At 42.5% G+C, this 127,256-nt stretch overlaps 2 protein-coding genes across 8 annotated transcripts; both read right to left on the bottom strand.

The window, feature by feature from the left end:
• Window positions 1-26,880: 26,880 nt before the first annotated feature.
• adat1 (adenosine deaminase tRNA specific 1) lies at window positions 26,881-61,722 on the bottom strand. 6 transcript variants are annotated; one of them, XM_068049215.1, is made up of 10 exons: window positions 60,675-61,722; window positions 57,113-57,291; window positions 54,780-54,848; window positions 53,243-53,297; window positions 49,122-49,249; window positions 44,817-45,519; window positions 41,034-41,179; window positions 38,392-38,491; window positions 35,813-35,899; window positions 26,881-27,833 (listed from the first exon to the last, which is right to left on the bottom strand). In XM_068049215.1, the coding sequence occupies exons 2-10, from the start codon at window positions 57,279-57,281 to the stop codon at window positions 27,701-27,703; spliced, it is 1,590 nt and encodes a 529-aa protein (XP_067905316.1). In that variant the 5' UTR covers window positions 57,282-57,291; window positions 60,675-61,722; the 3' UTR covers window positions 26,881-27,700. The 6 variants fall into 6 exon arrangements, with proteins under 6 accessions (XP_067905316.1, XP_067905313.1, XP_067905315.1 ...); XM_068049212.1 differs by lacking the exon at window positions 60,675-61,722 and adding an exon at window positions 60,589-60,660; XM_068049214.1 differs by lacking the exon at window positions 60,675-61,722 and adding an exon at window positions 60,594-60,638.
• A 2,388-nt stretch (window positions 61,723-64,110) lies between these two features.
• kars1 (lysyl-tRNA synthetase 1) lies at window positions 64,111-102,146 on the bottom strand. 2 transcript variants are annotated; one of them, XM_068049210.1, is made up of 15 exons: window positions 102,024-102,125; window positions 95,948-96,113; window positions 94,525-94,669; window positions 93,371-93,536; window positions 87,006-87,099; window positions 82,355-82,541; window positions 80,851-80,976; window positions 80,247-80,366; window positions 75,728-75,890; window positions 74,756-74,929; window positions 73,134-73,219; window positions 72,061-72,146; window positions 69,466-69,592; window positions 67,678-67,821; window positions 64,111-64,668 (listed from the first exon to the last, which is right to left on the bottom strand). In XM_068049210.1, exons 2-15 carry the CDS (start codon window positions 96,067-96,069, stop codon window positions 64,582-64,584), a joined length of 1,827 nt encoding a protein of 608 aa, XP_067905311.1. In that variant the 5' UTR covers window positions 96,070-96,113; window positions 102,024-102,125; the 3' UTR covers window positions 64,111-64,581. The 2 variants fall into 2 exon arrangements, with proteins under 2 accessions (XP_067905311.1, XP_067905312.1); XM_068049211.1 differs by lacking the exon at window positions 95,948-96,113 and having other exon boundaries at window positions 102,024-102,146.
• Between the last annotated feature and the right edge of the window lie 25,110 nt (window positions 102,147-127,256).

Here is a 127,256-nt window from a genome sequence, read left to right as displayed (position 1 = left end):
AAAAACAGAAAATGCTAGCAATATTCAGGCAGCAACTGTGGCCAGAAAAAGAGTTAACGTTTCAAGTCTGACCCTTTTATGGAGATGTACTGAAACTGCAAGGGGTATCGCACACAGTTGCTGTGTGACCGCACCCAGCACATCATGCCGGTGAATTCCTATCCCAGCAGCATTCATGATGCGTTCATCCTGCACCATTCTGTCACGTCAGCAATCTTTAAACACCATGTTGGACCAAAGAGGGCAATCTGCTGTGAACCTGGATGAAAACCCACCACACACTGCCAGCATTCATGCAATGAGAGCCATACTGCAACGAGGAACGATCATCGGAGTGCAGAAGCAACAATTCCGCTGCCTGGATTGCTCGGGAGGAGCTGTCCAGTATGAATGTTCCAATTCATGGTGGTCTGTTGCATCCTCCACAGCTTGACCATAATGCGGATGCAGTCCTTGCCGATGTTCAATGACCACATCAAGAGGAGGAGGAGCCAAAAGAAGGGAGAAGGCAGCTGGTACATTTGGACAGGCTGTCCGTAAGCACATCATCACACTCCAGTTCCCCTGAATGAAACCCCAGTTCCCTGTTCAACAGTTTCCCCAGTGTTCAACAATTCCCCACCTTACCATCCACTGTGACAGACCAGCACAGCGTTCACTTGGCCACCATCCTGAACAAAAGACGCCACAAAACCACCATTTAATGCTAACTTTATCCAAGAACAATATTCCATACAATACCCAGCTAATCACCCTTGTGCATTCCGTCAGAACCTGTCTTGCCAGTGCCTTTGTACAGCCTAATTCTCCAATGCAGTGCTACCCCAGACACTGTAGCATAGCTTGGGTGGAAGACTGGTGACTTTCAATGGGGGTAGAGTACAGATGGCCTTGCAGGATGACGTCAGGCAGCTCTTGGCCTCGAAGGCCCGGTTTCAGACTGCACATCCTTGGCATGGGCGACAGCAATCTGAGCTGACTGATTGACAGGCAGCAGCAAAGCACTGGCAGAATGGTAGTGGTGGGAGCACGAATGCTGCTATTCTGAGAGATAGCATGTTTACGCTACTTGGAGCATAGTTTCAAACTAGTACAAAAGTGACCAACATATAAACTCAGATAAAGTAGTGGAACCTCAAACTCTGGAATCATCTAAGAATCAGTTTGGATTCTGTAATGCGCTGACTGCAGGTCATTCTGGATGAATTAAGATGGGCTGAAAGAACTTTCCCTCACCAGTAATTATCTTGTGAATGCTACCTGCCCATGTTTCCCTTTTACTAGCTGCATGATTCCATTTCAAGCAATTCTTCCCTGGTGTACTTGCGAAATATCAACAGAAACTTGCAGTTCCACAAAGATAAAGGTACCAATATTACTTTGGGAATTACACAGCGAACAATGTTGCACATCCACGTTAGGTCAAGCTCCTCACCATCCCCTAGAAATCTTAGTTACTAGCATCACATAAACACTTAAATGAGAGAAACTGGAATGTAAATATGTTTGTTCAGGGTAAAGCAAATAATTAAGTACCAATTGTAATAGGCAATGTGGCAGATCATTTCAACAATTCAGCTATTGAATTTGTTTGCATAATTAGACCAAATGGTAGCAAAGGTTTGCTCCCTTTAATAATGCCAACTTTATGATGGTAACATATCAAGGTAAATAATCAAGACTAATTGACAGGTATCAATAACTATTTCAGAAACATCTCTTGAATGTGTTTTGTAACATGTATATAATGATAGACTTTTTTTGGAGGACACTATTGAACACTCTACCTAAACACTGAAGGGGCTAAATTGGATAGTGCACAAAATTAGGCATAGGGATCGCATTGTGCGATTAACCCACACCCGTTGAAAGTGATGCAGGCAGCATGCAAGTTTTGTGCTGTCTTTTCTTTCCATCATTATGGCATGCAGCCCAGCACTGAATGCGTTGCTGAGTAGGGCCCAACTTTGGCTACAGCAGGAGCTGAAACAGCGATTTGAAGACCTTGAGGAAGGAGCAGAAGTGGTGCAGCAAGCAGAAGAGTGTGTCCCTTCCCCATGCCGTACTGGAGTCATTGGTGCAGGCGAATGACTGGAGGAGAGAGGTTTTCTTCCCTTGCAGGCCAGGAGGCCCTCCATACAATTCCTTAAAAGGCAGTGGGAGTGGTAGTCAATGTCAGCAGTATGGCGCTGAGGAAATGGATGCAGTACTGCAAGAAGTTTAATGCCCACACAGGAGTGGTCAAGGTTTTTTTTTATTTGTTCATGGGCTTTAGGTGTCACTGGCTAGGCCAGCATTTATTGCCTGTCCCTAATTGCCATTGAGAAGCAATTTTCAGTATTTACCTTTTCTATACTGTGTACAATCATTACTCAGACCTCTAAGAGTAGGGGTCTGCCTATGGCTCTCCTTCGCACCACCTCTAAGTACTTGCCTCTCTTTCTGTCTTGGTGTTGAGAACTGATGTCAGTACTCCAGTTGAAATACTATACTGTTTAATCATGGCTCTGTCTCACTTATTTTCTACTGTTAATTATGCATCTAAAAATCTTTTGGCTTTGCTGATTGCTGCTGTGCAAATTGGACATATTGAGCATTGAGTCGACAAGACCTTTTTCAGCTTTATCTTTAATATTTCAACACCATTAGTGGAGCGTGTGTTATGCCAATTTTTCCTGCCTATGTACAGTACTTTACATTTTTAATGTTAAATGTTATCATTGCTCTGCCCACTTAGATATTTTGTTAAATTCATTCTGTAATTAACATTGTCACTGAGAGTGAGATTACAAGATATTTTTAACTGAAAATGTCATGCACTATTTATTGACTACCAGATCACAAAGTAAAGTTAAACATTAAGTATACGAGCAATTGATAGATATAAATAGACAATAGACATAGTCAGGGTCACCTAGCAGTTTGAATAGCAAAGAATTAATGGACAGAGTTATGTAACAAAATGAGAAAATAGAGGTTGTAAAGGCATTTTAGTGGTGTCGCTTACAGAAGTAAGGCTACCCACCGAAGAAGATTAGAGAAATGAGATAATCTCCTTCCAACTGTAAAGCAAGACTATGTCTAATGGAGAGATTCTAACGAAGTCAAACGGAATTTGCTTGAATGCACGGGAATAAGCTCTTTTCATAATGTCTTAACTTCAAAGAAATATTTCTTGCATTCAAATAACCAATCAAAAAGAAATCCTTTCTGCTGTTAATCATTTCTAATAGACTCGTATTCTGAGATACCTTGAGGCAATGAAGCATGCATTTCTTGAGGATGTGAGACTATGTGTCTCCAATTTACAACCCCATTACTTTATATTGAATTACATAGGATATGCAGCTTAGAAATAGGCCATTCAGCCCAACCAGCCCCTGCCGGTGTTTATGTTCCACAAATGCCTTCTCCCATTCTTCCTCATCTAACTCTTATCAGCATAACCCTCTATTCCTTTTTCTATGCTTATCTGGCATCCCTTTGAATGCATCTATGATATTAGCCACAACCACTCACTGTGGTTGCGAGTTCCACATTCTCACCACTTTCTGGGTAAATCAGTTTCTTCTGAATTCCCTATTTGATTTCTTGGTGACTATCTTAGCTTGATGTCCTCTAGTTTTGCTCTTCCCCACAAGTGGAAATACTCTATGTCTACTCTATCAAAGATTTTCATAATTTTAAAGACTTCTATTAGATCACCCTTTAGCCTTCTCTTTTCCATTCTTGATATAACCTTGCATTTCTGGTACCATCCTTGTAAATTTTTTTTGCACTCTCTCCAGGGTCTCCATATCATTTTTTATAATATGGTGACCAGAACTGTAAACAATTCTCCAAGTGTGGTCTAACCAAGCCTCAATACAAGTTTAGGATAACTTCTCTAATATTCAATTCTATCCCTGTAGAAATAAACCCTTGTGCTTGGTTTGCTTTTTTAAAGCCTTATTAACCTGCATCGCTACTTCTGGTGATTTGTGTACTTGTAGTCCCAGATCCCTTTGCTCCTATACCCCATTTAGATTATTAACTTCTAAGTACGATGCAACCTCCTTATTTTCCATACCAAAATGTAAAACCTTGCACTTAGCTGTGTTGAAAAACATTAGCCAATTATATGCCCATTCTGCAAATTTATTTGTCAGTTCTGAAGAAGGGTCACTGACCTGAAATGTTAACTCTGCTTCTCTCTCCACAGATGCTGCCAGACCTGCTGAGTATTTCCAGCATTTTTTGTTTTTATTACTGCAAATTTATTAATGTTTTCTTGTAATGTGTCGCAGTTTTACTCAGTTTTGACTATGCCTCCCAATTTGGCATTGAATTTAGAAATTTTGCTTTTGACACCAAAGTCTAAATCATTAATATAAATTATGACTAACTGTGGTCCAATCACTGATCCTTGTGGGACCCCACTTTTCACTCTGAATTTCTACCCCTTACCCTTACTATCTGTTTTCTGTATTGCAGCCAGCTAGTTATCTACTCTGCTACTTTTCCCCCTACACTGTATGCTCTGACCTTATTTAATAGTATATTATATAGCACCTTATTAAAGGCCTTTTGGAAATGTAGATAAATTACACCTATTGCATTATCCTTGTCCACTGTTACCTCTGCAAAGTCGTCACTGAGGTTTGTCAAGGAAGACCGTCCCTTTTGAATTCAATGCTGACTATTATTATATTTTTGGTTTCTGAATGTTTCAAATTGGCTCACTCTGTCTTCCTCTCTTTGTCTCTCCCTCCTGCTATCTCTGATACGAGGAGAGAGACAGAGGGAGAGAGGGTTAGTTATGCAGACAGAGAGAGTGTTCTGGAGAGGGACAAGGTTGGAGAGAGAGATTGCGGGGTCGATTGAAAGGGAGAATGTAAGAGAAATTAATTTGATGTAATCCTTCACTGCTGTGTGCACAAACATTTAAGAGATAGGTATGAAGACAGAAATATCAGGAGAGATCTCTGTCTGTCTCTCTGTCTCTCCATCTGTCTTTCGCTCTCTGTCTCTCCCTCTCTCTCCTTCTATCTCTGTCTCTCTCTTTCTGTCCCTCCATCTGTCTTTCCTCCCTGTCAATCCCTCTCTCTCCTTCCATCTCTGCCCCGCTCTCTCTGTCTCTGTCTCTCCAACTGCCTTTCCCTCGCTGTCTCTCCCAATCTCTCCTTCTCTCTTTGTCTCTGCCTCTCTCTCTGTCTCTCTCTCTGTCCCTCCATCTGTCTTTCCCTCTCTGTCTCTCCCTCTCTCTCCTTCTATCTCTCTCTCTCTATCTCTATCTCTCCATCTCTCTTTCCCTCCCAGTCACTCCCTCTCTCTCTTTCAATCTCTGTCTCTCCCTCTCTCTCCTTCTATCACTGTCTCTCTCTCTCTCTTTCCATCTGTCGTTCCCTCCCTGTCACTCCCTCTCTCTCCTTCCATCTCTGCCTCTCTCTCTGTCTCTCCATGTCTTTCCCTCTCTGACTCTCCCTCTCTCTCCTTCTATCACTGTCTCTCTCTCTCTGTCTTTCCATCTGTCTTTCCCTCCCTGTCACTCCCTCTCTCTCCTTCAATCTCTGTCTCTCCCTCGGTCTCCTTCTATCACTGTCTCTCCATCTGTCTGTCCCTCTCTGTCTCTCTCTCTCTCCTTCTCTCTCTGTCTCTCACTTTGTCCCTCCGTCTCTTTCCCTCCCTGTCACTCCCTCTCTCTCCTATCTCTGTCTTTCTCTCTGTCTCTCCATCTGTCTTTCCCTCCCCATCACTCCCTCTCTCTACTTCCATCTCTGCCTCTCTCTCTGTCCCTCCATCTTTCTTCCCACCCCCACCCCATCACTCCATCTCTCTCCTATCTGTCTCTCTCTCTCTATCTCTCCATCTCTCTTTCCCTCCCAGTCACTCCCTCTCTCTCCTTCAATCTCTGTCTCTCCCTCTCCTTCTATCACTGTCTCTCCATCTGTCTGTCCCTCTCTGTCTCTCACTCTCTCTCCTCCTCTCTCTGTCTCTCACTTTGTCCCTCCATCTGTCTTTCCCTCCCTGTCACTCCCTCTCTCTCCTTCTATCTCTGTCTCTCTCTCTCTATCCCACCGTCTGTCCTTCCCTCCCTGTCACTCCATTTCTCTCCCTGTCTCTCTCTCTCTATCCCTCCATCTGTCTTTCCCTCCCTGACACTCCCTCTCTCTCCTTCTCTCTCTGTCTCTCTCTCTATCCCTCCATCTGTCTTTCCCTCCCTGACACTCCCTCTCTCTCCTTCCATCTCTGCCTCTCTCTCTGTCTCTCCATCTGTCTTTCCCTTTCTGTCTCTCCCTCTCTCTCCTTCTTTCACTGTCTCTCTCTCTTTGTCTTTCCATCTGTCTTTCCCTCCCTGTCACTCCCTCTCTCTCCTTCCATCTCTGCCTCTCTCTCTTTCTCTGTCTCTCCAACTGCCTTTCCCTCTCTGTCTCTCCCAATCTCTCCTTCTCTCTCTGTCTCTGCCTCTCTCTCTGTCTCTCTCTCCGTCCCTCCATCTGTCTTTCCCTCTCTGTCTCTCCCTCTCTCTCCTTCTATCTGTCTCTCTCTCTCTATCTCTCCATCTCTCTTTCCCTCCCAGTCACTCCCTCTCTCTCCTTCAATCTCTGTCTCTCCCTCTCTCTCCTTCCATCTCTGCCTCTCTCTCTGTCTCTCCATCTGTCTTTCCCTTTCTGTCTCTCCCTCTCTCTCCTTCTTTCACTGTCTCTCTCTCTCTGTCTTTCCATCTGTCTTTCCCTCCCTGTCACTCCCTCTCTCTCCTTCCATCTCTGCCTCTCTCTCTTTCTCTGTCTCTCCAACTGCCTTTCCCTCTCTGTCTCTCCCAATCTCTCCTTCTCTCTCTGTCTCTGCCTCTCTCTCTGTCTCTCTCTCTGTCCCTCCATCTGTCTTTCCCTCTCTGTCTCTCCCTCTCTCTCCTTCTATCTCTGTCTCTCTCTCTCTATCTCTCCAGCTCTCTTTCCCTCCCAGTCACTCCCTCTCTCTCCTTCAATCTCTGTCTCTCTCTCTCTCTGTCCCTCCATCTGTCCATCCGTCCTTCCCTCCCTGTCACTCCATCTCTCCCTGTCACTCAATCTCTCTCCTTCTCTCTCTGTCTCTCTCTTGGTCTCTCCATCTGTCTTCCCACCCACCCCCATCACTCCATCTCTCTCCTTCAATCTCTGTCTCTCTCTCTCTCTCTATCCCTCCATCTGTCCTTCCTTCACTGTCACTCCATCTCTCTCCTCTCTCTGTCTCTCACTCTGTCCCTCCATCTGTCTTTCCCTCTCTGTCACTCCCTCCCTCTCCTTCTATCTCTGTCACTCCCTCTCTGTCTTTCTATTTCTATTGCTAATCAAGGAGAGTATTACAGCGACAGAAAGGACATTTGAGGACTCGTCTACTGAGGTAGTATGGGCCGAGGTTAGAAACAGGAGAGGTGAGGTCACCCTGTTGGGAGTCTTTTATAGACCTCCAAATACTTTTTTCCTGCCAACTACTAAGTCTCTTCGACTCGCCACAATTTAGCCCTGTCTTTATGGCTGCCCGCCAGCTCTGGCGAATGCTGGCAACTGACTCCCACGACTTGTGATCAATGTCATACGATTTCATGTCGCGTTTGCAGACGTCTTTATAGCAGAGACATGGACACTTTAACTTTCCAATGGCGCTTGAGATGGCTTGGCCATGTGAGCCGCATGGAAGATGGCAGGATCCCCAAAGACACATTGTACAGCGAGCTCGCCACTGGTATCAGACCCACCGGCCGTCCATGTCTCTGCTATAAAGACGTCTGCAAACGCGACATGAAATCGTGTGACATTGATCACAAGTCGTGGGAGTCAGTTGCCAGCATTCGCCAGAGCTGGCGGGCAGCCATAAAGACAGGGCTAAATTGTGGCGAGTCGAAGAGACTTAGTAGTTGGCAGGAAAAAAGACAGAGGCGCAAGGGGAGAGCCAACTGTGCAACAGCCCCGACAAACAAATTTCTCTGCAGCACCTGTGGAAGAGCCTGTCACTCCAGAATTGGCCTTTATAGCCACTCCAGGCGCTGCTTCACAAACCACTGACCACCTCCAGGCGCATATCCATTGTCTCTCGAGATAAGGAGGCCCAAAAGAAGAAATAGTTCCAGAGATGTAGAGGAAAGGATAGCAAAGATGATTCTCGACAGGGGCGAGAGTAACAGGGTAGTTGTTATGGGGGACTTTAACTTTCCAAATATCGACTGGAAATACTATAGTTCGAGTACTTTAGATGGGTCAGTTTTTGTCCAGTGTGTGCAGGAGGGTTTTCTGACACAGTATGTGGACAGGCCAACCAGGGACGATGCCACATTGGATTTGGTACTGGGTAATGAACCCGGCCAGGTGTTAGATTTAGAAGTTGGTGAGCACTTTGGTGATCGTGACCACAATTCGGTTAGGTTTACCTTAGCGATGGGCAGGGACAGGTATATACCGCAGGGCAAAAATTATAGCTGGGGGAAAGGAAATTATGATGCGATTAGGCAAGATTTAGGATGCGTAGGATGGGGAAGGAAACTGCAGGGGATGGGCACAATCGAAATGTGGAGCTTATTCAAGGAGCAGCTACTGCGTGTCCTTGATAAGTATGTACCTGTGAGGCAGGGAGGAAGTTGTCGAGCGAGGGAGCCGTGGTTTACTAAAGAAGTTGAAGCGCTTGTCAAGAGGAAGAAGAAGGCTTATGTTAGGATGAGACGTGAAGGCTCAGTTAGGGCGCTTGAGAGTTACAAGCTAGCCAGGAAGGATCTAAAGGGAGAGCTAAGAAGAGCAAGGAGAGGACACGAGAAGTCATTGGTGGATAGGATCAGGGAAAACCCTAAGGCTTTCTATAGGTATATCAGGAATAAAAGAATGACTAGAGTTAGATTAGGGCCAATCAAGGATAGTAGTGGGAAGTTGTGTGTGGAATCAGAGGAGATAGGGGAAGTGTTAAATGAATATTTTGCATCAGTATTTACAGTAGAGAAAGAAAATGTTGTCGAGGAGAATACTGAGATTCAGGCTACTAGGCTAGATGGGATTGAGGTTCACGAGGAGGAGGTGTTATCAATTTTGGAAAGTGTGAAAAAAGATAAGTCCCCTGGGCCAGATGGGATTTATCCTAGGATTCTCTGGGAAGCTAGGGAGGAGATTGCAGAGCCTTTGTCCTTGATTTTTATATCGTCATTGTCGACAGGAATAGTGCCGGAAGACTGGAGGATAGCAAATATTGTCCCCTTGTTCAAGAAGGGGAGTAGAGACAGCCCTGGTAATTATAGACCTGTGAGCCTTACTTCGGTTGTGGGTAAAATGTTGGAAAAGGTTATAAGAGACAGGATTTATAATCATCTTGAAAAGAATAAGTTCATTAGCAATAGTCAGCACGGTTTTGTGACGGGTAGGTCGTGCCTCACAAACCTTATTGAGTTTTTCGAGAAGGTGACCAAACAGGTGGATGAGGGTAAAGCAGTGGGTGTGGTGTATATGGATTTCAGTAAGGCGTTTGATAAGGTTCCCGATGGTAGGCTATTGCAGAAAATACGGAGGTATGGGGTTGAAGGTGATTTAGAGCTTTGGATCAGAAATTGGCCAGCTGAAAGAAGACAGAGGGTGGTGGTTGATGGCAAATGTTCATCCTGGAGTTTAGTTACTAGTGGTGTACCGCAAGGATCTGTTTTGGGGCCACTGCTGTTTGTCATTTTTATAAATGACCTGGAAGAGGGTGTAGAAGGGTGGGTTAGTAAATTTGCGGATGACACTAAGGTAGGTGGAGTTGTGGATAGTGCCGAAGGATGTTGTAGGGTACAGAGGGACATAGATAGGCTGCAGAGCTGGGCTGAGAGATGGCAAATGGAGTTTAATGCGGAAAAGTGCGAGGTGATTCACTTTGGAAGGAGTAACAGGAATGCAGAGTACTGGGCTAATGGGAAGATTCTTGGTAGTGTAGATGAACAGAGAGATCTTGGTGTCCAGGTGCATAAATCCCTGAAAGTTGCCACCCAGGTTAATAGGGCTGTTAAGAAGGCATATGGTGTGTTAGCTTTTATTAGTAGGGGGATCGAGTTTCGGAGCCACGAGGTCATGCTGCAGCTGTACAAAACTCTGGTGAGACCGCACCTGGAGTATTGCGTGCAGTTCTGGTCACCGCATTATAGGAAGGATATGGAAGCTATGGAAAGGGTGCAGAGGAGATTTACTAGGATGTTGCCTGGTATGGAGGGAAGGTCTTACGAGGAAAGGCTGAGGGGACTTGAGGTTGTTTTCGTTGGAGAGAAGGAGGAGGAGAGGTGACTTAATAGAGACATATAAGATAATCAGAGGGTTGGATAGGGTGGATAGTGAGAGTCTTTTTCCTCGGATGGTGATGGCAAACACGAGGGGACATAGCTTTAGGACAGCTGTTAGAGGTAGTTTCTTTACTCAGAGAGTAGTAGGGGCGTGGAACGCCCTGCCTGCAACAGTAGTAGACTCGCCAACTTTAAGGGCATTTAAGTGGTCATTGGATAGACATATGGATGAAAATGGAATAGTGTAGGTCAGATGGTTTCACAGGTCGGCGCAACATCGAGGGCCGAAGGACCTGTACTGCGCTGTAATGTTCTAAAAAAAAAGTTATCAAATATGTTTGGTACAGGGGAAGGTGGGAGAGGAAAATAATGCATCTGCTGCACTTTGTAACATTTTGAGATCATCAAAGGCACTTTATAAATGCAAGTTCCTTATGCAATTGATCACAGATCAAATGCAGTGCAGAACAGATATATCAACCAGCACCCGCAAATTTAAATCCTAGGCCATGGTGTAAAATGTCAAGTACAATAGTGTTAGTTAGGATCAACCTGAAGCTTTTCAGAATGTGCCACAGTAAAGCTTGAGATAGATAAAGGGAACATTAAACACTGATGCATTAGAACTTCAAAAAGTATCCAATCCTTCAGGAGGTGCAGTGCACTGGTACACCTACAGAACGTGACACCGTGCAAAAAGAAAGAACTTGTATTTCTCTAGCTCTTCTCACAATCACATTGCAAAGAATCTCACAGTCAATTAAATACTTTTTTTTAAGTGTAGTCACTGCTGCAATGCAGGAAACACAGCAGCCAATATGTACACAGCAAGCTCCCACCAATGTGACAAATGACCATTTCATTCGCTTCTTGTTGGTCAAGGGACAAAAATTGGCCCCAGGACACCAGGGTGAACTCTCCACTGCTCCCCTTCCAACAATGGCTGTGGGATCCTTCACCTCCACCCAAGAGGGCAGATGGGGCCTCAGGTTCAGTGTCTCATTTGAAAGACAGCACCCCTGACAGTGTATTGTTTCCTCAGCTCTGATACCAGGGCATGTCAGCCCAGGTTATGGGGCTCGGATTTCTGGAGTGGGAGCTCGAATCCATGAACTTCTGATTCAGAGGAAGGGCAGGTGTGATTGACTGAGCCAAGGCGGACACACAAGTGCTATGACTAGAGACTCCTGGCTAAATAACACGTCATCTCCGATGGAAGTGTTACACAGCAACCCTCCATGGGAAACCTACAAGAGGCTGTACAGACAAGAAACAACGCATTGCAGGGCATCAGTAGCATGTTTTTTTACTCTTAAGCACTCCCTACATAATGGTCGTTGAATTCCAGGAATAATTCATTGTGCAAAGAATCCTGTGTCAGGTTGCCAAGGAGCCATATAAAATCCTCTATTGGCAAAATATAGAACAAATAAGAGCAGAGGAGCTCTCCCTAGTGTCCTGGGCCAGTATTTATCATTCAACTAATTTATTATTATTCTTTCCATTAGGGTGTCCAAGGCAAATATAAGGCGTGTGACATATTTATATCTCACTATATCTCACAGCTATTTGTGGGTCTGTGCCTCTTTTACACAGGACCAGATAATGTTCCTATCCCCCCTGCAAGTCATTTCCTGGATCTGAGTCTTCCATTAGCCCTATGCCTATCTGTCATGTTAAAAGACTCACTGAATAATTGTGCTTGGAGTGCGCAAGATGGCAGATCCATGTTACGTTGACCTTTCAACAAATGTCAGGTCTGCTGTAAATATTCTCTCCACACAGGCATGCGCCCATACTAGCCAATGACACTTGGAACAGATTGAACACACTTTGGCATAACCTCACTCAGCTACCTCTTCACAAAGAGAAATAAGAAAACATGCCACCCTGTTCCAGCATGCAGAACAGTTATGCTCTTTCTGTGGCCATCTTTTTGTTAGCATTAGCACAATGCTAGCAACATATACATTAGCACTGGACATCACCTCTACCAATATGATCAGCGTGGGTTGTCCAAACTCTTGGGGTTCTTAGAGCTGTGCATTGTTTGAATTGTGTATTAGCACAATGAAATGTCTGAACTTTGAGGAGTGTGCATACTTTGTATTGTCTAAACTGTGGGGGTGTTGGTGTTGTTCTTTTTCTGAACTCTTAAAGAATATTCTTACAGTGCCACAATATGTTGGCAACTATCTCTATGTTGTTAAGCAATGTTTGAATACCGCACTGCCTGCCTCCAGCCTGCCTGCCACTATCCAGGGCAAGTTAGACATTTGACATAATGCAGGGTGAGTGATGTTGTCAGTACACCTGTACACTACAGGACATGCCAATGTCCACAAATTCATCCTTTTGCAATTACATCTTTTGTTGGAAAATGGTAATGAGACCAAGATCAGCCTGTTGAGAAGTACTTTCTAGTTAATGGCTCTGAATTTCCTCAGGGCCTACAGTATAGTCAGTGCAAAACAGTTAGGAGAGCAGCAGGTGAGAGGTAGGGAGGAATGAGGTGTGATCCTAGAACACCCAGTCTCTGTCCCCAAGACCAAAAAAAGCTATTTATAATTTTTTGAAAAATAATATTTAAATTCTACTAGTCAATTTGTCTGTGCGAATGACAAAGTAAGGACAGAAAGAACAGTACATTTATTGTCCTGAAACTTTTTTTCAGAATTGTTGAATCAGTCAGTCATCGCCAGATTTCATTACTATATCTAGCAACAAAAGGTGCGTTTATAAAATACTATAGATACTATGGTGTCTGTTACACAGAACTTCTGCAATCATTTTGGCCACTGTGGAATAACAGTATAATTAGTTTCCTTAAGTTACTTCTGTTAACTTGGAAGATGTTAGTCTCAACACAAGAAAAGTTATAGGCATACGTTTTGTTGCACATTGACTAAGTCACAAAGTTTCGATATAATCCCTTTGGGTACTTGAGCTTTTGGTTGCTTATTATGTAAAAATGTTACTATTGCATTTCCCCTGCTTCATAAAAGAATATTCAAGAATACACACTGAAGTAATCCTCTGAAAAACATATCTATAGTGGATATCTGTGCATTCTAAACATTGTATTTAGTATAATGTGATGACTGGGACAGCAGTGTGGTGCAATATATCAAGTCCAAAGCTCTGTGCTGTAATGATGAGCTGCCACCATATAATGAGTTCTTTTTATGTTGTCTGATGTGTGGAGTCCAGGTGGTTGAAGATCTCAAACAGGTTTATTAACAGCTAAATATTATATACAGCACAGAGCTAACTATTTACTGAACCTTCCTCTAGGTGTTACAGTTACAGAGTGACTCAGGCTTTGAGTCACATGACTACATCCTGGCACGAAGCTCATTAGCAGACTATGATCTTAAAAAGACATCATTCTTAAAGGCAATCATACAGCATCACCTTTCTTTCCAACGATAAGTCTCATATGCTACAATAAAAAAACACATAGCACTAGATAACATCAAAATAATTTACATATGTATGAACATGTAAGATTATGAACCTTACAAGTATAGAGGCTCAAAAGTCTTGGTGGTTTGACAACTCTTGCTCGGGGAATTTGCATCTCATCTGTTGCTGTTCTTTCTGAAGTTTCTCCCTCTCTGCATTCAGTTTCTATTGCTCTGCCTTCAGCCTGCTGACATACTCGGTTGCTTTTCTCAAGATGACCACCTTTGAGGCCTTGCCATTCTTGGAAATCTCCAGCACCTCATCTCAAAGAACCAACAGACAATGCTTCGACTTATTTCTCCTCTGCCTCCTCAGGGCATTGCATGTCCTTCGCTTCTCCTCATCCTCCATGTCTGAAGGTTTGGGGCTCAAGCTCGAGGGCTCGTTGAGGGAAGAGCACTTGGACTCAAGGAGGTATCTGTCCGTTCTGGCTTGTTGTGGTGCTGGCGGTTCTCTACAGAGCAGAAGTGAAGGCGTGGCATAGTTGTGCTGTTGCTGGGTTTCCAGACGGCATGGTTTGATGCTGGTAGGAGTCTGCAAGCGGGTTCCGGTCCTAGGAGATTTCCCCTTGGAATTGCTCTCATGGATAGTTATGATGTTGAAGTCCTTACACGCTGGTAGTCCTGCCACTGCTGGCTTGCTCATGTCCACCAGGTAGAACGTTTGTGGTTTCCATGCCGACTTGCCATATCTGCATTGCATTGTTAACGTGCCACTGCAAGGGATGGGTGACCCATCGTATGCAGATAACTTGGCAGTTGTCGGTTGTATCATTGATTTCCAGCGACTCCAGTACATATCCTTCAGCTTTCTTTGGGCACATGATGTTAATAATATCGAAAGCTTTTGGTTTTTTGACTTCATCAACATGTGTCAGGTTCACAATGTGGAATGTCTGTTCGTCTTCTGTCTGAGAACTACTTCTCTCTGCGTCTTCTCTCAGGTCTGCTTCACTGTGGACTTTGTGTATCGGCTTGCATCTACGCAGGTCACTGGCCCTTTCCTTACTGCTGTTGCCTTGCCATCTGTTTGCCTGTGTCCTACCGTGACCTCTGGCTACGTCTTCGGAGCCAGATTTCTTGAATAGGTGGGCCCAGTGTCCTTTTGCACTGCACACCTTGCACAGATCTCAAAATGCAGGACAATTTTCCATGTGTGGGACAAACCACACTTACCACACAGCTTGCTTGCTCTTTTCAACCTGGTTGTGGTGCCGATACTGTTGGCTGCATCTCGTGCTTGCAGGTGCTGTTGTCCAGCTACAATGGCTTCCTATTTCCTGCCATCTTCCATCAGTGCATCAATGTTGTGACCTTTCTTTTTCCCCAAGAGGTCTTTCTCAAACACTTCAATGGGTGTTGATACAATCACCAACTCCATTATTCTATCTGACAGCTCAGCTCTGGAAATCACATTCATTGCCCTTACTACTGACGAATTGGTCTATTGATTCCTGTGGCTATTGCCCATAGAACATCAATTCCAGGTGGTGAATTCTAAAATTTACTCTTAATCGGAGCTGATCTTCTAGCACTTTTCATATCTTTGTGAGATCGTTCTGGTCCTTGTCAGATAAACTAGAGGTATTGATTCTGTGTAATCCCTCATTTCAACTTCTATTAGTATTTTCACAGCCTATTTTTCTGGTTCTACAATTACTTGGTCTGTGAAGCATAACTGCATTCTTTATTTGAAAAGTTGGAACTCAGATAATATATCCATGTAACAGCCCCAACAACCAATTTTATCTGCAGCACGTGTGTAAGAGTCTGTCACTCTAGAATTGGCCTTTATAGCCACTCCAGGCACTGCTTCACAAACCACTGACCACTTCCAGGCGCTTACCCATTGTCTCTCGAGACAAGGAGACCAAAGAAAAAGAAGAAGAAGCATAACTGCATTCTTTATTTGAAAAGTTGGAACTCTGATAGGATATCCATGGCCTTCCAGTTAATGCTGGGAATTTTGTTCTCCATTTTTCTGCTGCTCTTTTGCTTTAAAACTTGTTCCATGACTCTGTACTGTCTTACCCTTAAAAAAAACTCTCTTGGCTGCTTTGATTAACAGGAGCAGGTGTTTAGCAGTGCTTGTCTGTTTATCTTGCTTCCAGCACTCTAGTCTGTCTGTTTACACAGCTGTGCAATAGACATTTCAAGTGTTTTTTCTTTGCTAGAGTTTGTTTATACAACCGTTCAATAGACAATTCTTCATGAGTGAGTGGTTTATGGGTTTTTTAAACTTTGGCTGCTGAATGGAAGCTCTTCACACTTGAGTCATTTCATGTTTTTTTTTAAAGCTTTAGCTTCAGGCTGCGTGAATGGAGGATTCCCACCCTTTTTGCTGTTGGACACCTCCTATAATGGTGCCGACATCGATCAGCCTGGGGAAGGAGTCGGGTCTTCCCTGTTTTTTCTACCACAGAGTTATTTAAAAAAAAACAATTTTCTAAGCACTTTAGAGCTTATTTTTTACTGGGATTCCTCTACCGATGGCACAATGACTCACCCAATCACAGTGATTGATTTGCAGCCTGTAGTTCTGTGCTCTGTCTGCTACAGCAAGAGGTATGTGCTTTCTTCTGTCCACTTTTTGGGCCAGTATTTCTGTTGATTTTTCTCTCCAGTGGCTGTAGCAAAGTCGTTTTTAAAGCCATTTTATCTGTGGCCTTCAACTTAGACTTTTTTTTACACTGCAGCTGCCACTATGTAATGATGAGCTACCAATATATAATGAGTTCTTTTTTTTATGTTGTCTGGTGCAACATAAATGAGATGCATGGAGTCCAGTTGGTTGAAGATCTCAAACAGGTTTATTAACAGATAAATGTTATATACAGCACAGAGCTAACTATTTACAGAACCTTCCTCTAGGTGTTACAGTTACAGAGTGACTCAGGCTTCGAATCACACGATTACATCCTGGCAGGTAGCTCATTAGCATACTAAGATCTTAAAGGGACATCACTCTTAAAGGCAATCATACAACATGTGCCACAAGAAATGATCAGATGTACTTTTACCCCTGTCAATGATCCATGAGCCAAGTCACCAATTTCGGCCATAATGGTTTTGGGAGGTACACAAGACAAGACACTGCACTACAGGGCAAAATCATTTCCAGACCACTGTCAACCTCAGCAAAAATTTAAGAACATTGGCTTGGCTTCTCAGGCAAGAGCAGTGTATAGTGTGAAGATACCAAAGATCAGGCAAAAATAACAGAAAATAGCAGCATGAAAACTGAATCAGTTAAATTACCAATTATTTCTTACAGACTAGGTCTATTTATTTTAGAAACTTGGCTGTTCTCAAGCTCGGGATTGATTACAAAATGGAGGTTCACCAGACTAATCCCTGGGATGGCAGGATTGTCTTATGAGGAAAGATTGAGGAAACTGGGCCTGTGTTCTCCAGAGTTTCAAAGACTGAGAGGTGATCTCATTGAAACATACAAACTTCTTACAGGGTAGATGTGGAAAGGATGTTTCCACTGGCTGGTGAGTCTAGAACCAGGGGACATAGTCTCAGAATAAGGGGCAGGCCATTTAAGACGGAGATGAGGAGGAATTTCTTTAATGAGAGGGTGGTGAATCTGGAATTCTCTACCCCAGAGCGCTGTGAAGCTCAATCATTGAGCATGTTCAAGACAGAAATTGATAGATTTCTGGATACTAATGTCATCAAGGGATATGGGGATAGTCGGGAAAATGGCGTAGAGGTAGATGATCAGCCATGTCTTGTTTGAATGGCGGAGCAGGTTCGATGGGCCGAACCCTTTAGTGATTAGACTAGAGTCCTGACAGTGATCATTTTATATTTTTTATATAAATACTGTATATTTTATAATAATTAATCACTCAGGACCTTCCTGATCTCTGCATCTCAGCTGCTCACTGGATAAACTTGCAGCAAGTATTTCAACCTGTAAAGCAGGAGTCTAGGTAATGTATAATAATATTTTCTGCGTCTTCGGGCAATTGCTGTGTTTATTTTAAGCAATACAGATACTGGTACAGTGTGGCACAACCTGTCTGGGCACGACTCCATGGGTTTCTGTTTAACTCGTGACCAAACAATCACTGACTTTGTGGCTCCAATCTTCACCTTTTTAAACAACCTTTCAAGTCCAATTAATACTGTGTGTGTCTGACCTGGGCCCAGCCCGACCCGGACCCGGCTCAACCCGACCTGAACCCGAAAGCCGGACCTGGAAGAGCAACACAAGCCGACCCAAAACCTGACACATGTCGTCAGGTCCCATCGGGTTCGGGTCAGGTAGCAGGTCTTTACCTAGGTGTCGTTGTTCATAAGTCGCTGAAAGCTAGCATGTAGGTGCAGCAAGCAATTAAGAAGGCAAACAATATGTTAGCCTTTATCGCAAGAGGATTTGAGTACAGGAGCAAAGAAGTCTTGCTTCAATTGTATAGAGCATTGGTTAGGTCGCACCTGGAATATTGTGTATAGTTCTGGTTCCCTTGCCTGAGGAAGGATATATTTGCCATAGAGGGAGTGCAGCACAGGTTCACCAGACTCATTCCTGGGATGGTGGGATTGTCCTCTGAGGAGAGATTGACGAGAAGTAACATTAGCGCCACACAAGTGCCAGGCAATGACCATCTCCAACAACAGAGAATCTAACCATCTCCCTTTGACATTACCATCACCGAATCCCTGATTATCAAAATCCTAGGGGCTACCATTGACCAGAAACTGAACTGGAGTAGCCATATAAATTCCATGGCTTCAACAGCAGGTCAGAGGCTAGGAATCCTGCGGTGAGTAACTCGCCTCCTGACTCCCCAAAGCCTGTCCACCATCTACAAGGCACAAGTCAGGAGTGTGATGGAATACCCGTGACCTCTACCAACTAGAAGGACAAGGGCAGCAAATGCATGGGAACATCACCACCTGCATGTTCCCCTCCAAGTCACACACCATCCTGACTTGGAACTATATCGTCGTTCATTCACTGTTGCTGGGTCAAAATCCTGGAACTCCCTTCCTAACAGCACTGTGGGTGTACCTACCTCACATGGACTGCAGTGGTTCAAGAAGGCAGCTCACCACCACCTTCTCAGGGGCAATTAGGGATGGGCAATAAATGCCAACGACGTCCACATTCCATGAATGAATAAAAAAAAACTGGGCCTGTATTCTCCGGAGTTTAGAAGAATGAGAGGTGACCTCATAGAAACTTACAAAATTCTTAAGGGATAGACAGGGTATATGCAGAATGGGGTTTTCCCCTGATTGTGTGATCTAGAACCAGGAGACACAACCTCAGAATAAAGGGCAAGCCATTTAGGACTGAGATGAGGAGGAACTTCTTCACTCAGTGGGTGGTGAATCTTTGAAATTCTCTGCCCCAGAGGGTGATGGAAGCTCAGTCACTGAGTAAATTCAAGACAGAGATCAATAGATTTCCAGTTGCTAATGACATCAAAGGATATGGGGATAGTGCGGGAATATGGCGTTGAGGTAGACGATCAGCTATGATCTAGAATGGCGGAGCAGGTTCAAAGGGCTGAATGGCTTACTCTTGCTCCTATGTTCCTATAGCACGCAAGTTATTTGAAAACTTAGGGTAATTATTTCTTACAGACTAGGTGTATTTATTTTAGAAACTGAACACATTTTCCAGTTAGTTTCATGTTACAAACTGTTAAATTTTATTTCAGAGAGGCTGCATATGTCAGAGAAAAATATCCATCCAACCAGAGGAGAAGGACAAGGCACAGAGATAAAATTTGGGTCCAGTTTTATCTGTGTGTGAATAAATGGGTTTTGAATGGGTTAAAATTAGGTGACTTCTAATTTCCACCCATATCAGGTCCCTTTCTCCTTTTTCCAGGTCCATCGAACTCCATGGGCAAGCTGCAGTGGACAAGGACAATCCTCTAAGAAAATGTACTGTCGCTTCTGCTCACCCTAGCAAAATGCAGCTCAGAAACTGGTACCACCAACACATGTCAGAAACCATATAACTTTATCAAGGTTACGGTCATTGTAGCTTCAAAAATGAGTTGTTAGTATTGGATTATGAGGGGTCGGATTTAATTACCCTAAGTGTTCAAATTCTTGAGATGCCAATTGCTATTTCAAAATTTTTACCTTCCTGGATAATGTCTAAGTGCAATATCCTTGGAATAACAATAAGGGAACAGGACAAATTGGATCAAATTGCTGTGTGTCATGGGTATTTCTGTGCAGATGTTGAACTAAAGTCTCTCTTTTATAGATTCCATGGTCTAGGGTGCGCTTATATAACTGAATGTAAGTTTAAATTTAATGGTCTTCAGAGTGGGTCATTATATTGTTTCCTAATTGCCAAATGAGGAAAGAAGTGAAAGAAATATCCATAATGTGCATTTTTCTTTGTATAGTAAGCATCTGGCCAGTTGGAGCAGAAGGAGCAATAGGTGACTTAGCTTTATTGTGAATACAAGTTGAAAATAACTGAAGAATGTAATAAAAGATAAGAATGAACATCGCTCATTCTTCTCAAAATGGAAGTTTGCCTAATATTGTGTAGAGTGTAACAGGAAACCTATGTTCCTTCTTTGTTATGACAGTCTACCACAATTCAAATCTTCAGCACTATTTCAGCATTAGTCATGAGCACATTTCCAGGGGATGGTACAAGATCAGCAAAGTTAGGTTGTAAAAAGAAAGTTTTCAGTAAATTTGCCAAACAAGGCGAGATTGTGACTCTAGTTTCCGATCAAATTTCATGCAACATTGCCTGTGCAAGAAAGCTTTATTTCAAGAATAGTTAAGTAATCTGCAAATGTCTTGCCATACATAGAATGTGGCATCCCAGATTTAAGTAGTGATTTTGAATCGCACTTGCATTCAGACATCCAAAGGTGTGGATATTTTTGTACATTTTGTACATTTAACTCTCACATTAGGTAAGTATTTGATGTTTGTCCAGTAGTTAGTGCATACTGTGTCCAATTAAGGCAAGTCTGTACATCAAGGAAGGTTTGAAGTCTGTACTTCAGAAAGCTAACCTCATGAAAATTCATCGACCGAAACATTGGGCTGAAATTTATGTTGCCGCTGCTGGTAAACAATGGTGGCCCGCATGCATGGGCCGCACTTCGTGGAACTGCCGCAATATTAAACATGGTGGCTCATTTAAATGGCCAGGGCGGACCACACCCTCCACCCCACCGACCGGTGACGTGGAGGGGGCAGGCGGTCCGTCCCCGGCAATGGTGTCAGCTGCCTTTGCGCGGGCGCTGATGCTATTTTTAAAGGGCTTCGAGCCCTAACTTACAATTTATATAATTAAAGGAATACTGATGGTAAAAAATTAAATAAAGTGATCCTGACCCTCTCCCAACCCCACCCAATAAGCATAGAATTAATTACCTGCCTTCTCCCCTCCCTCAAACAATTACCTTGTGCTCCTCACCTTACCCCCAAAAGTTCATCAACTTTAAACTTTACCCCTTCCCCCTACCCCCTAGACCAATGAAATTACTTTGACGTCGCTCCCCTCCCTCCCGCACTGAAAAACTCACCTGCTCCCCCCTCCCCACCAGTGTTGGGTTTCGGATTCCTAGACGGGGATCCGAAGGCACGGGAGTGCCGGCCACTGACCACCAATATTGCTCCGGGACAGATGGCAGGAGGGGCTAAATAATTATTTCTTTTATTTTAATAAATTTACATATGTAAATTTGGTTCCTGTCGCCGAGTGGTGGGGGAGGGGGAGGCTGCCGCGAGGCCTCTCTTGCTGCTAGCAATATCGGGCCGGGCCTTCCCGGCATCGAAGCCCGTGGCAGGCCTCTGCCGGAGGCATTTTCCGGCCCCTCCTGCCGTGAACACCCACATTGGTTGGGGGGGATGGGGCTGTAAAATCCAGCCCATTGGGTGGAATTTTACCAGGCCCTGGGTGGCAGGAATGAAGGAAGGGGACCGGTAAAATGCTGGGGAGCCACATAGGGATGGATCCCCAAAGTATTCCCGCTGCTGGGTAAGTTTCCCAGCAGTGGGAACAGCAGCGGCTCAGCTATCTGCTGAACAGAAGTAAGCCGCTAATTTGATTGATTAATGGACTAATTAAGGGTGATTTTCCTAGGCCACTGGTACTTTGCTAGGGGCAGAACAAGCCACCCGGCATGCAGTGGCTGTCAACTGCATGAAGGCAGCCTCCCAGAGACTTCCCGGGGGTGATGGGGTCTGCGGGGTTGACGGCTGTCAGAGCCAGAGTCTCCATGGCACAGGGAGAGGGCCACCGGCAACAAATGATGCCCCTGGGGTCCCAACGCTGTCGCTGCAGGGGATTCCCTTCCATGCTCCAGACCCTGCCTACCTGGCCCACAATAAAATTTATTTAATGCTCAGCCTTCTAAGGGTGCCTCAAAATGGAGGCGCCCTCACGTTTTCCTTGCTGCCTCAGCAGTGGCCACCTCTCTTAGTGGTCCTACTGAGGCTCCAGAGTTGGCTGCCCTCTGATTGGGCCAGCAGTGTGGTATGCCTGCCTGCCGGCTCTTAATTGCCTCCTCCTGGCAATATTGCAGGGGAAGTCTCACTTCCCACCCAAATGTGCTGGCCACTTGAAAACCACTCTGGTGACGGGACCTTCACTGCTTTGCAATGGGCTGGGTTTTGCTGATCTCAGTGGGACCATTTATAGGTCCTGATCACACTGGAAGTCGGACTGGATGATTGGCAGTACTTTGTGGGAGGCAACCATTTATTTATTTATTTAGAGATACAACACTGAAACAGGCCCTTCGGCCCACCGAGTCTGTGCCAACCAACAACCACCCATTTATGCTAATCCTACATTAATTCCATATTCCCTACCACATCCCCATCTTCCCTCAATTCTCCTACCACCTACCTACACTAGGGGCAATTTACCATGGCCAATTTACCTATCAACCTGCAAGTCTTTGGCTGTGGGAGGAAACCAGAGCACCCAGCGGAAACCCACACAGTCACAGGGAGAACTTGCCCCATTTAAAGGGCATCCATCAGTCTTAAAGTGGATGCAGGCAAAGCGAAGCAGCGTTGAGGGGACACCCCAGATACCGGATGTGGCAGTCAGCTGCGGCAGGGCGGCCTCAAGTTTCTCTGACACCTCCCTGGAGGTGATGATGGAGGCGATGTGAGCCGGGCACCACATTTTGTTTCCTGAGAGCGGCAGGAGGAGTCCTGCCAAGCAAACAAATGAGGAATGGCTGGAGGTTGCCAGGGAGATCAGCAGTCGCAGCATGGTAAGCAGGACCTGGGTCGAGTGCTGGAAGTGCTTCAACAACCTTGTGTGTCCTGCCAAGGTGAGTATGAAACAGAGTCAAGCTGTTCAACCTGAGTATCTTACAGAGATGGCACAGCTCTGAGCAGGAGGGCTTCGAAGCAGACAGTGAATAGGTATACCAAGGAGGTTATTGCCCATGGCCAATCCTCACACAAGTAAAGTGTTCAAAGCAATGTAAGGTTGACATGAAGGTAATATAAGCACTGGAAAAATGCAATGACAGGAGCATCACTTCAGATAATGGATCAGGATGTGTAAATGGGAAGGTTGATTGCAGCTGACCTCTCTATCCTCACATTGCAGAAGAAACAAGCACACCACGTTCACAAGAGGAGACGTTCAGGGAGTGGAGTGGTCAACCTTGGAATATTGAGGCTCATGGAGGAGGAGGCCCTTGGAAGGGTGGTCACAGTGCAGGCAGGCGGCGACAGTAAGAGTGCTGTGTGGCAGAGAGAGGGTGAAAGTTTATTGGATGGTCCATGAATGCGCCTTGGAGCAGCTTCCAATTCTGTGAAGTCATTTCCAGTGGATGCTGCTTGATGTGTTGAAAGCTGTCTGCTGAAGCACCAGCTGAGAAGCAGAAGGTTGGGTAACAAATGTTTTCTCTTTTACACAGGGCTGGATCAGAAGCAGCTGAGTGTGGAGGCCACAGAAACCTCACAGGATGACTTGTACTCTGAGGAACCATCATTACAGGAGTCAATCGTACCATCCACCAGTGCAGATACATATACCTCGGTGGGGCCTCAGGTGACTTTAGAACAGGTGACACAAGGTTAGCAGCATGGCACATGCGAGCAGAAACAGGTGATGAAGGCAGGGGCCAGCTCCAGCCATGCTTACCTGGCTGGGGTCATGTATAAAGCAGGTGCTAGTGGAGAAGCAACGGGAGCTGTGTGGGCATCTGTCAGAGTTTCCTGAGGCAGTGTGGTCCCTTGCAATGAAAATGGAGGAGTTCATTCCTGTCATGAACACCTCAATGTCTCAGGCATATGAGTTCCTCCATTAAAAGAGTGGCCAATTTCAAGGAGAGTCATATGCAGCAGTCCACCATGCAGGAACAGTGGATTGGCATGAACAGAATATATGATGCATTCTATAGTCATGACAAGTCAGCTGCATTGATAAGGCATGGATGCATGCATGCCTAATCAGGTGTTCTCACTCACCTGGCAGGAACATAGGAACTTTCAGCCCATCGAGCCTGCCCACCATTCAATATGATGATGGCTGATCATCCGCTTTAATGCCTTTTTCCCACACTATCCTCATGTCTCCTTATGTCATTTGTATTTGGAAATCTGTCAATCTCTGCTTTAAACATACTCAATGACTGAGCTTCCACAGCCCTCTGGCGTAGAGAATTCCAAAGATTTACAACCCTTTGAGTAAAGAAATTCCTCTTCATCTCTGTCCTAAGTGGCTTCCCCCTTATTTTCAAATTGTGTCCCCTGGTTCTAGACTCCCCAAGCAGGGGAAACATCTTAGCTGCATTTACCCTCTCTATCCTTTTAAGTATTTTGTAGGTTTCAATGAGATCACCTCTCATTTTCAAAACTCTGGAGAATACAGGCCCAGTTTCCCCAATTTCGCTTCATAAATCAGAATTTTCCTGGCTTCCCTGCCATCATAGTCAGTGTGTCTCTTCAGGAGTCCAATCTCTGGGTTGCCTTGAAACACCTCCAGCTGATTCTTCTCGACATCCTCATCCTCAGATGAGGCATCGCGTTCTTCCACATGGACCTCCTCCAGTTCCTCTCATCTCTGGATGGCCATGTTGTGCAGAGCGCAGCAAACCACAATGCGGGAAACCCTTGTGGGGGCATACCGCAGGGCGGCCCCCAATCTGTGAAGGCACCAGAATCACATCTTGAAAAGGCCAATGGCCTGCTCAATGGTTGCTTGTGCTGAAATGGCCGGGGTTCTTGTTTTTATTTCAGATTTCCAGCATCCGCAGTATTTTGATTTTATTATAACGGGGTTATATCTCTCCTGTGCCACAGTTGTGGGGCTTTGCACTGGGGTCAGCAGCCATCTCTTCACCAGGTACCCCTTGTCTGCCAGGAGCCATCCACATAGTCCATGGTGGAAGAAACAGCTGCAGCACTGCGACTGCCTCAAAATGAATGAATCATGACAGATGCCAGGAAACCTCGCGTACACTGAAGGAAGTGCTTATGATGGTTGCACACCCACTGAATGTTTAGTGAGTGGAAATCCTTCCTGCTGATGAATGATCCGGGCCGAGACGACAGAGTTTCGATGGCAATATGTGTGCAGTCAATCACATCCTGCATCTGAGGGAATCCAACCATTCAGGCAAACCCAACAACCCTTTGTGCTTTACTGGCCTCATCTGTGCTGAAGGCAATGAAGTCAGATACCCTCACAAAAAGTACATCCATCACCTGAGATATGCAGCTATCGGCTGCCAATTGCAAGATCCCACATAGGTCATCTGTGGGATCACATTAGACCAACTTCCATGAGTAAGCATAACAGCTACAATCTGTATAAATAGGCAAAGCTGTCGGTGACACTGCTGCTCTGACGTGTTCAGAAAGCTGATTCTCTGGCAGTATACTTGATTCTGTGGGTATTGCCTTCTGCCCCTTGATCTGCACCCCATCATCCATGTGCACCATGTGATTCCTTTGTTGCTGGGGCAGTTGCTCCTCCTCAATGCTCCAGCCACCTGAGTAGGTGGCCCCCATTATCAGAGACCATGTCAGACGCTAGGACCTCAGCTTTCTCCAAGACCCTCCCTTTCCATCACCAATCCCAGATGTTTAGCTCCCTTTCAATAATGGCAGGTTTGTGTATGTGTAAGAGCTTCTGCTCACTGTTTAATCCTTTTGTACAATACTTTAAATGTCTGCCATTTCAATCAAGGGCTTCCCACTGTGCAGCTGCCGCATCTGCTTGGACAAGTTGCTGACAGCGTGGGTCCCGTGCACCTCTGGTCAAATTCCACAGCCTCATATAATTGCTTGTCAAGTGTTTCCCTAACTATCTTAATTGCCTGCCTGCTACTACTGGGCAGGAGACTGCAATCCCAGGGAAGCCACCTCTGGTAAAATAGTGTGAAGGTGGCTTCATGTCATGCGACCAGCATGCCGTGCTGCAGTATGGATTTGCCGGCTTGCCAGCCTCTGACGCCTTGACAAAATTCAGCCCTTAAGTGCTATGTAAATGCAAGTCTGTTTCTCTTTGGTCAAAGGTGATGACAGCTTTTCTGAATGATTTACCTTTTATCAGCAGCAGCTAGTATCAAAGTACTTAGAATCACAAACTCCCTGTACATTTTATTATTTTTTCTTGTTTTGCAAGCAATTCTAAAAATCTAATAGAATGTGGATCTGAATTTGAAACACATCACAGACAAACAAAAATCTAACTGGAGTTTAACAAAATCTTCTTTTAGACCTTCTGCTTCACTGCGGAGTGCACTAGCATTCTAGAGAAAAACTGATCACTTGTCTTTTGGATTTGCTCAATGCTGTGAAAATATTCATAAAAGGTACAATGGTCTCAACTATTCAATGGCAAAGCATTCCATTTCTTCATTTGTTCTCAAGATGTGGGTGACACTGGCAAATCTACATTTATTGCCAATATCTTTAATCACAGGGGAGGATGTCACAGTTGAACAGTGCAATTGCTCTTCTCCCCACCTCTTCGCAGGGATGGCGTGGGCTTGAAAATAAATAAACTGAAGGGCAGGAGCACAAACTCGCTTCTAATTTGGGAATTATGGAAAGTACTTCAGAGTGTAATTTTTGTGAATTACTTACTTAAATCCTACATCGTACAGCTCAGTGAAATTCATGAATACTATTAAAAACCATTAAATTACAGATTTTATAAATGCACACACCAGCTGTTCATACTTGGGAGTACTTTGTTTATTGATATAACTTGTGGTCAGGAGACAAGTACAGATCAACAGCATGGGGAGAAAATTATACAAAAAATGAAAACTTAAAACATGTTTTGTATTTAATATAATTATTGATGCCCTGATACCAGTTACAACAATTGCATTCTGGTCAGCTAAGAGTTTTTCTTAGCTAAAATAGGAAAAATGTAACATGCATAGCCATCATACCCAAACTATTTATTGCCATGCTTGGACAATGCCAGACAGTTCTTTCTATCACAATACAACTCCATCAAAACACTATTAGAACTTGACACCAACAAACCATTAAACCTTTTGGCTTCAATCTGAAGACTGGGGAATTTAGTTAACTTTATAATAAAAACATAATCCCTTCTAAATTCTGATGAAGATTCCTTACCTGACCCATCTATCATTATTTCAGAGGACCAGCTATGTCTCTGTTGTTTTTTAAAAATTTATAAACCCTTCTAAATTTGATCACAAAAATGTCATAGAACAGGCAATTCTGATGGAAACAATAGTGATGCTTTCCCATTTTCCATTAAACGTCATTGCTACTATTTTGTCTTTGCTTGCTGATTGTACCTCATCTGTTTACATAAACTCTGGCTATTACACAAGTCTCTCTAGACAGATGTAGAAGTCCAGGCTTAGCACATGAAAGCTTAGCAGTTTAAAAAAAATTGTTATATACACTTCATCCAATGCAAGCTGACAATGTCAATCTTAAAAGCAAATTTGGATCTACTGTGATCCATGTGTAATCATTCACACAGAAGTGGCTTTTGTCATATTACTTTGCGGCTTGCTCTCTACTGAAATTGCAGAAAGTCCCTTGGGGTTCTAATCCAGGTAACGAATGCTTGCTTCTGTATTTCATTCCAAGCTTGCTGATAATTTGTTGCAGCCTCCTTGAATTCCCAGTAGGTTTTTAATGTATTATTTCTGTTTAAGAAAAGGAAAAATAGAAATGTAGTTGTCAATAATGAGAAGCTGTTATGAATAACTTACAGTAACAAAATGATTAAAATACACAAAGAAATCAGATACATTAGAAGTTCCTCATGGTTGAGTTGACTTTTTAATGATAATTTTTCTCTTTTAGTTTTACATCTGTGCAGATTACAGTCCTGCTACGCATCAGCTTTTATACAGGGTATGGATACACTTTGCACATCAGCAACTTGTAATCTCTTGCAGCTACAGGGGTACAAACAGACCTTGTATGCTAGCTTCTCATTGTCTATTCATTTGCTTTTTTTTGTAAACAGCTGTAGCATATTGTTTCATTTTACCTGCTGGCATTTATTCTCATTTTTTTTTTATAGAGATACAGCACTGAAACAGGCCCTTCGGCCCGAGTCTGTGCCGACCATCAACCACCCATTTATACTAATCCTGCACTAATTCCAAATTCCTACCACATCCCCACCTGTCCCTATATTTCCCTACCACCTACCTATACTAGGGGCAATTTCTAATGGCCAATTTACCTATAAACCTGCAAGTCTTTGGCATGTGGGAGGAAACCGGAGCACCCGGAGGAAACCCATGCAGACACAGGGAGAACTTGCAAACTCCACACAGGCAGTACCCAGAATTGAACCCGGGTCCCTGGAGCTGTGAGGCTGCGGTGCTAACCACTGCGCCACTGTTCCCGCAGTATTATAATTAACGGCTTTTATTTTCGGTTTAAACCCAAAAGCAATGACAAAACCTCACCCAAAATACAGACTTTTTGTTTAATATTAAGAGCATTCCTAAAGAAAATAAACTTGCTACTGATAAAAGGGCATAAGCACTGCTGAAAATGGTGAAACTCTGGTTATAAAGCAGGATGATTGTAGATATTACTTTGTACTAGATATATCTTGTTTCAAATTGTCTTGTTAGAATATGAAGAGGAAGATTAAGAGCAATAATTATGACTATTTCAAAAATTAAATACTTAGAAGAGAAACAAATAAAAATTATCCGAGACAGATCAAGGGATCTCTCAGGTTTTCCTTCTTGTCTGCAATCTATTTTTTCTCCCATTTCAATTTCTTCTGTTGCTTCCAATTAATTTCTCCACCAATATGTTGCTCAGTGAAGATACAATGGAGACCTGCTCAATGGTCCAACTGAAATAAGGAACTAGGAGTCACATTGGAACTGAAACATCATGCAACTCAAACAATCTGATTCATCTCAGATAACTTGGAGACACCAGGTAATGTGGGAGACAGAGTGAAGTGCTGTACTTGAATTGCATTTTTTGTCAGACTCCAGGAAAGAGGCATACATTAAGTACATAGACAACAGAGGATGAGGGAACGCAAAGGGATTAGGACAGAAATCTCCTTGTGTGACGGTGTCAAATTTTGAAAAAATTCCTGTAGTGCGCTTTGGGATGTTTTACTATGTTAATGGCACTATATAAATACAAGTTGTTGTGCAGGGTGGAACTTGGGAAGCCAGACAGGACGGCATTGGAGAAGTTGATTCTGGAGGCAACAAAAATATAAGTGAGGGTTTTGGCAAAGGTAGGGATGAGATAGGGTTGGAAGCAGGCAGTGCTGCAGAGAAGGAAGTAAACGTTTCTGGTGATGGATATAAAATTTGAAACTCAGCTCTGGTTGAATGGGATACTGTCACATTCACGCAAGGAGCAAATATGAACTATAAAAAGAGAACTGATGAATTAACCTTCCATAAATGGACACACTTTTGCTACCAGACAAAATGGGAGTAGACATCAGATGTTCTCTCCTGTACTGTGAATACACATACTGACTGCTAGAGACTGAAACCATCATAATGTCTGGACCAGCCTTGAAGGAAGCATTAGAAAGCTAATGGCCCCATTCCATGTTAATGGCTACCTTTTCAACCAGTTGGACTAACAATGACCTTTGCAGACATAGCAACTCCAGATCCAAACTGTGGATAATAGATGTGACCAAACACCACTTTAACAAGATGAGCGACATTCAAACACCATTGTCTAACAATGGCCACATATTCACTGATGTTGTATGAAAACACCTCGGGAGAACAACTTTGGTCATCTGACAGGAACCAAGCCTGATAAGGTTTTTTTCAATAAAGAGAGACTTTTCTGTGCAGAAAGTGAGAGCAGGAGACAGAAATCCTGCAGCCAGGAAGACTGACAGCGATCCATTCTAGCCTACAAGACCCTGCCAAATACCATCTTTAAAAAAACTACCAAGAGGGAGCAACAAAAAGATGACCTTTGACAACACCCCATCAGAGAGATTGAAACAGGATCTTCATCAGAGTGTAACTGAGATTTAACCAAAGAAGTCTGCAGCCAAGCAACCCTCCACCTGAAACTCTCCGAAGCTTGATTCCAGTGAGCCAGGAGAAAAGGAAGAATAGGCCTACGCCGTTTAAATTCTCCTCCTGGGAAAACAAACAAGGTTTCACAACAAACTCTTAAACAGCAGACCTAAATGCATGCTTTCATTTAATCTCCATCTTCTCCTGTGTCTGTGCGTGTGGGTGAAGTTGCAAATTTTCAGGTTTTGCTTAATTAACATTTATCTTTCTTTAAACCTACGAGGAAACATGTCATTTGTGATTAATGAATATTAAAATGCTCAAATAATTCTAATAAAAACATTGTCTGCGGTCAGTTGAGAGGTGAAAAGGGAAACCACCCCTATCATTTCCTACCTATCTGTAGCAATATCAAAGTTGCATACCATCTAAGTCAGCCTAAGCCAGCAGCCAGGGAAGGGAGTCAGGACAAATGGTATGGAGTATTTGACAGGAGCCAAATCACATAGCTTGGTTTTCCAATTGCGCAGCAGAAGGAAGTTCAGACTTAATGACAAAAAAAATCTGACTTTGAACATGAAGGTGGAAGGATTGTAGAAGGATAGTTGATTGTTGCAGAGGGGAGTCTTTGCCCGTTACAGTGATCATGAAAAGGGAACAGGATTTGGCAATCTATACTTCAACTTGGTGAAGCCAGATCTGGCAGCGGGCAACTAGGCAAGTTGTGATCCAAGTTGTGAGTAAGATGCCAGCAGCCTGCAATTTTGAGTGGCAATACTGGCTGGTCAGTTATCAGCTAAGCTACTTTGTGAAGGAGCTCAAAAATTGTAGCAATCCATTTGAGGAGAAGGGTGAGAAGAGAATGGCTTTGTCTCTTGTACCAATATGAACAAATTTCTTGAAAAGTGACAAAGAAGCTTTTACATTAAACATGAAGAAGTCGATGACTTGTCTCAAATAAAGTCTGAACCACGTTTGATATCTACTAAGTTTGCCCACATAACAGGGATTATACTTCACAACAGTTCACTGAAAGATGTCCTGAGCACAGGATAAGACACTATATACATGCATGCAAGTTCTTTCTTTCTAGGTCACAATATCAAAAACTAATTCACCTATTTATAACAGACAAAAAGTTAATATCTATCTTTGCTTCAGGCTTTATTAATTTCCTTTAAAAATAAGTCTTTGTACAAAGTAGGATATACAACTACCTCAGGCTACATTGCAAGAGTATGTGGAAACTAAATGAAAGTAATTTTTAAAAAAAACATTTTTATGTAACCCTTTTGAAAAAATAGTCGCTGGTAACATAAAAGCTGCCCCATACCTCTTACTGCTTTGGGATCAGTTAGCAAAAACATGCAATGCAAACAGAACTGGCACAACTCATCTTTTGAATCTGAAGAATGTTGGGTTCACATTTTGTTTCATAGTCTCAAAAGACAAAATTAGATATGTTGTGTGTGACTGGAAAGGTTGGTGACAATGCCAAACATAAAAGAAAACAGGAAAATTATTCATTGTGTCTGAAATAAATAAACTGTATGACGCTCTCTGCCAGGCAGCAGAATAACCAAAAAAGTTACTCCCACATCAGCAAACTGTTTTTGACGAATCTGAGGGTGAGGAACAGAAACAGGTCATTTAGCCCATCAAGCCATTTTTGTTACCCATAGCAGCTCTGTCTTTTTAATCACAATGACCTATTTTTCTCCATATTCCTCAATAGCCAATTCCCAATTAAGTATCTATCTCCCTTTTAAACATCTTAATTGACTTTGCATCTATGACAGTCTGGGCAGTTCCACATTCTCAGGACCATTTTGTGCAAAGCTTTTCCTGGATTTGCTTTTAATCAGGTTCAGCTCAAGATTATGTTCTGGATTCCCCAGAAGAGAGAAGAATCATTTCCTCACTACCCTGTCGATTCCCTTCATTATTTTCAAAATCTCAATCACAAATGCCTAATTTCTAGTCATTCACCATTACTTAGTCTTTTTATTCCAGCTATCATTCAAATGAATCAATAGTTTTTAACCATGCCACCTAGCTTTTAAGTGTGCCCCTGGCCCTAAATCCCTGTCTATCCCATCTGGTGGAGGTAGAAACCCTCAATTCTTTTAAAAGGTACCTGGACATGCACCTGAAGTGCTGTAACCTGCAAGGCTATGGACCAAGTGCTGGAAGGTGGGATTAGATTGGGCGACCAGTATTTTCGGCCAGCATGGATACGATGGGCTGAATGGCCTCCTTCTGTGCCATTATTTTTCTATGGTTCTAGTGCCTCCCCATTGGGATTATTCCTCAGTGTTCATGGATAAAAATAAAAATTGAATACATAACTCTTCAGAGTGCTCTTCACCCATTGCAGGTTTATACATTTGCGTTCCTCACATCCACAGTTCCATTAGTAAATCTGCTTAAAGTTACATCCTTACTGAGACATATGGAAAAAATCTGCACATCCAAAAATTCAAACAAACCACTAAGAAAAAAGCTTGAATAAAAACAGAAAATGCTGGAAATATGCAGCAAGTCTGGCAGCAACTGTGGAGTGAGAAAGAGAGTTAAGGAACGGCAAACTCCAGCAGCTGATGGGACTAATGCCCCTCCAGATCCTTCTTCCCCTCACGTTACTCTGACCCCACCCCTTGCCATGTATTCACTATACCCTCTGACCTTCCCCTCTCTGATGCTGAATGCTCTGTACTCAGCAAATGACTCAATTTTAACCCCTTACGTCCCCACCTCAATGAATTTTGCACTCGGCATGACGTTGAGTTCTTCTTCCGTTGCCTTCGCCTCCGGCTCACTTCTTTGACCAGGAGTCCTACCCCGTCCAGCAGACCCATTCACCCGCCTCCAGCATTCTCCCTCTACCTGGACCCCTCCCCCGGCCGATTACCCACTCTTGATCTTTTCATTGAAAACTGTCGGAGACATCGGCCATCTCAATTTCTCTGCCCCCCTCACTCACTCTAACTTGTCTCCCTCTGAACTTGCTGCACTCCGTTCTCTCAGGTCTAACCCCGACATTGTCATCAAACCTGCAGACAAGGGTGGTGCTGTTGTTGTCTGGCGTACCGACCTCTATCTTGCAGAGGCTCAGCGCCAACTCTAAGACACTTCTCCCTACCTCCCCCTGGACTATGACCCACAACTGAACATCAAGCTGCTGTCAACAGGATTGTCACTGATCTCATCTCCTCTGGAGATCTTCCTTCTACAGCTTCCAACCTCATAGTCCCGCAACCCCGGACAGCCCGCTTCTACCTCCTTCCTAAAATCCACAAACAGGACTGTCCTGGCAGACCCATTGTCGCAGTCTGTTCCTGCCCCACTGAACTTATTTCTTCCTATCTTGACTATCTTTTCTCCCCTGGTCCAGTCTCTTCCCACCTACATCCGTGACTCTTCTGACACCCTATGTCATTTTGATAATTTCCAGTTTCCTGGCCCCAACTGCCTCCTCTTCACTATGGACGTCCAATATCTCTACACCTCCATCCCCGACCAGGACGGTTTGAGGGCTCTCCGCTTCTTCCTTGAACAGAGGCCCAACCAATCCCCATCCACCACCACCCTCCTCCGCTTGGCTGAACCTATCACAGATGCATTGTCCATGATAGTATTGGTAGGAGTGACCATAGTACAGTCAAGACAAAGTACCATTTTCATACTGAGGACACCCTCCATCATGTTGTGTGGCACTAACATTGTGCTAACTGGACTAGATTCAGAACAGATCTACCAATGCAAAAATGGGCACCTGTGAGCTGCTTTGGGCCATCAGCAACAGAATTGTATTCAACCACAATCTGTAACCTCATGGCCTGGCATATCCCTCACTCTACCATTCTCACATTGAACAACTTCTCCTTCAACTCCACTCACTTCCTTCAAGTAAAAGGGGTTCTATGGGTACCCGCACAGGTCCTAGTTATGCCTGTCTTTTTTGTGGCATATGTCAAACATTCCTTGTTCCAGTCCTACTCAGGACCCCTCCCCCAACTCTTTTTCTGGTACTTTGATCGGTGCCGTTTCCTGCTCCCGCCAAGAACTGGAAAGTTTTATCAACTTTGCTTTCAATTTCCACCCTTCTCTCACCTTTACATGGTCCATCTTTGACACTTCCCTTCCTCGACTTCTCTGTCTCCATTTCTGGGGATAGGCTGTCTACTAATATTCACTATAAGCCCACCGACACCCACAGCTACCTCAATTACACTTCTTCACACCCTGCCTCCTGTAAGGACGCCATTCCATTCTCCCAGTTTCTCAGTCTCCGAAGCAACTGCTCTGATGATGCAACCTTCCATGACAGAACTTCTGATATGTCTTCCTTTTTCCTCAACTGAGGATTCCCCCCCACTGTGGTTGACAGGACCCTCAACCGTGTCCAGCCCATTTCCCGCACCTCTACCCTCACCCTTCCCCTCCCTCCCAGAACCACGACAGGGTTCCCCTTGTCTTCACTTTCCAACCCACCAGCCTCCACATCCAAAGGATCACCCTCCACCATTTCCGCCACATCCAGTATGATGTCACTACCAAACGCATCTTCCCCTCCCCGTCAGTGTTCCAAAGGGATCGTTCCCTCAGTGACACCCTGGTTCACTCCTCCATTACCCCCAACACCTCGTCCCCTTCCCACAGTACCTTCCCGTGCAATCACAGAAGGTGTAATACCTGCACTTCTCCCTCCGCTCTCCTCACTATCCAAGGCCCCAAACACTCCTTTCAGGTGAAGCAGTGATGTACTTGTACTTCTTTGAATTTAGTATACTGGATTCGCTGCTCACAATGTGGTCTCCTCTACATTGGGGAGATGAAACGCAGATTGGGTGACCGCTTTGCGGAACACCTTTGCTCAGTCCAAAAGCATGATCCTGAGCTTCTGGTTACTTGCCATTTCAACACACCCCCCCTGCTCTCATGCCACATATCTGCCCTGGGATTGCTGCAGTTTCCAGTGAACATCAACGCAAGCTCGAGGACCAGCATCTCATTTACCGATTAGGCACGCTACAGCCTGCTGGACTGAACACTGTTCAATAATTTCAATTATTTTCAGTTTTTTTTTCTTTTTATTTTATTTTAGTTTGTTTCATCATTCATTTTTTTAACCATGTGCCTGCTCACTTTTTTTTTCATGTTTGTGCTTTGGGCCAGGGCTGTTCAATTTTCTGTCCATTAACACCCTCTCTGCATTAATGCTTTGTTTTTCAGCACAGCATTAACATACCATTTGCCTTTGCTCCATGACCTTCTAGTCAGTTATTCTCTGTGACCCTGTCAACACCTTTACTTTTGTTATCTCTTGCCCCACCCCCACTTTATTAGCTTAAAACCTATTACATTTCTAATCTTTGTCAATTCTGATGAAGGGTCACTGACCTGGAACGTTAACTCTGCTTCTCTCTCCACAGATGCTACCAGACCTGCTGAGTATTTCCAGCATTTCTCGCTTTTATTTCAGATTTCCAGCATCTGCAGTATTTTGCTTTTATTATACTGGGGTATTCATATCTCTTGTTCTAATGTTAATGGTCTCAACTGAGGTCATAACAATAGCTGCTACATTTGATTCAGTTTTGTAACTATTTCTGTACGTTGCTTTTAAAGTAATGACCTACCGAAGGGATATTGGACGGCTTTCTTCAGAAAGTAAAGCGAGGAGCTCTCGGAATGCCTTGAAAAGCTCAGCCTTGCAGATTCTGCACCTGCAAATAAAGAACCAATTTTGCTACATTGCAAAGAGCACCAAGTTTATTGATAATAGAGACGCCACATCGTTTCTACTTGTTACTGCCAGTTCCTGAACCCATCCAAAAAGCATGGGTCGTACAAGTTGGGAGGCATTCATTTCCAGTGTATCTGAAGGGATCATTTACTTGCTCTCAGCTGAAATGCTGCAAAAGTATGGGAGACAATTTGCTCGTATTGGATGTTTTGTTTGGCTGCTTAGATGATGTTGAAGTGCTTGCACAACATTTCTGAATTCTTCAGGGGCTTCTGGCAATGCACTTTGTCTTGCTGGGAGGTAAATCTGGCAATTCCACTCTAACCAGAGGAGCAGAAACAGCCACTAGAGAAAGGAGCAAATGAAGCTTTACTGCAAAAAATCCTCATCCTCTCAACAGAGTGCTTAAGCCCAGGGCAACACGCCACCAGTTCTATGAGGAGTGGTGCATAAAGAGATGCGCTTCTCTGGAAAGGCAGTGACAAAGTTGTCACTTCAAGCATCAAGACCTAAAGCCAACTGCCACAGCTAGCACAGTATTGCCCTGTGCAGTCAAGATGACTGCAGTTATGAGCTTCTTTACCTCTGGTTTCTTACTGGTTGCCACAGGAATTTTAGAACTTCAGTCAATCTGCAGTTTATGCTTGCATTAAGCAGATGACTAAGGTCACATTTATTGGAACAAACATTCACATCACTTTCCCTCAGAGGACAACCAAAAGCAGGTTAGACCGCTAGAGTATGTTTGCACACATTGTAGGTTTCCGTGAGTCCAGGCTATCATTGTCTGTACTCACATCATCCTGTGGGTTCCTTTATGTGACAACTAACTTCAGACGCTCACTAGATACGAGCGGAACATTTTCTGTGCAAAGATTTTATTAAAAGGTTTTTAATTTTGCTTACTTACTCAAATGATTACACATGAATTATCACCCTGGTGTGAGCCCACCGTGCCTGTCTTAACTGTTCTCTTACCTCATTTACTGCCCCTTCGAGAAACTCTCAGATCCCAGCGTAAGAGATGAAATGCTGTTGTGGGTCAGCCGGGGTTCTTGAGAGCTCATGGTCTGCAACCTATAGGATCTCAGGTCCAAGAAGGCATAGATGCAGACTGCACAAAACTGACATCTACCAGGACAGCCTGGACCAGCTGGTTACCTGGCACCGGAGTGGGTAATGACTGAGGGGTTGGTGAGAATACAGACATGCGGTCATCCTGAGTGGTTTAACATGTTCCATTCACGTTGCCACACTGCCCCTGTCATCTGGCTGCAACTCAGGGATCCATCTGCTATATGAGAGACTGTGCATCTGAATATTTAAGTCTTTAATGCTTTTCTAACTCTTAAAGTTTCACCATTCAATATATTTTCCTTTCTAAATTATCACAAATTCTGTACCCTTGCCACAGATTCTAACCCCTTCTGTAACTACTGTCTCAGTTGGAACTAGTGACGGCACAGTGGTGCAGTGGTTAGCACCGCAGCCTCACAGCTCCAGGGACCCGGGTTCAATTCTGGGTACTGCCTGTGTGGAGTTTGCAAGTTCTCCCTGTGTCTGCGTGGGTTTCCTCCGGGTGCTCCGGTTTCCTCCCACATGCCAAAGACTTGCAGGTTGATAGGTTAATTGGCCATTAGAAATTGCCCCTAGTATAGGTAGGTGGTAGGGAAAATATAGGGACAGGTGGGGATGTGGTAGGAATATGGAATTAGTGTAGGATTAGTATAAATGGGTGGTTGATGGTCGGCACAGACTCGGTGGGCCGAAGGGCCTGTTTCAGTGCTGTATCTCTAAACTAAGACTAAACTAAACTGCTTGCAAACTCCTATTGACTCAGCTGAGCTTCCAGACCCATAGCCTGGGCCCTACGCTTTGAATTCCTCTCCCGAAGCTTGTCCGCTTCCCTCTCCTCCTAAAAAACCATCTCTTTGATCAAGCTTTTGGTCACTCCTCCCATCATCATCTTCCTTGACTAAACATCCAATTTTGTCTGATTACGCCACTGTGAAGTAGTGGGACATGTTTCAACATTAAAGGTGTTAAATGTAATTGGTTATTGTTATTCTTCCCAAAATGCATCATCTCACATTTTTCCACATTAAATTTCACCTGACATCTGTCCAGTCTACCAGCCTGTTTATTCTCCAAAGTGTTATATACACAAAGCAATCTAGAATACTTTAAGCAAATGAAACTAATTTGAAATGCTTTCATTTGATGGAAACCATAAATTAATAGTTCATAGAGTCATAGAAAGTTTATGACACAGAAAGAGGCCACTTGGCCCATTGTTCTGTGCCGGCTGAAAAACAAGCCACCCAGCCTAATCCCATTTGGTCCGCAGCCCTGCAGGTTACAGCACTTCTATATTATATATTTATACATATAGAATATATCATGCACAATTGTCAGGAAATTTAGTTATAAACAAAGGACATTTTATCTAATTAAAAATGTGTAATTTTGTACCTGGCTTGTGGTGTTCCAAGAATCTTTTTTGTTGCTCCTTGCTTAAAGCCATTTACAGAGACATCCAGTGGCTGGTGTGGAACAGCACACCAGCTAATTGCTATAAGAGATTAAAAACAATCACTTCTGCTTAACAGCATCACAATATCTTTGTAAGGTAATGACGGTCATTAACTATATTTGTGTACATATAAATTGAGATCAACAGTTGCATTGAATAGTTGAACCGTGCACAGTAAATTGACTTGCCTTAAAAAAATCCTAGACCAAGATTAAAATATTGCATTCTGAAAAGGAAAATGTGTGTGAATTTATGATCAAAACTTCAACTTTTTTTTTGATTAAAGAGAACTATCTTTCTCATTTAGTTACCATATTACATTTCAAGGTGGAAGTGTGGGGCTGACACAAAGCAGCACTATGTACCTGCTCCAGTTGAAGAGCTAGCACTAGCACAGCTATAAAGGGCTGAACGACCTCCTCCTGAGCTGTAATATGACCCGACATCCGTCATCCAGCAACCTTCATTGCTATCACACTGGATGCTATTCATGGAACCATAAGTAATTTAAAATTTCAGCAATAATCAGGACTCATCTCCCAACTCTTTTGGCCTACTATTGGCAGCTGTGCCTTAAGCCTTGCAGACCCCAAGCTCTGGAATTCCTTCCCCAAATGTCTCTGCTTCTCCACTTCTCTCTTCTTAAAAACTTACCTCTTTGGTCAAGCTTGTAATTCCCCCTCCCAATATCTCCTCTTTTGGTTCAGTGTCAATTTTTGTCCAATTATGGGCCTGTGAAGTGCTTTGGGATGTTTCCCTCTATTAAAAGGCACTATATAAATGCATGTTATTGTTGATTTTGACTTGGGGTAAATGAAGGGAAGGTTTGAACTCAGAACTTTTTTAAATTTGCAAAATATTGAGTAGGAGAGTAATACACATTTCAAGTATTTCTTCTCTCTCCCTCCTCCTCCCCACACCATCACCCTGCCCAACCCCAACTCATCATATATCCCTTTAATGTTCATACTTTGGGCACAGTGCACAGCAGAAGCAGACTCCAGGAAATACACCCACTTCAACAAAATATACTCTTATTTATAAATTCACAACCATTCTGTATAAACCACATTTTATACAGTCAGTGAAAGTTACATAGAATTACATAGAATATTCAGCAAAGATCAGGCCATTCAGCCCAACCAGTCCACATCACTTATGTTCCACTTGAGCTGCCTCCCCATCTTCCCTCGATTAACTCTCATTCGCATAACTCTCTATTCCCTTCTCCCTCAAATGCTTAGCTAGCTTCCCTTAAATGCATCTTTACCAGAATTAATGTGAGCACCTGATAACGAATGCCACCAATGGGAAGTACACAACTTTACCACTTCTGTCACCTTTCACTGGAAACAACTAACTGTACTCCGACTCAAAGTGTGTTCAGGTGCCATTGGCAACAACATGTTAGAGGGCTATCTTTAATTACAATTTTTATTTCTAAAGGGGCAATAATTACAGCAGTTTGCCTATATTACAACAAAACTGCACTTCAAAAAATAATTTAATATAGCTCTGAAGTGCTTTGAGATATTATAAGGACATGAAATGTGCTTGACAAATGCAAGTTCTCTTTTTGTTTCCTAATTAATAGGCTGACTCAATTAAAAATGTTATACTATATATTTTTTGCCTGGAACAAATACTATGAATAGAATGGCCCGGATTTTGCAATAATAATAACGGTGAGGCTAACAGTATTCACCATTAGTACGGAGCAAATGGGGCAGCAACTACTGGCAACTGCACACCCATATTTAAATGCAGAAAACCAGAAGTTGCTGTCAGAGATAGCCAGCTCCTTCACAGGCAACATTACAACAGTCCTTGCCAATAGAATCGGCAATGAAAGACATGCCATGGCACAAACCTGGGGTACTTTCCCACTAGTTTCCCACAAAAGAAGCCAGAAAAAATTGGGGCTCATGAATTCCTAGTAAGTGAACTTTAATAGTGTGATGTGTGATAAATACTGCCAAACCTCTCTGGCTCTGAAAATTTAATTTTACAAGTATGGAGTCTCATTCCTTCAGAAATTAGTGGAGATTATAAAAAAGTTTTTTTTTCTTTACTTATATTGTCTGTCTCTTTTATCTCTCTTAATCTCATCTGTCATTCCCAATCTTTATTTTGCTTTCTATACATGATTTAAATCTAATTTATATTTCCAGCTTTATACTTCCTGGTTTAGACTCTGCATACCTCAGTGAGGATTCTTTGAAAGCCTTGCTGTTTCCCGCCTTGCTCACACCCGCCACAGATGCCCTGTAGAGGATGCCACACTTGATCAAACACCAGTTTAGATAAGTCTGCAAAAACCTTGTGGGCAGCTATCAGTGAGCTGAACAGTAAGTGCTTTTCCTGTGCCACAAACCACAAAATCCCAGCCACAATGTGGAATATAAATGATCACAGCACAAACAAGAAAGAAACCTATGAAACATGACTACTGTATATGGAGAGGTATATAATTTCTGTACAACCAAACATCATCGCTGCAGTATTTATAAGGTTAATATTTCAAAGACCAAATATTTGTTATAACATTTGTGAAAATTTTTTTTTTTAAATTGTGCTCTACCTGCTGCACAAGGTACAAGTCTCCCTTTGCTGGGGTCATAGCTGCTTTGTACTGAATGGCGACTGTGCACAAATTCCAACTGTGACTGTAGCAGCATTACATCTTGAACTCTGAATTCTTTTGGGAGTGAGGTAATGTGGCGACATCTGTTGGAACACAAGAGAAAAATGAACAGTAACTCAATGTATTCTTTGGATATAGGACCTTTGCTGTATCACTTTATCAGAGTTCAGATGATTACATCCTCAAACAGCTTTTATTTCAATATATGGCAACACTGAATGGAGCACATGAAATTCAGTTTTCAAGCATTCCTTGTAAAATTACTTACATGACATTTTATTGAATAATAAACAATACTTTGTTAGAACAGAATGAGATTTTAACCTACCCAGAATTATTATACGTAGTTAAGATTGAAGGCTACTCATCATTGATCAAGTAAAAAACTTTAGCTCTATAATTATAACCTTTTTTTGGAGAGTTGTAATTTTTCAAAGCTAATGACAACCAGATCTAGTGATTCAATACACAACAACAAAAAGCAGTCTGGTGTGGACAGAGATTCCCAATTCCCAACACAGATTCAAGATGCAAGTAAAGCAGAGATTAAGCCATTAGCTGGTGGGCTGATGAAATATGATAATAGCCATGTTGAAGCTTTCAAATGCTTAATGGTTTGCACACTTCAGGTTCTGAACTGCTGTGAACTATTTAGCCAGTTAATGAAAGTCATGCAAAAGAACAGTAACATAATTTTGTCCTAGTGCAACCATCATTCATAAAGAGTAGGAAAGGATCATACAAGATGTAGGAAAAATGGCACCCATTTCTGCACTAAAAGAATAAACTTACATTTATTTAGCTCCATACATCACCTCAGGATATCCCAAAGTGCTTCACAACTAATTATTTTTTTGAAGTGTAGTCACTGTTGTAATATAGGGAAATATGGCAGCCAATTGGTGCACAAGTTTTCACAAAAAGCATTCAGATAAATAACTAGATAATCTTTTGTGATATTGATTGAGGGAATAAATGGTGGTCAGATCACGGAGATGACCTTCCTGCTCTTCGAATAGTACCATAGGATCCTTTACATCCACTGTAGAGGGCAGATGAGGCCTTGGTTTAATGTCTCAACTGAAACAGCACCTACAACAATACAAAACTCTCTCTGTACTACCCTGAAGTGTTAACCCTAGGTTATATGCTTAAGTCTCTGGAGTGCAGCTTGAACTAAAGTTATGCTACAGAGTCATGGCAGTCAAAGGACATTTAAAAGGTGAGTGGACTCTGATCACCCCATAGTATTCTAGTTCTAAGACAGCATTAACACCAGTCATAAAATAGTTAACCTAAACTCAGATTGAAAATGAAAGTAATTTCTTTTGTAATTTCCAGGAAAGATTACATTTTAATCCATATTCCCTTAATTCTAGAAAAAAAAACTTTAAAAATATTTCACAGAAGATTCAACAAAAAGAATCTTTGATGAAAATTCTTTGGCTATCTCTTTTAACTTGTAACAGATTATTTCACCGTATCGAGTGTAACATAAGAAAGCTTACATAATTCACAAATACCAAAAGATGTGCGTGAATTAGATTCCTCTTCAGGTTTGAAGAAAAATCCATGAGTTTTATCTACTCAATTTTTAGTCTTAAAAACATTTTACCAAAACACTATTTCACCAATAAAGATAAAAAGAAATTATCACAAAAATTAAGTCTGACATTTTAACAAGACTAAAACTGATCCTGTAAAAGTGTGAAGTTTTTGTACATCTCACTGTAAAAACAAAATACAGCTCTATTCATTTCAATGGGTTACAAAACTGTACTTACTGCCTCCCCCTCTTCCTCTCCAAATAATTGAAGTGTTTCTGTTGCCAATGGTCAGACCATGGCAACTGCTACAAACCAGATGATACAGAAAGTGCAAACAGAAAGCACAATTGCAGCATCTTAGTCACGTACAATGGATTGCAAATGGTCAAGTTCTAAAAACAAATATGCTTGTACTAACTAATGGCATAATTTTAAATCTAACTAAACAATGAAACCAAATTATGACTGTTGGTATCAAATCAGGCCAGAAACCAGCAGTCTGTTTCACTACAGTGCTTATGTTTGTGTGATAACTAATTCAAGTGGAAAGTAACTACAGGTTAAGTAAAAGTATAGACACAACTTTTATTAAAAAAAAGGAAGAACTATATAGGTAAATATCAGCTTTGATTACAATTCTCCTTTGTGATACTCTGCAAGAATTCATTTCAGGCAGTGGCATGTGGAACCAGCACAGCAGAGTGAAATAAGACAAAGAAATTCCCTTATATATAAAAGCAAAATACTGCAGATGCTGGAAATCTGAAATAAAAACAAGAAATGCTGGAAATACTCAGCAGGTCTGACAGCATCTGTGGAGAGAGGTCAGTGACCCTTCATCAGAACTTTCCTTCTTGGAAGAAATTCCCTTCCTGCACAACATGGAAAGGATTGTTTATGGCAAAGGCAAGAAATACCCAAAAACCTTATAGTGATTAATATTTGTACCTGTTACTATTTTGGGAGAAACCACCACTAAAGAAAAACCAACCCAATTGTCCACTTCCCAAACTGCCTATTCTTATGACACTTTGAACATAGGAACAGGAGTAGGCCATTCAGCCCGTTGAGCTTGCTCCACCGTTCAATTAGATCATGGCTGATCATCTACCTAAACGCCACTTTCCCACACTATCCCCATTTGGTAATTATCATTCCACATATGTGGGGACGGGGGGGATGGGGTGGGGGGGTTTGAAGGTGTTCTAAATTTGCATTGCAAACCCTGCTCGCTCTTTACTCTGAGGTAGTCTGGCTTTTTCAGAGTTTCCTGCCATTTCACGTATACAGTATGCCAAAAACAGCCAATTGGGGAAAGATTTTTTAAATATTCTGATGCACAGTTAACCAGTATCTTCCAACAGAATGGGAGGCAAAACTGCTGCACTGCAGTGAAAGTGGAGTATTGGCCAGATATAAAGAGGCCATCATTTATATTACCGTAGCCACGGATCTGAAGATAAAGCTCAAAACAGCACATGTTGGCTACAAAAAACATTACAACTTTTGTTTGCCAGTAATCTCATGGCTTCTTTCAGGCTGCCAAATTAAACTCGAGCGCACCAAAACTGAGGGCAGTTATGTGTTGTTGACTCATATCCAGTGGGAAAGAATTGAGACAGCCAAACCAGTTCAGTTTTGGATCTTTACCAAACTTAGAGAAAGGACACTTTCATTCCATCTATTTGGAATAAATTTGAAGTAAGACAGCAAGAGAAAAAGTAGTCTCCCAGACCCATAATTTACGAAGTCTCAATAGTAATCTTTACTTTCCAGTTTTTAATGATTGATTGTATTTCCTGTTTCAGCCATGATGTAATCCTACTTGGCTGGGATGACAGCACTGAGATTTGCAAAATGAAAAGTGGACTGAATTTAGCAAACAGGAGCAGATAAAGAAATATTCACCATGTCAGAAACAAATTCATCACATTTGACTGAATACAGCTAAATTTGGTGCTAAATGTTGTACGTGCAATGGTTTAATGTAGTTTATTTCAGGTAATTCAATCCATTTTTGTGTTTAAAAATTTGAATTATCCAATAAGTGCTACAAATTGAATATTAGATCATTTTAATTAAGCAAATTCTAAATATTAGGAGTAGACTGCAGTACCATTTCTTCAGTCTGGCCAGAATACTTATGTTCTTTACAGAAGCAAATTATTGTTACCTATCCAGTATAGCTCTCTTCATGGCCTCCTCACTATATGGACACTGTCCCACCACAACAGAAGAGAAATACACCGGTTCCTCAAAGAAATGCATGAGAAGTGCTCCTTGACAGCCAAGAATGTTCCAACGAGCAAGTTTATCACTACAGGACATTGATAATGTCCTGTCACCTCTTCCTGGCTTCACCCTCAATGATTCCACACAGTGGTAGTTAATTCCAGACTTATGGGGATCTTGAAGGCCGCCTGGTACACATTTAGCTCCAGTTCGGTGTATGTCTGAAACTCTGATGTGCATCTGCCTGGTCTCATCTGCATCCAGTATAACAGTGTTATACTCAGCAGTATCATGGCTACTAATATGTATTGTTTCTGCTGCATTGTGATTATCATTGATCCTGACATCAATACTTCCTTCGGCAGACGGACGACTGGGTTTTTTTTCAGGAACACTGGTATTTCCAGACACACAGTCTCCACTTTCATAAACCCTTTTTGCTCTTTTTTCAGGAAGCTCTGTGTTGCTTTCATCACACTTCCGTTTTTTGACCTGTTTGTGTTCATTATTTAATAATTGTACATCTTCAGTGCTTTTATTATCTTGAACAACGATATCTCTTCGCTCACCACTCTCCTCTACTGTCAGTTTCGGACAAGGTCTGTTCTCATGTTCTGTCTTTGGGATAATTGAAGCATCACCACCTGCAAAAGCAACAGATAGAGGTTTCTATTCAAATGACTTAAAAGCTTTTAAATGTCAATATAATTTTCACAATCTCATAGGAATTAATATTCAGGGCTCCGGAACCTTAAAACAAATCTGACATAATTACTGCAAAATAAAACGTTGGCTAATGCATCCCTAAATCACTATACATAATTTGCAATAAAATATAAATTCCTTTAAGACACAAAAAACCCACAAAACGTGGTCCAACTGTGACTAACAAGGAGTTAAAGATAGTATTAGATTAAAGGAAGAGACTTTACAACATTGCCAAAAGAGTAATGAGCCTGAGGATTGGGAGAAATTCAGCAAAGGAGGACCAAGAAATTGATAAAGGAAAGAGAAAAGAGAGTATGAGAGTGGACTAACAAGAGACACAAGGACAGATTGTAAACTTTTCTACAGGTTAGGTAAATAGGAACAGATTTGTGAAAGTAAATGTGGGCCAATTAGAGACAGAGGCAGATGAAATTATAATGGGGAAATAAGGAAATGGCAAAGACATTAAGCAAATACTTTTTATTTTGTTTTCACAGTAGAAGACAGAAAAAAACATTCTGGAAATAACAGGGAACCAAAGGTCTAGCGAGAATGAGCAACTTAAAAGCAATCAATATATATAAATAAATAAATATGACTGGAGTAATTAATGGGACTAAGTGGCAACAAATCTCTGGACTGGATGTCCTGCGTCCTAGTTTTTAAAAGAGGTAGCTGCAGAGATGATGGATGCATTGGTTTTGATCTTCCACAATTTCTTAGATTCTAGAACAGTTTCCAAGGATTGGAAGGTAACAAACATAACCCTGCTACAGGCCAGTTAGCCTAACATTAGAAGTAGGGAGAATGCAGTGGCGCAGTGGTTAGCACCGCAGCCTCACAGCTCCAACGACCCGGGTTCGATTCTGGGTACTGCCTGTGCGGAGTTTGCAAGTTCTCCCTGTGTCTGCGTGGGTTTCCTCCGGGTGCTCCGGTTTCCTCCCACATGCCAAAGACTTGCAGGTTGATAGGTTAATTGGCCATTATAAGTTGCCCCTGGTATAGGTAGGTGGTAGGGAAATATATAGGGACAGGTGGGGATGTGGTGGGAATATGGGATTAGTGTCTTTCTTTTTTCTTTCTTTCTTTTGGGCCTCCTTATCTCGAGAGACAATGGATATGCGCCTGGAGGTGGTCAGTGGTTTGTGAAGCAGCGCCTGGAGTGGCTATAAAGGCCAATTCTGGAGTGACAGGCTCTTCCACAGGTGCTGCAGAGAAATTTGTTTGTTGGGGCTGTTGCACAGTTGGCTCTCCCCTTGCGCCTCTGTCTTTTTTCCTGCCAACTACTAAGTCTCTTCGACTCGCCACAATTTAGTCCTGTCTTTATGGCTGCCCGCCAGCTCTGGCGAATGCTGGCAACTGACTCCCACGACTTGTGATCAATGTCACACGATTTCATGTCGCGTTTGCAGACGTCTTTATAACGGAGACATGGACGGCCGGTGGGTCTGATACCATGGGTGGTTGATGGTCGGCACAGACTCGGTGGGCCGAAGGGCCTGTTTCAGTGCTGTATCTCTAAACTAAACTATTATTGGGGATGTAGTAGCAGGACACTTAGAAAAATCATAATATGATTAAGCAAAGTCAACATGGATTTATGAAAGGGAAATTGAGTTTCACAATTCTGTTAAGAATTTCTGAGGATTTTATTAGTAAGATGGATAAGGAGGAACCAGTGGATGTAGTGTTATTGGATTTGCAAAAAGCATTCGATAAGGTGCCACACAAGAGGTTATTGCACAAAATTTGGACTCATGGGATTGTGGGTAACAGATTAGCATGGACTGAGGATTGGTTAATGGACAGAAAACACAGAGTAGGAATAAACAGGACATTTTCAGGTAGGCAGGTTGTAACTAGCAGGGGTCCCGCAAGGATCAGTGCTTGGGCCTCAGCTATTTACAATCTATATTAATGACTTAGATGGGGGGACTGAAGGCAACAGATACAAGTTTGCTGACAATACAAAGTAAGGTGGGAAAGTAAGCGGTGAGGAGGACGCAGAGGCTGCAGAAGTTTATAGACAGGTGGTGAGAGTGGGCAAGAACATGGTACAGATGGAATACCATGTGGCGAAGTGTGAAGTTATCAACTTTGGGAGGAAAAATTTAAAAAAGTAGAATTTTTTTGAATGGTGAGAGACTGGGAAATGCTTGCATTCAGAGAGACCTGGATGTCATTGTACATGAATCACAGAAAGTTAACATACAGGTACAGCAAGCAATTAAGTAGGCAAATGTTATGTTAACTTTGGTTACAAAGGGATTGGAGTACAAGAGTAAAGAAGTCTTACTACAATTATAAAGGGCCTTGGTGAGGCCACAGCTGGAGTACTGTGTGTAGTTTTTGTCCCCTTACCTAAGGAAGGACCCACTTACCCTAGACGGAGTGCAAAGAAAGTTCACTAGACTGGTTCCTGGGATGAGGGGATTGTCCTACGGGGAGGGATTGAGTAGACTGGGCCTATATCCCCTGGAGTTTAGAAGAACGAGAGATAATCTAATTGAAACATATAAATTCTTCAGGGGCTTGACAGGGTTGATGTTGAGAAAATGTTTCTCCTAACTAGGGAATCTAGATCACAACATCACAGTCTCAGAATAAGGGGTTGTGCATTTAGGACTGAGATGAGAAGAAATTATACTATGGAGCAAGGATGGACACCTACCTCTTCATTTAGTTTAAATAATCCATTGGTCCAGGTTTCACGGCTAAGAAACCAATCTGAAGAATTACTACAAACAAATTTTGAACAGCAATGGTGTCAATAATATAGTAATTCTTCAGTATTGTATAGTCATGAAACTATGCTCCAGCTATTTCTATGCTCCCTGTTAGGCCACTAAGAACCACACAAGGTCACCTATCTGGCTTCCTACTAGCTTATCAAGGATAAAATGAACAGCATGAGCACCACAAGGTGACATACCCTGACCTATTTCTAAAAACCATAGTGCAATTTTTTGATGTCTGATAGTTCAGCATTTTGTGTGGCACCCCAACAAATAGCGATCTCAACACAGAATTAGTAAAAATCACACAGACGATTGCAAGTTTGAGATCTTCTAGTTGGGAAAGCAAGGAACTGACTCCTTGACCTACCAGACTGCCTCCATAAGCTTCATCCTAACTTTTGTTGACATTCACATCCAAACATTCCACTTGAACCAAGATAAGAATCATTAGGCTATGCATCTAGCTTTACAAAATATCAATTGTACCCCAATAATTAGTTTTTGTGGGATGAAATTGAATGGAATGACATTGGGTTTTCTACCTCAACTCCCGCAACACTACATACTCAACAGCAAACTTGATGTAGTGGCAAAACCAAACAGGTGTCTGGATGACTGTGAATCACAGAACACAAGTAGGATGAATCCGTAACCTGAGCGCAATTAAGTAAACTGCATCTTTATGTAGCAAAGCAAGTTTGTTTCAAATATCCACATGTTTTCCTAACACTGCTTTAAAATTTTCCCCATGTTAGAAATTTAATTAATCAAAAGGCATGATATTCATTAGATATACTCACATGGAGTGTGACTCATGAATAACAGAAAGGAGATGCCTGGCTTCAGAATCCATTTTCCTTTGTGCCTGCCTGCAATGAAGATGCTATTTTTCTCTTTAAATGCCTCTTTCAGTTGATAATGTAAATACCTGCAATACAGAAAAAGAAATGGAAATTTATAATAGCAAATAACATGCTGGCTAATACCAATAGTCATCAAAATGTGCAATGCCGAATGCGAATTTTTTTTTTTATATCCATCGGTTAGAAAGCTGAATTAAACTTTAAAAGATAAAGAACTTGAAATAAACTTTAAAAAGAAACAGGAGACAAAAAAACTGATAAAAGGAACACTGCTAGCAGCTAAAATGGCCACTGCAATTTACCTTACATTCCAAAGTATTGAGGTGGAAATGAATATCTGGTTAATTTCCATCCAGAACAATGGTGAAAATTTTGAATAGATTACCTGGTCCTGCCTGCATTAACAAGGCATTCAAAACCATCTTGGAACATTGCAGACGACACAAAGCTGGGTGGGAGTGTGAGCTGTGAGCAGGATGCAGAGAAGCTCCAGTGTGATTTGAACAGGTTGAGTGAGTGGGCAAATACAGGGCAGATGCAGTATAATGTGGATAAATGTGAGGTTATCCATTTTGGTAGCAAAAACAGAAAGGCAGATTATCTGAACAGCAATAGATTGGGAAAGGGGGAGGTGCAGTGAGACCTGGGTGTCCTTGTGCACCAGTCGCTGAAAGCAAGCATGCAGGTGCAGCAGGCAGTTAAGGCGGCAAATGGTACGTTGGCCTTCATAGCGAGAGGATTCGAGTACAAGAGCAAGGATGTCTTGCTGCAATTATACAAGGCCTTCGTGAGACCACATCTGGAGTATCGTGTGCAGTTTTGGTCTCCTTGTCTGAGGAAGGATGTTCTTGCTATGGAGGGAGAGCAGCGAAGGTTCACCAGACTATTTCCTGGGATGGCAGGACTGACATATGAAGAGAGATTGGGTCAATTAGGCTTGTATTCGCTAGAGTTTAGAAGAATGAGAGGGGATCTCATAGAAACCTACAAAATTCTAACAGGACTGGACAGACTAAATGCAGGAAGAATGTTCCCAACGGCAGGGGAGTTCAGGACCAGGGGTCACAGTCTAAGGATAAGGGGTAAGTCATTTAGGACTGAGATGAAGAGAGATTTCTTCACCCAGAGAGTGGTGAACCTGTGGAATTCTCTACCATGGAAAGCAGTTGAGGCCAAATCCTTAAATATATTCAAGTAAAAGTTAGATATAATTCTTAGGGCTAATGGGATCAAGGGATAGGGGGAGAAAGCGGGAATGGGTTGCTGAGTTTGGATGATCAGCCATGATTGTACTGAATGGCGGAGCAGGCTCAAAGGGCCGAATGGCCTACTCCTGCTCCTATTTTTCTATGTTTCCATTAACACTGGTGGAGACAAACCTCTCAAAGGGTAAATACACAAACAATGGGACCCGAGAGAGATTGGAATTCTTAGACTTGATTTAATTAGTTCAAAAGAGAGAATGCAATGGGCCATCATGTGACAGACCCTCCATCTGTGTGAAAACTTGCAGTTTCTTCTCTCTACATCAGACAAGCACCTGAGTTTGACCATTGCAGGACCCAATTGGGATCTGTCTTTCCCTCTCTCTCTCTCTCCAGGCCACCCTGCAAATCTGAACCTTGTCTACTGGCTGTAAAACATCCAAGTCTAGCATTGCTGCAGATAGAGACCCCAGGAAGAAAACCATCTGCATTACTGTCTGCAAGAAAACCCTGAACCAAGTGGCTATCTCTACCAGCCAGAAACTTCAGGACGAGTTCGGCTGGAAGACAACTGAATTATCAGACTCCACAGACTGTATATTCTTTTTATTATTCCAGACTCTAATCCAACCAATCTATTCTTCTCCACTCTGTAACCTATTTGTATGTGAGATTCTCGTGTGTGCGCGCGTGTGAAAGTTGGAGCATAGTTTATTATTTTACCTAGATTGGGTTTTGGTTTTAAGCACAATTACCTATCCTCTTTCTTGTTTAAACTCAAGAAAACCTGTCAGATTGGTTCTTTTATGATCATAGAACAAAAAGGGTTCCTTCACTGTCCTGGGTCAAAATCCTGGAACTCCCTTCCTAACAGCACTGTGGGTGCACCTACCCCACATGGACTGCAACAGTTCAAGGCGGCAGCTCATCAACACCTTCTCAAGGGCAATAAATGCTGTCCTAGCCAGTGATGCCCATATCCCATGAATGAATAAAAAAACACTCACTGAATTGGTAAGCATATCCATGCTTTAAAAGAAATAAACTCTTTTGTGGTCAAACAAGGAGAGGGACAAGAGGGGAGCCTTTCGACCCCTCCTCACCTGATCGTAACACAATATTTTCAAATAGGTGAATGAAGTATTATTAGCTTTTACTTTCAGAATTTCAAGTCTTTTCATTTCTTCCCTTTGCCACATCCTTCAGTAGCTTTCAATGAATAAATAGAAGTCCTCTGTTGATATAATAGCATGGTGTACTGTAATAGGAACACACACTACCAGGGACTGGAAAGATGCAACGGCAATTTTGCCCCTCCACTAACTTCATAATCTCAGCCTTGATCCCAAGCATAAACTCTAAATGGAAGATTGCAGATCAAGAGGGAAGAGAATGAGAAGAGCAACTGCCAGACTGTTCTCACGTGAAGTCTAATGCTTAGCTTGAGAACAGAACACCTGCTTTTCCTCTCAGTCACTCATGGTTGTGCCATGGCAAGACTGGCACAAGTGGAAACAAATTGCTATTATGTCTTGCTTTCCTACCAACAACCTGATCCTTGGCTTCTTCGAATGAAAGACATTTTAACACTAGCCAAGTCAGAAAATGCATTTGCCTATTGCCTACATTTATGAAATTAAAAATAAAGAAATGTATAATACACAAAATAAAGTAGACCACACTCAGTCACACCACTCAATCGATGAAATTCCAAACTGAAAATGTACAATGCAAGCTTCAACATTTACTGCCAATAAAACTTGTAAACAGATCTAGACCTCCTTATTGCAAGGATCTTCCATTATTCACTGATGGAGAAGCATCCAAGAAAGCGTTCACTGAATGCAATAGAAGTTGAGACCACTGATTGACCTAAGCGATGATCCTTGAACCACTTGACCCTGTGTATGCCAGTAACAGTTTTCCAGAGTGAGTAGCTCCAGATGGCATTTTGGACTGTCCAATATCACAAAAGACAGACTGATGTGTGTTTAAGTAGCGCTTTATCACATTTCTTAAAAATGTTTCAAAGCACTTCAGATACATTGATTTAGTTTTAAGTGTCATTGTTATGTAGACTAATAAGGCATACATATTTATGCACAGTAAGATCCCACAACCATTGCAATATTACTTGTTCCTTTGGTATGTGAACTATTGTAAGATTCACAGGACTGCAAGCAATGTCCAAAGAAAATGTGGGTTTTTATTATAACTTAAAACTAAAACATGATATACACACACACACAGCTACTGCAGGAGTCACACCAACACACAACTTACTCTGTCGGGCTATACCCTCAACTCCCTGGTCACGTGTGACTCGACATCACTTCCTCCGGTGACCTTCACTTATGGTTTCTTAAGGTGATCTTCTTAAGGTTGTCCCACAACAACAATATGAATGACACAGTTAATCTGCTTATTTTATGGTAGTGTTGGTCGAGGGAGGAGTACTCATCAGAACATTGGAAGAAGATTGTTAAAGCTCATCTGAATACCAAATAGGTAGATGGGACCATAGCTTAACTTTGGATCCAAAGCACAGCATTGCCTCAGTATTGTTGCAGATGAATTCCACTGCATTCAACAGATCCACTCTCAATGTGAGGACACTATCTATTCTGACAGGCATCCATTTAGGTAAAGATTTAGCATTTTTAAAAACAAGTTAAGAGCAATTTTATTTTTAATACAGGGAGTAATCTGAATAAAAGGTATTCCCTCTAAATGTTTTCCCCTGTAACTCTAACAGATTTTCCTAATTTGATAAAACTATAAACAGAATAACTTACAAAGGAGTCAGTACAGGCTTTCTTTACTTTATGGACATTCCATTGCTAGAATTCTCACCTCAGGAACCCACGCCGTGCAGTCACCTCAGCATGGCTGTCATTAACCACATCACCTAGAAAATATTTGGAGAAAATAGGAAACGTGATGTGGAGGAACTATGCAGCACAAATCAATATATTTTTATATTTAAAAAAATCAGTTTTGAATGCTGCGATTAACCTTTGGACATCATGTTACCACTAAGTTCGAGTCAACTGGTTGGAGTTAAAAACCTGCTGAGCAGATGCAATCAGATCTAAATGTTGTATCCAATAGACACCAGCTGACTTTGTAATCTGACAAGCTAGGCTTCCTGCTCCACTTTCTATTACAATTTCAGAGCATGACCTGCCACTTGCTCCTTGGCCTCCCATTCTCCACCAAGAGCTACACTCTTACATATACTTGTGCCAGTCCTTCTTTTCCCCTCTCCATTTATGGGCTTTGCTACTCCCAGTCTCAGTAACAAGATTGCTCTCGGTTGCTGCACCTCCCCTGGGCTCTTGGAGTCGCAGATAAGGAAGTAGTAAGAGAAATCCCTTTGATGGGCAGGAAAGAGAGTTATTTTAGAGAGTAAGGCAGACGGAGTTATGGAAGAGTTGGCAGGAAATAGGAGGGAGATCCTGCTGCAGTGAGGGACGAGAAGGAAACAGATAGTGACACACACCCCAACAGCCTTGCCACTGGGAATGAAGGCTTTAACCCATGGAGGATTGCACTGTACAGCCAGATGCAAGTGGTGAAAATGCCTTTGAGAAGATGCTTAAAGATCTCATGGCCGTCAGTATATGTCACTGACGCACACATTTCCACGCTCCCAAGTTTCTCATTCGCGACGTCAGAATCGTGCAGGCTGAAAAATCTAAAATACAGCTCACCTTACCTGGTTCCGGCACAATAGGAGCCAACTTGCAAGCAGTGCCATGGTAAATGAACCAGGAATTTAATATCAACATAGAAGTACACTATATCTGATTGGTACATTTCTTATACTCAGCGGCACTGCAGCTGGTATCATGATAATGGGAAGTAAAGTTTGTGGACAGGAATGTGTGCTCTACATTGATTCTTAATTTTATAGACAGATAGATGTATTAATTGCTTATTTGTAAACCAAGACAATATCTAAGCCTTCCACCATTCTTTGGAGATTTGAATTTTTCAGTATTTAAGGGAAATCAGTTTGCATCTTGTTTGTACATACCATTGACTTGTTCATCTCAACTACACCAGTAAGGAAATGTTGAGCAGCACCCAGACAATTCTCCACAGTTGAATATGAATTAGACCTGATTAGCATATGAAAATAGTAGAACACCATTTCATCATCATTCAACGCATGTAAATTTAAGCTTTGTATGAAATGGATGTATAAGTTTATCATTGATTTAATTTCAGGAGGTAATGTACTACAATAAATTTGAAATATTTCAGTGCTGTATAAAATAGAGCTTAGTAAATGAGACACACTTTTTACAATGTGACAAACAAGAATACCTTTCAAATGTTGTGACAAAGGTGAAATACTATTATATTGCTGATTCACCATACATACCATCTTTGCTCATTTTTATCTGTCCAATGCATTTTGATCCAGTTCCCATTGCAACAACTTCCAGGGGTACTGCAAGAAAGACAGGTCCTTCATATAGCATCTCAGAATCCCACCCTCCCAACATTAAAATGTGTGTTGAACAAAAAGATCACTAATGTTAATCACAGAATTCAAAGTAATGCGATGTTATGCTAACTTTGTGAAATGACAGAGTGAATATTAATTCTGCAAGACAATAAAAGCAGACTTTAGCATTCTTCCCTCTCACCCCCAAAACATTCTTTCATCACTTAGGCTTATTTGAGGATCACTCTCAGTGTACATGTCTAAGACAGCAAGTCTCGCCGTGCTTTTTTTTTTTACCTTGGGGGCACTGAATGTCCTCACCTGATGTTCACACGTGAACACTTATAAGAAGGAATATCAAATAGGAATAAGGAACCCTATCTGATTAATCTCTTCCCAAATCCAGAGGCATATTACCATCAGCCCAGCTGGGATTAACAAACTCACCATACACTGGAGAAAAAAGCTGGGCTTTCCTGGTTGATATGGCTCAGTACCAGGCCAGATGGTGCATTTAGACAGCAGTACTTTCAAAGAAAATCATTACACCAGCAGCACCAAGAGTATCAGTACCGAAATTCATGAGCTTCACATCAAACAAGTCTTAGCTTTTCAAGCTATTCAAAACTGTCATTATTATTTATTTGTTTTTTGGTAATTGTCACACAGGCTGCAAGGAGCAGCACATTACAATAGTTATGCATAGGAATATCAGAGGACAAATTAACTATTGCCAGTAAAATTAATTTAGACAATTCTAGCCTAGTTCACAGTGGCTCCAACTCCAAAGCACACAAGTGTTGAATATACTGGCAGTGTCAAACAGCCTACAATAATAGTTGGCATGGGAAACTGACATGTCTTTCTAGCACAGCCAGAGTGTTAAGGCTGTGGTTAAGGTATACAAGCCAAGAGTGAAAAGCAACTTCTGCCTCGAATCTTAATACTCAACATAATCGGGCTGAAATTCTTCCTATTGATGATTATATCAATAAATGTATATGGTATAAAATGGGATTTCCTCTATTGTGCCGTCTCCAAATAAATTGATTTATTCCATCTTCCATGACCCAATTCCTTCATGTTGTTCAGCATGAAAGATCATTGACAGAAATTATAAAAGAAATTGTTTTGAACCTCCAGCCAAATGTGATATCAGTGAACTTGTAGAAACTGAATAGGTTGTAGGGATTCCAAATACAGTAACTTTATTCTGGTGCTGGAACTTGGTCAACGACATTATTGACTTCCTGTTGTCGTGCACAAATGAAGAAAGATGCTTGAGATTGAGAGCATTTAGAAAATTGCGGCTTTGTTCCCCTTGTCTGTCTTATACATAAATGTCAAGAAATATGGTGAGGCGATAGAGACTTAATAACACAATTCTAACGAATGGGCAGGAACAGAGGGACCTGGGGGGCATTGTGCATCAATTTTTGAGGGTGGCAGGACATACTGAGAGAGTGGTTAGCAAAGCATGTGGGATCTTGGGCTTCATAAATAGAGGCATAGAGTACAAAAGCAGTTAAGTTGAACCTTTATAAAGCTCTGGTTAGGCCCCAGCTAGAGTATTGTGTCCAATTCTGGTCATCACACTTTAGGAAGGATATGAGGGTCCTTGAGAGGGTGCAGAGGAGATTTACCAGAATGGTTCCAGGAATGAGGGATTTTAGCTACAAGGTTAGGTTGGAGAAGCTGGGGTTGTCCTCCTTGGAGCAAAGGAAATTGAGGAGAGATTTAATACAGGTGTAAAGGATTATGACAGGCTTAGATAAGGTAGACAAGGAAAAACTACTCCCATTAATTGATGGTACAGGGGATACAGATTGAAGCTTTTGGGCAACAGATGCAGGGGGAATGTGAGGAAGAACTTTTTTTTTTAAAAAACACAGCGAGTGGTAATGACCTGGAACTCGCTGCCCACAAGTGTGGTGGAAGCAGAAACAATCAATGATTTCAAAGGGAAATTGGATAGTCACTTGAAGGAAATAAACTTGCAAGGCTATGGGGATCGAGTGGGACTGACTGCACTGCTCTACAGAGAGCAGGCATGGACTCAATGGGCCAAATAGCCTCCTCTATGCCGTAAATGACTCTATGAACAGTGGGACATTACTAAAAATATCAATTTACAGTCAGAATTCCAAAAATAATCAGCTTCTTCAATATCAATTGGACCAGTCAAAAATCTCATCAAAAAGTTTAAAATATACCTGTCAATAACACATAAGCTATGATAGACAACAGTAAATCTCCTGCTTTCTTACCATCATTGCTCTCACTGCTACAACATGGTTTTGTGCTTAGTTTCCCCTCAACTTTTACCACAGCTGCAAGTAGTGTCCATTCCCGTTTGGGGTCTGGCAGACCCTTCTTTGGTAGTTTGGTAGAATAGTGTTTATAGCAAAGACTGGCAATTTCATCTGCTGTCCACATTGCTGGAATACTTAAGGGGAACAGAAAGAAAAGTACTGTTACAAATGGAAACATAAACACTATGGATTAGACTGAAATAATATTTTGTAAAGTGAATAAACATTTCTCTTCCCTGCAAGGGTACATGGACTATGCATGAAATAAGCAATACTACCTCTTCCGAACTGCAATAATATTTCCACAGAAAGGAGAGATTAGGAGGAATACCTGAAAACTTAGTCGATAGAAACAAATTGCATTCAGTAGTTGAGGGGGCTAGAACAAAGGTCCATATACACAAGATTAAATGTAAAAGATTTAGAACAGATAACAGGAGAAACTTCTTGACACAAATTGAGGGCTTGTGGAATACAATTCTACAGACTGTGGCATGGACAGAAATGCCCTCAAAATTCAAGATTAGATTGGCTAGATGGATGAAGGAAAAAGAGATAAAGGTTTATGGGAACAGAACATGTAAATACGATTAGAACTATTTGCCTATGTGAAGGGGAAACCCCTGACAGGCCGAATGGCCTGTTTCCATGTTATTACTTCTCTGTTGGACATACATAGAAGTTAAAGAGGTAGAAAGGTTTAGCGAGGGCGCTCCAAGGAGTAAGATCATGGTTGCTGGCACCAGTGGTGGATGAAGGGCAGAGTCAGCAACTGAAGGATGAGGAAAGGGATGTAAGGCTGCAGGATATTGCAGAGATAGGTGTTAGGAACTAATATAGGTGAACAAGGATGGGGGTGATAAGTGAGTGGAATAAAGTGCAAGACAGAATACAGATGCAAAGTTTTAAATCACATTGGAATTCATGGAGGACGGAGCACAGAAATAGCAATGAGGACACTGGAATGATCAAGCCTAGAGTTGACAAAAACATAAATATTTCAAAGGCAGAAGGACAGATATGGGGGTGGGGTGCAAATGTGTTTTTGGTGATGGATCTGGAGTTTGAAACTCAATTTTGGATCAAAGAGAACACCAAAATCTCACTGTGCGGGCAGCACAGTGGTTAGCACCGCAGCTTCACAGCTCCAGCGACCCAGGTTCAGTTCTGGGTACTGCCTGTGCAGAGTTTGCAAGTTCTCCCTGTGACTGTGTGGGTTTCCACCGGATGCTCCGGTTTCCTCCCACAGCCAAAGACCTGCAGGTTGATAGGTAAATTGGCCATTGTAGATAGCCCCTAGTGTAGGTAGGTAGGTGGTAGGAGAATGGTGGGTAAGTGGTAGGGAATATGGGATTAATGTAGGATTAGTATAAATGGGTGGTTGTTGGTCGGCACAGACCCGGTGGGCCGAAGGGCCTGTTTCAGTGCTGTATCTCTAAATAAAAAAAACTAAATAAATCTATAAGGTCTTCCTAGTACTAGAAGGCTGCAGAGTGGGCATCCAGCTTACACTGCTGTACAAATTATGTGCACAGATTAATACAGCAAAGATATTATACAGGCTGACGGGCAAAATACCACTACAACAATAACTACATATATTTTTATAACTCCTTTAATATATTAAAACTTCATCCCAAAGCACTTCATAAGAGCATTATCAAATAAAATTTGACACCAAGCAACGTAAGATGATATTAGGACTGAAAGCTTTGTCAAGAGATAAGGAGGAGAGGGAGTTGGTGAAGTAAAGAGGTTTAGGAGGGAATTCCGGAGCTTAGAGGAGTAGGCAGCTGAAGGCGGAGTGACTAAAATCAGGGATGTTCAAGAGGCCAGAACTAGAGGAGCGCCAAGTTCTTAAAGGGCGGGCAGAAGTTACACAGATAGGGAGGGGATGGCCATGGAGGGATTTGAGAACAAAGTTGGTAATTTTAAAACTGAGGTGTTGCCGGACCAGAAGCCTATGTTGGTCACCGAATTGGACTTAGTGCGAGTTAGGATACCGGCAACATAGTTTTGGACGAGCTCAAGTTTAGGGATAGTCAAAGATGGGAGGCTGGCCAAGACAGTGGTGAAATAGTCAAGTCTAGAGGTAACAAATGCCTGGATGAGGGTTTCAACAGCAAATGAACTGAGGTAGGGGCAGAGTCAGGAGATGTTACTGAGGTTGAGCCTGTATGTGGTGGGAGGCTCATCTCTGGATCAAATACAACATCAAGGTCACAAACAGTCTGGTTCAGAGAGAGGAATGGAGTTGATGACTAGGAGACATTGCAAAGTCTCCATTATTACAATTCTCCTGTTCTGAACGTTTACATACAGTCAGTCATACAGCAATTAGCATTGTGCAAGTTTACTTCAGGTCAACTTTTATTCAAAATAAAAGGCACTTTCTTATCTTGACAGTGGTTCATTCAAGCAAAGCCATTTGGCATAGCCTCACAAAATAACACTGTGGGTTTACTACCTCCATCTCATGAGAGTATGCTCAGTGCAAACAGTATTGGTATGGCATGAAGCCAGAATATGACCTGCATAACTTGTCCCCAGGCAACAGGAGATGTCAGTATGAAGATTCAAAATAATTTCACTGTTAGCAAGAGTCCTAGTCACTACTACAACTGGACTATATTTTTGAGGTCTGCACTAGTGGAAACAGATTCCAGACCAAGTGAAACAAAAAAAAATTGATGCATTTAGATTATGCAATCAATTTTGTATAGAACTATCATCTAAAGTGGATTCCCCAATTGGAAAATGGATAAGTAAACCACCAACGCCTCCATCACCTGTAATGCTATAAAATCTATCTTAAATGCCAAATTTAGTTCACAATAAAGTGATCCCAATTTAAAACGTCTTTAAAGAACGTATCATTACAACAAATATTAATTGTATTAAAGTACTTGTCAGAAGAAATTCTTCACAGAAAAAAAACCTGTCATTAAGCTCTCCAGTGTGAAATCAATCTACTGAACTGGGTAGCAATAGTCCACTGTGAAGAGGGAGTATCGGAAAAACTGTAGTATCACTGTGGAAAATGGGGAAAAAAAACACTGTTCTGTCTGGAACTTAGCAACACTCCCAGACAGCGAGTGACGACTTTGGGCAATTTCACTGAAGCATTCCAAAAAACCCTTCACCATTTCCTTCCATTACTCACTGTCTGTTTACTACTCTACAGCGAAAGCCAGGAAAGCCCCACAAACAGGAGGGAGAATCTGTATTCAGAAAAATCGCTGCTGTGAAAAGAAATTATAGCTAATTACTAAATGGTGCTGTTATACATTTTCGTTGAGGGTACCCCCACAAATTTGGACCTGGATAATCGCAACGTATTATGGCTAATCACTCGTTTATTTAGACAGAACCCACAGTATTTATTAGCAAACGTGTCAAGCTCTCCAAAAATACCAACATATGACACCCACCTTACCCTCACAATGTGGCCACCACTAGACAGGGTACTACTGCGCATATGCGCTACAGCTACGCCGCGATTGGCTGAGTAACTGACCCGTGAAGTTCGGCCGCGGCACCGTCACCTGACCTGATCACGTGCGACTGAGGTTAACGCTTTGATTGGCCGATTCGACAACTGTTATGGCAGTTTGTGTCCTTGAGCAGCCGCCGTTGGTGGAGTGCAAGATCGTGCTGACGTACTGAACCTTTATGATTCACAAATAAAACAGAAAATGCAGGTCAGGCAGTATTTGTGGAGAGATAAGCAGAGTTAACGTTTCAGGTGTGTGACCTTTTATCAGTTCATACGCAAGTGAAAATGAGCTGAAACGTTCGAAAGAGCATACAGGGCGTGGCCAGGCCTATGAGACAGATAAGAGTGCTATCACATGGCATGTACGAACCAATTAAATGGCTGAAGAAATGAGCCTTTGGACTGTGCCAATCACATGAGCCATTAGATAACAAGTCACGTGGGCAAAGATTGGACAGCCACAAGAATCAGAACTGAATAATGAATCTGATGAAAGGTTATTAACCTGAAACATTAACTCTGTTTCTCTATCCACAGATGCTGTCAGACCGGCTGAGTTTTTAAAAAAATTCCAAGGCCAGCATTTATTGCCCATTTCTAGAGTATTTCCAGTACTTTCTGTTTTTACTTAAGAGCTCACGGCGTTGGGGAATTTTCACATCGGCAAACTCTTAACTAGTGGGATGCTACATCTATATTAATGACTTAGATGAAGGGAGAGTATAATGTCAAATTTACTGATGACGATATAAAGATAGGTTAGTGGGCAAAAATTTGTCTGATAATTGAAAGATCCAGTTCATTGAGCATTGAGCTCACCACATGTTGACTGACTGACTTATAGGCACACAAGATGCATGGAAGGTTTGGGTAAAGTAACATTGAGCATAGTCTTAAGATTCCTTCAACTATAATGGTAATGAATTAAGCAGGCGTTTGAGAGAAAATGAATTGGCAAACTAATGAATTTATTTCCTAGCCTAAAGACACAGATGTTACTTGTTGCACTCCCACTCCAGCCAAGATTATCAGTATTGAGTGGGAATCGAATGTGTGACCTTTGTGGTATACATTGTCCTGTACACACAAGTCATCATCCACTGAGCTATTAAAAGGAGTCCAAATGTAAAAAAAAAGGCTGCAGTCTGCTGTTAGAGGATATAATGACAATGTTCCATTACATTGCTATAGTTTATTCAGTGACTCTTTATAGACACATTCACTTTAATACAGAAGTTAAACTGCATATAAGAAACAAATCTGGATGTACTGCAGAGTATAAAAGGCATTAAACATTACAATTAAACGTCTAGTTCTTCTGATATGAAATGATTTGCAGGGATGGAAGGTTGTTGCAAAACAAGAAAACTGTAAATGTCAGTATATTTGAAAGTACATTAGGCAGACAGTACACATTTATAACATCTAAAATGTACATTACAATTAAGTACATGTCTCTTCAGTATATTATTGAAAATCTCAGGGAAAGTAGAGAAAAATGAAACCTTAAAAACAAAAATTTTCAAATCTTCCCATCTCTGCAGCTATAAAACAGAATATTTTTACTGAAAAGGGGAAATGTGATGCAATCATTCTGTGATCCAAGCTGAACAGCACAGCTCCTATTCTGCTGAATGTTCATTTTCAGTTGAATCTGCAGGTTCCTTTTTGTTATCCTCTGGTTTCATTGCTGGGAAGAACAAGACTTCCTAAAGTAGCAAAATACAATGTGAAATTAACTTTGTAATATTACAGTTTTTAAAAATCTTTAATGATGTACTCGATCTCAGGTATAGCTGATTAACCAAACCAACTTTAGACAGCTAGTCACTGAACACAGGTTAGAAAAAAAAATAAAAACTAATGCTCTGTACACTACATCCTGAAACTAGCCACAGACAATTTTAAATATTGATGTTTTAGGATAACCTTTTAAACCAAGAGTTGGTTCCATTGTATTGTTAACTATTTTAAGGGGTAGTGGCTATGGTACTGGACTAGAAGCCCCAGAGGTAACTATATCTTTATTGAAGATTTGAGGCAAGTTCCAGAGGAGACAAGGCCATGAATTTTTACAGACCATTTGATGAATAAAAACTTTGTTGCCGAGATTGACAGGCCACAAGTTTATATTTGGCTGCTTGGTGTTCAGTTCACTGGACAGCCTGAAGTGGTCAAGAGATAGACACCCAGCGGAATCTCTGGTGTGAGGTGCCACATAAGGAGTAAGCAACAGTGTTTGATGATCAGTCTTATATTGAGGGTTAGTACCAGAAAAGCATCTGTTGTTTTGGCATTTTGGGATCAGTAAAAGTTTATAATTACCATAAATGTACTTATACTGAGTATAAGCTATTTTAGCTGTTTCCAATAAAGATGTGTAGTGAATTGATTGGCCGATTCGACAACTGTTATGGCAGTTTGTGTCCTTGAGCAGCCGCCGTTGGTGGAGTGCAAGATCGTGCTGACGTACTGAACCTTTATGATTCACAAATAAAACAGAAAATGCAGGTCAGGCAGTATTTGTGGAGAGATAAGCAGAGTTAACGTTTCAGGTGTGTGACCTTTTATCAGTTCATACGCAAGTGAAAATGAGCTGAAACGTTCGAAAGAGCATACAGGGCGTGGCCAGGCCTATGAGACAGATAAGAGTGCTATCACATGGCATGTACGAACCAATTAAATGGCTGAAGAAATGAGCCTTTGGACTGTGCCAATCACATGAGCCATTAGATAACAAGTCACGTGGGCAAAGATTGGACAGCCACAAGAATCAGAACTGAATAATGAATCTGATGAAAGGTTATTAACCTGAAACATTAACTCTGTTTCTCTATCCACAGATGCTGTCAGACCGGCTGAGTTTTTAAAAAAATTCCAAGGCCAGCATTTATTGCCCATTTCTAGAGTATTTCCAGTACTTTCTGTTTTTACTTAAGAGCTCACGGCGTTGGGGAATTTTCACATCGGCAAACTCTTAACTAGTGGGATGCTACATCTATATTAATGACTTAGATGAAGGGAGAGTATAATGTCAAATTTACTGATGACGATATAAAGATAGGTTAGTGGGCAAAAATTTGTCTGATAATTGAAAGATCCAGTTCATTGAGCATTGAGCTCACCACATGTTGACTGACTGACTTATAGGCACACAAGATGCATGGAAGGTTTGGGTAAAGTAACATTGAGCATAGTCTTAAGATTCCTTCAACTATAATGGTAATGAATTAAGCAGGCGTTTGAGAGAAAATGAATTGGCAAACTAATGAATTTATTTCCTAGCCTAAAGACACAGATGTTACTTGTTGCACTCCCACTCCAGCCAAGATTATCAGTATTGAGTGGGAATCGAATGTGTGACCTTTGTGGTATACATTGTCCTGTACACACAAGTCATCATCCACTGAGCTATTAAAAGGAGTCCAAATGTAAAAAAAAAGGCTGCAGTCTGCTGTTAGAGGATATAATGACAATGTTCCATTACATTGCTATAGTTTATTCAGTGACTCTTTATAGACACATTCACTTTAATACAGAAGTTAAACTGCATATAAGAAACAAATCTGGATGTACTGCAGAGTATAAAAGGCATTAAACATTACAATTAAACATCTAGTTCTTCTGATATGAAGTGATTTGCAGGGATGGAAGGTTGTTGCAAAACAAGAAAACTGTAAATGTCAGTATATTTGAAAGTACATTAGGCAGACAGTACACATTTATAACATCTAAAATGTACATTACAATTAAGTACATGTCTCTTCAGTATATTATTGAAAATCTCAGGGAAAGTAGAGAAAAATGAAACCTTAAAAACAAAAATTTTCAAATCTTCCCATCTCTGCAGCTATAAAACAGAATATTTTTACTGAAAAGGGGAAATGTGATGCAATCATTCTGTGATCCAAGCTGAACAGCACAGCTCCTATTCTGCTGAATGTTCATTTTCAGTTGAATCTGCAGGTTCCTTTTTGTTATCCTCTGGTTTCATTGCTGGGAAGAACAAGACTTCCTAAAGTAGCAAAATACAATGTGAAATTAACTTTGTAATATTACAGTTTTTAAAAATCTTTAATGATGTACTCGATCTCAGGTCTAGCTGATTAACCAAACCAACTTTAGACAGCTCGTCACTGAACACAGGTTAGAAAAAAAAATAAAAACTAATGCTCTGTACACTACATCCTGAAACTAGCCACAGACAATTTTAAATATTGATGTTTTAGGATAACCTTTTAAACCAAGAGTTGGTTCCATTGCATTGTTAACTATTTTAAGGGGTAGTGGCTATGGTACTGGACTAGAAGCCCCAGAGGTAACTATATCTTTATTGAAGATTTGAGGCAAGTTCCAGAGGAGACAAGGCCATGAATTTTTACAGACCATTTGATGAATAAAAACTTTGTTGCCGAGATTGACAGGCCACAAGTTTATATTTGGCTGCTTGGTGTTCAGTTCACTGGACAGCCTGAAGTGGTCAAGAGATAGACACCCAGCGGAATCTCTGGTGTGAGGTGCCACATAAGGAGTAAGCAACAGTGTTTGATGATCAGTCTTATATTGAGGGTTAGTACCAGAAAAGCATCTGTTGTTTTGGCATTTTGGGATCAGTAAAAGTTTATAATTACCATAAATGTACTTATACTGAGTATAAGCTATTTTAGCTGTTTCCAATAAAGATGTGTAGTGAATTTCAGCCTAAGCCACTTGTATTTATATAGAACTCAGCATGTTCTCACTTCACAACCAGTGAATTACTTTATAAGTGTAGTTCTTTGTACACAAATGCTGCAGCTAAGTTGTCTACAGTGAGGTTCCACAAAGAGCAAAAAGACATAAATGACCAGTTAATCTGTATTAGTGGTGTTCGTTGAAAGATGAATGTTTACAAGGACACCAGAACTCCCAGCTTTTTTTTTCCAAATAATATAGGCTCTTTCACAGCCACCTCAGTCAGCAGATATGGCCACGGCTTAATGTCTCATCCAAAAGACAGCACTGCTGCCAAAGCAGCACTCAAAGTGTCAGTCAAAAGGAACATTCATAGGGGTTGTGAGGTCTGCTTACAGGAATGGACCGTTGCACTGAACTCAATGACAGATAGGAAGTAGTGGTCAGTTATGGGCAAACAGGATTTAGCATGGGACAGAATATCTCCAGCAGAGGTTTGAACAAGATTTATGGAGGATGGGAGTCTAGCAAACAGTGCTTTACAATATTTGAGTCTGTTTGACTAAGACATGTACAAGGAACAGAATGAAGTTGAGGCAGATATAGGTAATGTCATGGAAACAGGACAAAGATGCTTGGTTATTGGATTGGATATGGGAATTAGAGTTCGGAAGAGGATCCGAAAGGGGTGTAAATGGTCTGGTTTGGCCTGACGTAAAGGCTGGGGAGCAAGATACAGCCAACTGCAATGGAGTGGAGTTCATGGCATGGGTCAAAGATGATGTATTTCCTATGAGGAGCTGGAGAAAATTTTGACTTATACAAAATGATTTCGACAAGCAGTTTCTTGGCAAGGGCATGTTGAGTGGTCAAAAGTGAGGGGACAGGTGTCATCAGCAGACATATGAAAGCTGACCCATTTCTCTGGGTGATGCTGGTTAGGGGCAGTATGGTAGATAACAGGGCCAAGAATAGACCTTTGGGGACTCTAGCTGCACATGTAAGAGAGGAAGAGAAGCCACTACTGGGGTGTTTTTCAAAATTTGTTCTCAGGTATCGATGATATGGGGAAGCCCACATTTATTGCCCAGAGTTGGCTTGAGCAAATGGTGCTGGACAGTCGACTTAATCCGCTGAAATACTTGCTACATAATTTTGACCAGTGACAATGAAGCACAGTGATATATCCAGGTGGACTGGCTATGTTTGGTTATGGAAGAGTGGAATCATACAAGTACAGTCCCAATAGACAACAGAGGAGAGGTAATAGGGGAGATTGGCTTGATCAATCATGAAGGAGAATGTGGAATGTTAATACACAATAATCCTAGAGGATATCACTTGTAATCTTGATTTGGGTCATTTTGGTATTACAAGAAATCAAACGGAGCTCTGGAAGAAATGGCCACGCAACTGGGAGACAACAACACATTCAAAGACCTTAAAGATTGGAGACAAAGCAGTTGTTGAGAGAGGATGAATAGATCAACATGTTTTTTTTGAGCAGGGGAGTGATGACAATCATTTTGAAGGAAAGAGGGACAGTGCCTGAGGAGAGGAAATCATTACCAGTACTTCAGACAGTATTGTTCAAAGGTTCTTATCCATGTTTTTTTAAAATACATTTTGTTAAAAAAATGTCTAACTTGCCTATAGAAAAGAAAGAAGAGTGGAAAGTTAATTTTATTGGAGTTATGAGCACATTTTATTTTAAATAGATCTGTTACTAAGAATTACGTTATCAACCAGTTACCAGATTTTTAATTACCCCTCACCCCTGCTAACTGATGCCAAGGACATTTCTACAGCCACAGAAATCATCCAGTACTCCACTCAAGTAGCCCCCCCCCCCCCACACAACAGCCACACATTCACAATTTCCAGCAGAGAAACTTGCTTATTTTCTTTCTTTTCTCCATAACCCAGGAATGCCAAATTCAATTGTAGCATCCTTCCTGCTGCTTCAGAGATAGACTAACTTAACAGATTTTGGTTTCAACTCTCAATCTGCCTGATCTATATGGCCCAGCAGCATACCAAAATAGAAAGAGCAATATTCAACCAAAATTCCAATGGTGAAAGAAATGACATACATTCAATTTTATAGGACATTATTGTGTTTTTTTTCAAAACTACTCGCAAAAAAGATACCTTGAGGTTTGACTTTTTGGTCACTTAAATAGTTTTGGACAATGTGCCCTGAAATTTTAAACCAGCTCTAGGACCCCAAATGTTCCCCTGGTTCAAGCTAGTTCTGAGACTAGAACTGGCTGTTTTAATTTTTTAAATAGAAAAAACCCCCCAAAACATTGCACTTACATTTTTTTTTTACATTAAGAAATCAGTTTACCTTGATATTATTAGAATTAGTCAGGAACATGGCAAGTCTGTCTAAGCCCATGCCCCAGCCAGCAGTCGGAGGAAGTCCGTACTCCAAAGCAATACAGAAGTTTTCATCAATAAACATGGCTTCATCGTCACCAGCTGTTTTAGCCTGCAGCAACGTTAATAAAAAGGTATTCAATGACAAAAGTGTAAAGGCACAAAAATCAAACGTATTTCTTTAAACATTCCCTTGACTTTAAACAAGATCAAATTTGCCAAATTAAAAACATGACACGGGTGCTTTGTCTAAATGGAGCCATAGGGGCAACTGAGAAAGTTGCTGGGTGATGAGCAGGCTAGCTCATTAGATTCATGGAACCAGGACCTTGCATCAGGTCATCTAGAGGGGAACGGGGGCAATCCAGCAGGCAGCTGAGTAAGATGGAGGGGTTGGGTGGGCCCAGTGCGCTGATGGGTTGGTGGATGAACAAGTGAGATGAGGCAGAGTGAGGCATTTTTCTGATTCTTTCTGAACAAAGAAGTGCCAGGCAGTGGGGTGGCACGTCTGGAAGAAATGTAAGGGAGCGATAATTTAAAAAAGGATTACTTTTAAACCCAGTTATCTATTTACTTTTAAGCTTATGCCAACAAGGTTGCTGGCTGAGACAAAGGTATTCAGTGAAATAGGCTGTTTTGCAGTGACTCAGCATGGCTTTTCTAAATTATTTCTCACTACACTATACACATGTATTTAGATTGTCAATGTACTGCTGGCTGCTAAAACATTCAACATGGAAAACCTCTATAGTGCCACCTACATGCAGGTTATTATTGACACTGTCATAATGCATTTTCCCATTGAGAAGGGACAGGAATATTTAATTATTTTTAAAAATGAAATCTTGCTATGCACTCAAAAATTTTAATAGTTATAAATGCAATTTATGGGCAATGGAATATAGAAGATATAGTCATGTCCCAACCATTATAACCAATACACATTTCCATTAATGAATTTAACCATGGAGCTCCATTCTCACAAACAGGTCTTACCAAAGCCGTATCAGACCCCAATGACTCACCGTTCTGCAAGCATGATCCGTTTGGATTTCTAACGATGTTTGTGAAGCTGGTAATACTATTAAGTTTGACAGAGTTTCACAGGCCTCCATTGATAGAGGTACAGTATTAAGAACAAAACCATTTAATTCAAATAGTTAAGTTTGGTTGCAATTAGCACCTTAACAAACATCACAATAATGACAAATGGAGAATTGTGCATTGCTGAGGTATGAATGTTTTTTGTAAATCCAGAGTTCAGTACAGTGAGGTCCTATTTTGCAACCCCAGAGCTGTTAAGTGGATTGGAGGTACTGTCTCAGGTTGAGATTCTATTACCATACTAATATTTTCAGAAAGTAATTTTTTGATATTTCTTTGTACTGATTAAGGCAAGGGGTGTCAGCCGTAAAAAAAAAAGGAACATTTGCTTTTTTTTTTTATAAATAAAAAAGGCACCTCTTAAAAGCTTCAAGAATTTCCCAGATCAAAGTAAAGCTCTCTGTACTCTGCCCTAGCATTATGGCTTAATTCAAACTTCAATACAGCACCTATGTTTTTAACTTCGGAAAGAGCTTGCCAATTCTGTAGTTAATTGTACTTTGAAAAGTGAGAAAGCTCCTTTCTCAGTTAATTGAAATAGTTTTGGTTTAAGAAAATAGAATCAGAGTTTCTTTTCTCTACATATCATGAATGGTACACTACTGGCACTGCTACTTGCAGTCTCAAGCTTAGATCTAATACAAATAGTCACCTTTGCCTGATCTTCAAATAGTTCTCTCTGTTTAATAGGATCATTCAATTCTGTATATGCATTGCAAATCTCCTTTCTCATAACAAAAAGTTCGAAGCGCTCTGTCAAACCCTTGAAGGAACGATGCCTAAAACAGATCAAAAAGCAAATGCATGTATATTTACAAGGTTATTGAACTAATATAAATAATTCACAGTCCTTCAAACATCTTGTTTTTACTAGTGGTATATCATTTAGGAACCATCAGTATGGTTTTTCTTTACATTAAGTGCTTGGCATCCCCTCCACCTTCATTCTAAATAATGGCCCTGATAATCATAGATTCATATTCAGAATTAAAACAAATCACACACTATTATTAGCAAACAACTGCCATTCAAATCATACACTAAACTGAAAATTTACAGTGGATGATCAAAATGGAAGTTACGTCCAAGTTTCAGTTATGCATCCTTGTTCAGATCTGCATTGATGAAGCATACATACCTGGATCATAATCTGCTCTGATTGAAATGCTGAAAATTTCCAGCCTTCCACCCAATAGCAATAATAGTAAGCTCCTGGGAGTGGCAAAAAGATATTTTAAAAAGTCCTAGGCGAATTCGAGGAAGTTACAACCATAGCTACCAGAAAGGACTTTCTGGTCTTTTTTTAAAAAAAAGCCATTGGCTCCATTCGGTCATCGCCCAGCAGCCTTGACAAAGGTTGGCAAATCCCTGAAGTCAACATGAAACCTGATAAAAGCTGAAAAAAAAAACACTAACCCTATATGCATCTCTAGTACGGACCTGGACACCAGATTTTACCCATAAATCTTACACAGGGTTACAAACTGCAGACAGCTGTAATGATTTAAATGAGCTGACTGGAGAAAATTGGGAGCAGTCAATTCACTGCTGTTGACTATCTTTGCTCCAACATGACTCAAATCATGCAATTGCACAGAAGAAATTTCCCCTTATATTTCCATTTATTTGAAGAGCACTGGTGAATGGAACACTTGGCTGAAAGACACAGTAATCATCTAATGTTATACTCAAATTGCTCACAGGCATTTTTGGCATTTAGAGCTGCTTCTTTCAAGACCCTCAGCATTAAAAGCTCTATTTAAATATCAGTGTTCATGTTTAAAATTAGATTTCCAAATATTTAGTGTTTTGCCGAGCCAAGCATATAACTTCAGCTGGTTATTGAATCTATTTGTCAGCACAACTTCTGCTCACCAATTTAAACAAACTAGAGGAACAATGGCCTGGAGCTTGCAGTCAGCGGCGAAGCAACAGCATTTGACGCTAACCTCAAAGAAAGCTGCCAACAAGGATCAGCAATCTCTGGAATGTGGATTTCACCTTTTCTGATGTTAATTTGAAACGGGAGAGAAGTTAAGGGGATCTCCAGGCATCCAGCAATGTGGTCATCAAGGACAAAGGTAAATAAGGGTACGGGTAAACAGTCCAAATTTACACAGACAGCAAACCAGGAAGTAAAATGCACTGATTCTTTTTCACTTAGTGATATTTTAGAGAACAAAATAAAGATTGGGGCATACACATGGGATTATGGTACAGACTGAAATATTAAACTTTTTTAAAAAGTGGAATTATCATAATGGAGAAATTTGACATTCCACAAATATACAATCAATTTTTCAGAGCCAGAGAGGTTGTTCAGCAGTAATTGAATGGCAGCATAAAAGTGGAAGTTCTCTTCAGTTTAATGATTTCCAATTGCAGTCTGCAGCAACTTCAACAGTGCAACCTATGGCAAAGCGCAGTCACCGACAGCAACATCAGGTTTTCCACGTTTAACTGCTCGTGTGCAGACTTCAGAAGTTGCTGTCAGTTTCAAAGGAGTAACGATGTTGCGTGCTGAAAGTTTCACTGCTCATTATGACCACAAAATCCGGGCCAATGTTGTAAACTGCAGTCTGCAACTGTAGGATCACTAGGCAATTTGACATAGAGGCACAACATTTAGTTCCTGGAATTTGACTTGAAGTTGGCTCTCCCAGCACTTATTTTTTGTTTGTTTGATCTAGTGATCTCCAGTCCATAACAAAATTGTGGATTCCCAATATATTTGAATAAACCAGCCTAACTGCAGCTCAAGTCCTAACTGTCGTGACCACCATAATTTCACGAGTTGACACAGGCTCATTTTAGCTGGACATGTCAAATATAGACAAGAACAAATTAGCCACTCTAGATATGTCTAGGGAGATTTAAGTCAGAGGCAGTTTATAAACTAAAAACATACTCGTAAAAAGACAGCACTATATGACTAGACTATCTGGTCATCTTTTCCAGTATTTTATATTAAAATAAATGATATGTTTGTGACAGAAAACCTAAGGCATACAAACCTCATGACAAATGAATTACTACACCACTGTAGAATATGTTTGTACTTGAGCGGGGGAAGTGGGATTTGGAGATGGGGAGGGGGGGTGGCGGGGCGCAAGAGAAGGACAGAGAGTCATACCACAAACGAATTGTGTATTATCTCCTCTCCCCACTTCCAAAAATTAATGAGTTTTAAGCACTGCCGAAATACAAATGTAGTGTTAGTCCTGGTCTGATTAGTCATAAACCTTACCATTTGGCCAGTGGGCTCATTATCTGAGGGTGATCGCAGATGAATGTTGGATTAATACAAGTAACCTCCAGGAATTCACCAACCAACTGAAACAAAATTTTAGTAATTAAAGTCAAAACTAAATTTGTTATTCAAAATATACTGCAAATCTCACAAACTCAGTAAAGCAGCTGTCCAGAGGTGGTGGCAAGCCAGCTTGTGTAGCACTCCTCGGGCTGAATTTTACTTGCTCCTCAACGCCGTGGGTCGCGGCAGGGGGAACCCATAAAATTCAGCAGGGAGAGGCCCACCTCGACCCCCAACACGAGAAGGGCCCGCCACATATTACCAGCGGCGAGGCCTTCATCTAAATATGCAAATTAACATAAATTAGATGTAAATTGACCGACCTGCAGGCAGCGGCTGTCCGACGCTGATTTTACTGCCACCATTTGTACCTCGCGGAGCGCGGCGCACTAATAAAATCCAGCCCCTTATTTCAAGAAATTGGGATTTAAGGCAAAGGTGCGGTAGATAAATGATTCTGCTTTTTGCATTGTGTACATTGAATTTACTTGACATGATCAATAAAAAGTGAGGGGAATGTCTGATGCAAAAGGAGGAGAAAAATTGACCACTAAAAAGAGCTGGAATACTGTAATCATGGACTTTAGAAAGCCTACTACAGCTTTTTTTTGAGAAACACAAATTGCACTTTCATTTTTTTGTCAAACTAGGAATCAGAACACATATAAAGAAGTTATTCTATCCCATTTATCAGTTAGTGAAACAACTTCTGATATCAATTCCGGTTTAATCAGGTGCCAATGATCCTTTGCCATTTTGTGCAGCTTCCCATGCCTGCACTACTAGCGGGAACAAACAAAGCAGTAAACAAAAAACACATAAAACTACTTGTTTAAATCTTATACAAAACACTTCATAATATGCCAAGCAGTAACACAATGATGATTAAAATATCAATAAATCGCACGAACGCTGCTCTTGCAGATTATTTTGTCATTTCAGTCACATCATTAGGCTCTTGACTGTGTGCCGACCTGGGGTTTCTTACTGTATTTTCAACTCCGTACCTTGTCCAAAAGCCTGGCTGTAGACCTTGGAGGTGAACATTCAACACCTTTCTGAATGCATACATCATCGAAGAATTTCCGGGCCTCTGTTTACATAAAATGAGGGGAGTTAATTTTACAGCAGGTGAAAATTTAACAGCACTAACAAAGAACATTTAAAAATTGTCACAAATGAAGTGTTTTGCTAATAATTTGTTTTTTGATTCATTCATGGCATGTTGAAAAGGGTAATTAGAGGAATACTGGGGCTGATTAGGGGCCAAAAAATAGGCTTGCGCATGGGAGTACCTCAGCCATGCCCACTGCTAACTGAGCACTTTGCATTCTTTATCAAGGAAGACGAAGCTACAAAATTCATAGCAAAAGAGAAAGTAGTTGAAATACTCAATGTGCTAAAAATTGATAAAGCAGAGGTACTAGAAAGGCTGGTTGTACTTAAAGTTGATAAGTCACCAGGCCCGATGGGATGCATCAGAGGATTGTGAAGGAAGTGAAGCCGGAAATTGTGGAGGTACTGCCACGATCTTCCAGTCCTCCTTAGATAGAGTGGTGGTGCCAGGAGGACTGGAAAATTGCAAATTTTACACCTTTTTTTTTTGAACATGAGTGTAAGAATAAACCCAGCAACTACAGTCCAGTCAGTTTAACATCGGTGATGGGAAAGCTATTAGAAATGATTATCCGAGACAAAATTAAGTCACTTGAACAAATATGGATTAATTAAGGAAAGCCAGCACAGATTTGTTAAAGGCATGAGACTTGGTATAAGTTAGGATATATATATATATATAAAAATAAATAAAAGTTGGATGAGCTCAGGTTTATGGAGGGTGGAAAATGGGAGGTGAGCCAGGATCCCATTGGAATATTTGATCCTGGAGGCAACAAACACAAGGATGAGGGCTTTCAGCAGCAAATGGCTGAGATAGGGGTGGAGGTGGATAATATTACAGAGGTGAAAATAGGTGGTTTTTGTGATGGAGAGGATAGAGTGAGAATCTCAGCTCCAAGTCAAATAGGATGCTATGGTTGCAAACCAGTTCGCAACCAGTCTGGCTCTGACCAGATCGTTGCCAGAGAGAAGAATGGAATCAGCAGCTAGGCAACAGAGTTTATGGCGGGGTCCACAACATGGGCTTTAGTCTTCTCACCGTTTAATTGCAGGGAATTTTGGCTCATCCAGAACGGAATGTCAGAAAAACAATACCTGACAACACAGACGCAGTGGAGATGTTACAAGAGGTGGTGGTGAGGGACAGCTGGTTGTCCTCAGCATACACGTGAAACCTGATGTTGTGATTTCGAAAGATGTCGCTGAAGGGCAGCATGTAAATGAGAAATAGGACAGGCCCAAGGATAGATCCTTGGGATACTCCGGAGGTAGCGGAGCAGGGGCGAGGAAGAGGGATGAACTGGAACAGATTCTCTGGCTGCAACGGGATAGGTAAAATGGTTGAACAAGCAAGGTGAGGTGCTGGAGGAGGATCGTGTAATTAACTGTCAAAGATTACAGAAATAAGGGTCAAGCTTTGGGGAGCAAAATAGATGAGCAGCTATCACACAACTGGCTATTTAGCTCTTCAGTAAAAACAATACTATTTAAAAAAAAACCTTACTCTTACCTTCAGTCTCGTATTGATCAGCAGGTGGAAATTTTACTCCCACAATTTTCTCCAGATCTGCTGTCAAACTGACACGCTTGAAAGGTGGCGTAAAGTCAATCTCATAACTTTGACCCTCAGGTCCGTCAGGATGGTACGTGATCTTGTAACTGCCTGTGACATGCTTGACCATCCCTACAGAAACAAAAATTCACATTCGTGTTCCAAAAAGATTTGATCCAGTTCAGTGCCAAGTTAGCTTATTTGTTGAGACAGCAGTAAGGACACTGCAATTTGCCTCTGTCCCCGAGATATGGGAGAAGGGAAGATGAAAAATACAGCCAGATTTGTCACTCCTGATCATTATGCAGTACTTCCTGCGAAAGGCCTGCTACCTGACCCGAACCCAACGCTGTGTCGGGTTGCAGTTCCGGGTCCAGCATTGGGTTGGGTCGGACACACTCTATCACAGATAAGTAGCTCCGATGTTAATTTAATTTTTGAACTAGAAAGGTAGTTTTGTTAGTTATTTTAAGCTTGTGCAGATCAGCAAAGTGAAAAACAGAAGGTAAGTTAACGGATGGTTGGGTCGGGTTGGGCACGGGAAAAAATGGAAGGACTTGGGCCAGGTTTTTTTTTGCAGACCCGAGCAGGCCTTTAATTCCTGCTAGAAGAGTGCAGGTGTGGCTATCAGATAATGACAAGATAGAGCTAAACTTCAATGGGTCCCCCACAGTTAAAAAGCTCACTAACACTCACTGTTGAGACTCACTCACGAAGATGGTCACTTGGACAGAATAACAGTACGAGAGTTGGAGACTGTGGAATTATTTTCCAGCAAGAACTCAACACCTTTGGGATACGATGAGAAGGACACAAACTAGGGTAACATCACCAGAAGGCAACAATCATTCTTTTTAAGGTTTGTAACATAAAGCTATTTACAATATTAACAAATGCAATGAGTACACCACTAAGTATCATATTACTAACCTGAAAGAAGTTTTTCAGTGATTTGCATCAGGTCATTATAATCAGCATAGGCCATGTAAAACTCGCATGTGGTAAATTCTGGATTGTGAGTGAGATCGATGCCTTCATTCCTAAACTGGCGGCCAATTTCATACACTCTGTCAAGACCTCCCACAACCAACATCTGAAAAGTGAACATACCTTCTATTTAAGGAGATTTTCCTTGGGTTATACAACAGCCAAATGAAATTATTATTGCTTTCTACAAGTTAGGTTATAACTCAAGAACCACAAATTGCAATCACAGATTGTATATTTATAGCAAAACTCACTCTTGGACACCAGGTAGTATTTCAACAAGGGAGAAGCTGAGCAGAATACTGTTTATAGCATTTAATATGATGAGTTTTTTTTTTAAAGTACTATTTTCATTAACATTTATTTTTAAATCTATCCTTTCATTTTTAGTTTAAAAGCACTATTATGAAAACCTATTCATCTGCATCTTGACACTTTCCACAATGAAAAATGTAACAGTTAAATAAATTACAAACTGATTGAAAATTTATGAAACAAAACAGTGCAATTCAAATTTTATTACATACATCTGAATAAATAGTACACAAAAATATTCATACTGTTATTGTCTTTTGCATTAAATGAACACAAGCTTCAATATACTCAAACCAGTATAGGTTTCCAAATAGTAAATAATGTTTTTCTTTATTCGTCCTGGGATGTGGCATTGCTGGCTAGGCCAGCATTTATTGCCCATCCCCAATTGCCCTCGAGAAGGTGGTGGTGAGCTGCCTTCTTGAATCGCTGCAGTTCTTGAGGTGCAGGTACACCAACAGTGCTGTTAGGAAGAGAGTTCCAGGATTTTGATCCAGCAACACAGTGAAGGAATGGCAATATTAGTTCCAAGTCAGAACGGTGTGTGACTTGGAGGGGAACATGCAGGTGGTGGTGTTCCCATGCATCTGCTGCCCTTATCCTTCCAGGTGGTACATGTTGCAGGTTTGGAAGGCGCTGTCGAAGGAGCCTTGGTGCGTTGCTGCAGTGCATCTTGTAGATGATAGATACTGTTGCCACTCTGCGTCGGCGGCGAAGGGAGAGAATGTTGAAGGTGGTGGATGGATGGATGGATGGATGGATGGAGTGCCAATCAAGTGGGCTGCTTTGTCCTGGATGGTGTCGAGCTTCTCAAGTATTGTTGGAGCTGCGCCCATCCAGGCAAGTGGAGAGTATTCTATCACACTCCTGGACTTGTAGATGGTGGACAGGCATTGGGGAGACAGGAAGTCAGTTACCCGCTGCAGAATTCCCAGCCTCTGACCTGCTCTTGTAGCCACAGTATTTATATGGCAGTTCAGCTTCTGGTCAATAGTTAGCCCCTCAGGATGTTGATATTGGGGGATTCAGCAAAGGTAATGCCATTGAACATCAAGGAAAGATGGTTAGATTCTCTCTTGTTCAAGATGGTAATTGCCCGGCACGTGTGTGGCACGAATGTTACTTGCCACTTATCAGCTCAAGCCTGAGTGTTGTCTAGATCTTTTTAAAATTTTGTTTTTAATTTTATTTATTTTTTTTATTTTTTTATTTTTATTTTAGCGATACAGCACTGAAACAGGCCGTTTGGCCCACCGAGTCTGTGCCGACCAACAACCACGCATTTATACTCATCCTACATTAACCCCATATTCTCTACCACATCCCCACCATTCTCCTACCACCTACCTACACTAGGGGCAATTTACAATGGCCAATTCGTGCTGCATCTGGACACAGACTGCTTCAGTATCTTCAACTCCTTCTCCCATGTTTTGTTGTACCATGTTAATAAGGTATACACATACAGACATGTAAATTTGGAGCAAGGAACAGTTAATTTACCATAACATTTTATTAGTTATCAGGAACGCAATGAAAATGTCTCTGCACACAACCTCTTTTTTATGCCAGTGCATAACTGATCAAATTTTTATCTGCTCATGGATGCCCAGTTTTGAACTGCTAGATCGGTTCTGAATCTATCCCATTTAGCATGCTAGTACAGCCACGCAACATGAATGGGCGGTGTCCTCAGCATGAAGATGGGACTTAGTCTCCGCAAGGACTATGCAGTGGTCACTCTTAGCAAATCTATCATGGATAGATGTATCTGCAACAGGTAGATTGGTGAAGGATGAGGTCAAATGGGTTTCTCTCTCATGATGATTTCTCCCGGTTCAATGAGGAGAGTTGGAGAGCATGTCAGGAGCAGCACCAAACATACCTAAAAAAAGTTACCAACCTGGTAAAGCTAGAACACAAGACAACAAGCATGCTAACTTGCTCAAATATAGAAACAAAAAACCAATTAACATACAGAAGTTAGGATTATGAATTTAGACTACAGCAAATTAAGACCTCACCAATTCAGAACTTTCAGCAAAAAAATTCAGTTAATCAGAATTAACATCACTGTACATAGAAATAGTTATAGTTTTCTCATTTTTGTACAAATCAGAGTTTGAAAATAAGTGTCAGACTTGGCTCGGGGCAGCAAACACATCTCCAAGTCAGAAGGTTCAAACCCCACCCTGACACTTGAACACAGCCCGACATATTTATAGTCGCAGCATCATATCTTACAGCAGATATGCTGTAATGTATGATATGTGGGGAGGCAGTGGCATAATGGTAATGTCACAACTAGTAATCCAGAGGCCCTTGGGACACAGGTTCAAATCTCACCATTGCAGTTGGAAGAATTTAAATTCAGTTAATTAATAAATTAAATTATTAATAAAAATCTGGAATCGAAAGCTAGTCTCAGTAAAAGGTGCCTTGAAACTATCAATCGTCGATTGTTGTAAAAGCCCATCTGGTTCAATAATGTCTTTTAGGGAAGGAAATTTGCCGTTCTTATCTGGTCTGGCTCAGTTTGGGTTCGGCAGGACTAATCAACTTCAGACCTCATTACAGCTTGGTCCAAACTTGGACAAAACAACTAAATTCCTGGAGATGAGGAGAGTGTGACTGCCCTTGACATCAAGGCAGCATTCAACTGAGTGTGGCATCAAGAAACCCGAGTAAAACTGAAGTTAATGGGAATCAGGGGGAAATCTCTATACTGGCTGGAATCAGGGAGAAATCTCTATACTGGCTGGAATCATACCAAGCACAAAAAAAATGACTCGCCTCCAAAAACCACAACCATCTCAGCCCCAGGACATTGCTGCAGAAGTTCTTCAGGGCAGTGTCCTAGGCCTAACCATCTTCAGCTGCTTCAATGACCTTCCCCCATCCCAAGGTCAGAAGTGGAAACGTTCGCTATTGATTGCACAGTGTTCAGTTCCAGTCATAACTCCTGAGATAACAAAGCAGCCTGTGTCCGCACGCAGCAAGACTTGGACAACATTCAGACTTGGGCTAATATCATTCAAGCCACATAAGCGGCAGGTAATGACCATCTCCAGCAAGAGAGAATCTAATGATCTCCCCATGCCATTCAATGGCATTACCATTGCTGAATCCCCCCCTAACATCATCCTGGGGTTATCATTGACTATAAACTTGATGGGACCAGCCACAAAAATATTGTGGCCACAAAAGCAGGTCAAAGGCTCGGAATTCTGTGGCAAGTAACACCTCCCGACTCCCCAAAGCTTGTCCACCATCTACAAGGCACAAGTTAGGTGTGTGATGGAACACCCCCCACTTGCCTGGATGGGTGCAGCTCCAACAACACTCAAGAAGATCGACACCATCCAGGACAATGTAGCCCACTTGATTGGCATCCCATTCGCCCCCTCCATCACCGGTGCACAGTGGCAGCAGTGTGCATCATCTATAAGATGCACTGCAGCAACACACCAAGGCTCCTTCAACAGTACCTTCCAAGCCCGCAACCTCTACCAACTAGAAGAGCAAGGGTAGCAGATGCCACCACCTGCAGGTGCCTCTTCAAAATCACATGCCATCCTGACTTGCCAATGTATTGTTGTTCTTTCGCAGTCACTGAGCCAAAATCCTGGAACTACCTCCCTAACGGCACTGTGCGTGTACTTACACAAGGACTGCAGCAGTTCAAGAAGCAGCTCACCACCACCACCTCTCAAGAGCAATTAGAGAGGGAAAGTAAATTCTGGCTATGCCAGCGATGCCCACATCCCACGAATGAATTAAGAAACATAATCTAAGTTCACACTTCAGCCCCAAGGAAGCACTACATCTTCATTCAAATGTCTCATCTGAAAGACGAAGTCTTTGATCACGTAAAAGATCCCATAGCATCATACTGAGAACAGGAGAGTTTTCCTGGTGTACTAGCCAACATTCATCTCTCAACCAACATCACTTATCTGGTTATTTGTCCAAATGCTGTTTGTGGAGACTTTGCTGTGTGAATACTGGCTGCAACGTTTCCCTACGTTAAAACATGTTTGCAATGTAGTTGCAGTTGTATCAGCTATGAAATGCTTTGGGACAGCGCAAGAACATGAAAGATGCTCTATAAATTCCCATTCATCTTTCAGAGGAGTTGCACTTGTACCTTATGATAAAGCTCTGGAGCAATTCGCATGTACAAATCCATGTCTAACTCATTATGGTGTGTAATGAATGGCTTGGCAACAGCTCCACCTGGAATTATATTCATCATGGGTGTCTCCACCTGTAGGAAAGAAACAAGTATATAAAACTTACAGCAACAATGGAGTCCATCAAGAAAAATGTAATGCACTCTAGGGGTTCCACTAAAGAAAAATTACACAAAGATTGTTTAAAACTACATTTAATTGATATAATGTTCACATACCACTTTAGAAAAAATATATATCACAGTAAACATTCAGTAATAACAGTAGGATATATTAAAGTATTCATCAAGTCTGCTGAAGCTCTTAACGCACTGAATCAGGTCTATGTAGAACTGAAGATCAAAAGATGAACCAAGGTCCTTTAAAGGAGTTTATAAATATTCTCATTCCAACTCACTGGCTTAGAATTTTGAGGCACTGGATAAAATGCACTAACCAGAGATACAATTACTATAAATAGTAAAAAATTTCCACAGTCACTCTCGCCTAAAAAGAAAATCAAAATATATGCTATTCAATAATATGATATATTTATAAAAATGATGCAAAGAAACTTGCCTCAAGAAATCCCAGATTATCTAAAAATGTTCGTAGATAGGTGATGATTTTGGCCCTGTTGATGAATTTCTGCCTCACATAATCATTTAAAATCAGATCCAAATACCTCTGACGAAATCTAGTTTCCTGTCAGAAGTTAAAGAATAAACAGATTACAAAAAAATAAAAAAGCCACGGAAAAGAAAAAAGCACCCCAAAATATACACATACAGACACTTTTAAAAAAAAAAGTCAGTTTTCCACTGTCCAAGAAGCTGGATAGGTAGCTTCTTTCCAGACATTTGAAAATGTACTATTACTGAATGCTCAAAGCTGCACAAAGTGTGACAATGAGCTGATTTCCCTCCCTTGAATTCATTTGGTATTTTCTATAAACTGAATAAGCTTGAGAGCTCACCACTACTAGAACATGAAGCATCAGTGAAGTTAAATCTAGTAAAAGAAACAGTAATCATACATGGCTGTTATTGCACTAAGCAGTTCATCAGAATTTGGTATCCATTCCATGCATTTTATCATCCTGGGATTGACCTGCAGGTGGATGACTTCAGGCAGTATCATTTATCGGTTTCTTTTTGTCTTAGTGAAAAGGGCAGATCAAGTCTTAACCCCAATGGAATCAGATGTCCCTGAATCTTCTTCAGACAGCAATTGAAGGGAGGAAACAGACTGGAAAGAAGAATTATGTTCTAGGCATATTGAAGATATACCTTTTTTAAGCAGGGTTCAATGTCAGACAGTGGTAGTCACTGGAATGGAGGGATAGAATGCAAAGAGCAGGAAATCTCAACATTCTGGGTATAGGAGGCTATATCTCAGCAGGTGGAGGCTCAGCACTTCTTTTAAGATCTTAAGACAGAACCAATTTCTGATGCAGTTCTTCCAACACATTAGCTTTTACTAAATAATAATGAGCAACACCATGACTTGTAAAAATCAAAACGTTAAAAAGTGAAAGATCTAATGAAAAGCCTCAACTACGAAATTGTGCATGTTGAGTGGAGACTAACAGAAATGCAGTGCTAAAACAGAATAAAAATGAGTTACATGCTCTTTCAAGAAGTGAAAGATTCATTATTGACAAGCAGTATAGGCATTAGTATACTGCAGTAAGCATTTTGATCAAGCGCACAAATGTAATTCATCATAGTCAGTGAAATAGTGCTAATACACATGCAGCCTGCTAGATTTATTTAATCTTGGAATAACTTTTGAAATTTTGTATGCAATTATGAAAACAACAGGTTGAGCTTCAGAGATTTCAGACAAATATTAAGTGAGCAAATTTGAATGCTGTAGATTTGATAATTCTAACTTAAACATGACCAAAAACAAGAAACACAGATTTTGGCTTTGGATTATACTTACATTTTTTGAATTAGCTTTCACTATTTCATCAAAAGGAAATTCAAGTAGAATTCATTGGTCTTCCTCACACGGTGTGATTTATAGATTGTTTGACTTTAACACCATGAAGTCATTTTCATTTGAGTAATGCATTTACCTTATCTCGGAGTCCAAAGTGCAAGTGAGGTAGCATGTGCAGGCAAGGAGATAGAAGTTTCATCTCCATGGGGATAATACTCAGCTCTCCCTTTTTTGTCTTTCCTGGGTTTCCTTGCACTCCAATAATATCACCACGGCGCAGTTTATTGTTTACCTTAATGAATTCCTCTTCAGATTTGTAATTGCTAAAATGATTGATTAAAAACAGGCAGTAGAATTACAAAAAAGGCTCAACATGAAATGGTACTCAAAAAAAATTAATCTAGTTTTCCATAAAATTTTCCTGACTTCTACAGCAAGCATTAAATAGCACTCTCAAGATACATGGCACTAACAGAAGATGCAGTTAAACTGACAAGCTTCAATTTGACACACCCTTAGTATGTTTAACTATTTATGGTGGTGGTATGAAGAAAAGCAAAATAAAAAATGCTTTAAGATGAAAATTCTAGAAATTTTAAGTTTCAAAAGCAAACGAACAAATGTAAAACACAATCCCAGTTGCAGTATTTTGCAACTTAAACTGAAGGACTATTAGAAAATATCTGTTCACTCAACATTTTACCATTTATCAACATTATGATGTCTCATCGGCTTAATACAAACAGAAAGGAAGAGGGGTGGCAGATTTGATTAAGGAGAATTTTACAGTGCTGCAAAGAGATATCCTAGAAAGGTCAAGGACAGAATCTATTTGGTTAGAGCCAAGAAACAACAGAGGTACATTACACATAGAGGTAGAATAGAGCTCCCTGGAAGACACAGGAGATAGAGAGCAAGATGAAGCAGAAAAAAGATGTGTATGGCAGATGTCAGGTCGATAATACAAGTGAGAACCAGGCTGAATATAGAAAGTTCAGAGAGGAAATGAAAGAAGAAATAAGAGAAGCAGAGACAGAGGGCTGTATTTTATTAGCGCGCTGCACATCGCGGCAGCACTACGAAGTCAGCGGCCTTCAGACACTGAAAGCGCCATCACTGAGCCCCTGTAATATTTCACATAGCTCATTTAAATGGAGGGGCGGAGCGGCTGCCCCCGATTACGCAGAGGGGACGGCCGCTCCGTCCCCATAATGTCGTCTGGTGCCATTTTTAAAAGGGTTTCAAGTCCTTAGGCACAAATTAAATTTTTAAAGTCATATTATCGTGCATTTTCACTTAAAGAATAAATTAAAAGCTGGAGGACATTTACCAATCGCCCCAATTTTTTTAAAAATTGGCAGTGGCGCAGTGGTTAGCACCGCAGCCTCACAGCTCCAGCGACCCAGGTTCAATTCTGAGTACTGCTTGTATGGAGTTTGCAAGTTCTCCCTGTGTCTGCGTGGGTTTCCTCCGGGTGCTCCGGTTTCCTCCCACATGCCAAAGACTTGCAGGTTGATAGGTAAATTGGCCATTAGCAATTGCCCCTAGTATAGGTAGGTGGTAGGGAAATATAGGGACAGGTGGGGATGTGGTAGGAATATGGAATTAGCGTAGGATTAGTATAAATAGGTGGTTGATGGTCGGCACAGACTCGGTGGGCCGAAGGGCCTGTTTCAGTGCTGTATCTCTAAACGAAACTAAACTAAATATGTAAACAATTTACTTTTTTTTAAACCAACCCGAACACCCCCACCAACCTCGTCACTTTTGTCCTTCAACCCCTTCCCACCATCCCCACAGCCAATAAAGTGTTTTTCCTGCTCACCTCCGCCCCCACCCCCAGCCTGAAAATTAAACATCTCACACCTCCCCACCAGTGTCTCGCCTTGAATCCCCAAACAGGGATCAGAAGGCGTAGGACTTCTGGCCACAGACCGGAATATCGCCGTGGGACAGCTGCCCATTCTAGGTAAGTTGTTTACCATGTATCTGTATTCATTACAATATGTTAATGAAGGCCCTGCTGCCAAGAGGCGGGGGGCCGCACCGAGGCCTCGCCACCATTGGTAAAACGCAGCAGGGCCTTCTTGGCGTCAGGGTCGTAATGGGCTGCTCCCACAAGTATTTAATGGGCACCTCCACCACGACCCCTGACGTCAAGCGGCTGGTAAAATTCAGCCCAGAATTTGAGAAGACACTGGCAGCAAATATAAAAGTTAGGCATATAAATAGTAAAAGTATGGTAAAAAGGAGAAGTAGGACCAAAAACAGGATCCACACATGGAGGCAGGAGGCATGGCTGAGGTAGCAAATGACTATTTTGTATCTGTCATTACCAAAGAAGAAACTGCTGCCAAAGTCTTACATAGGATCACACAGGATATATGGCAGAGACAGGCCATTCAGCCCAACCAGTCTATACCGACATTTATGGTCCACTCAAGCCTCCTCCCATCTTTCCTCATCTTAATCTATCATCGTAACCCTCTATTCCCTTCTCCCTCACATGCTTGTCTAGCTTCCCCTTAAAAGCATCCATTATATTTCGTTTCAACCACTCCCTGTGGCAGTAAGTTTCACATTCGTACCACTCTTTACCCATATAAGTTTCTTCTAAATTCCCTTTAGGATTTATTTATTTTAGAGATACAGCACTGAAACAGGCCCTTCAGCCCACCGAGTCTGTGCCGACCAACAACCACCCATTTATACTATTCTTACATTAACCCCATATTCCCTACCACATCCACACCTTTCTCCTACCACCTACCTACATTAGGGGCAATTTACAATGGCCAATTTACCTATAAACCTGCAATTTTCTGGCTGTGGAAGGAAACCGGAGCACCCGGCGGAAACCCATGCGGTCACAGGGAGAACTTGCAAACTCCGCACAGGCAGTACCCAGAACTGAACCCGGGTCGCTGGAGCTGTGAGGCTGCGGTGCTAACCACTGCGCCACTATCTTATTTGATGGCCTCTAGTTACGTTCTTCCCAACAAGTGGAAACATTCTCTCTATATCTATTCTATCAAAAGCTTTCATAATTTTAAAGACCTCTATTGGGTTACCCCTCAGCCTTCTTTTTTTCAAGAGAAAAGAGACCAGAGACCCAGCCTGTTCATCCTTTCCCGATTTGTAAACCCCCACATCTCTAGCATCATCCTTGTAAATCTTCTCTGCACCCTCTCCAGTGCCTCTATATCCTTCTCATAACATGGCAAAAAGAACTGCACACAGTACTCTAAATGTGGTCTAACCAAGGTTCGATACAGGTTTAGCATAACTTTCCTACTTTTCAATTGTATCCCTCTTGAAATAAAGCTTAGTGCTTGTTTTTTCTTTTATGGCCTTGCTAGCCTGTGGCGCAACTTTTAGTGATTGGTATATTTCTACCCTTTGTTCCTCTACCGTACCTAGACTCGTGCCTTCCAAGTAATAGGTGACATCCCTATTCTTCCTACCAAAATGTACTATATCACATTTATCTGTGTTGAACTTCATTTGCCAATTATTGATAAGTCACCAGGATCAGATCAGATGCATCCAAGGATACAAAGGGAAGGAAGGGTGGAAATTGTGAAGGCGCTGGCCATAACCCTCCAATCCTCCTTTGATGCAGAAGTGATGCCAGAAGACTGTAGAATTGCAAATGTTACACACTTGTTCAAAAAAGGTGTCTGGATAACCGTGCAACTACCGGCCAGCCAGTTTAATCTAGGTGGTGGGAAAACTTCTAGATAATCCGGGACAAAATTATCACTTGAAGAAATGTGGATTAATTAAGGAATGTCAGCACGGATTTGTTAAGGACAAATCGTGTTTAACAAGTTTGATTGAGTTTTTTTGATGAGGTAACAGAGAGGGTTGCTGAGGGTAAGTGGTTGATTTGGTGTACATGGACCCCCATGTGGCATCTGATAAATGCCACATAAATAGGCTTGCCAGCAAAGTTAAGCCTATGGAATGAAAGGGAATGTGGCAGCATGGATAGAAAGTTGACTGAGTTAAAGGAAAGAGGGAGTAGTTGTGAACAGTTGCTTTTGCGACTAAAGAAAAGTATACAGTGAAGTTCCCCAGGGATTAGTACTAGGACCACTACTTTTCTTGATCTATATTAATGACCTAGACTTGTGTGTGTAGGGCATAATTTCAAAATTTGGAGATGAAACAAAACTTGGAAGTTTGGTGAACTGTGAGGAGGATAGTGATAGACTTCAAGAGGACATAGACAGGCTGGTGGAACGGATGGACATGTGGCAGATGAAATTTAATGCAAAGAACTGTGAAGTGATATATTTTTGGTAGGAGATGTAATATAAAATAAAGGGTACAATTCTAAAGGAGGTGCAGGAACCTGGTAGTATATGAGCACAAATCATTGAAGATTGCAGGACAGGTTGAGAGCAGTTAATAAGGCATACAGGATCCCAAGCTTTAAAGATAGAAGCATGGAATACAAAAGCAAGGAAGTTATGGTGCAGAGTATAAGAAGTCTTTCAGAGTTAGTAGGCCTGTAACCGTCCTCATCACTCAGATAAAAATCAAACTTTCCTGTCACTGGTTTGTGTTTTTAGATCTATTGCAGAGAATAGCTTGCTCCAATCTGGAAATTAACTCTCATTAAAGTCAATGGGAATATACTCGTACTTGGAACAAATTTGTTTAGGCAAAAATGGGAAAGTCTTACTCTTACATTGAATAACTCATGTACATAAAAATTAAATCTAGATAAATCAGAAGGCTCAATTTCCCCTTATAAATAGCATCTGTGCAACCTAACTTACTTGGAATTAGCCATAACTTGTAGTTTGGCTCCTTCACCACGGAGGTCATAGAAAATTAGTTTGGCACCAGAGGTTCGCTTAGCATGGACACGACCTGGAAAAGATAGAGTGACAACGTGCTTCAAAATAAACTTAACTCACAAAGCACACATATCACACTTCAACTCTCAAATCCCACAAATTAAAATATAAATCAATAAAAAATGGGAGCTACACTGAATGAAGAAAATAAAAATCATTTTTTGCAACAGAATTTCCAGTCTAGATAACAAATAGAATATCAATTTTGTTCATATTTAAAATTGAAACAGCAATACTGAATACTCAGCATTAAGTAGCCAGCAGGATTTGATAGAGCAACCTGTATCAGTGTGCAAATTTGGAAAGATTAGTCTTTTTGTGCATGAGTTGGTGAATTTCAATTATTATATAGTAGTCAATGACAACCAAACTGATTTGTGAGCAAATATGATTATGAAACTCACAAAAAAAAAAGAGGGCATATGTTGCATGCCAGGTGAATTCTTCAAAATGAGAAACAGGCCAAAATACAATAAGTTGAGAGGGGAGGTGAAGAGGAAAATAAGACTAACAAAGAGAGAATGTGAGAATAGAATGGCAGTCAATGGAAAAGGGAACCCAAAAATCTTCTACCAGCATGTAAATAGTAAGCAGGTAGTGAGAGGTGGAATGAAGTCTTTTAGGGACAAAGAGAGTAATATATGCTCAGAGGCACAGGCCAAGGCTAGAATACTTAATGAGTGCTTTGTATCGGTGTTTACTAAGGAAGAGGAATCTGACAAAATATCGGTGGAAATGGAGAGAGTAGAGGCAATGGATAGGTTAAAGATTTAGAGTGAGGAAGTACTGGAAATGCTGGCTATGCTTCGTGTAGTTAAAAATTCACCTGGTCCAGGTGGCTTGCATCTCAGGCTGCTAAAGGAAGTGGAGGTGGAGATAGCGGAACGGCTTAGCAAGCGGAAAAGCTTGCTGTAATCTTCCCGATATATGGGGGCCAGAGGAGTGTAAGTGGCAAATTTGACACCCTATTCAAGAAAGTGTGTAAGGACTGTCAGAGCAATTACAGGCCAGTTAGTTTAATATCAATGGTGGGCAAGGCTTTAGAAACAATGGCTGGAATTTTGCAGTGGGTGGAGGGGAGCCTTCCACCGACTGAAAGGTCGGTGGCGATACTGCCTCTGCCAGGCCTGGGGATCCAGACTAGATTTTACAGTCCCCAAGCCCTTAATTAGTCTTAGGTGGGACTTGCACCTCATTGAGGCAGGAAGTCTCACCTAATGAAGCTGCCAGACAATTGGCAGGCCGGCAGCTCTTAGTCCCAGCAGTGCCACTGGGAGCGGTGGCCACTGCTGGGACTGCAACCCAGCTCAAGAATGAAGATGTTGGGGAGCACCGGGAAACTGGTAAGTTTTTGGGGCCTCGCCGGGGGCTATCGGTCAGCCTCGGCGAGGTAAGAGGGGTCGGTTTGGGTGGGCGGGGGTCTTGTTGGGCATTAGGGGCGGTTGGGGCATCGGGGGCGGCCTTCCATCAGGCACAGGGTGTCCAAATCAGGAGGACCCCGCCCCCCAGGCTGTCAGAAAGCCGCCTACTTTTATAAGATGGCTTTGAGGCCTTGGCCGCCCGCCTGCCAACCGTAAAATTCCTGTGGCGATGGGGCAGAAGGGCCATTTCTTGCCACCACCGCCCCACGCAAATTTGCGGCAGAGGCACAAATTTAAAATTCCAGCCAATAATCTGGGGGAAAAAAACAGGCACTTGGAGAGGTTTGAGTTGATTAAGGATAGCCAGCATGGATTTGTAAAAGGCAGATTGTGCTTGACTAATCTACTGAATGGTCAGTGTTCAATTGGATAAAAAAAATTGGCTCAAGAACTGAAAACAGCTAATCGTGGAAAATGGTTGTTTTTCAGACTTGAGGATGATAGACAATGGTGTTCTGCAAGGATCAGTGTCAGGACCACTGCTTTTTTTGCTATATATAAATGACTTGGATCTTGGTATACACAGAGTAGAATTTTAAATTTGCCCATGATATGAAACTTGGAGGAGTGGCAAACAGTGAGGATGATATGAAGCGGCTGTAACAGGATATAGATAGGCTAGTAGAATGGGCAGACAAGTGGCAGATGAAATTTAATCCTGACATGTGTGAGGTGATACACTTTGGCAGAAAGGATAGGGTGAGGCAATAAAGACTTATTGGCGCAGTTTTAAAGAGTGTGCAGGAACAGAGGGACCTGGGGGTGCATAGATTTTTGAAGGTGGCAGGACATACTGAGAGTATGGTTAGCAAAGCATATGGGATCTTGGGCTTCAGAAACAGAGGCATAGAGAACAAAAGCAGGGAGGTTAAATTGAACCTTTATAAAGCTCTGGTTCGAGTATTGCATCTAGTTCTGGTCACCACACTTTAGGAAGGTTCTGAGTGTCCTTGAGAAGGTGCAGAGGAGATTTACCAGAATGGTTCCAAGGATGGGGGAATTTTAGTTACAAGGTTAGGTTGGAAAAGCTGGGTTTGTTCTCCTTAGAACAAATGAGATTGAGAGGAGATTTAATAGAGGTGTACACACAAGATCAGGGGGCAGGTTGTTCAACCTTGCCCGTCTAAGAGCGAAGTCCAAAGTACGGAAAGTCCTCATCAGGGAACTCCTCTTTGCTGACGATGCTGCTTTAACATCTCACACTGAAGAGTGCCTGCAGAGTCTCATCGACAGGTTTGTGGCTGCCTGCAATGAATTTGGCCTTACCATCAGCCTCAAGAAAACGAACATCATGGGGCAGGACGTCAGAAATGCTCCATCCATCAATATTGGCGACCACGCTCTGGAAGTGGTTCAAGAGTTCACCTACCTAGGCTCAACTATCACCAGTAACCTGTCTCTAGATGCAGAAATCAACAAGCGCATGGGAAAGGTTTCCACTGCTATGTCCAGTCTGGTCAAGAGAGTGTGGGAAAATGGCGCACTGACACGCAACACAAAAGTCCGAGTGTATCAAGCCTGTGTCCTCAGTACCTTGCTATATGGCAGCGAGGCCTGGACAACGTATGTCAGCCAAGAGCGACATCTCAATTCATTCCATCTTCGCTGCCTCCGGAGAATACTTGGCATCAGGTGGCAGGACCGTATCTCCAACACAGAAGTCCTCGAGGCGGCCAACATCCCCAGCTTATACACACTACTGAGTCAGCGGCGCTTGAGATGGCTTGGCCATGTGAGCCGCATGGAAGAAAACAGGATCCCCAAAGACACATTGTACAGCGAGCTCACCACTGGTATCAGACCCACCGGCCGTCCATGTCTCCGCTTTAAAGACGTCTGCAAACGCGACATGAAATCCTGTGATATTGATCACAAGTCGTGGGAGTCAGTTGCCAGCGTCCGCCAGAGCTGGCAGGCAGCCATAAAGGCGGGGCTAAAGTGTGGCGAGTCAAAGAGACTTAGCAGTTGGCAGGAAAAAAGACAGAGGTGCAAAGGGAGAGCCAACTGTGTAACAGCCCCGACAAACACATTTCTCTGCAGCACCTGTGGAAGAGCCTGTCACTCTAGAATTGGCCTTTATAGCCACTCCAGGCGCTGCTTCACAAACCACTGACCACCTCCAGGCACTTATCCATTGTCTCTCGAGATAAGGAGGCCAAAGAAGAAGACAAGATTATGACAGGCTTAGATAAGTTAGACAAGGAAACACTGTTCCCATTAACTAATATATACAAGGACTAGGGGGCACAGATTTAAGGTTTTGGGCAAGAGTTGCAGGGGGAAATGTGAGGAAGAACTTTCTTTACTCAGCACGCTAATGACTTGGAATTCACAGTCCACAAGGGTGGTAGAAGTGGAAACAATCAATAATTTCAAAAGGAAATTGGATGGGCGCTTGAAGGAAATAAATTTGCAGAGCTACGGGGATCAAGCGAGGGAGTGAGACTGACTGTATTGCTCCACGGAGAGCCAGCATGGACTTGGTGGTCCCAATGGCCTCCTTCTATGCCTTAAATGACTGACTCAAGGTAATCCATTCAGCACTGCATTAATTCTTACTCCCAAAGAATTAAAAGCATAGGAACAGGAGGAAGCCATTCAACTCCTCAAGCCTGCTCCCCTCATAAATGATCTGCACATCAACTCCATTTACCCACCATTGATTCATATCCCTGGATAGCCTTACCCAAGAAAAACCTATTTATCACAAAACTCAATTGATCCAGCATCAACAGCCTATTGGGCGAGTGAGTTCCAGATTTCCACTACCTTTTGTGAGAAAAAAAGTGCTTCCTGATTTCACTGCTAACTTCTAAGTTTTAAATCCTCTCCACCAGAGGTAATACTAACATACTGAATCGCTTAATCATTTTAAATATCTTGATTCGATCATCCCTCAACTTTCTAAACTTGAGAGAATACAAGCCAAGTCCATGCAACCTGTTCTCAGAATTTAACCCTTTCAACATTGGTGCCTCTATGCTGAATCCCTTCCAAGTTCCATATTATTTTCCTGAGGTTCAGCGCTCAAACTGGAACACAGTACTCCAGATGGGTCTGGCCAAGGCCCTGTACAACTGAAGAATCGCTTCTAAATTCCAACCTCTTAAGAGAAAAGCCAACATTCCATTAAACTTTTTGATTACCTTTTGTATCTGTGCACTAGCTTTTAACCATTTGTCTACATGGATAGCTAAATTCCTTTACTTCTTCACAGCCCCTACTCTCTCATCATTATGAAAATATTAGTTTGTTTTTCTTAGATCCAAAGTGGGTGATCTCACATTGAACTCCATCTGCTATAGTTTTGCACTCACTAAATCTGTTCACAGCCCTTTGAAACTTTATGCTCCCATCCACACAACTCACGGTGCCTCTTAATGTACCGTCAGATGCAAACTTGGATATTCAATTCTTTATCCATTCATTCATTTCAGCTTCGGTTTGTGACTCTTTCAAAGCTAGTATCAAATTCAATTATATTATGGTCACAATTTGCAAGACGATCCTTTAACTTCAGATTGTTAACTAATTCTGGATTGTTGCTCATCGCTAAATCCAGTAATAGCTGATTCCCTCATCAGTTCTAAATCATATTGTTCCAGAAGATTATCCCGAATACATTCTAGAAATTCACTGCCTTTACTATTTGAGCTGTTCTGCTTCTCCCAGTTGATGCAAAAATTTAAATCTCCCAATCTTCAGTTTTTTCTAAATACTTTACTGATTTCTGTAGTTATACACCCCCCAACTACATAATTAGTATCAGGAGGTCGCTAAACCACTCCGACCAGAGTTTTGCATCCTTTGCTGTTCCTGAACTCTACTCAGTGTTTCAACTGTCCAATCACTCTTACTGTAAACCCTTCTTTCTACTGTGTTAACTGTGTATTTTATCAATATTGATATCCCCCTTCTTTTGCAATTTTCCCGTCATTTCTAAAGATCCTATAGCCTGGAATGTTTAACTCCCAATTGTCCTCAGGCTGATGTTATGAGCTATCCAATTAGAGCATGGGAAGTGGGACTTTCTCCATAGCCCTGCAAATTTTTCGCTTTAAGAATAAATTCACTTCGCTTTTGAAAGTTAGTATTGAATCTGCTTCTGCCACCCTTTCAGACAATGCATTCCAGATCATAATAACTCACTGAATAAAATAAAGTTCTCATTCCCCCCCTCCCCTTGGCTTTTTGCCAATTATCATGTGTCATCTCGTTTCTACCCTTCAGCGAGCGGAAACAAATCCTCCCTATTTGCTCTATCAAACCATCCAATTTTGAGCACCTCCATTAAATCTCTCCTCAACCTTCTTTGCAGCAAGGAGACCAATTCCAGCTTCTCCAGTCTCTCCACATAACTGAATTTCATCACTGATACCATTCTGTAAAGTCTCCTCTTCATCCTCTCCAAATACTTGACACCCTTACTAATTTGTGATGCCCAGAAACTGGCACAATAGCTGAGGTCTAAACAGTATTTCAAAAAGCTTTACCATCACTTGCTTGCTTTTATACTCCATGCCTCTATTTATAAAGCCAAAGGATACCCATATGCATGATACACCCGTATATCAACTTGTTCATGTTACCTGCAAGTTTTGTGTATGTGAACCCCCAAGTCTCTCTTCCTGCATCCTCTTTCAAATTGTACCATTTAGTTTATATTGTCTCTCCTAATTTTTCTTTCCAATTTTCTTTTTAAACTTTCAAATTGTACCATTTATTAATAATGTATTTTTGTGATTATGGTTAGGTTTATTTAAGTTTATGACTGTCTCAAACCATTTTCTTTAACTTTGACAGAAGTTTATTTTAAGAAAAGTAAGATCTAAAAGTAGAGGTGCTGATTTGAAAACATCTCACCTGCCACAGACAAAGTAACATCAGAGAGATGGTCACCAGGCTTCAGATTATTGTATTTCTCAATGAACTCTGTTAAGGACATATCAACATGGAATTTATGAGGATATGGATCCTCATTAGTCCCCTTCAGTTGCTGTATGGCCTGTGTACGAATTTTGTAATATTGCTGAAAAGGAAGAGTATAAAACATTTTGCAACATACGCCATGGAAAACATGCTAAAGACATTGTAAATTTTACTGTAGAACAGAAAAATGCCCCAAGGTGCTTCTCAGAAGCGTAACCAGCTAAAAGTGGACTCAGAGCCAAAGAAGCAAATATTAGGAACAAAGATCAAAAGTTTGACCAGGGTTTTAAGGATGGTCTTATAAAAGAACAGGCAGAGAGATTTAGCAAGGGATTTTCAGAACTCAGGGCTCAGATGGCTGGAGGCACAGGTGCCACCGGTGTAGCAAAAAAAAAAAGTGGAAAGATAGACAAGAGACTAGAGATGGAGTAATGCATATTTTGGGGTGGGAAGGTTGATGGGCTGCAGGAAATTACAAAGATATGGATAAGTACTTTGGTATTCAAAATTGGAAAAAGAAAACATTGAACAGGACCAATATGATTATTACTGACTAAATCAAATGTTCATAAGCTACAATCACATCCCATTCTGCTCTCCTCTACTGGGATTCCTTCCAACATCACAAAATTCTTTGAACCACACCATTCGATAGATGTTCAACATGGGCGGCACAGTGGCGCAGTGGTTAGCACTGCAGCCTCACAGCTCCAGCAACCCGGGTTCAATTCTGGGTACTGCCTGTGTGGAGTTTGCAAGTTCTCCCTGTGTCTGCGTGGGTTTTCGCCGGGTACTCCGGTTTCCTCCCATCACCAAGAGACTTGCAGGTTGATAGGTAAATTGGCCATTATAAATAGCCCCTAGTATAGGTAGGTGGTAGGGGAATAGAAGGACAGGTGGGGATGTGGTAGGAATATGGGATTAGTGTAGGATTAGTATAAATGGGTGGTTGATGGTCGGCACAGACTCGCTGGGCCGAAGGGCCTGTTTCAGTGCTGTATCTCTAAATAAATAAAATAAATAAATAAATCATTGCTTGTTCTCATCATGTTTTACCTTGTTAACTGGCATTTTAAAAGTCCACTTACATTAGGATCAAGGGTTTCTTCATCTCCACTTATGTCGATTCCATCAACCTTCTTGGCTTCGAGAGTCTGCTTATCAGCTAGTTCCTTAACTTTAAGTTCCTTCTCAGCAGCTTTCTTCTCTGCCTTCATACGCCTCTTCTGCTCACTACAGAAATTAGAACATGTTAATGTAAAATCAATTCTAAAAGTAAATTAGCTCAACAGATTTAGCCACAAAGGAGTTACTACTCCTTAGCAGCATTAAGTTAGTTTAAAATTGGGGGAAAATAGGGCTAGCACCATCGATTCATGTACCACTAACAAATGAGTGGGACACAGAAAAGAAAAATGCATGTCAATTTTCCACACATAGTAATTACTGATTTGCTTCACAAAGATGCAAAAAAACAATTACATCTCCATCATCCTTGTAATTTAAAGTCAAAAAGAACTTCCAGGATAGAACTCCCAGCCAAGAAATGCAAAACCTATAACATGTACTAAACAAAACTTTAATATTGAATATCCACCTACAAAATAATTGTTAAAAACTAGCAACTTTAAAAAAAAACTGGAAGTCCACCATGAAAATCAAAGATTAAAAAGGTAACTGAAACTATAGATAAGAAATAAAAGTGAAACATTGTGGGTAGAGATTCCTCTTTAGCTCGAGGATAAATCATCACATAGGTGCAGCATGTATAAATGGTAAACAAAAATTGCATGCGGATGATCACATATCTGTACCGCAGCCTGCCTAATTTCCTGTCGATTTAAGAAGGAAACTTTGGGTGGACTGTTGCACAGGAAAGCAGTCCTTCTTGTCCAATTTTCCTGTATCCGCTCCACCCAGATTATACTTTACAATCGGGTACTGCAGAAGTAAATCTACCCCAGTCTAATAATAACTGCTACATCATTCATGTGTCAATCGCAATTTTGCATAGAATAAGCTTGCTGAGATGAAAACTAAAAGATTAAAATACAGTATTACAACTAATCAGATGCTCAAATACAGAGCTAACCCAACAGTGAAGACATTAATGAATGGCATTTTAAGTAGGCATTTGTAAATTGTAACCTCGTTGTTCCAGGTATTTGCAACCCAACTAATCCCACTTCTGTCCAGATTAGCTGTGGGGTCTTTGTAACAGTAAACCTGTGTTATTAAACTTTTCTGTCAGTGCACAGAGGACTATCTTCAAAAGGGCATCAGATTGTGCACACGTAAGGAGGTGCAGATGCAGTCTACATAGGCCAGCTGTTTGGAAATTGAGCAGGAGTTCCATTGTATCAAAAATCATCTGTTTTTAAACATTACCTCACCATGCCAATGAGGTCTCTATTCCTGTCCGGATCAATTCAAATGCTCATTTATGATGAAAAAAGGTTGGATATTTGAACAAATTTAGAATGTCTAAACATGAAACAAAGCACCACCAACCTTTTCTCATTATGCAATCTCTTCTGGAAAAGAGTAAAGGAAGTAAGGCTGTGTATTGGCACCTTTCCCCAGTGACCCCTGACCTGCAGCCCAAGAAGCCTATGGATACAGCTGGTCATCATAATGAATTGTCACAGTGTAGTCCCATTTACAAAGCACTTAACACCTAGTGAAAGACAAAATAGATAGAATCAGACTATTAAAGCTCAAATCAGCACCGTTAGTTTGCTTAAATCCAATTACAGTAAAGTGAGCCAGTAAACTCTGATTCAAATCATTGTTTTCCACCATTGTTAATACTATAGATCAAACGGAAGAAAGATATAAAAGAGATCAAAGGGAAGAAAGATATAAAAGAACATCAATTTGTTCAATAAAACAGATTTCACTGTAAAAGTTGGGAAAAAATTGAAGTAGGTGTATTTTTCACCAGTTGTTAGGTTGAAAAGAATGGGATGCATTTTTGCTGAAGAAATATGAGGTGAACAGCGCTCACCGTTATTAAAGTGTAAATCAGACAGCAGGTTCCAGCAATTCAACATGCACAATCAAATGTGGAAATCATGAGGTTGCTTGCCAAGTTGCCCTGCTCCTACCTCACCGAGGAGACTTGACATTCAAATATGGAACAGCATGAAGTTGCTGTATTAACCTCAGAGACACGGACTAAACTTGCTAGAAAAATTTAGGGCAGTACATTCGAGTGCAAGTATCCTTTTAACGGCGCAATGAGGCTTAATTACTGCCAGGCCACCTCTCTGGCACTGAAAATTACCTTTAAAAAGTATGGGTTCTCACTCCAGATTTTAATTACTGTTGGAGATTTTTTTTTTTACTTTTTCTTTCTGTCCCCCATTTGTCTCCCTCTCTATTTTTCTTCCTGTATCTGATTTGACATCGAATTAAATATTCTAACATACTTCCTGCTTCAGACTCCTGCTCATTTATGACTCTTCAATCTGATTAGTTAATGAGATGCATAGTTGCTTGCCTGTTCGCACAGGCCCAGATTCCCCATTGAAGGCGCTGTGCTGAAATGGCTCTCTAATCACAGCATGTTCCAGTGCAAAACCCCACAGAAAGTCCGTTGGCAAGAGCAAGTGTAATAAACAACTGGCGCCATTCTTTCACTGCTGACTGCGAATTCCAGCCCATTGTATAAAGGTCACAACGAGAGGAACTGCTGCAAAGAATTAAAAGGAATTTTTCCAATAATTTGGATCTGTTTAGTTTTGGGTCTAAAAAATTGGATAAGATCTAAAAACAGCATGGCAATTGTGGTTAACCAATGCCAATTCACTGAGCTACAGGCAACATGTTAAATTCAAGTTGCCTGATTTTTATGATGGCTACCTATGCTGTACATTGGCTGCATACATCAGCAGGGGGTCCGATATTGCGAATGGCGAGCACTACTTAAAGGTAGCCTGCACCACTTAAAGCGGAAGTGTGTTGTTGCTGCAGAAGTGGTGTCAGGAAGTTAACTGATTTTGAAAATTTTTGTCAAGACAGCTCAGCCTGCAAGAGATTGTGCACCCAGATTTTCTGCTAATGCACTGGCAGCCCTGATGCAAGACATAGAGAAGCACCCCGTATCCACAGGGGGACAGAAGGACCTCGAGACATTTGCTTAGGAACCAGTGGGAAGTAGCAGAAGTGAGGTTAATGCCAGGAGTGTTGCTCCAAAAGCATGGATGCAGTGCAGGAAGAAGTTTAATGATTTAACACGAGTTGTCAAGGTGATCGAGTTCAATCTTCAAATGGCATATCCCTTCAAATGGGCCACTCACTTCATCCACTGCTCAGTTCAGTTCACTCCCATCACCCACCCACCAATAATCTCTATTAATTAGCATTCAACCCAAAAATTTATGTTTTCACTCACCCTCACACACTTAGCAACATTGCAAGCCTCGCACCACAACTCACAGCTCGCACACACTAGCAGCTATTCAAACATGGCAGCTACATCATCCAAACATAACACTCACTGTCACTCTTCCCTCTTTCCTGAAGAAGGTGGCGCTAACAGGAAGCAGCAGCAAAAATCTGGAGGAGGGGAAGCATGGCTGCATGTTTTACTATCCATTGAGGAGACAGTGCTGGCCATCATGGAAAGGGGCATCGTTGAGGCAGTGGCCACTGGAGGGATCAATGATGAAAGTATCTGCATATCTACTCCTCCTTCTCTCTTCCAACTTCTCATTCATCCTAGAATATGTTACAACTGACCGCTCCAGTCAAAGTCCCCAATCAAAATATACGATTCTGATTGTGGTGGCAGAAACGCACGAATGAGGCTAATATGTTAGGCGATCTGTGGAGCGGCGGCATTGAATTATCAGTGCGTTTCTCCCACCACAATCAGAATCGTATATTTTGATTGGGGGCTTTGACTGGAGTGGTCAGTCGTAACACTAGCCATTGAGGAGACAGTGCTGGTCATCATGGAAAGGAACATCACTGAGGCAGTGGCCACCGGAGGGATCAATTATGACAGTATCTGCATATCTATTCCTCCTTCTGTCTTCCCACTTCTCCTTCATCCTATAATTTCTTCACTCATAAGCTGTAATAAGCACATACTTTTATTTTCTCTTCTCCCCTCAGCACAAAACAACCCTTGTGCCATTTTCATTCCAGATATTCTAGAACTGTAATAGAGAAGGAAGAGGAAAAAGACAGTGAAGATAATGTTATACTTGCAGCCACCAGCTCAGACACTGGCATTGTGCATACTTTAGAGGCTAGCAGGGATCTGCACATGGGAGACACCAGGCACAAGTATGCAGGAGCCAGCGCAGGTGGAAAGGTTACGGCAGGTGCCAGCTCACTGGAGGGTGACGTCGTACACTACTTCTTCTGCAGAGAAGTCAGATGAGGATTTTGATGGGCCAGGTTACAGAAAGCAGCTGATGGGTGAAGCCAAATGCTTGGTGCACTGGAAAATTGCCAGAAAGTCTGTGCACAATATCAAGGAACATGGAAGAGTCCATGTTCAACTTGGTATAGGTGTTGGCTCAGAGCCTGGAGCCCAACTTTTCAAACATGCAGCAAGTGGTCACTTCCATCAGAACATCTGTGGAACCCACCATTGCAGTGCAAAGTGCTTCTATCAGTGGTCTGACTGCTGCATTGGAATCTCAAACTGCTGCCTTGCAAGCTCAGATTGCTGCCATTGTGGCACCACCCTTAGAGAATGGTAGTGGCTCCAGGCGAAGGAGCCTGCTGTCCTTCTCAGGACAACAGCATTCCTGCTATTCCCAGCTCTGCCAGTACCCTTGTTGTTGTCGGTCAGCTAGCCAAACCAGACAGAGATGGTGCAGTGGGACTTCTACAAGGTCATCTGCAGTCTCCTCAATTGAAGGTTAGTGGCCTTACATCTCAATCTGCAGTCACTGGGAAAGCACCATCTAGAAGCACCAGCAAAGGTAAAGGCATACAGAAGGCAGACACCAACATGGAACACTTAGAAGCTGTTGAGGTTAAGACAGCACGTTGGCTGGAGTGAGGAGTTGGAAAATGACATTGACTCACATCATCACTTCCCAGCTTTGCATGCTGCTGACAGCCATGAGGCATGCAACAAACACTTATGCGCCCTGCACAAGTCAGAAGTGTACACGCGCATCTCAGGCCTTATTTCACTTATGTGGCCGGATAGTGCCTAAAAAAAATGGATGCTGCACAGCCCAATTTAGTGCCCACACACTGTTCAAACTGCAGCACTTGCTCAAATTTTAAACATTGTAAAAACACAAAACATAACTCATCTATCCTTTGTTAGGTAATTTCAGCCAAAGCGGACCCATAGAATCAGGCAGACTTACCACTACCCATTGTCATCTAGTAACCTCAATTGGAAATGAAAATCTAAGTGTTGGGCTTAGGTACAATGTCCCTTTTGATCAAATAGCCTGACAACCATTCACTGTCTACACTCAAATAATTATCACTATGGGGGAATGCTGAGGGGTGCAGATCTATCATCTCTATTGTTTCAAATATGACTCATTCAATTCAGCTTAATATAATCAGACTATGTTCTTTCATTTAACGAATGCTAATCAAGAAGCGGAAATATTGCAATTGTCCTAAAATACTGACAAACCTGATCAAATATAATGTAACAAGAGATAAATGAAGATCAACAAAATAAAACTGCATCTGGTGATCCTGGTAAATCCTGAATGATTCAACAGCTGGTCCAGCAAAGGGAGCTTTGCCCCCTATGATCCAGAAGCTGTACCATTTTGTATAGTTTGCCTTTACAGTAGGATGCTAGTTTTAAGAACACAAGAAATAGGAGTAGACAATTGAGCCCCTCAAGCCTGCTCTGCCATTCTACCTCAACTCCATTTTCCCACCCACTCCCCACATAGATAGATTTTTGGTGTCTCAGAATCAAGCAATGTATCCCACCCTTGAATATACTCGACAATGAAGCATCCACCACCCTCCTGGAGTAGACAATTCCAAAGATTCACAACTCTGAGTGAAGAAATTTTTCCTCAGCTCAGTCCTAAATGATTAGTCCCATATCCTGAGACTGTGCCCGTGTTCTAGATCCCCCCCAGCCAGGGGAAACAACCTCTCACTGTCTACCCTGTCAATGCCCTTCAGAATCTTGTATGTTTCAATGAGATCAGCTCTCATTCTTCTAAACTCCAGAGTATGGCCCTATTCACTCAGCCACTCTTTTATTGAACAGCAGTGCCAAATTCTTCATGAAATGGCAGAATGCCCATACAAAGTACAAAGAACAGTACAGCACAGGAACAAGCCATTTGGCCCTCCAAGCCTGCGCCGATCTTGATGCCTGCCTAAACTAACACCTTCTGCACTTCCGGGGCCCACATCCCTCTGTTCCCTTCCTATTCATGTATTTGTCAAGATGTCTCTTAAACGTCACTATCGTATCTGCTTTCACCACCTCCCCTGGCAGCAAGTTCCAGGCACTCACCACCCTCTGTGTAAAAAACTTGCCTCGCACATCCCCTGTAAACTTTGCCCCTCGCACCTTAAACCTATGTCCCCTAGTAACTGACTCTTCCACCCTGGGAAAAATACAGACTGCAGGTTTACAAACTAAAAGCACTAATAACCTAATCAGCAAAACAGTAATATGAAGCACAAGATGCAAAAGTCTCTAATTACGCTTTGTAAGAAATGGTTTCTCATTTAGTTCTGAAAAGTGAAACTTACTTGGCTTTAAAAAGATATTTCCTATTAATTTGGCAAACATGTGAGTGAATTCAGTCTTTTACTCTTTCCACTCAAGTCTGTTCCTTCCTCAAGCAGGGTTTGACAATAAGAACTGCATGAGCCGTTCAACAACAGGTTCTAAAGAGTTGATTCACGTTCTCAAGGTTGCTTTTAACTTTGTATCGTTGTTAAAAACTAACAATTCTGGAAAGCTCTTGAGTAAACGGTCACAAGCCATTTCACACAAACCAGACGCTGGTTTAATGTTTTATTTGAAAAGGACAACTTTTTGATATCATGCTACATGCTGTTACATACTTTAAAAATATACATTTGGGAGTCTCTGGCAAAGCCAGTATTAATTATCTTTGAAAAGGTGGCGACGTGGTACTTTATCACCTGATAAAGGTACTCCCACAGTGTTGTTAGGGAGGCTCCTGGATTTTGACCCAGTCTCTACAAAGGAACCAAGAAATATGACCAAATCGAGATGGTGAGACCTGAAGGTGATCTCATGCACCTGCTGCCTTGTCTTTCTAGGTTTGGGAGATCCTGTAGAACTGCACTTTTCTTACGAAATGCCGCCCATACTGCAGATGCCGAACGCAGCAATACTCGCAGAGCACCATGGGATATGTAGTTCTTTACACCAGTGCTCTTTCCCTGGAGCTGCCGCAAAGAACTACAACCACCAGCATGCTCTGCGCTGCACTGACGCAACTACACAAAGTGCAGAAAGGCGCACGCGAGGAGACAGTTGAGTCGCGGTGTTTAACCGCCGGTACGGTCTGTGCGACAGCGAACTAGAAACGGGATCACGGTATAGTTACATTTTAAGACATAAGGCATGCCCACAAGTGTCGTTGCTTACTTTTTGCTCAGTTTGTTGTCCCCGTCGTTCGCTCCCGGTCCGACGTCCGCCATGTTAAGTAAGTGGTTGAAAAGGGGTGTGTTCCGGTTCGCTTTTAATTCCTTCCGCGACACGAACTATCCCGACGTTGGCTGTTTGTTCGAGTTGTGGACCTCAGAGGGCAGGAAATAGAGCATTTCTGAAAAGTGAAACTTACTTGGCTTTAAAAAGATTACCGACGTTGATCAAAGTAAATGTTTACCCAGTTAGTTCAAAAGGCATTACTTTCTCTTTAATCATGGGCACCCACTACTAACATTTCTTATGGTGTTGACAATAGTGTATTATTAGACCTACAGAAGTTTTGAAAAACTGCTTGGGGAGAAGCACTTATTTTGCAATTTCGACACACAGCAACCGCAAGTCAGAGAGTCATTATGGCCCATCAAGTTGATGCCAGCTTTCTATCGGGCAATTCTGTCATACCTATTCCCCTACTCTATCCCCATAGGCCTGCAAGCTTATTTTCCTCAAGTGCCTATCCAGTTTCCTTTTTAAATCATTGATCGTTTGCAGTTTCACCACTCTATAGTTCTTGCATATCTCTGATTTCCCTGCAGATTTGCTCCTCTATTTCTCTTACTATTTGGAGGCCGATAGAATACCCCCAGGAGCATGATCATACCTATCTTGCTTCTCAACTCTAACCAAAATAAATTCTGACCTTGCCTCATCAAGGACATCCTCTCTTTCCAACATTACAATGTCTTCCCTAATCAATCGTTCCACTTCCTGTCCCTTTTTTCCTCCCCTATCTTTTCTGAACACTTTGGGGAGAATTTTATGGGCCCTGCATGGTGGTGTATGGGGTGATTTAATTAGGTGTCAGTTTTTTTGAATTTCCGATGGTGGGATTTTTTTATCGCAGTTGTGTCAGTGGCATGTTTGTGGTGATCTGGGGTTCCCCTACACAGCAATATCAAAGCAAAATACTGCAGATGCTGGAAATCTGAAATAAAAACAAAGTGCTGGAAATATTCTGTTCTGATGAAAGGTCACAGACCTGAAACATTAACTCTGCTTCTCTCTCCACAGATGATGCCAGACCTGCAGAGTATTTCCAGCACTTTGTTTTTGTTCCCCTGCACAGTGGTGGATTGCAGATTTGCATTAATTTCCATACCATGAATATTCATTACCTACACTTAGTTCAAATTATTTTCTACCTGCTAGATTAAGTTAGCGGTGAGCGGTATACCCGTGCCACCTGGTTCACGTTTGTTTAAATGTGGCATATGCTAGTCAGCTTTGTGTAGTTTTGTCTGAGGTCAGTGGTTTCATGTATTGAATGCATCAGCACAAGGAATGCCAATATTGGAATGGATGTTTGTCTCCAGGCTTGGCACTTCAAGGATGGTGGCAAAGGCGTGGGGGGGGATGCACGTGAAGGAGCAGGAGAAGGAACTTGGGATGGACAGGGTTGGGGTATTGGGTGCATAGAGGAGCAGGGGAGGGAGGAGTGGAGCACCCAGGGTATGTAATGGTTGTTGTTGCTGCTGAAGTTTGTTGTGGGTGGCTGTGGGGGTAGTGGGTTGATTTGAGCATTACAGTCAACAGATGGTCATGAGGGGCCTAAAGGGAGGGATGAGTACTGTCAACATCAGGGACCTGTGGGACAAATTCATGGTACTGGGTGGCAGAGGGAACGGTCACAGTCAATGGGGGCAATTGGATTCTGTAGGGGGAAAGGTTGAGACTTAGGGTTGGATATTCTACAGCATCATAGGGAGGGGAACGGGACTCGGCAATAACATTAAGGTGGATCTGAGGAGGATCAAGGGTCAGAATCGACATTTGAATGGTAACAGGAGTAGGAACAGGGGAGTGATGGCATGAATAAATTGATTGTGATGCTGTCCAAGATGATGGGGCAGGTTCTAATGGTAACAGAGGGAAGGTGTAAGGTTAGATTGGGTAAGTCAAGGGTGATGGGTGCAGGCTGGAATGTGGCAGGACGAGGTTGGAGGGTGGGGAAACTTGCCTTAAATTGTACACACACCGTTTTCTTGAACAATAATGCAAGCTACATGGCCACTCAAGGATTGCAGGTCATGTGGGAGGACACCAATGGGTGGGATTTCCTGCTGGCTGCAACCTTAAGGCACATAAAAGCGAACTGTTCATTAGCTCGATGGTTCAGCTGACTGGCAACAGAAGGCTGAATTGGAATGCTCTGCTCATGACATTATCTGCAAAGCTGCAACGACAAGTGTCTCATACACACAATTTGTCTACTACCATGGGAAGAAGAGCAGAGGGAGCGGCTAAGGAGGGTTCTTTTCCCTCAAGGCATGATGCCTGAATGCCAGCAACAGGCAGAACAAGAAGGTGAGGTTGCTGCAAGTGATAACATTCAGGAATGACATTATCGAAGACAGCGCTGGCATGTTATCGCATCCTCAGGACAAGGACAAATTACCTTCAAATGTCAGAAAGGCAATGCCAGAGACACCCAAGGATGCCACGTGAAATGGCCACAGAAATTTGTAGGATCCTGCAGCATGACGTGCAACCACTTGGGTTTAGTGGGAATTCCATGCCAGTTGCCCTAAGATGACTGCTGCACTCAATTTTTTTGCTAGCGGGGCCTTCCAGGGATCAACATATCACAGTCTGTGACCCATAGGTGTATCAAAGAGGTGACGAATGACCCATTACATCGTGCCAATGATTTCATCTGCTTACCTGTAGACGAGGACAGCCAGGCAGCAAGGTCTGCAGCCTTCAGCGCCATTGTTGGGTTCCCTAGAGTGCAAGGAGTGATTGACTGAACACGTGGCCATTAGAGGTCCCTGGGACCAGCCTGCTGCATTTATGAATTGCAAGGCTTCCACTCTTTGAATGTACAACTGGTTTGCGACCATAGGAGATGAATAATGCAGGTTTGTGCACACTTCCCAGGGAGCTGTCACAACTTATACATTTTGAGGAACTTGCAGCTGCTAGGAATTTTTGACAAATCAGCTGAAGTAGACGGCTGGATTCTGGGTGATGAGGGTTACCCCCTTTAGACATGGTTGATGACACCAATGAGGCATCCCCAAAGCATAGCTGAAGAGAGATACAACGCTGCTCACACATCTACCAGAGCCATCATCAAACACACCACTGGTTTGTTGAAAATGCACTTCTGCTGCCTTGATCAGTCTGGAGGGGCTCTTTAGTATATGTCACAGAGGGTCATGAATAATCAATGTCTGCTGTGCATTGCACAACCTGGCAATTAAACGCGGTTACATTCTGCAGCCAGAGGAACACCAGTCCTCCTCTGATGAGGATGACTGAAGAGAGTGAGGAGGATGCCAACAATGCCGTTATGGATATAAGGGCCATGGAGAGGCATGCAAGAGACATCAGGAAGAACCTCATATTTGCAAATTTCAGCCAACATTAAGGCACTCCATAAAGGACCGTTGGGAGGAGGAAAAAATCCTCCAAATATGTTCACATATGCCTGAGGTCTTATTCATTGCTGTATTCGAAAAGAAGGCTCTTCTGACAACAACACATGAACCTGCAGTTGAGATATGCCTAACGGCCTGTATGCTATCATCTTCATTGAAAGCGACCTGCGTCTCCATGGAAATATTCTCCTGCATCAAGGCATTAACCCACACACATAGGAAGCTACAACATTGCAGCACTTTGATCTGACCAGCAGATCAAATATTCTCTGGGTTACAATGGAATGGAAAACACATCTATGCAAGGAAAGTAAGGAGGTGACCCCAGAACTAAAAATGTAAGGCATGTTGGTAAGAAAGAAAGTGCAAAATTGTCAAATGACAAGCAGCCATTATTGAAGACTGAAGGCTCAAATGTCAATGATAAAAGGGCACTGGACCCTTGCAGAAATGCATTGCAAGCATCAATGCGTTCCTGCCATAGGCCTCCAATAAACATTTTCCTTTTCAACTGAAACAAAGCAAATGATTTAAGAGAGTGCATCAAAGATTAAAGCAAATAAATATGTATTTAAATTTCAAAAATATGTGCACAATATTTAAAACTCATGTGCCATCTTCGTGTTCAGAATTGTTCTGTTTTACATTTTCTACCACTACATTTAGGTACTACCCCAACATTAGCAGCTGAGGTGGTGACAGTCTGCTCAGTGCACTGCCTCGTTTCTCTGGATGACTCTGGTGGGCATCCTCTGGAGGAACAGGGCCTTGATTTCTCCATCCTACTGGAGTCTGCAGCACTGATGCTCGAGTATTCCCCGTGTGCTCATCTGCTGGAAGTAAGGGGGTCAATGTTGGGGGGAGGACAAGATGCTGCTTACCCTGGGGGTGTGCTGAGAGGAAGGCCCCGGGGCAGCTGGCATGCGCTCATCCTCCATCTGGGTGCATGATGGCACCTGCCTGTCCCCCTGAGGAGAAGCAGCACCCTTAGGGAGGTCCAGGTTCCTCGCTCCCCCACTCACTTAAGCTCTGCTGCATGGAGCCCATAGCTACAGTGATGGAGTGCAGGCCAGAGCCTATGTGGCTCGAGTGCTGAACTAGACTCGCCACAGACCTTGCCAAACTCCCGACTGAGGTAGCCATACGCTCATATGCCTGGGATATGGCAGATGTCATGGCTTGCATTGATTTCTCCTTGGCATGTGCAAAGCTACGCATGACTTCAGGCATCTCCGACATATTTTCCATATGGCTTTGCTGTACTCCAGCAAACGTCCAGTAGCAACAAACAGAGGATCACCATCAGCATGGGGCTGAGTAAGGGCCTGGCCCCCAACAGTCCTCCAATTATCAAGAGATCTGGCTGGCACATGCTCCCTCAGCTGCTGGGACGTGCCTGTGTTGTGACCACCAACTTGTGATGAAGATTCTAATCTTAAACCCACCCGAGGACCGTGTGGATGTATCTGCGCTGGCAGAGGTGGAAGAAGAGGCAGGTTACAGTGCACCCTCTGGGGCAGTGACATCTTACTCCCCAGAGGAGGAATTTTGTGCCTCGTGGCATTCCGTCACTCGAGTGCAGGCACCTGCAGTGGAGGCACAAATAGAGGCACATTAAGCATCAGCTAAACCTGAGTTTACACACTTTCCTTTGGTGTGCACATATGGCTGCGAGTCTGAAGATGACACTTCATCCTTATGCCTTGAGAATCCTGCATCGCTATCTGCGATTGCTCTGTGTCTCTCCTCTCTCACTATTTCTGCTGCCTCCTCCTCAACCGGTGTCAGCACCCTGATGTCTGGGACACCTCCACCTGTCTTTGCCTGCTCATGCTGGTTGTGGGTGTGTTTTTCCTGCAGGAGATAGTGCGGATTTAATGACATATTCAGAGATGCATCACACTCACTGTATACATGCATCGACATCGCTCATTCCAGACTGGCTTTCACACGATACATCCAAGCACTTCAAAAATGCCAATCAACATCGCACGCAATCATTTAGGTATGGCACCAAGGCTGCTGACATATTCCACTGCATGCCTTGTCTACTCTCTGTCTTAGACACGGAGCCAGGAGGAAAACAATGGAACAGCTTCGCCAAGACCCCACCCTTGCCGATCTGAGCAAGTCTTTGATAATTTTGTGACACTGAACCCAGGTTCAGCACATAACTCCACGGTTCGAGAGCTCCTCTGCTACCTCCATCCAGGCTGCCTTGGCCAGGTGGGAGGATCTTCTGACTCCATCTGCAGGGAAGAGGACCTCCCGCCTTTCCCTGACGGCCTGCAGCAGAACTTGCAGAGAGGCATCACTGGACCATGGGGGACGGGTGAACAGTGCCTGCTGGCTGACATTTTTGCTCTTGCTGTAGGGAAAAAAAATGATGGGGAGGGAGTTGGTGCTGGGTTTGAAAAATTAAGGAAGGAGAAAGCAGTTAAAACTAAGTAAAATATTTAATTGAGGTAACTCTGAAGACACTTGCATACCACGAAGGCTGCTATTCCTTGAGGCTTGAAACACAGAATGCTTTATAGCCCTGGTGCTCGTGGTGCTTGACTGAGTGACGGCGGGTTCCACCAATGAAAGTTCGTCCCCGCCGCGTGATTTTACGTGTCTCCTGTGCCTGTCGCTACATTGTTAAATTTGTATATAAAATTGCGTGCAATACAGGAATTGTATTTCCACCAACTTCCACTTGGTGCAATTTCCACCAACTTCCAGTCCCACCGTTGGGAACGCTGTGGGATTCAAAACAATTCCAGCCTTTGTATCCACCCAGTCCTTACCATTTTTAAGCCACACTTCCATTATTGCCATTATATCATATTCCCACACAGCTATTTGCACTTGTACCTTACCAAACATATTTACCACACATTGTGTGTTTACGTACATGTATTCTAAAACCTGTCTTTGTATTCCTCATAGTCCTTCTTGCTCTACTTCTATCTCATATAGTACTACTTCCTTCTCTAGTACTATCCAACACACTCACTCCTTTTATGTACCTTATTCCTCTTTTCTACTTATATATGCTGGTGCCCACCCCACTGCCAATTTAGTTTAAACCTTTCCCAACCATATGAGTAAACCTCTCCATGATGACATTGATCCTAGTCCAATTGAGGTGCAACCCGTCCCTTTTGAATAGATACCTTCTGCCCAAGAACTGGTCCCAATACCCCAAGAATCTGAGGCCCTCCCTCTTGCACCATGCCTCAAGGTAAACATTGATCCTATCTTCCTATTTCTACTTTTGCTGGCACGTGGCAGAGATTACTATCTTCGAGAACCTACTTTCTAACATTCTCCCTAGCTTTTGAAAGTCTGATTGTAGGATCTCAATATCTGCCCTCACTATGCCATTGGTACCAATGTGTACTTCTGGATCACATAGCTCTTGCCCCACAGAATTTCCTGGACTCTCTCCATGATATCCTTTACCCTGGCACCAGGGAGGCAACCTACCATGCGAGACGCATGATGACAGAGAAATGCCTGTCTGTCCCCCTAACTACGGAATCTCCTTTTTTTAAATACCCGAACAGCACCTCCTCCCTCACTGCAACAAATTCCCTCACTCACCAAGTTTAATACGCTGTAGAAGCAGTACTTCATAGAATTGGACTCGGTGCTATTTAGTCTGCATTAGAAAACCCCTCCTGTATTTATACTAGCAAAACTTGTAAAGATCTATGTTATCCAGGCACCTAATTATCCTCAGTGTAACTGCCACTAGCAGGCAGCTTGTTTACCACTAACTAACTCTTTGTAAGAAACTACAAGTTAAGGTTAAAGTTAAGTTAAATGCAAAACTTAACTCAATTTTAGAAAGTAATTGACCCTTAAAAGTTTTAAAATTCCCTCACTAACCAACTTCCCCACATTTAGTACTCAGTAGGAGCAGTGCTCCCTAGAACTGGACAACTGTTATGATGGGGGATTTTAATTATCCTAATATAGACTGGGATAGTAATAGTGTACAGGGCAGAGAAGGGGAAGAGTTTCTAGAGTGTGTTACAGAGAATTTGTACAGTATGTTTCCAGTCCAATGAGGAAGGAGGCATTTTAGATCTGGTTCTGGGGAATGAGGTAGGACAACTGAATCAAGTGTCAGGGGAATGTTTAGGAGCTACCGATCGTAGCATCATAAGGTTTAGGTTAGCTATGGAACAGGACAAGGAGCAATCCAGAATAAAAATAATTTATTGGGAGAGATTCCAATTTCAGTGGGATGAGAACAGATCTGGCCCAGGTAAATCGGAATCAAAGATTGACAAACAAAACTGTAATAGAACAATGGCTGCCTTTAAAGAGGAGATAGTTTAAATACAGTCAGGTACATTCCCATGAAGGGGAATAGTAGGTCAAACAAAGCCAGAGCTCCCTGGATGACAAAAGAGATGGAGAGTAAGATGAAGCAGAAAAAGGGTGTGTATGATAGATGTCAGATTGATAATATAAGTGAGAACCAGGCTGAATATAGAAAGTTCAGAGGAGAAGTGAAAAAAAAAATAAGAGCAGCAAAGAGAGTATGAGAAGAGACTGGCAGCACCAACATCAAAGGGAGTCCAGAAGTCTTCTCTGGGCATACAAGTAATGAAATGGTGGTAAAAGGAGGAGCAGGGCTGATTAGGGACCAAAAATGGGATTTATGCATGGAGGCAGAAAACATGGTTGAGGTATTAAATGAGTACTTTGCATCTGGCTTTACCAGGGAGGAAGATGCTGCCAAAGTTGTAATGAAAGAGGAGGTAGTTGAGACTCTGGATGGCCTAAAATTGCTAAAGAGGAGGTATTAGAAAGGTTGGCAAGGTTAAGTTGATAAATCAACAGGATCAATCCGATGCATCCAAGGATTCTGAGGAAAGTAAGGGTGGAAATTGTGGAGGCACTGGCCATAATCTTCCAATCTTCATTAGATAGAGCAGCAGTGCCAGAGGACTGGAGAATTGCAAATGTTACACCCTTGTTCAAAAAAGGTGTATAGATAATCCCAGCAGCTACAGACCAGTCACTTCAACCTCGGTGGCGGGAAAGCTTTTAGAAACAATAATCCTATACAAAATTAAGTTACTTGGACAATTGTGGATTAATTAAGGAAAGCCAGCATGGATTATATAAGGGCAAATTGTGTTTAACTAACTTGATTTGAGTTTTTTTGATGAGGTAACAGAGGGTTGATGATGGTAATGCAGTTGATGTGATGTACATGGTCTTCCAAAAGGCGTTTAAGAAAGTGCCTAATAACAGGCTTGTCAGCAAAATTGAAGCCCATGGAATAAAAAGAGACAGTGACAGTATGGATACAAAGTTGGCTGAGTGACTGGAAGCAGAGTGGTGGTGAATAGCTATTTTTCAGACTGGAGGAAGTTATATAGCGGACTCAGTATTTTCTTGATCTACATTAATGACCTAGACTGGGTATGCTGGGCACAATTTCAAAATTTGCAGATGACACAAAACTTGGAAATATTGTGAACTATGAGAAACCAGTGATGGACTTCAAGAGGATATGGACAGGCTTGTGGAATGGATGGACACGTGGCAGATGAAATTTAATGCACAGGAGTATGAAGTGGTGCATTTTGGTCAGAAGAATGAAGTAAGGCAATATAAAATGAAGGATACAATTCTAAAGGGGTGCAGGAGCAGAGGGACCTGGGGGTATATATACACAAGTCAGTGAAGGTGACAGGGCAGGGTGAGAAAGTAATTAATAAAGGCATAGCAGTCAGGCACAGGGTGCCGTTTGAGGGCCGCCACCGCCTCCCAACCCACCCCCGGGACCCAAGACACCCCCATCCCTCCAAACGACCATTCCAGCCTCACCAGGGAAGGACCGATCCCCCTGGTGAGGCTATCTCAACTTACCTCGTCCCCAGGCTCCATGCGTTGGCTGGGCTGCAGTCCCAGCAGTGGCCACCGCTTCCGGTGGCACTGCTGGGACTAAGAGCTGCCGGTCCCAATTGGCCGGCAGCTCACTGAGGCGGGACCTCCTCCCTCAAGTGGGTGGAAGTTCCTCCTCGGGACAATTAAAGCCCGGGGACCCGAAAAATGCAGGATGGATACCTGGGCTAAGCGGAAGCAGGTTCGCCACCGACTTTCACGTCTGTGGCGAATACCCGTCTGCCTAGGGTAAAATCCAGCCCGAAGTATCAGTCTTGATTATGTACCAAAATCCTAGAGTGAGGCTTGAACTCGCAACCTTCTAATTTAGACTAATGCTGTCACTGAGCTATGCTGATCCATATAAAAATACTGATTATGTTAGGTCTTTGCTGTTAAGTTATCTAGCTCAGCCTGCCATCCCATTCTTGGACACAGTTCTCTCCTGCCTTGTATGGTAAAGAATACTTTGTTACATCCCATTTAAGGGATTCATCTGCTTTTTGAATGTTTCTCTTTGGTCTGTATTTGTTGTGATTTGTGGCAGCTATTCCATTGTTAAAAGCTACTTAGTAGTTATTCTTAAAATTACATGTAGTTCATGGATACATTTGTTTATGATCAAGTGCTGTTGTTATAATCAGCTGGTTCATGGTTTGTATTCATCTTGTAGATGGATCTTTTAATTTGGGAATTGATTTTTTAATGCAGGACAAATGAAAAAGTTTGAGAAGCTGCCAAACAAGCCTAGGGTGGTTACAAATCAAAGGAAGGCCCATGTTTATTTAGTAAGGTTATACTGGGAATGTAAAGACCCAACACAATGGGAACCCCTCTTGTTGATGGAGACGATGTGCCTTTAGCTACCTCTGTCTGTGGTTTAAATTATTCATATGATTTCCCAGAACAAAAAGATTAAAGTTCAAAAATCTCTTGAGTGCTTACAGAGACACAGTTAGAGAGGTGAGTGCCATAAAACCACAGATGGCCTCATTTAGTTGGGCAGTTGGAACCAGAAAGTTTAGGAGAGTTTGTTCTGTCATTGATACCCACATGAATAATTGATATTGCTATCAGGAATCAAAGAGAAGATTTGGAGTGTGAAATAATTAGTTTAAATTGCTATCTGGGACATCCCATATGTACCACATGCTATGGAGATAGATGATGCAGGGGTATCTGTTGGTTTTTTGATCTGTGTGCTTGCTGACAGTCAGTTTGTTGGCTTTTAGACAAGCAAGTTGGCTTTTGCAAAGTTGTTGGAGCAAAGAGGCCATCGGGAACCAGGGGTCTTTGTTTTGAGGCAGACCCATGCACAAAACTGGAAAGTACAGATTCGGGAGATGATCTCATACCTCAGAGGACAGCTGAGAAACTAATGAAATCAAAGTGAATTCTGAAGAGCTGTGGTACACTTTGGATTGGTCCTAGGTGAAGTGAACAAACCACCAAGATCCTTTTAATGTATAGGGGGAATTCTGGGGGTGGAAGTAAAAGTCAAACAGAAATGTTTTGAGATTTTCAGTTTAAAATATAAATGTCTCAAGTTGTAGTTTTAAGTTAGTAGTATTTTGCTTTGTTTAACTCTTGTACAGTAAAGTATTTTGTTTAAAACATGAAATCTTGTGGCGTAATTCTTTCAGTAATGTTAGGAAAGTGCTTTTTTAAAAAATATTTTTTGAGGACTCGTGTTTTAGAATTGTGGAGATGGATTTATGGAAGACTGAGGTGATTCCATAGATGCTAGACTGTATGCCATCTGGAACATAACATATCCTATCCTTTTTCTTCAAGAATTAACAAGTACCTAGGCCAAAGCATCTGTATTTTTCCTTTAACCAAGGTGTATATATGTGTGTGTGTGTGATCGGTACTTAGAAGGGAATATATATATATTTGCCATATTTAAAACTGTGTGTTAAAGCTTTGCATCTTTATTGACAAAGTCTTGTTTTAGAATAAATTAATACTTTTGTTTATTAAAGAAACCTGGTTGGTGAATTTTATTCTGAAACTAAAATAGCTAGAGTATATAATTGGCCGCATCAGTAACTGGGTACACATTTAAATATATGTTGTGACCTGTGGATAAGTGGAACTAGAGAAAGACAGTGCACTCCTCCCGCCTTGGTCGTAACAGTAATAACTGGAAATTTGACTTTCTCTTTTTAAAAGTTAACGGTCCCTAACGGGATTGTAACACTGTTATTTAAAGAGACCAAGAGGACACAGGAGGTCTGGGCTTGCCAATGGATAGCTCATTCAAACCAGCAGTATGTGACATCAGTAAAAAAAAAAGGCATACAAAGTCTTGAAAGGTATAGTTAAAAGGATAAAGGCTTGGAAGTAACTATCAGCTTGTTAATGGTACTGTTTGGACCCGCCTCAAGTACTGTGTAAAGTTCTGGGTAATGTGTTACAGTGGTGACCTATTGGCTTTGAGGACAATATAAACTTGATACTGATCATCTTTATATGAGGAACAGAAGGTTCAGGACAGACCTTATTAAAGTTTAAGATTCTAAGGAGTAAACAGAACCCTAATAAATTTCTCAATATGACCAGAAACATTGTAATCAAGGGATCCAACTCAACCTCTGAGAGGAATATGTCGGGTTTGCAATTTTCGGAGTAGAGGAGGAGGATAATATACCTGACATTCCAGCGAAGTTCATAATGAATCAAAGAATAAAACTCACAAAAGCGAACATAAGTAAGAAAACAGTATTAAAAAAAAAAATACTTACCACCCCAGGATTTTAAAGGAAGTAGGTGAACAAATTGCAGATGCGTTAGCCATAGTCTTTCAAAGCTCTCTTGATTAAGAATTGTCTCTTTTTAGATTGGAAAATCACAAATGTAACTCCATTATTTAAGAAAGGTGAGTGAGAGAAACCAGGAAATTAAAGACCTGTTCGTCTAACATCTGTTACAGGGAAGTTATTGGAATCAATAATTAAGGACAGAGTGGCTGCTTTGAGAGAGCCTAGTGTTGGCATCCTTCTGTCGACAAAAGATGATGGACAAGCAGCAAACAGTCTATTTAGACAGGGTGTCTTCCCTTAGTGCACCTTTGCTGATGGCTGTGAAGACCAATCCTCGAGAGGCACCTTCTGCCACAAGTGCTGCACGTGAAGCTGCCAAGCGATGCTGTGAGTTGTTGTTTTCAGCATTGGCGCCTGTTGCCGAGCTGCTGTAGCCACTGGTTTTTGTGGTGGTGCCACCAGTCCAGAGGTTGGATCGCCATTTCCCTCTCTCGCCAGCTCTTGACTCCCAGGTCTGATAATTCACATTTAGACCTTCATGTCGCGCTTGCAAGCATCCTTGAAGTTGAGCTTTGGGTACCCCACTGGTCGTCTGGCCTCAGCTACCTCACCGTACAGAAGGTCCTTGGGTATGCGAACATCTTCCACCCTGTGGATGTGTCCAATCCACCGAAGCCGCCTGTTTGATTAGTGGCAACACACTTGGGAGCTCTGCCTTTTGAGAGGACTGTCGCATTTGTGATTTTTGTCCTGTCAGGGTAGCCAATAGGGATCTATAATGGATAGGTCATGTCTAATGAATCTAATTGAGTAACTCAAGTAGTAAACAGGGGAGTGTCTATGGATGTAGTTTATATCAACTTCCAGATGGTGTTTAATAAGGTTCCACGTAAGAAACTGCTAGCTAAAATTTAAAGCTCATGGAAATGAAGGCAAATTATTGACCTGGTTAGGAGATTAAGAAAGAAATAACTTGCATTTATGTAGTACCTTTCATGACCTCAAGATATTCCAAAGCGCTTTACAGCTAGTGAAGTACTTTTGAAGTATAGTCACTGTTGTAATGTAGGAAATGCAGCAGCCAATTTGTGAACAGCTAGGTTGCACAAACAGCAATGTGATAATGAACAGATAATCTGTTTTAGTGATATTGATTGAAGGGAAATATTGGCCAGGACACCAGGGATAACTCCTCTGCTCTTTGAAATAGTGCCATGAGATCTTTTACGTCCACACGAAAGGGCAGATGCGGCCCAGTTTAATGTCACCAACTGTGTGGCACTCCCTTACTACAGCAATGGAGGGTCAGCCTAAAGTATAGGGATAATGGTTATAGAACATAGAACAAAATACAGCACAGAAGGAGGCCATTCAGTCCATCATGTCTGCGCAGGCCGTAAAAGCTATCCACCCAAACTAATCCCACCTTCCAGCACCTGGTCCATAGCCTCGCAGATTACAGCACCTTAGGTGCATGTCCAGGTACCTTTTAAAAGAATTGAGGGTCTCTGTCTCCACTGTGGAATCTGAGGTGAGCCATCCTTGGACAAGGGGTGTGGATTTGGCTAGTCATCATGTTTATACATTTGCTGTTCCTTAGGCAAGGGAGTTGAGATAAAGTGAGTGTTGCTGAGACAGAATGTGCTTTTCTGTCTCACGTGGTGGACTGCTGTACCAACTGCAAGGCCAATAGTGAGATAGATATGTAAACGAAGGATTGAATTAATGCTGTATCCCATTTGTTTAGGGCAAATGCTCAACTGTAGTATTATTGGTGTCTTTGAATGCAAATTAAGGATTTAAATTATTATTGTAAGACTATTGGTTACAGAACACTATAAATGCCACTGTTTTGTGGAAACTCTTGAGAACATTGCAGTGAGCCTCACTATGGGCCGCGCTGTGGTTGTTCTCCTTGCGCACAAGTCAATAAAAGTTGGTTGCGAGTACTCCCCATGCCAAGTCTGTTCATTTAACAACACACCACCAATCCTGGTAGTGAATTCCAGACACCCACCACCCTCTGGGTGAAAAAGTTTCTCCTCATGAGATTGGACAGAATCTTTCTACCAATCACCTTTAAATATGTGTCCCCTGGTAACCAACCTCCCTGCCACAGAAAACAGATCCTTTCTGTCTACTTTATCCAGGCCCCTCATAATTTTGTACACCTCAATCATGTCACCCCTCAGTCTCCTCAATTCGAGGGGGAATAAACCCCAACCTATCCAATCTTTCCTCATAGCTGCAACCCTTAAACCCTGGCAACATTCTTGTAAATCTCCTCTGCACTCTTTCCAGAGCAATTATGTCCTTTCTGTAACGTGGTGACCAGAACTGCACACAATACTCTAGCTGCGGCATAACCAGCACTCTATATAGCTCCAACATCACATCCCTGCTTTTGTACTCTATAACTCGGCCAATAAAGGAAAACAATCCATATGCCTTCTTCACCACTCTATCTACCTGTCCTGCCACCTTCAGGGATCTGTGGACATACACTCCAAGGTCTCTCACTTCTTCTACCCCTCTCAGTATCCTCCCGTTTATTGTGTATTCCCTCGCTTTATTTGCCCTCCCCAAATGCATCACCTCACACTTCTCAGGATTGAATTCCATTTGCTACTTTTACGCCCACTCAGCCAAACCAGTGATATCACTCTGGAGTCCACAACTCTCCTCTTCACTATTAACTACACGGCCAATTTTTGTGTCATCAGCAAATTTCCCAATCATACCTCCCACATTTAAGTCCAAATAATTAATATATACCACAACCAGCAAGGGATCCAACACTGAGCCCTGTGGAACAGCAGTGGAAACCGCTTTCCATTCACAAAAACATCCGTCGACTACTACCCTTTGTTTCCTGTCACTGAGCCAATTCTGGATCCAACCTGCCACATAGCCCTGTTTCCCATGGGCTTTCATTTTACTGACCAGTCTGCAATGCGGGACCTTGTCAAATGCCTTACTGAAATCCATGTAAACCACATCCACTGCACTATCCTCATCAATCCTCCTTGTTACTTTCTCAAAAACTCAATCAAGTTAGTAAGCCATGACCTTCCCTTAAATCCATGCTGACTATCTGTGATTAATCTGTGCTTTTCTAAGTGACAGAATCAATTCTGGACAGGATAAACTAACAACTTACCCACCAGCGAGGTCAGACTGACTGGCCTATAATTACCTGGCTTATTCCTCGCACCCTTTTTAAACAATGGTACAATGTTTGCAGACCTCCAGTCATCTGGTACCTCGTCTGTATCTAGTGACGATTTGAAGATGATCCTCAGTGCATCCTCTATTTCCTCCCTGGCTTCCTTTAACAGCCTGGGATGCAAAACATCCAGGCCTGGCCATTTATCCACTTTCAGGGATGTCAGACCCTCAAGCACTTCCTCTCTCATTATGCTTACCTTATCATTTATTTCACACTCCTCTTTAACTACAATTTCTGCATCAACCCTCTCCTTTGTGAAGAAAGAGACAAAAAACTCATTAAAAACCTTGCCCACATCTTCTGCATCCATGTATAAGTTCCCCGAAACATCTCTGATAGGCCCTACCCTTTCCTTAGTTATCCTCTTACTCTTAATGTACCGATAAAATATCTTCGGGTTTTCCTTGATTTTACCTGTCAATGACTTTTCATGCCCTCTCTTTGCTTTTCTAATTTCCTTTTTTACTTCACCCCTGCACTTTCTATACTCCTCTGGGCTTTCTAAAGTATTAAGATATTTTTGATCATCATAAGCTTTCTTTTTTTTTGCTTTAACCTATCCTGTAAGCTCCTAGATAACCAGGGAGCTCTAGATTTGGCAGTACCACCCTTTATCTCTGTGGGGACATGCCTACACTGTACCTATAGTATCTTGCTTTTGAATGCCTCCCACTGGTTTGCCACTGATTTTCCTTCAAGAAGCTGTATCCAGTCCACCTTCGCCAGGTCACCTCTTGGTTTCATAAAATTTGCCTTCCCCCAATTTAGAACCTTGGCTCCTGTCTTATCTTTGTCATTTTCCATGATTATGCTAAAACTAACTGTGTTATGGTCACTGTCTCCAAAATGGTCACCCGCTGTTACTTCATCCACTTGCCCAGCTTCATTACCGAAAATTTAAATCTAGAATTGTGCCTCCTCTCGTTGGGCTTGTTACGTGCTGGCTAAAAAAGTTCTCTTGAATGCAGTTCAAGAATTTTGTCCTCTCTGTGCCCTTCACACTGTCTGTATCCCAGTCAATATTGGGGTAGTTGAAATCCCCAACCATCACTGCCCTAAAGTTATTGCATTCAGAAATTTGCCTAAATATTTGTTCCTCTATCTCCCTCTCACTATTTGGGGGTCTATAGTACACTCCCAGTAATGTGGCTGCCCCCATTTTATTTGAGCTCCACCCATACGGCCTTGTTTGATGATTCATCTAGTATATCATCTGTCCTCAAAGCTGTTATTGATTCCTTGACTAATAATGCTACAACCCCCTTTTTTATCTCCCTCTCTATCACGTATGAATACGCTAAATCCAGGGATGTTGAGCTGCCATTCTTGCCCCTCCTTAAGCCAAGTTTCCGTTATAGCAATGATATTGTGTTGCCATGTGTCTATCTGTGATCTCAACTCATCTGCTTTATTTACTATACTCCTTGCATTTAAATAAATACCCTTTAACACTGCCAAATTCCAAATTTTAACCTTTTGCTTCTTCTGTCTTTTGGTCACTCGCCAATTTTGCTAATTTTCTGCGTCCTGTTCCCTGCCCTGAAATTGTCCTAAGACTACACTCATGTTCCCATCCCCAACAGCACTAGCAAACCTTCCTGCAAGGATATTTGTCCCAGTCCTGTTCAGGTGCAGACCATCCGGCTTATACAGGTCCCACCTACCCCAGAACTGGTCCCAATGTCCCAGAAATCTGAAGCCCTCTCTCCTGCACCATCTCTCCAGCCACACATTCATCTGGTGTATTTTCCTATTACTAAACTCACTAGCACGTGGCCTTGGGAGTAATCCGGAGATTATTACCCTTGTTGCCCTACATGCTAATCTCTTTTCCAACTCCCTAAACTCAGCATGCAGGACCCTATCCCTCTTGCAATATCGTTGGTAGTAATGTGGACCACGACCTCCGGCTGTGCACCCTTGCCCTCCAGAATGCTCTGTAGCCGTTCGGTGATATCCATGACCCTTGCACCAGGGAGGCAACATACCATCCTGGAATCACGTCGCAACCACAAAAATGCCTATCTGTTCCTCTAACCGTAGAAGCCCCTACCACTATTGCTCTCTAATCCTTTTTCCTCCCTCCCAGCACAGCTGAGTCACCCATGATGTTCCGGTCATGACTGTCACTGCACTCTACAGAGGAACCCTCCTTCCCATCTGTACTCAGAATTGAATACCGGTTAGAAAGCGAGATGCCCTCCGGGGACTCCTACACTACCTGCCCTGACCTTGTCCATCTGGCAGCTATCCAGTCGCTCTCTGACAGTGCTTGCTTAGGCACCGGGTTGACTACCTCCTGAAACGTGTTAACCACATAGTCGTCCACCTCGCGGATGTGCCACAGTGACTCCAGCTGCCATTCAAGCTCTGAAACCCGAAGCTCAAACTTCTGCAGCCGAAGACACTTCCTGCAGATATGTTCGTCAAGGTTACATGGTACGTCCACGACTTCCCACATACCACAGGAGGTACATTCCACTTGGCCGAGCTGCCCTGCCATTACTTAGCTTTACAACGAAATTTAGCTAGTGTAGTAACTTACAGCCATTTGCAATCAGCTTTATCCCCTGTACCATTGAGGCTGAAAAGGCAGAAAAGAAAGAGAACAAGGAGCACCTCCCCACTCTCACCCCCGCCCCGCCCCCAACCATCAAAATCCCCCACACTCAACTCAGCCTCACTCTGTGCAAACAGCACTATTCCAGCTAGTAATCACTAATAAAATACAGGTAGTTATCCTAGGGCTTTATTTTAAGACCGCAATTGTTGACAACGCGATCGGTAGGTGGCGCTGTTTTGGCACATGCGCAGATACAGCATGTGCCACGAAAACGTCACAGCCTGCGACTGTTGCAGCTGCCAGGACTAAAGATGGCGCTATTCAAAAAATCACAGAGATGAAACCTAACAAACACGTGGCAGAATACAATGGCCCGAGTGAGAGAGTGGAGCGGGCCGTGGAGATCAGCGCGGGGGCCGTGGAGATCAGCGCGGGGGCCGTGGAGATCAGCGCGGGGGCCGTGGAGAGCAGCGCGGGGGCCGTGGAGAGCAGCGCGGGGGCCGTGGAGAGCAGCGCGGGGGCCGGGGAGAGCAGCGCGGGGAGACCAGCGGTAGCGGTGCCGGGGAGGGGGGGAGAAAGAGGGAGAGGGAGGGGGGGAGGGAGAGGGAGAGAAAGAGGGAGAGGGAGAGAAAGAGGGAGGGGGGAAGGGGGAGAAAGAGGGAGGGGGGAGGGGGAGAAAGAGGGAGGGGAGAAAGAGGGAGAGGGAGGGGGGGAGGGAGAGGGAGGGGTAAGGAAGGGGGGAGGGGGAGAGCTGGGGGGAGAGGGAGGAAGGGGAGAGAGTGGGGGGGGGAGCAGCGGAACGGAAGAGGAGTGCAGCAAAAGACTTACTGGCCAGTCCCTGGACCCGGTGACACCAAGGTCTTCGCACGCTCGCTCCCCGCGGCTCTCTACGGCCTCTCGCTTCCGGCCCTCTCCATTCAGCCGTTCCCTCCAGCTGCGGATGCCCAATCCAGTTGCTTTCTCCCCTACCCAGTTGCTTTCTCTACTTCTCCTCAGTACTTCAGGCATTGCAACTGTTTGGTCCCTGCATTTTGCATGCTCCCTCTCCCCACCCCTCCCCACACTCCCCCTCTTCAAACACCCCTCCCTCTGCCCCCCCACCATAGTTGAATATCTGAAGTGCAGTTGCAAAGTCGGGGAAATAGCATGCAAAACAAAACCTCAACAATTCTGGGTTTAATTATTGAAAAGTTTTATTAAGTTCATTAAGTATCCAAGGAACTGCTGTGCATGGATACATGAGTGTTGTGTCCAGCATTCCCGTTAGACAGGCCGATTCTCTGCTATGCACAGCTGAAGAGATTGTTCCTGGAGAGCCTTGTGGTGAATAAAAGCTTGGCTCTCTATTCCACTACTGTATTGTCCATGTGAAGAAGGCAAAGTCACAACAGTCTGAGCTCAGTCTATTCTTGGTGAATGTTCCCCAAGTGCATCCCAATGTGCATTCCCAATTCATCCATAAATGCAATGTTCCTTTCCACATCGTGATGAGCTCCGCAGCATGATCTAGTTGCCTTCGTTGCTTGAATGCTGACCTTAAGTCTCAAGGATTGTTTTCTCGACGGCATGTTTTACATGAAAAGAAATAAAGCAAATCAGAGTCAGAGCTTGCCTCCCTCCATCCACTGAAATTACTGTTGTGCACACCTTTTTAAGTTCTGCAGTGAAGGCACCAATTGATAACGTCGCCAATGAAGCACTTATTACCCACCTCAGATGCAGGAATCAGCACATCCTTGCGTCCTCTCCCGCACTGCCTCCTTTGCTTGAATGCCGTCCTTAAGTGTCAAGGATTGTTTTCTCAAGGGCACGTTTTACATGAAAGAAAATAAGGAAAGAACATCAGTGTCAGAGCTTCCCTCCCTCCAATGAAATTACTGTTGAGCATGCTTTGTGTTCTGCGGTAAAGGCATGTACTGATAACACCGCCAATGAATCACTTAGTACCCACCTCAGCTGTAGGAGGCAGGATGATGTTGCTGCCCCTATCTCGTGATGGTTCAATGCTGCTCTCAGGGAAAACATGAATGATGTGAGGGTGCTGGAAAAGAAGCACATTTCTTTTGGGCTATGAACATAAAGCTGGCCATTTAGCCCAGCAGTTCCCTGCCAGTGGTTATGTTACTCGTGCGTCTTTCCATCCATTCCCATTTAATCCTGCCTACGACTATCACCAGTTGTGTTCACAGCAAGAGCATTCACATTTCTGCTACCACTGGACACGGCATGCTTGTTTCTTTTAGTGCTCAGTCTCTTCTTGCTGAATGTTCCCCAAGTGCTTGACCCCTTTGGACGCCCTCTCTGCTTGACAGGCAGCAACTGGCAATTGCGGAGTCTCACAAGGCTCTGCATGGTTGTTTCAACGTCGGATGGGGTAACAGGTGGCTGTGTGTCCATGTGCACTGCCCTGATGGGTGTAGGAGCAGGTAACTGTGTGTCCATGTGCACTGCCCTGATGGGTGTAGGAGCAGGTAACTGTGTGTCCATGTGCACTGCCCTGATGGGTGTAGGAGCAGGTGACTGTGTAACTGAGCAGCAAGGAGAGGGTACCGCAGGTAGGGGAAGTGGAGATTTGAACAGGTAGGCACATGTATGGTCCATCAGATCATTAGGCCAGGGGGTGAGACGCTCAGGATCCAGGGTTTGTGACACGTGACTGATGTCCAGCGCGCGGCCACCTCCATCCGAAGGTGCTTCCGGGCAATTGTTGGGCATAGTAAATGGCTCCATCTCATCAGCCAGTCCTTGCTGCCAGCGGAGAGTCTGTTGCCGCAGCCAGTCCAGTCTCCTCATGAATGCTGCCGTTCCACTCTGCAGAATGGCCTGTTGCAGCTGGTACAATTGATCTGAAAGCAAGCGGTATTTTTCATTGTGGCTGAGGGGCCTTGGCTGTTCCTCTGTAATCACAATGGCAGCAGCCATGCCTGTCGTCGTTGGTGTCTGAGATGCACGCCAGCGACAATTGGGGGCGAGCCTGTCCAAAGGCAGACCCAGATGCCTCTGCACAACAACAGCACGTTTGCAGGGCAACAAAGTCTGAATGGAGAAGATGCAGCTGCAGGTAGCCTGGCCATCATGTATCTGCAGTGTGTACTGTTTGGCGCCAGAAATCACAGTCACTGTGCCTTCATCCTGCTACCTGCGGTGGCCCAGACAATGGAAATGTTTTCAGAGCAACTCACAACAAGGGCTGGAGAACATGCGGTGGCCCAGACAATGGAAATGTTTTCAGAGCAACTCACAACAGGGACTGGAGAACATGCGGTGGCCCAGACAATGGAAATGTTTTCAGAGCAACTTACAAAGGCAGAGCAACTTGCCTTGGAACAATCTCCTGTGTCAAATAAAAATGAAGCAAGTCTCCAAAACGAATAAATAATTCAGATAAGATGCCCGACGAAACCTCCGCTCCTTCCACTTTCAAAAAGCCGCGCCGAAGCTTTGACGCATGCGCAGAGGCCAAACTGGCGCGTCGGGAGGTTGACGAATTAACACGATGATGTCATCTGCGCATGCGCACAACCTGACCGGCAGGTTGGACTGCAGCGCATGCGCAGAGATGAATAGACTGTGTGCGCATGCGCGTACCGCGTCCTTTGCGCATGCGCAAATCAGTCCTGGAGAGTCGGACCGCGGCGCATGCGCAACGGGCATGAAACCGTCTGCGCATGTGCGCAACGCGGCGCATCCTGATGACGTTCTCCGATGAAGTAGCGTTGTCATGAATTACTTTGTTATTTTAAAGAACCTTTTTTTTTAACACTGTTCTGTCTAAGCTATCCACAGGCAACAACAGCTGCCACCCAATCAACTCACAGAATTTCAGTGATGTCACTGTTAGTTTTATTTTCCTACTTACCAAACAGAGCATGCGCCGACACAGCCAGAGAGCCTGCGGCTGTCCCAGACTTCAGGTAAGTGACAGCCTCAAGCCCCACTCTTTATTTAAACAGCTCCGTTCCAGTCTCGGTTCCTCCCAGGTCTGCCGCTGACTGCGGCTGTCCCAGACTTCAGGTAAGTGAGGGCCTTGAGCCTCGCTCTTTATTTAAACAGCTCCGTTCCAGTCCTGGTTCTTCCCAGGTCCGCCGCTGACTGCCACTGCCCAGACTTCAGGTTATGTAATCGAATTGAAAGGAAGTGACTTGTGGTGTCTGACAAGGATCTGTGCTGGGGCCTCAACTATTCACTATATTTATTACTGACTTGCATAACACGAGAGAGAGCTATATATCCAAGTTTGCTGATGACACAAACATTGATGTTTATAGTAAGTAGTATGGATGGGAGCTTAAAATTACGAAGAGACATTGGCCCAGATTTTGCAGTAGATAAAATGGTGAGGTTATCAGAGTTCATCATTACTAATTGTAATTCAGACAGTAACTCCCAGGGACCCCGCATGCATGGTTAAACGTGAGAATCAGGAGGTTACTGCCCGAGTTGCCTTATTCCTTAAAAAGCTGTGCTGTAACAGTATTATACCGAGAGACTTGGCATTATACCACATGGAAGGGCTTGAAGTAGGGGTATTTACCTGGTAGATACCCACTAAACATGCCCTAAAGTGTTAGGGCTTCTCCATTCAAATGTAAGTAAATTTAACAGCATGCAAAGTCTTAAGTATTGCCAAACAACTTCTCTGGCACTGAAACTTAATTTTTACAAGTGTAGAGTCTCATTTCTTCAGATTTTGATTATTGTGGAGAATCTTTGAAAAAGTTACACAAATTAAAATGTTTTACTTTTTGTTTTATCTCTCTTGATCCCATCTTTCTTTCCCTCTCTTCATTTTGCTTTCTGCACATAAATTGGCATTATTTCATCACTTAAGAGACCTGCAAAACATTTGCGGTGAAATTAGCACCTTTATTGCAACAGTGCTTCTTTAAATCCACATCCCATGCCATTTCATCCTCCCCATGTGACCCTCTCATGCCATACCCTCTATTTTCCCCATTCCACACCTCCTAGACCATCCCAGCCCACCCCACCCCCATGCCATTTCCTCCTCCCTCCCTCACAAGCAGTCTCCATACCCCCCATGTTGCCACCCGCAGCCCTCCATGCCATCTTCCCTTCTTGTGCCATCTCACCCCTCCCATACTACTGCCCCCCTCGCCCCCAGACCGCCTGCTCTCCCCTCTCCCACAGTTACACCCCCAGTCTCCACCACCACCCCCCCCCCCTTGCCCCCATCTTCATCAAGAGCCCAGTAAATGAAGCTGGGGAGCGATGAGGGCTGGGAGGCTGGGGAGCAGTGGGAGCCCAGGCCAGTAAGGGAAGCTGGGGAGCAATGAGGTCCTGGGGCTAGTAAGGGACTTTAAGTTACTAATTAGGTTGTGTCTCAAGATGCATCCTGTTATTCTAAAGAAAAACAATAGCAAAGGATGTGAGAGATAGCTGCTGCTGTGTCTGCAAAAACAGCACTAGACAAATAGAGGCATTAAAGCACCAAGCACTGCAGTTTAAGGGTGAGGAAGCATCTATGAGTTGTTTTAAAGGAGCATGTTCTTATGTTTTCTGGTATAATTTTAAATGCAAATATAGCTCTATCATCCCCATTCCCATTCCACACCTCCTAGACCATCCTAGCCCCCCTCCTATGCCGTCCCCTATGCCAATCCCCCCTCCCCTCCTGCCTTCTTGATATGCTGTCGCCCCCATCCCTCCCTCCCTCCCCCTCCACCCCCACCCCACGATAGCCACTCTCCTATGTTGTTTTCCCTTCCCCATGCTGTTCACTTCATGCCGTCTCATTCTCCTCCTCTTCCCATACCATCTCACCCCTCCTATGCCACTGCACACCCATACGACTGCTCCCCTCCCCTCTCCTCTCCTCTCCCATAGTTACTCCCCATGTTTCCACCCCGCCCACCCCTATCTTCATCAAGAGCCCAGTAACCAAGGCCGGGGAGTGACATGTTCTGGGGGCGGGAGCCGAGTAAGTGAGGGCTGGGGAGCAGCGGGAGCCAGGGGCCAAAAAGGGAGGCCGGAGAGCGGAAGGGGCTGGGGGCTAGTAAGGGAGCAGCGGGGGCAGGGAGTGATGAGAGTCAGGAGCTAGTAAGGGAAGCTGGGGAGCAATGAGGTCCAGGAGCTAGTAAGGGACTTTAAGTTACGAATTAGGTCATGTCTCAAGATGCATCCTGTTATTCTGAAGAAAAACCATAGCAAAGGATGCGAGAGATAGCTGCTGATGTGCTCCAAAAACAGCACCAGATAAATAGAGGTATTAAAGCACCAAGCGCTGCAGTTTAAGGGTGAGGAAGCATCTATGAATTGTTTTTAAAGGGGCATGTTCTTGTGCCCTCTGGTATAATTTAAATGTAAATATAGCTCTTATCATTCCCATTCCACACCTCCCTAGGCCATTTACCCCCCTCCCCTCCTCCCTCCCTCACATGCAGTCTCTTCCCCACCCCCCCCCCCCCATGACAGCTGCTCTCCCATGCCGTCTTCCCTCCCCCATGCTATTCCTTTTCATGCCATCTCACTCTCCTCTTCTCCCTATGCCATCTCGATCCCCCCATGCCATCTCACCCTTCCCGTGCCACCATAGCAAATAGGCTGAACAATTGCAAAATTGCCACACGACAACAGGGAACAATACATTGTAAAGAGGAAATAGATGTCAAAACGTGTGTTTAAACAATGGCTAGGATGAAGTATGATCAGTGTGTGACCTACCAAAGGTCAAGCAGGATTGCATTTGGGTAAGGTAGCAGGGCTTCTCAACCAGTGAATTATGAACAAATATGGTAGAGAGGCTGCTGAATCAAAGACATAAAAGAAATTGCCTTGAGGCCCAGAGCAGCACAACAAAACGAAGCACAGTTACAGAAGAAGGAAGAGGAGAACAAGCTGAAGACAACGCCATCTGTGCCAGCAGCTTCAGGGACCAAGGATGACCATGCTGACTAAACTACTGCCTGTTGTTAAGTATGTTTTGATTACTCAATAAACTCATCTCTGATATACAAAATATACTGGTTGTTTACCTAAAAGGTAGGCAAAGTCTAGTCTGAGACCTTACAAAACTCTCCTCTCACCGTAGGAGGAAAAACTCTGAACATATCCACTGTGGACCTGATCTCTTGCTTGGAGCCAAACCTAAATGCCAAGAAGAGTTGTGGACAGACAGAACCAGGAGCTTTATATTGAATGGATCAAAAAACTGTCACTCAATACATGCTACAATATCTGATAAACCAACTGTTGGGCCACAGGTGCAAAACTTCACTGGACCCAACAAAACACTCCACAAACCAAGACCTACAAACCCAACAGAAGTACTATTTTTAGAATGGGTCTTCCTCTGCGATAACTATATTATATTGATTATAT

The sequence above is a fragment of the Heterodontus francisci genome, chromosome 17 (genome assembly GCF_036365525.1).
Source record: "Heterodontus francisci isolate sHetFra1 chromosome 17, sHetFra1.hap1, whole genome shotgun sequence".
NCBI lineage: Eukaryota > Metazoa > Chordata > Chondrichthyes > Heterodontiformes > Heterodontidae > Heterodontus > Heterodontus francisci.
Note: the sequence above shows the minus strand (reverse complement) of the source record. Positions and strands in the feature narration are given on the sequence as shown.

What these genes read in the sequence shown, in the direction of transcription:
- adat1 (XM_068049212.1), bottom strand. Translation starts at nt 60,635, where the DNA reads ATGCGCAGTAGTACCCTGTCTAGTGGTGGCCACATTGTGAGGGTAAG. An exon ending in GCACGGCGTGGGTTCCTGAG is followed by an intron (nt 49,250 to 53,242) that starts GTGAGAATTCTA and finishes TCTGTATTGCAG; the next exon opens with GTATTTACATTATCAACTGA. An exon ending in ATTCATGAGTCACACTCCAT is followed by an intron (nt 45,520 to 49,121) that starts GTGAGTATATCT and finishes TTGCTTTTGCAG; the next exon opens with GTGGTGATGCTTCAATTATC.
- kars1 (XM_068049210.1), bottom strand. Translation starts at nt 96,069, where the DNA reads ATGATGACCAGCTGTATCCATAGGCTTCTTGGGCTGCAGGTCAGGGGT. An exon ending in CAAGTTATGGCTAATTCCAA is followed by an intron (nt 82,542 to 87,005) that starts GTAAGTTAGGTT and finishes CAATCATTTTAG; the next exon opens with CAATTACAAATCTGAAGAGG. An exon ending in ATGAGCCCACTGGCCAAATG is followed by an intron (nt 69,593 to 72,060) that starts GTAAGGTTTATG and finishes GATCTGTTTTAG; the next exon opens with GCATCGTTCCTTCAAGGGTT.